This window comes from Ranitomeya imitator, chromosome 10 (genome assembly GCF_032444005.1).
Source record: "Ranitomeya imitator isolate aRanImi1 chromosome 10, aRanImi1.pri, whole genome shotgun sequence".
Lineage (NCBI taxonomy): Eukaryota > Metazoa > Chordata > Amphibia > Anura > Dendrobatidae > Ranitomeya > Ranitomeya imitator.
In genome coordinates this window covers 30,107,165-30,251,343 of record NC_091291.1, presented here as the reverse complement: position 1 = coordinate 30,251,343, position 144,179 = coordinate 30,107,165, and the positions used below count along the sequence as shown (strand labels likewise).

At 43.6% G+C, this 144,179-nt stretch overlaps 4 protein-coding genes across 6 annotated transcripts; 3 read left to right on the top strand and 1 right to left on the bottom strand.

The window, feature by feature from the left end:
- The first annotated feature begins 33,604 nt into the window (after nucleotides 1-33,604).
- LOC138652096 (interferon regulatory factor 3-like) lies at nucleotides 33,605-68,242 on the top strand. Of its 2 annotated transcripts, none has more exons than XM_069742833.1 (10): nucleotides 33,605-33,727; nucleotides 43,378-43,578; nucleotides 43,783-43,966; nucleotides 58,492-58,586; nucleotides 58,801-58,855; nucleotides 60,672-60,821; nucleotides 62,804-62,887; nucleotides 63,877-64,242; nucleotides 65,500-65,618; nucleotides 66,945-67,256. In XM_069742833.1, exons 2-10 carry the CDS (start codon nucleotides 43,414-43,416, stop codon nucleotides 67,113-67,115), a joined length of 1,389 nt encoding a protein of 462 aa, XP_069598934.1. In that variant the 5' UTR covers nucleotides 33,605-33,727; nucleotides 43,378-43,413; the 3' UTR covers nucleotides 67,116-67,256. The 2 variants fall into 2 exon arrangements, with proteins under 2 accessions (XP_069598934.1, XP_069598933.1); XM_069742832.1 differs by lacking the exon at nucleotides 33,605-33,727 and adding an exon at nucleotides 38,246-38,300 and having other exon boundaries at nucleotides 66,945-68,242.
- Nucleotides 68,243-71,776: 3,534 nt separating this feature from the next.
- Nucleotides 71,777-93,791, top strand: LOC138651005 (interferon regulatory factor 3-like). Its single transcript, XM_069740918.1, has 10 exons — nucleotides 71,777-71,937; nucleotides 84,745-84,943; nucleotides 87,039-87,204; nucleotides 87,763-87,845; nucleotides 89,354-89,405; nucleotides 89,686-89,889; nucleotides 90,429-90,509; nucleotides 90,845-91,213; nucleotides 91,473-91,591; nucleotides 92,759-93,791. Exons 2-10 carry the CDS (start codon nucleotides 84,776-84,778, stop codon nucleotides 92,924-92,926), a joined length of 1,410 nt encoding a protein of 469 aa, XP_069597019.1. The 5' UTR covers nucleotides 71,777-71,937; nucleotides 84,745-84,775; the 3' UTR covers nucleotides 92,927-93,791.
- Nucleotides 93,792-95,699: 1,908 nt separating this feature from the next.
- On the bottom strand, nucleotides 95,700-112,395 carry SCAF1 (SR-related CTD associated factor 1). Of its 2 annotated transcripts, none has more exons than XM_069740917.1 (11): nucleotides 112,225-112,395; nucleotides 109,315-109,484; nucleotides 108,753-108,807; nucleotides 108,428-108,540; nucleotides 106,703-106,842; nucleotides 105,523-105,635; nucleotides 101,634-105,203; nucleotides 100,836-100,918; nucleotides 98,734-98,994; nucleotides 98,505-98,633; nucleotides 95,700-96,369 (listed from the first exon to the last, which is right to left on the bottom strand). In XM_069740917.1, exons 2-11 carry the CDS (start codon nucleotides 109,459-109,461, stop codon nucleotides 96,187-96,189), a joined length of 4,794 nt encoding a protein of 1,597 aa, XP_069597018.1. In that variant the 5' UTR covers nucleotides 109,462-109,484; nucleotides 112,225-112,395; the 3' UTR covers nucleotides 95,700-96,186. The 2 variants fall into 2 exon arrangements, with proteins under 2 accessions (XP_069597018.1, XP_069597017.1); XM_069740916.1 differs by having other exon boundaries at nucleotides 112,095-112,333.
- A 14,761-nt stretch (nucleotides 112,396-127,156) lies between these two features.
- LOC138651205 (ATP-sensitive inward rectifier potassium channel 11-like) lies at nucleotides 127,157-134,103 on the top strand. The gene is made up of 2 exons (XM_069741240.1): nucleotides 127,157-127,285; nucleotides 130,544-134,103. The coding sequence occupies exon 2, from the start codon at nucleotides 130,595-130,597 to the stop codon at nucleotides 131,783-131,785; it is 1,191 nt and encodes a 396-aa protein (XP_069597341.1). The 5' UTR covers nucleotides 127,157-127,285; nucleotides 130,544-130,594; the 3' UTR covers nucleotides 131,786-134,103.
- Nucleotides 134,104-144,179: the final 10,076 nt, after the last annotated feature.

Below are 144,179 nucleotides of genomic sequence, written 5' to 3'. Positions count from 1 at the left end.
TGCATCCAGGAATCATTGTAGATAATCATCAGTGTAGTTCCTATTGATATGATGCCAGGGGAAATCTCAGCTTCTAATGAGCTGGTACGCAAAACGCTCCTATACCGCCCTACGCTGGCCGCAGTTGGCTGGGTTCCTAGGGAACCACTCTGTTGCCACGGAAACAGAACAGCTGGAAATATTTCCTGACATGATGCGGATTCCGTATGTGGAATACAGCGAGGGCACGTCCTGAACACATGCTGCCGAGCTGCAAACACAGACTCAAGCCATGTTCCAAGGGAGACGCAATAACACATTGTGCCACCACGTACTGTCCCAATATATAGCACAGACGTAACAGTACAACCAGAAAACATACTGTTGCAGAATAAATATTTTCATTTACATCTCCATTTATTCCATCCCGGTCCTCATGCATTCATATGCAAAGCCAATATGCAGTAGCAGTTGGGAAATTAAAATTCAGGCAGATGAATTTACTTCTTTTTTATATCTCTTTCCATACATATTTAAAGAGGATCTGTCAGTAGGATCAATCCTCCTAAGATGTCTAAATGGGCACGTGGGTCATAGGAAGCTGAATAAAATGACACCTTGATCTCTGCGATCCGATGTCCTATTCCAGAGAAAACGATATAGACCTATGGGCTGGACATAGATCTCCCCAAGAATCTGCCTCCAGAGATTATTGTAAATGAAATGGCCAGACGTAGATATCCCCAAGAATCTGCCTCCAGAGATTGTTGTAAATGAAATGGCCGGATGTAGATATCCCCAAGAATCTGCCTCCCAGAGATTATTGTAAATGAAATGGCCGGACGTAGATATCCCCAAGAATCTGCCTCCAGAGTTTATTGTAAATGAAATGGCCAGATGTAGATATCCCTAAGAATCTGCCTCCCAGAGATTATTGTAAATTAAAGGGCCGGACGTAGATATCCCTAAGAATCTGGCTCCCAGAGATTATTGTAAATGAAATGGCCGGACGTAGATATCCCCAAAAATCTGCCTCCAGAGTTTATTGTAAATGAAATGGCCAGATGTAGATATCCCCAAGAATCTGCCTCCAGAGATTATTGTAAATTAAAGAGCCGGACGTAGATATCCCTAAGAATCTGGCTCCCAGAGATTATTGTAAATGAAATGGCCAGATGTAGATATCCCCAAGAATCTGCCTCCCAGAGATTATTGTAAATGAAATGGCCGGACGTAGATATCCCCAAGAATCTGCCTCCAGAGATTATTGTAAATGAAATGGCCAGACGTAGATATCCCCAAGAATCTGCCTCCAGAGATTATTGTAAATGAAAGGGCCGGACGTAGATATCCCCAAAAATCTGCCTCCAGAGATTATTGTAAATGAAATGGCCGGACGTAGATATCCCCAAGAATCTGCCTCCAGAGATTATTGCAAATGAAATGGCCGGATATAGATATCCCCAAGAATCTGCCTCCAGAGATTATTGTAAATGAAAGGGCCGGACGTAGATATCCCCAAAAATCTGCCTCCAGAGATTATTGTAAATGAAAGGGCCGGATGTAGATATCCCCAAGAATCTGCCTCCCAGAGATTATTGTAAATGAAATGGCTGGACGTAGATATCCCCAAGAATCTGCCTCCAGAGATTATTGTAAATGAAATGGCCAGATGTAGATATCCCCAAGAATCTGCCTCCAGAGATTATTGTAAATGAAAGGGCCGGACGTAGATATCCCCAAAAATCAGCCTCCATAGATTATTGTAAATGAAAGGGCCGGATGTAGATATCCCCAAGAATCTGCCTCCCAGAGATTATTGTAAATGAAATGGCCGGACGTAGATATCCCCAAGAATCTGCCTCCAGAGATTATTGTAAATGAAATGGCCGGACGTAGATATACCCAAGAATCTGCTTCCAGAGATTATTGTAAATGAAATGGCCAGACATAGATATCCCCAAGAATCTGCCTCCCAGAAATTATTGTAAATGAAAGGGCCGGACGTAGATATCCTCAAGAATCTGCCTCCAGAGATTATTGTAAATGAAAGGGCCAGACGTAGATATCCCCAAAAATCTGCCTCCAGAGATTATTGTAAATGAAATGGCCGGATGTAGATATCCCCAAGAATCTGCCTCCCAGAGATTATTGTAAATGAAAGGGCCGGATGTAGATATCCCCAAAAATCTGCCTCCCAGAGATTATTGTAAATGAAATGGCCGGACGTAGATATCCTCAAGAATCTGCCTCCCAGAGATTATTGTAAATGAAATGGCCAGACGTAGATATCCCCAAAAATCTGCCTCCCAGAGATTATTGTAAATGAAAGGGCCGGACGTAGATATCACCAAAAATCTGCCTCCAGAGATTATTGTAAATGAAAGGGCCGGACGTAGATATCCCCAAGAATCTGCCTCCCAGATATTATTGTAAATGAAATGGCTGGACGTAGATATCCCCAAGAATCTGCCTACAGAGATTATTGTAAATGAAATGGCCGGACGTAGATATCCCCAAGAATCTGCCTCCAGAGATTATTGTAAATGAAATGGCCGGACATAGCTATCCCCAAAAATCTGCCTCCCAGAGATTATTGTAAATGAAATCGCCAGACGTAGATATCCCCAAGAATCTGCCTCCAGAGATTATTGTAAATGAAAGAGATAGTTACCAGTGTGAGACATGTAATGGCTAAATGTATGCTCTCTTACATCGGTTAGTCCCGTCTCACTTAAAATAAGCTCTGGAGGCAGATTCCTGGGGAGATCTATGTCCGTCCCATAGATCTAAACAGCTCATTTACATTTTGAGAAAAACGTGGAATTCTCTGGAATAAGACATCGGATCACAGATCTCATGGTATCATTTTATTCAGTTTCCTGTGACCTACATACCCATAAAGCATGTTCCATTTCTCACGGACTGTAACATTGACACAGATGTGTGAGAATAGCCCTAAATCTATTGTGAAGGCAGAGCTATTGTCACAGGATAAAAACAAGAAAAGGACGTAGAGTGGTAGGTATCTAATTTGAGGTTGTCTTGTCGATTTTAGCATTGTAATCTGGGGGTCTGATTAGTTTTAATCGTCTGAATTATTTTTAGGAGAATAGTCCAGAATACATTTTAGGATCCAGTTTGGGGTATTTATGAATAAACTTGAGGACACCTAATATAAACACATTAAAAATAAAGAATCATGGTTTATTATTCTTAGATTTTATTTAAATAGACCAAGCAATGAAGCAAATGACATTGATTTCCAGAGACAATCCTTCCTTTAACAATCATTAAAAATAAAACCGCATGTGGCGTTTTCTCTAAAAGGGCTCCGGTCACCGTGTGATTGTCACTTTGAAGAATGATATTTTTTTTTTTTACTCTTTTTTATATGTTGAATAAAATCAATAAATTGGTTGATGTATTAGGAATCTTTCTAAGTTTCGGATATAGGTGATGAAGTTCGCTTTCACAATGCTCAGCAATGATCGCTAGGAGAACCTCTTTATTATTCCGCAGCAGCTTGAGCGCTCCCTTTAATCCATATCCAACCAACCATGAATGTGTGGCAGCGGATGAACAATATATTGCACATCTCCTTAGCAGAGCGTTGCTGGTGTCCATTGTTGAGACATAACGTTGCTGGGGTAGAAACATCTAAACTTTTCAATCCTTAATTGGCCGCGGGAGCATGTCGATGAATGTGGACTATAATTGTGGTATGTCGCCTCTAATAGATTTTCCATAAATTATATGGGCTATTATTGAAAAGATTCAGTAATCCTATAAAGAAGAAATATGAATATAGATTAATATATCTAAATTAAAAAATAATTTTATCCTTTTATTTAGAGATATGTGCCTTAATGACTTCCATACTTTTAATAGTGGCTTCTGCACAGGGTGTGACCGCAACAGAAAAAAAAGCAAGTCTACAAAGAGTAGTATTCATTGCTAGTCTAAGAGAATGCATGTGGATTGTCATGTGGGTGTTCTTACCTCATTGTTAGAGCGTCTACTACTTGTGTGCAAGTTAAATTAGGCATAGGGAGCTGATTTTAGAGTAAAACTGGCTATAAAAGTTTACAATCCAACCATGAAGAATCAGATAGACTAGAATGGGGCCAATAAATTTAATTTCCTACATTTTTGTGACCAGATTAGGTCTCCAACGTTTTTCTTTTGTTCCTGCACCTCTCTGTTCCTAAGATATGGCCCATATCTTTCCTATATGTCCTGTAAATCTAATCTAATGGGCTGTGAGAGTGTCTTCTTCAAGGACCACCCCCCGCCCAAGTTGACCTTCTTCAAGGACCACACCTGCCCAAGTTGACCTTCTTCAAGGACCACACCTGCCCAAGTTGATCTTCTTCAAGGACAACACCCACCCAAGTTGACCTTCTTCAAGGACCACACCTGCCCAAGTTGACCTTCTTCAAGGACCACACCTGCCCAAGTTGATCTTCTTCAAGGACAACACCCACCCAAGTTGACCTTCTTCAAGGACCACACCTGCCCAAGTTGATCTTCTTCAAGGACAACACCCACCCAAGTTGACCTTCTTCAAGGACCACACCCGCCCAAGTTGACCTTCTTCAAGGACCACACCTGCCCAAGTTGACCTTCTTCAAGGACCACACGCGCCCAAGTTGACCTTCTTCAAGGACCACACCCTCCCAAGTTGACCTTCTTCAAGGACCACACCCGCCCAAGTTGACCTTCTTCAAGGACCACACCTGCCCAAGTTGACCTTCTTCATGGACCACACCCTCCCAAGGCTAGAGTTTTATACTGGGAAAATTAGAGCCATATCTTAGGAATGGAGAGGAGGAGGAAAAAAATAAAGACATCACCGGATTCAGGATTTACACCTGATTAAGAAAATTGTATATTTATGACAAAGGATTATTTAGTCAAAGCTAACCATCCACAGACAGCTGCTTTAGGGTTCTTGCTCCTGTTGGTCATCAAAGTACTGGTTGAGAGAGCGTAGCTAGGGATCTAGGGCGTCTTGATGCTCTTTATGGAGACTGCCAGCTTTTGCAATGTTTGGAGAGTGACTTATAAGGTTTCTACCTCCAGTAGGTGGAGTAAGAGAGCCAACTTCCATCCTCCTAGTGCAGAACTAATCTGCATACCCTTTTCCCAGGTAGCATTGCCTGGCCAATAAATCTCCCTAAGCCAGTTGGTGGTCTTCACTATCCCTAGACTTTTCCTCAGCTTCTATAATAGCTGCAGATGGTTGGGGGTTCCAAGGTAAAAAATCTGTGCAGTAACAGATATGGATATTTTATTTTCTAGGTAAACTTAACATGGTCCACTATATGGCACTGAGTGGCATAAATAAATTAAAGTTTTCTGGAATCTTAAATGAAAAAGACAATTTACAGAGATTACTATACGGCACAATTATTTTAACACTGCACCATATGGAACAAATATGGAATAAGGAAAATATCTCTATCTGCCAGGAATTGCTTTAATATAGTCTGCCATTCACATGTTCATTATTCAGATCCTCGCCCATCAGCGCTGTAGACGCAAGTTATCCTAACATCCTGCCCTCCCCATGCCTACCCTTAATCCCACTAGCTTATGGGACAGACTGCAGAAGACACGTGTCCGCACTACAAGAGGAGGGGGCAGCTGCTGCCTGCCAGATTATGGTCTTATATCATTATCTGCTTCCTTGACATACCCGTTACAGAATAATCTCATTATTTGCTGTGTAAAGGGGTGTCTATCCAGGGCAAGAGAGATGGTCACCAAAGGAGACAGCACAGGCAGACTATTTGCATACGCCTGGGGCAGAGATGACCCGGATGACTTTGCCCATGTGACCGCATCGACAATGCTGAGGCATGCACACGGATTCGTCCTGACACTTGCATGCTTGCATGGTTATTCTTAGTTACTATATAGAATTCTGCAGGAATCCGGCTGTCAACCAGAATGACGTTGAAGTCCCGCCTCGTCTACAGAGCGGAGAGGAAAAGATGGCCGCTCTGTCGACGTGACATCAGCACAGGCAGCTGAATCGCTGGCAGGAGCTCCGTGCCGATGTTGAACGGCGCCAGGAACAACAGGCGGGTAGGTAGCCACTGCCTGAGTGTTAGTGCTTAAGCATATTTTTTGATTTTCACTAAGTCCTCTCTATTTGTTTCTTCAACAGGGTCCCTCAAAGCTTTGGCGTCCACAAGGATACCCCAATAAAGGAGCTATCCCCAAAACTTGTACTTTTCCTCTATACTTATAACTTGTTGACCGCTTGGGGTCCAATCACGAATCTGGGAAGAAGGCTCTGGAATTCCGAGAATAGGAGACACATCTAGAAGTGAGCATGCTCAGCTTGTCAATGGGACTACTGGAAAATGTCAAGCACTTGGTCTCCAAAAATTGCCAAGCCCTTTTCCCCTTTATCTGGAGGACCGTGGCTAGGGGAAATTTGAACAGTCTCAATTGAGCAATGACAGAAAAAACACTGTCTATGACACTTGACGGAAAGTGTTGAACAGCATTCGTCACCCCTCCAGTGAATACCCCTTTAAGAGCCAGCCATAGGGGGCAGCAGTGTGATTGCATTAGGCTTTAGGCAGTCGCTCAAGGATGTCTGGTGGCCTAGTTCCAAAGATACCCACTGCGTATATGCTTTTACAAAGATGTGCAGTATATAACATGACCACATTCTGTAAATTTACAGCATGTGGTCGCAACGATTGCATGGAACTGTAATGGTATCAGCTGTGGTTTGCTCTGTTCCCAGCTGTTTAACTATTTAAATGTCACTTTCAATTTCTGACAACGGCATGGAAGTAGCTCAGTCGTCAGTGCATTGTCCTCCGCAGTGACGTCTCAGGGAACCAATGGATTTTTATTGTAGCCAGGGGTCTGCAGAAGGCCCCCCAAACTGCCTCTGTGAAGCCTACCCTGTGGATGAACTTCATAGGGGAACGTCATTTTTGTTATATACTGCAGTATTCTTCTTAGTATAGGTGATCAAACAACTGAAAGTTCAAGTCCCCTTAGGGGACTAAAAGCAAAGTGGTTTTAAAAATATAAAAGTTTTAATCTCCTTTTTACCCCTTAAAAAATGAATTTAAATCAACGTATTTGGTATCACGGCGTCCGTAAAAGTCCAATCTATCAATATATAAAATTATTTTAACCGTATTTTAAACGGCAAAAATAAATAAAGAGTTGAAACACAAGGACGGCAGGTTTTTTTCTCAGTTGGTTCTCTAGCCACAAACGAAATTCTATAAAAATAGATCAAAACGTCATATGTTCACTAAAAATTAGTAATCTAATAATAGGAATATATTAATTTAATCGAACGTGTTGGGTTTGGTTACCTGGATCCGGTGTTGCTGCTGTGATGGATATGGTGCCCTGTACAGAAGATCCAAGATTGCGGAGCACAGCTGGCCATCTGTTACATCATTAGGACTCTTATCTTCTAATCTGCTGCAGGAAGAAAACATTTACATAATTAATGTGCAAAATAGATTAAAAAAAAACAGAAATCCTGCACCGGAATATCCAAAAGGGAAACTTACAGTATAGTACAGTATGAACCCTCTTGGACAAGTCAGTGATATAGTGTGATAGTATTTTTTTTTTTTTTGCCTTGCATCGGCAATATTTTTTAGTCTCTTATTCTATTTTTGGTATCTGTTTTACTAACTCCGCCCCCCCCAAAAAAAATAAAAATAATTTAACAATCCTATAAATGAGACTTTAAAGCTGTTTTCCACTATTGGACAACCTTTTATCATCAACTAATATCCCCCAAATAAAATTAAAAAAATCCACATACTCAAATCCAAAACCGGTACCGTACCGGTGGTATCGGCTCTGTGTTTCCCAACAGTAACATGACATCACTATATCATGACCACTGCAGCCAATCGTTATCACTAATCGTCTGCAGCCTTCATTATTTTATCCTAGCAGACATCTGTGGTGCTGGGACAAATATGTCACACGTCAGACGCCAGTGGTGCCCAATGGAAACCATTGACTAGTAATGTAGTCTGTTGGCTCCTTCAGCTTTGTTTTGAAGGATCTATTTCAGGAGTTTTTGGAGCTGAAACTGAGCGGAAACTCTCCAAATCCTTATCGCAAACACAAAACTCCTCAAAAACGTAGATTTTCTGCTCAGTTAGTGCTCCAAAAACACATCAAAAAGTCTCAGTGTGCACGTACTGTAACAAAACCTCCAGATGTAGAGCTGAGCTTATGTTGTCCAAGATGTTTGTGACGATTCCGCCTATCGGTGTGTCTGGAAGCAGTGAGTGACAGTTCAGCCATCCAATCTAGGACAGCGGCTGCTAAGCTGTCAGATTGTTGAGTGACAGCTCAGCCATCCAATCAGGGCCGGGGAGTGCCAGGGCTTCCTCCATGTGTCTGCTATTCGAGTGATTACCTGGTTATTTAGCTGGATCTCTGTCTCCAATTAGTGCCAGTTGTAGCTTTGCTCAAATGCTGTGTGCTTGCTCTGTTCTCTGTGTTCCTGTATTTGATCCTTGTTGCCTGACTTTGAACCTTGCCTTTGACCATCCTAGCCCTTTTGTCTTGTTCCACTACCTTCCCAGAATTCTGACTTTGGACTGTTACATGACTATGCCTTTGCCTTACCCCTTTGTATGACGAGCCCTCTTGGTACCTGATCTTGGACCTCTTGACTACCTTGCCTGTAAGTTGTGACTAGCTTCACAATGTTGTAGACTCCATAAAACACAACGTACTTCTGAATTTAACGTCTTCCCCATTATGTTTCGCATTGTTACAGGACATTGTTTACCTTGATTCCGATGCCATTTTGTAAGTCAATCCAGAAAGAGCTGGAGAATCAGCCCGTAGGTTCAGATTTGTAGACTCCGGTCGGTAACTGTTCTCTTCAACGTCTCTGATGGTACAATAGATGTTCAACTACGTTATGTATGAAATAACAATGATCATAACAAAATGAAAGAAAGCTAAGAACTGGATGCCCCGATTGTCCATAGTTTATAAAAAGTGACTCTGCATTTCCAAAGGCGCAAAAGTTTAAATTTTTTTTACACTTACCACTTTCATGCAATGTCTGATAGATCAGGGATCCCATTAGATCAGTTAGAGCAGTGATCCCGTTAGATCATTTAGAGCAGTGATTCCGTTAGATCAGTTAGAGCCGTTCTTTTAGACCAGTTAGAGCAGTGATTATGTTAGATCTGTTAGAGCAGTGATTCTGTTAGACCAGTTAGGCTTCCTTTACACTTGCCGTGTTTTTTTGCTGCCCATTTTTGCAGGCCGTATTGCCGTAATTTTCATGGTCTGATGCAAAAACGGGCCGCAAAAATCTTCTCGGATCGCCATTTTTCTGGTTTGGAATAGGTCCATCTCGTGTCTCTGCCGGCCTTCGAAGTGATAAACAGGAAGTACATGGCAGTGTCCTAGTAAAAATAAGGAGTTCCGCAAATGCGGTCTTCATGGTGTACCGCAAAATCAACACACTGGACAAGCTTCCGTTGTTTTTGCAGTCCCATTGATTTCAATGGGGGACGTGTCTATAAGTCATGAAAACTATTAAGCAGGCTCGATATTTTTTCATGGCCATACGGCATACGGCACCCCTACAAACTTTTACGGCCCGTTTTTGCGGCCCCATAGAAATCTATTGGGGCCGCGAAAACGGCCCGCAAAAACACGGCAAGTGTAAAAGAAGCATCAAAACATTTATTCCATAAAAATGCGACTAGTAATAATGATTTATCAATAGACTTATGCCAGGCTGAGCGCCATTTTTATGAAACCCCTTCTCAACTTTTATAGCATTTTATCTGAAGACACGAGTTGTGCTGAATACAATTAATTTATTATGAACATTTGCTAGGACATCTGGCAAAAACTGGACTGGGAGAAAGTCTGCGACCCTGTTAATAAGCCTGGCCCAAAGGGACAATTTTATTAAGACTATGTGCCTGATTTTTTATAGCATTTGCACCTCATCTAGTTTTTTGATGTTTCTTGCCTTTTTTAAAGTCTATTTCATATATTTTCTTTGTTCCTCATTGTGGTTGGGGACTGGGGCTTCCACATGTTTTCAGATGATTCATTAATTGCGATTTTTTTTTTTATTATTATTTTTATTCCAGTACTCCTGGAATTTTTCCTTCAATTTTGTGCCATTTTAGAGAAACATTTATTTATTTATTTTTAATTTTTAGAGCGCCAACATATTCCGCAGCACTTTACAATTCAGAACACGTGACTTTTTTTTTTAAGCTAAAAAGCGCAAAAATAGTCTTATAGGCAAGAATAGAAAATATTTTTTTTTTTATTTTTGAAACGCGCAAGCTATTTTGAAAAATTTGGAAAAAAAAAAAACCATCAACGAATTCCGGAACATAAAAATAAAATGATGGATCAGGTCTATAGACTTAAACTGCTCAAACAAAAATTAGACATATTTTGGGGCACTTGAGTGCAATTGTGCCGGAAAAAGCCAAGCGTAGCACTCGGCAGCTCCATAGGTAATGGATGGAGTGTCAGAGGAGCATGTGCGCTTCCCTATGGTGCCGATCGGTGCGGATCAGCCGTTCAGTAAGTTATCGCCTATTTTTGGGATAGGTGATAACTTGTTTTCACTGGACAACCGATTTACGTTCAAGTGAGTTTTTTAAGACCCCGTTCTTACATTTGGCAACATACTTATTTTTAGCCATGTTATTCAATAGAGGCAGACCATGAAAAATACGTATTCCATTTATTTAATAGTAGTCAATAGGCGACATTTACTGCTGCAAATTATTTTAAGCTTTTTATGTTTCGAGTTCATTTATTCCACGTGGGGGCATTTATTCAGCAACTTTCTGCAATCACTACCCCCATGCAGTGCCTCCATTACCAACATAATATGGAAATATTTCCGTGGGTGGCGTATATGTATAATTAAAACAGAGCCTTTATAACTCTAGGGAGACGTCGTCAGCTGCATAACCAAATGATGTAAATAAATTATAAGTCCTTAACAGGCTGTGAAGCTTCGCAATAGAAACAGAAGGAAGGCGGCAGGGGATATTTAGAGCTTCCGGATAACCTGTGCTGAAAGTCATAGTAGCTCTGGAAAAACCATAGAATAAAAGTGTAAGAATCTCCACTTTAGTAGTTATGGAGAGCAAAATCCTCTAAGATTCTGTCATCTAATATTACATAAGTGAGTGATGATGTATGACTTTGCAAAAATTGGAAATTTTGCTTGCAATGCCATGCCGAACCACACGGTGCGCTGTTACGGAGAATGCATCTCCCAGCAGGGTGCAGGACTAATCACTATTATTTAGATTTACAAATGACTTTAAGAGAAGAGTCAGACGGCCGTAAAACTACGCAATGTAACCCAAGCACTACAGCATGTCTATGCAACTGTCACGCTCGAGTAGGTCTGAGCAATGCGTTGCGATCCCCTCCGAGTTTCACCATCATCCGACTCTTCTATAAAGTATCATCTTTTGTTAGATCTCATTCAGATATCCATTTTTACGCATTTCATGGATAGAACATTTATCGGTTATAGTCTATGGGGCTATTGTCGAGACCAGGGAGTGGGAGGGGTTCTGAGACGTCCTTTTTCTATCTATATGTCAATTTTATCGGACAACCCATTTTTGGAGAGTATCGCTGCCTTTATCCAGAAATGAGTCGACCAATAAAATTGGACATATCACACATGAACATTTAACGCGTTCACTTTTAGACATTTTTTGGATATGGATTCTGACCGTGGGGAGTACAGGTGTCTCTTCGATTTGACGAAGTGTTACCTTGTTAAATTGTCTCTTCAGAGAGAAAGAGGACTACAACTCTAGAAGTGCCACCTAATGGAAATAGTGATCCTAAAAGTCAATAACGACTGTTTAACGAAGAGCTATGGCCACATGACTTAGGATAAAAGCCAAAACCAAAAATCTCAAGTTGAAGACACATGTCAAGCTTGACATGTCACTCTCCGCAAGGACAAACATTGCCCCTTGGATTCAGGTCAGACGCCCCTCACACAGCCAAACCAGATCTCATACTTTGTACTGATGAGGGGCAGTACCCCCGAAACACAGTGTCTACAAATTGAGATTTGGGTTTTGGCTTTTAACCTAAGTCATGTGACAAGGCTCGGTTAGAGGATCAACATTGACTTTTTGGTTGCTACTTCCTGTAGGTGGCACTAGAGTTCTAGGACTCTTCCTCTTTGAAGAGGCAATTTGCATATTTCCCAGAAAATAAAATAGAAAATAAAAGTCTCCTCACCTTGGCATGTCAGGCTTGACATGTCACTCTCTGCACGGAGAAACGTTAACCCTTGGACTTGGGTGTTCAAATGCGCCCAAAGTAGAGTTTTGCCTATACCTTAGCAGCACCACTTATTAGGGCTCATTCACAAGTTCTATTGTCTTGTATGAGTGCTATCCATGGTTTTCACGGACAGCACTATTACCTGTGATAGTCTATGGGGCCTTTCACATGTCCGTGATTTTTCGAGAACCTAAGAGTTATTCATAGAAAATGTGGACGTGTGAATGAGCCCTATAGCCGAGCAAGGAGCTTATAAACGGTGTTGGGATCACCCACATATGATTGCAGACAATCCAATGAAGGTGCTGCTTCTCCTCTTTAATTTTTAGTTTCTATTTTTTTTTTAATGCAAGTCACAAATTAAAATTAAAAAATTCAAATGAATTGGCCCAGGAAGAAAGGAAAAACGGACACTGCGCAGTTGCCATCCATGGGTCATCCTATCAGTTTTTTACTGTTTAATGTTTTTTTTTTGTTTTTTTTTTTGGGGGGGGGGGGCATAGGAGAAAATAGATGCAACTATTATATCTCATTGATTCTAAAAAAAAGGATAAAATGTCATATATGTCTTGTACCCTTAAAAAACGGTGGCATTGACACCACTGTGGACAAAGCCTTAGCCACACACCCACATCAGTCACAACGTGGCACAAGTGAGTGTGTCTGTCACTTACCTTTTTCCTGCTATAGCAGAATTTATAATTTTCCGGATTGCTGCTGATCCTCTGGCCCGACTAAATTCACTTGTGAACATACCATCTACGTGCCTCCTGGTCCTGTGTGCAGACACAAAATACCCATTATAGTTATAACATAGAACTGCAGAATCAACACTATACCCCAGCAAGCAAGTTGTAAAAAAGTTCAAATGGATCCCAGCTTTTTGTAACTTGCTTGCAGAACCTTTGCGGGATACATTGCAATCCCATTCACTTGCATAAACATATGAAGGGAATGTAGTGGCAATCTTTGACCTTGAGTCTTGTGTTTCAGCCAAAGTCGCCATGTAGACTTATTGTCAGGTGTATATTCAGTAGTGGTCACAGAACCCCAAGAACCTTTATAGCAAAAATTATAAATACTCTTTTTTTTTTCGAAAGTTGATGTCTGATTCCAAGCTAAAAACACAATTGAAATCATTTTCTTTACAGTTAATGTCATTAATTTTCTATACAGTAATCTGCATCCTTCATGCTTTACAGTGCATCACTGATATGCTAATACCTCCTGAGCAAATACACCCATCAATACTATACCCAGCCTGTTTTGCATTCACTTACCTGCCAGATAGTGAAGATGAACATGATAATTGCAGGAAGAACACGAGAACCATCAATGCTTTGAACACCATTGTTACAGGCATGATTCTAGGGAGAGATCGGGGAATATTTCAAGCAAAATTCTGGGGTATAAAGATGCAAGAACTGTAAATACGCAGATAATAAATCCATTAAATCTTTGAAGAAAGGGGTAACCCCCCCCCCCCACCAATTATTAACAGGCAATCCCTGCATGTGTTGCTCAATGAAAAACAGGACTATATTGTCAAGAATACCTAAAACTGATGAGGGCTGAAACAGAAAAAAAGCACAAAGAGCTGTGATTAATTTGGTTAAAAAAAAGATAAAAAATAAATAATGAAAATGGTAAAATGAAAATGTCGGATGTGATTATTATTTCTGGTGAGGAAAGTTTAACCTGTTACTGTAATCAGCATATATGGTGCGTGGTGACTATATGGTGGGTGAGATTTGGCCATATTGTCTCCTCTCTCACTGGCTTAACCCTGCTGTTCTGTTCGGTCTGGGGAGACCTATTTTGAACTTTGGTATTTTTTGGGGTGTTCAAGATGCGGTTCTGAAACTTGTGGTTGATTGACTTAAATGAGGATGGGTCGGTCGGCCACGGGTTTCAGAGCCGCATCTTGAATATTTTAAAGAATATTGAAGTTCAAAGTCGGTCATTTTTGACCAACAGAACAGCAGGGAAAGTAAAAATGAGATGAAGGATAAAGAAGCCGTACTTACATTTCGGGAGACGAAGGACTGTTTCTCAGAGGCTTCACTGCTTGTCTTGGATGAGGATAACAGGAAAGACACAACAGACATCTCTCTATTTATACTGGTTGTGGACACGATTGGTGCATTATTGGGGACGGTGCCGTATTTCATGGTGCCACATGTTCCCCACCTCCGGGATTAGTCACTGGTGCAATGATTGCGCCATTACATTATAATTAAGCATTAATAGAATATACCGTATGAACAGATAAGGTGCGCGAGCGAAATGTAGGGCGCAAGTCAATACTGTAATAGTGTGTGGTCACCCTCTTAATTTTTCTATCTTCTCCACCCTCTGTACACATAGTTATCTCGGAGGAGGGGGTGTTTGCTCAATCAATTCACATCCTTTGCCTTAATGATCTGTTATCAGGAATACAGGATGCTGAAGCATGAAATACGCAAAATTTGATGGCGACAGCCCGTCACTTTTGATGATTATAATTACAATATTTAAAAAAAAAAAAAAAAATGGTGGAAAAAAGCATGTTAAAGGCCAAGGAATAAACCAGTCTATAAAGAAAAAAAAATTGTTGTAGTGAATTTTGAAAGTTTTATTAAAAAGCGCACACCTATTATTAAATTCGGGATATTTTAGACCGTCCTACAAAAAAAAATGAAAAGAATAAGATAAATAAATAAATGATGAATTTTGCCAGATTTATTGAAAAATTGTTAAATTCAAGACATGTTAGACCGTCCTACAAAAAATAAAAATAAATAAAAAAATAGGTAAAGAGTTTTGCAAGATTTATTAAAAACGTTATTAAATTCGGGATATGTTAGACTGTCCTACATAAAAAAAAAAATGAAAGAATAAAATGAATAAATATATGATGAATTTTGCCATATTTATTAAAAAGTTGTTAAATTCAGGAAATTTTAGACTGTCCGATTAAAAAAAAGAAAAGAATAAAATAAATAAATACATGATGAATTTTGCAAGATTTATTAAAAAGTTGTTAAAGTCAAGACACTTTTAGACTGTCCTACAAACAATAAAAATAAGTAGAAAATAGATGATGAGTTTTGTGAGCTTTATTAAAAAAAGTTATTAAATTCGGGACATTTTAGACTGTCTAATAAAAAAAAAAAGAATAAAATAAATCAATTATTACATTTTGCATGATTTATTAAAACGTTGCATATAAAGAAAAATAAAAAAAAGTTGAGTCTATGCCAAATCTGATAAAACTAGTCATAAATAATATATATTTTTTCCTGATGCTTTCCCTTTTGTTCATGTGACCCTAGAGCCATTTTTCTACACAACAACGTCAGACCACATGTTGCTGGCGCTACTCTGAGCCGCCTGTGTGGCCTAAACCTGCTCCCATGGCTGCAGCGTCTCCAGACTTGTCTCCCATTGAGCACATCTTGGAAGCCATTGGTCGGAGATTACACAGGAGCTGCCAGCAGCGGATCTTGATGATTTTCCCAAGTTCATTAAGCAGCAGAACCTTCCTCAGACGACCATTAATGACCTCACTGATAGCAGCCGAGGCTGGAAGTGCCGGGATTTCTGCACATGACTCAGACTCCAGATTGAATAAATCAAGATTTTTTTAAAAATTGTGTTCACATTTTTCCATCATTTGCGGATCAGTAACGTCTCCATCCCATGTAAAGCGCAATGGAATAAATGGCGCTATAATAATAAATAATAATAATAATAATAATCCTGTGATTTCCATCATTCCACAACTTTTCCTTCTTGGCGCTGCAATTTCAATATTGAGGACAGTAAATATTAACATTCAACCAGTGAAACCATGAGCCCATATGTCTTGACAACTGGCATGCTAATTATTGGGTACATCGCATAGTCTTACCTCGTCTTGGATTATAAATAATCTCCCGCTGACTTTTCACCCAACATTGTGATAGGCCTTAAGGATATGAATAGATTGAGTTACCTAGAGTCAGATTAGTTACTTAGATTAACATCCAATCAAGGAATTTAGTGCCCATTTCCAGTAATAGTATATTTTTTAAGAAATGGATCCAGGCCCTCCTTGAAATTTTGTATTGAATCAACCATTACAAGATCATGTGGAAGAGACCTCCACAAACTCACTGCTTGTACAGTAAAGATTCCATAGTCTCACTGCTCTACCAGTAAATAATACAGAGTCTCACTGCTCTTACAGTAAATAATCCATAATCTCACTGCTCATACAGTAAAGAATCCATAATCTCACTGCTCATACAGTAAAGAATCCACAATCTCACTGCCCTTACAGAAAAGAATCCAGAGTCTCATTGCCCTTACATTAAGGAATCCATGGTCTCACTGCTCTAACAGAAAAGAATACAGAGTCTCACTGCTCTTACAGTAAAGAATCCATAAACTCACTGCTCATACAGTAAAGAATCCACCATCTCACTGCTCGTACAGTAAAGAATCCAGAGTCTCACTGCCCTTACAGTAAGGAATCCATAGTCTCACTGCTCTTACAGTAAGGAATACATAATCTCACTACTCTTACAGTAAGGAATCCATAGTCTCACTGCTCTTACAGTAAGGAATCCATAGTCTCACTGCCCTTACAGTGAAGAATCCATAGTCTCACTGATCTTACAGTATATAATCCATAGTCTCACTGCTCTTACAGTATGGAATCCATAGTCTCACTGCTCTTACAGTAAGGAATCCATAGTCTCTCTGCTCTTACAGTAAATAATCCATAGTCTCACTGCTCTTACAGTAAAGAATCCACAATCTCACTGCTCTTACAGTAAAGGTACAGTCACACTCAGCAACTTTGCAACGAGAACGACAGCGATCCGTGACGTTGCAGCGTCCTGGATAGCGATCTCGTTGTGTTTGACACGCAGCAGCAATCTGAATCCCGCTGTGCCATCGCTGGTTGGAGCTAGAAGTCCAGAACTTTATTTCGTCACCAGGTCGGCGTGTATCGTCATGTTTGACATCAAAAGCAATGACGCCAGCAACGAGCATAGGGCCCCTAGATGTGTGTCGGATCGGTACACTCCGGCTGTTTGACATGGAGCTAACAACCAGCGAGATCGAGAAGTGAGTCGCCGTTACGTCACTGGATCGCTCCTGCATCGCTCTGGAGTTGCTGTGTTTGACATCTCTACAGTGACCTAAACAGCGACGCTCCAGCGATCTAGTTTAGGTCGGCTCGTTGTCTATATTGCTGCAGCGTTGCTGAGTGTGACGGTACCTTAAGGAATCCATAGTCTCACTGCTCTTACAGTAAGAAAGCCATAGTCTCACTGCTCGTACAGTAAGGAATCCATAATCTCACTGCTCTTACAGTAAAGAATCCATATTCTCACTGCCCTTACAGTAAAGAATCCATAGTCTTACTGCTCTTACAGTAAAGAATCCATATTCTCACTGCCTTTACAGTAAAGAATCCATAGTCTCAATGCTCTTACAGTAAGGAGTCCATATTCTCACTGCCTTTACAGTAAGGAATCCATAGTCTTACTGCTCTTACAGTAAAGAATCCATATTCTCACTGCCTTTACAGTAAAGAATCCATAGTCTCACTGCACTTACAGTAAGAAATTCATAGTCTCACTGCTCTTACAGTAAGGAATCCATAGTCTCACTGCTCTTACAGTAAGGAATCCATAGTCTCACTGCTCTTACAGTAAGGGATCCATAGTCTCACTGCTCTTACAGTAAGGAATCCATAGTCTCACTGCTCTTACAGTAAGGAATCCATAGTCTCACTGCTCTTACAGTAAGGAATCCATAGTCTCACTGCTCTTACAGTAAGGGATCCATAGTCTCACTGCTCTTACAGTAAGGAATCCATAGTCTCACTGCTCTTACAGTAAGGAATCCATAGTCTCACTGCTCTTACAGTAAGGAATCCATAGTCTCACTGCTAGGACAGTAAAGAATCATCATCTGTGATTTTAAGTAAACCTTCTTTCCTCTAGACGTAGAGGAGGTCCCCTTGCCATTGTTGCAGGCCAAGGTGTAAAAAAGATCAATAGGAAGATCTTTCTATTGTCCCCTCATATATTTGTGCATTGTACAGTAATGACATTGCCTAAGCCTTTGTTTTTATGCCTACCGATAAAGATATATTTTTAAGGCACATGTGAAACAGTGTATATTAAGAATTAACCTGATTGTCCGGGTAGCGCATTCTAGAGACGTGGTGCAGCACGAAAAAAAATTCTGGGAGACTGGGGGTGGATAAAATTCAACATGCCCAATCCTTGTTTCCCCTGACTTAATCTGATGAGGTGAAAGTCGAAAAACCCAATACACATAGGGTAGTTGTCAGCTGCCGCCGAAATTGGTTTGGCCATCATTGTTTCGCATGTGTATCAGAATATATGCATTCATGCACCTGAGGAATTTCCAAGAAATGTGCTGTGTCAGAATAATTATCCCATCGCTTTATGATTCTAGTTCAACCTGAATTGGATAATTGTATCCTTTGATGAAGTTCTGTCATCTATTATTACACACAGGGAGGTATAAAATCCGGCAATGTGCGCTCCGTGCTTGTCCTCATTTTAATTGCATATCAATCTGGGGAGCTTACATTGATTTATCTGCAAAATATCCCTGCAAAGAGTGCTGAGGATACGATTATGTATTATACGGCTCAGGGCCGGAGAGATGGGACATTAATGAATGTTCTTCATTATCAGAAAGTAATGTATAAATAGGAATAAACCTGGGGACGTCTAAAGCGATGTGGACCCTTGAGCAACAGAGCCACAGTGAAGCCCCTCATTGATCACTGAAACGAAGGAGCTAAAAACTTGTTATGATACTTTCTTCAGTCTCGGAGGATAGCAGTGCTAGGCTTCTGCCCCTTAATTTAAGCCATCAGTAGGAGGTCCGGGTACTCTGACCCAAATGATCAAAACTTCTGACATGTATCTATGACATGTTACATTGTTTTCCCTAATATCCAGATATTTATCAACAGGAAACATTACCCTTTTAGAAATTAGTAAATCTTTGATAGATAGACTCATTAAAAACACCCAATTAACACCACAAAACTATACATGTAAAGAGGGGAAATAAGAAGCTCCTGTTACGCACCTGTCTCAGATCCAGGCTTTGCTTCCCTCACCCTGGTCCACTAAACTCTGTTGTGCTCCACTTCAAGCTTTAAATGATCCTATGAGATCATTTGCCTGGGCCTATCTAAGGCTCGCCAAGACACACAGCTGTGTCTTGGTATGAAAACTTTGTTCAAAGTTCCCTGTCTGTGGTCTCCAGGACGTCTCCTGTCTGCCTGCAGCTTCCAGTACCTCTGCTATCTGTCTGCGGCATCCAGTATCACTGCTGCCAGTTTCCGCCTGTGTCACCTGCCTGCTACACCAACATTGGTGGCAAGTGTGCCCACCCGGACCTTGGAGGATTTGCCTCACCAGGTGAACCTAACAGCTCCCCTCAAAAACAGTAGGGTAAGAAGGGAAGAGGGCATCTACAGTATCTCTGTAAGAGCCTAACACTCATTAGGTTAACCTTTCATTTAGGAATCTTTTAGTCAAGGCACTTCAGTTTAGTCCAATCTCTACATCCTTAAAAGTACAATCTAAAAAATATTAAATTATTTGTCACGACACAGCTGTCGCGTGTCCCGGGACCAGGGGCTCCTTTTCTGGCCCTAATACTAGCTCGCCCTGCTCACCGGGATACTTCAAATGGTGAACATACCGGGGCCTGCACCCTTGCCTCATCCCTTCGTCTGTCCCCTTCCCCCACCCAGGGAAGAGGGGGCGCTTCTGTGCACCATTGTACACCAACTTGACAACCAGGACAACAAAGACAAGGAGAAACTGAAAACTCCACACACACAAAATATTCACTCACATATACAGAGGAATCTACCGGGGTGCGCAGGAAGGGGAAGAAAGCAAAACAGGGAAGGATAAGGAATTACCAAGAGTACAAACCAAACAACAGTTGCTTCTAACTACTCCAGCTCTCCTTCTCAAACCAACTCCTCTCCCTCCTTTAGCCATGTAGCAAATGCTAGCTCTGACAAGGATTAGTAATAGAGCCCAGATTATATAGGGAAAAGGAGTGGCTAACCGAGCACAGCTAAGCACAGGGATTTCCAACATTGCCAATTAACCCCTGTTCTGCTAGAAGAAATAAACATGTTTAATACGCCGGAGAAGTGCTTCTTCTCAGAGCCGGAGTAGGAGTAACCAGATGCTGTGGTCTCCTGGCTCCACTCCATCGCGGTAACCCCGTGACATTATTAACCCAATTAGTAAAAGCCGTAAACAGAAAAAAAATATAAACACCCAACTGAGGTCTTTGGGTTAATGTAATACTATGAAAAAAATGCAAAAGAAAAGCTTGCATCTACCCCAATTTGGTATCATAAAACTATTAGCTCATCATCCAAAATACAAGACTTCAAACAGCTCCAACGAAGCAAAAAAAGCAAATGTTATGGACTTCGGAAAATGGCGACGTAAAGTGAATAAAAAAGTTAACAATTTTTCAAAAATGTTGTCACTGCACGAATTAAAAAAAGAACTTTACATGTTTGGTATTGCTTTAATGGTATGGATCTGGATAATCGCGCCATTTTTAGTTTACTATGAACGGCATAAAAACAAAACCCCCAAAAATCAGTTGCACAATTTTTTTTCCTGTTTTTCAATACAACATACTTCAACCTACTCGAATCAATGATCACTCAAGATGAAGCGATGACACCGGAAGTCAAGAGGAGAATAGCTATGGACAAATCAACAATGAAGTCACTGGACGAGGTCTTCAAATTGAGGAACATTTCTCGGGCGATGAAGACACGGCTAGTTCATAGACTGGTATGTAGTACAACAAATGGGACAAGGCGCACAGCTATAATCTGAAAATACAAAAGGGAGGTGCAAAAGGACCGGTAGCATGAAACTACATGAACCAAAAAAAAGAAAACAAAGCACTACCATAAAGTCCGCACACTACACCAAAAATAACAATATATCAAACTTTATTGGGTACATCAACACAGCAAAAAGACATAAAACATAAGTAAAAACAAGACAGCACCCCACTCATGGACCCCCTATAGATAAAACATCCATATAGTGCATAAGTGGAAAATCACAATCAATATATGATATAAAGATACAAGCATAAATAAACAGTCATAATACTATATCCAACAATGCATATATAATCGAAGATGCAGGTAGATTAGTAAAAAAATAAATAAGCAGGATCCCCTATAGTAATAATAAGGTATATGGTCGGTCAAATGGCCAGTATGAATCTAGATGGGACAGAAAGAAATAAACAACCATCCCACATCCGGAATAACCCAGGCTAAGTATGAGGTACTATCTTTATCTATAGGGGGTCCATGAGTGGGGTGCTGTCTTGTTTTTACTTATGTTTTATGTCTTTTTGCTGTGTTGATGTACCCAATAAAGTTTGATATATTGTTATTTTTGGTGTAGTGTGCGGACTTTACGGTAGTGCTTTGTTTTCTTTTTTTTGGTTCAGACTGGTATGTAGTAACATACGGATACGAAACCTGGACTATAAAGAGACAGAAGAAGAATTGACGCCTTCAAAGCGAGGTGCTGTAGAAGGATGTTATCTGTAACCTTGGATGGCAAGAAGAACAAAGAAATCAATTTTGGAAGAAATCAAGTCACACAAAGCGAGGATCACCAAGCTATGACTTGCCTACTTTTGACTCATCATGCGAAGAGAGCGATCACTGGAGAAGGACATCATGGTTGAAAGAATAGAAGGAACTGGAAGGAGAGGAAGACCAGCAACCGATGGCTAAATGATATCAAGATATATAAAATATCAATACCAAGAAGAACAAAAAAAATCAATTTTGGAACAAATCAAGCCAGACATGTCACTGGAAGCAAGGATCACCAAGCTACGACTTGACTACTTTGGACTCATCATACGAAGGGAGCAATCACTGGAGAAGGACATCATGGATGGAAGAATAGAAGGAACAAGGCGAGGATCACCAAGCTACGACTTGTCTACTTTGGACACAGCCTACGAAGAGAACAATCACTGCAGAAGGACATCATGGTTGGAAGAATAGAAGGTACAAGATGAAGAGGAAGACCAGCAACCCAATGGCTTGGTACAATCAAAATAACGGTGGAGAAGACCCTGGTGGACCTATCTAGGCTTACACAAGATCGATCTGCCTACACAACGTTCATCCATAAAGTCACCATGGCTCGGGATCGAGCCGAAGGCCGATAATCTATATACATAATTGTCTAAGGGGTACTTCCGTCTGTCTATCTGTCCTTCTGTCACAGATATTCATTGGTCGTGGCCTCTGTCTATCATGGAGATCCAAGTCGCTGATTGGTCGCCGCAAAACAGCCACGACCAATCAGCGACGGGCACAGTCCGGAAGAAAATGGCCGCTCTATACTCCCCGCAGTCAGTGTCCCTGGCGCTCTGCTCCCCGCAGTCAGTGTCCCCGGCGCTCCGCTCCCCGCAGTCAGTGTTCCCGGCGCTCCGCTCCCCGCAGTCAGTGGCCGGCGCCCGCTCCCCGCAGTCAGTGTCCCCGGCGCTCCGCTCCCCGCCAGTCAATGTCCCTGGCGCTCCGCTCCCCGCAGTCAGTGTCCCCGGCGTTCCGCTCCCCGCAGTCAGTGTCCCCGGCGCTCCGCTCCCCGCAGTCAGTGTCCCCAGCGCTCCGCTCCCCGCAGTCAGTGTCCCCGGCGCTCCACTGCTTACTCCCCGCAGTCAGTGTCCCCGGCTCCCGCTCCATACTTCCCTCCGGTCACCGCTAACACAGGGTTAATGCCGGCGGTAACACATTCCGTTACCGCCGCTATTAACCCTGTGTGTCCCCAACCTTTTACTATTGATGCTGCCTATGCGGCATCAATAGTAAAAGAAAGTAATGTTAAAAATAGTACAAAAACAAAAAACCTGCTATACTCACCCTCCGTTGTCCGCTCAGCTGCTCGCGCCTGCCGCCATCTTCCTTTCCCAGCAATGCTTTGCGAAATTACCCATAAGACCTAGCGGTCTCGCGAGACCGCTAAGTCATATGGGTAATTTCGCAAAGCATTCTGGGAACGTAAGATGGCGGCAGCCGCGCGCCCATCTGCACAGCTCCGCTGGATCCCAGGAAGCGGAGAGACAGGACGCTGAGGAGCAGCGACCAGAATGGTGAGTATGTTCAACTACAAGGGGCCCTCGGATCGTTAGGTGAGTATGTTTATTTTTTATTTTTTTTAACCTGTGACATAAGTGGCTTGGTAATATAGTACGTCACTGGGCAATATCCTACGTGACTCTGTGCTGTATACTACAAGGCTGGGCAATATACTATGTGGCTCTGTGCTGTATACTACGTCACTGGGCAATATACTATGTGGCTCTGTGCTGTATACTACAAGGCTGGGCAATATACTACGTCGCTGTGCAATATACTACATGGCTCGGTGCTGTATACTACGTGGCTGGACAATATACTACGTGGCTCTGTGCTGTATACTACGTGGCTGGGCAATATACTACGTCACTGGGCAATATACTACGTGGCTGGGCAATATACTACGTGGCTGGGCAATATACTACGTGACTGGGCAGTATACTACGTAAATGGGCAATATACTACGTAACTGGGCAATATACTACGTTGCTCGGCAATATACTACGTGGCTGGGCAATATACTACGTGGCTGGGCAATATACTACGTTGCTGGGCAATATACTACGTGGCTGGGCAATATACTACGTTGCTGGGCAATATACTACGTTGCTGGGCAATATACTACGTTGCTGGGCAATATACTACGTGGCTGGGCAATATACTACGTGGCTGGGCAATATACTACGTGACTGGGCAATATACTACATGGCTGGGCAATATACAACGTAGCTGGGCAATATACTACGTGGCTGGGCAAGATACTGCGTGGCTGGGCAATATACTACGTTGCTGGGCAATATACTACGTGACTGGGCAATATAATACGTGGCTGGGCAATATACTACGTGACTGGGCAATATACTACGTGGCTGGGCAATATACTACGTGGCTGGGCAATATACTACGTGACTGGGCAATATACTACGTGACTGGGCAATATACTACGTGGCTGGGCAATATACTACGTGGCTGGGCAATATACTACGTGACTGGGCAATATACTACGTGACTGAGCAATATACTACGTGACTGAGCAATATACTACGTAAATGGGCAATATACTATGTGACTGGGCAATATACTACGTGGCTGGGCAATATACTACGTAACTGGGCAATATACTATGTGACTGGGCAATATACTACGTGACTGGGCAATATACTACGTAACTGGGCAATATACTATGTGACTGGGCAATATACTACGTAACTGGGCAATATACTATGTGACTGGGCAATATACTACGCGGCTGGGCAATATACTACGTGACTGGGCAATATACTACGTGACTGGGCAATATACTACGTGGCTGGGCAATATACTACGTGGCTGGGCAATATACTACGTGGCTGGGCAATATACAGTGGGGCAAAAAAGTATTTAGTCAGTCAGCAATAGTGCAAGTTCCACCACTTAAAAAGATGAGAGGCGTCTGTAATTTACATCATAGGTAGTGTTGAGCATTCCGATACCGCAAGTATCGGGTATCGGCCGATACTTGCGGTATCGGAATTCCGATACCGAGATCCGATACTTTTGTGGTATCGGGTATCGGATACATAGAGATGTGTAAAATAAAGAATTAAAATAAAAAATATTGATATATTTACCTCTCCGGCGGCCCCTGGACTCAGCGCGGGTAACCGGCAGGCTTCGTTGTTCAAAATCAGCGCTTTTAGGACCTGAGAATCACGTCCCGGCTTCTGATTGGTCGCGGGCCGCCCATGTGACCGCCACGCGACCAATCACAAGCCGCGACGTCACCGCAAGCTATTAACGCGCTCATTTTTAAAAATGAGCGCGTTAATGACTTTCAAAGACGTAGCGGCTTGTGATTGGTCGCGTGGCCGCGACCAATCACAAGCCGCGACGTCACCGCAAGCTATTAACGCGCTCATTTTTAAAAATGAGCGCGTTAATGACTTTCAAAGACGTAGCGGCTTGTGATTGGTCGCGTGGCCGCGACCAATCACAAGCCGCGACGTCACCGCAAGCTATTAACGCGCTCATTTTTAAAAATGAGCGCGTTAATGACTTTCAAAGACGTAGCGGCTTGTGATTGGTCGCGTGGCCGCGACCAATCACAAGCCGCTACGTCTTTGAAAGTCATTAACGCGCTCATTTTTAAAAATGAGCGCGTTAATAGCTTGCGGTGACGTCGCGGCTTGTGATTGGTCGCGGCCACGCGACCAATCACAAGCCGCTACGTCTTTGAAAGTCATTAACGCGCTCATTTTTAAAAATGAGCGCGTTAATAGCTTGCGGTGACGTCGCGGCTTGTGATTGGTCGCGGCCACGCGACCAATCACAAGCCGCTACGTCTTTGAAAGTCATTACCGCGCTCATTTTTAAAAAATGAGCGCGTTAAGGACCTGCGAATGACGTCACGGCTTGTGATTGGTCGCGTGGCAGTCACATGGGCGGCCCGCGACCAATCAGAAGCCGGGACGTGATTCTCAGGTCCTAAAAGCACTGATTTTGAACAAAGAAGCCTGCCGGTTACCCGCGCTGAGTTCAGGGGCCGCCGGAGAGGTAAATATATCAATATTTTTTATTTTAATTCTTTATTTTACACATCCCTATGGATCCCAGGGCCTGAAGGAGAGTTTCCTCTCCTTCAGACCCTGGGAACCATGAGAATACCTTCCGATACTTGATGTCCCATTGACTTGTATTGGTATCGGATATCGGTATCGGCGATATCCGATATTTTTCGGGTATCGGCCGATACTATCCGATACCGATACTTTCAAGTATCGGACGGTATCGCTCAACACTAATCATAGGTAGACCTCAACTATGGGAGACAAACTGAGAAAAAAAAATCCAGAAAATCACATTGTCTGTTTTTTTAACATTTTATTTGCATATTATGGTGGAAAATAAGTATTTGGTCAGAAACAAACAATCAAGATTTCTGGCGCTCACAGACCTGTAACTTCTTCTTTAAGAGTCTCCTCTTTCCTCCACTCATTACCTGTAGTAATGGCACCTGTTTAAACTTGTTATCAGTATAAAAAGACACCTGTGCACACCCTCAAACAGTCTGACTCCAAACTCCACTATGGTGAAGACCAAAGAGCTGTCAAAGGACACCAGAAACAAAATTGTAGCCCTGCACCAGGCTGGGAAGACTGAATCTGCAATAGCCAACCAGCTTGGAGTGAAGAAATCAACAGTGGGAGCAATAATTAGAAAATGGAAGACATACAAGACCACTGATAATCTCCCTCGATCTGGGGCTCCACGCAAAATCCCACCCCGTGGGGTCAGAATGATCACAAGAACGGTGAGCAAAAATCCCAGAACCACGCGGGGGGACCTAGTGAATGAACTGCAGAGAGCTGGGACCAATGTAACAAGGCCTACCATAAGTAACACACTACGCCACCATGGACTCAGATCCTGCAGTGCCAGACGTGTCCCACTGCTTAAGCCAGTACATGTCCGGGCCCGTCTGAAGTTTGCTAGAGAGCATTTGGATGATCCAGAGGAGTTTTGGGAGAATGTCCTATGGTCTGATGAAACCAAACTGGAACTGTTTGGTAGAAACACAACTTGTCGTGTTTGGAGGAAAAAGAATACTGAGTTGCATCCATCAAACACCATACCTACTGTAAAGCATGGTGGTGGAAACATCATGCTTTGGGGCTGTTTCTCTGCAAAGGGGCCAGGACGACTGATCCGGGTACATGAAAGAATTAATGGGGCCATGTATCGTGAGATTTTGAGTGCAAACCTCCTTCCATCAGCAAGGGCATTGAAGATGAAACGTGGCTGGGTCTTTCAACATGACAATGATCCAAAGCACACCACCAGGGCAACGAAGGAGTGGCTTCGTAAGAAGCATTTCAAGGTCCTGGAGTGGCCTAGCCAGTCTCCAGATCTCAACCCTATAGAAAACCTTTGGAGGGAGTTGAAAGTCCGTGTTGCCAAGCGAAAAGCCAAAAACATCACTGCTCTAGAGGAGATCTGCATGGAGGAATGGGCCAACATACCAACAACAGTGTGTGGCAACCTTGTGAAGACTTACAGAAAACGTTTGACCTCTGTCATTGCCAACAAAGGATATATTACAAAGTATTGAGATTAAATTTTGTTTCTGACCAAATACTTATTTTCCACCATAATATGCAAATAAAATGTTAAAAAAACAGACAATGTGATTTTCTGGATTTTTTTTTCTCAGTTTGTCTCCCATAGTTGAGGTCTACCTATGATGTAAATTACAGACGCCTCTCATCTTTTTAAGTGGTGGAACTTGCGCCATTGCTGACTGAATAAATACTTTTTTGCCCCACTGTACTACGTGGCTGGGCAATATACTACGTGACTGGGCAATATACTACGTGACTGGGCAATATACTACGTGGCTCTGTGCTGTATACTACGTAACTGGGCAATATACTACGTGGCTGGGAAATATACTACGTGACTGGGCAATATACTACGTGGCTGGGCAATATACTACGTGGCTGGGCAATATACTACGTGACTGGGCAATATACTACGTGGCTGGGCAATATACTACGTGGCTGGGCAATATACTACGTGGCTGGGCAATATACTACGTGGCTGGGCAATATACTACGTGGCTGGGCAATATACTACGTGACTGGGCAATATACTACGTGGACATGCATATTCTAGAATACCCGATGCTTAGAATCGGGCCACCATCTAGTAATAATAATACATTTCCAGTACATAGAATAGTATAATTCAAAGCTATAACAAACAGGCCCTCATACATCTATGTGGACATGAACATAAAAAAGTTATGGATGTTGGAAGAAGTGGAGGAAAAATACGAAATGGAAAAAGGGAAAATCACCTTGGCGGGAAGGGGTAACGATGGATTTTTGTGCAGCGCTGAGACCACCACTATCGGTGTCCTTTTTTTGTTTTTAGAACAGAAGGTGAATGTGGCAGAAAATCATAATGATATAAGTATCTGCTGTTATTACGTTTTAGATTCTTCTACGAATTCAGTCGCCCACATTATTATATGACTTCCATTTTTTTTTATCTGTCCATAAAAAAAAATGGTATCAGGCGGCTTAATGTTTGCAGACCTAATGCTTCTTATCTGTTCAAACATGTTCAGCAAAGAGACGCAGACAGGAAGACAAAGGCCAGAGAGGGTCTTGATATCGATAGGTTAATGGGAATTTAAAAAGGTTGTCACAGAGATGTTAATTAACAAAATGTTTACCCAGCCGCCGCACTAAATACCAGGACGAAACGCGTTGTGTACTCTCGTATCGCCAGGGGTTATACTGTTGGGTTTGATAAAGAGGAACAAATATTTTATACACTTTTTTTTTTTTTACAGTTTGGAGATCTAGGTAATTGCATGAATAACAATTCCAGAATGTTATAAGTAGGAGCTACTGTATATGCAAAAATGTGACATTCCCTATAGGTGTTTGAGGATTTATTTTTAGGCTAGTGATATATACGCCGTTCCTGTTTAGGGCCGTAACCTCCACGGGCTTGATTCTTTTGATGACGTCTGCTCTTGAGGCATACTTGGCTCTGATTGAAACGGTCTCGTTTCAGATTTCGCTGATGGTCTATGGGGCCGTTCACATATCCGTGATCAATCACAGAGACATGTCCGATTTTGATGCGAGGATCGGATCAAAATCGGCAATGCAAGTCAATAGGTCTGTGAAAAAAAATCGGACTGCACTCGGATGACATCTGAGTGCAGCCCGATTTTCACGGACTGTCAGAACGAAGAAGGAGAAGAATTTTCGTTTTTCATTTCTCCACTTACAACAAAAACAGATAACACTCCGACCATTCAGAGTCTGATCAGAATAATCAGTCCGTTTTTCTCGTACGTGGAAACATTAGACGTGTGAAGGAGTCTTTGAGGGATGTGTTGTGCTTGGGAGATTTAGCAAATCTTCTCGGAAGGCCCCCTTTCTCCAGGAAAATCCTGGACTTTAGGGGACACTTGGCAAGTATGTCTTCAGCCTAAATTGATCAAATCTGCTCCCGATGAAATCTGATGACAGATTCCCTTTAAATGTTGCCAAACTACAATGCCAAAAACCAGCCTATAGGCAGCAATGCAGCCGAATTTGTATAGAATGTAAAAAAAATGCAGAACGTATCCCACCCCATCTCCCAGGCGTGGGCTCAAGGGAGCGTCCATGGCTTCAGCAAATCAGTCTCCGTCCGGTGCTACTTCCCTCTGGCAGCTGTTTTCAGAGATAGATATCTCGATTTTTATGGTTTTGCCCTTCAGTGATTTTCCGAACCATTTCATTTCAGAATCTAATTATTCATTGTTACTTTGGTATTGTCAGCAAAGACGTCGCAAGGGACCAGGACACGTAGACGCGTGCGGCCGCCGCCGCTGCGGAAACAATAGAGTACACCCCGGACATTCCGTGGCTCCTTATGCCTTGGAGGGAAGGACTTTACCAGCAAAGTTTTTATTGTTCTTTATAGTCCAAATCTAGTGTTGTCTTATATCTAATAAAGGGGGCGGGAAGAACCCAGGGGTCCGACTGCACAACACAAACAGGGGTCCCACCATGGCCTTCTTCAATATCAAGTGCACAACGTGAACATTATCTGAATAGTTTAATCAGTATTTTATCTGTGTCATGTATCTTTCCCTAATGCACAGAGATAATGCTCACAGTGATGTCACAATACAGGCAGTAATGCACTCAGTGATGCCACAGTACAGGCAGTAATGCACACAGTGATGTCACAGTACAGGCAGTAATGCACACAGTGATGTCACAGTACAGGCAGTAATGCACTCAGTGATGCCACAATACAGGCAGTAATGCACTCAGTGATGCCACAGTACAGGCAGTAATGCACACAGTGATGTCACAGTACAGGCAGTAATGCACACAGTGATGTCACAGTACAGGCAGTAATGCACTCACTGATGCCACAGTACAGGCAGTAATGCACTCAGTGATGCCTCAGTACAGGCAGTAATGCACACAGTGATGTCACAGTACAGGCAGTAATGCACACAGTGATGTCACAGTACAGGCAGTAATGCACTCAGTGATGCCACAGTACAGGCAGTAATGCACACAGTGATGTCACAGTACAGGCAGTAATGCACTCAGTGATGTCACAGTACAGGCAGTAATGCACACAGTGATGTCACAGTACAGAGGCAATACACATAGTGGTGTCACAGTACAGGCAGTAATGCACTCAGTGATGCCACAGTACAGGCAGTAATGCACTCAGTGATGCCACAGTACAGGCAGTAATGCACTCAGTGATGTCACAGTACAGGGAGTAATGCACACAGTGATAACACAATACAGGCAGTAATGCACTCAGTGATGTCACAATACAGGTAGTAATGCACACAGTGATGTCACAGTACAGACAGTAATGCACACAGTGATAACACAATACAGGCAGTAATGCACTCAGTGATGTCACAATACAGGCGGTAATGCACACAGTGATGTCACAGTACAGGCAGTAATGCACTCAGTGATAACACAATACAGGTAGTAATGCACTCAGTGATACCACAGTACAGGGAGTAATGCACACAGTGATGTCACAGTACAGAGGCAATACACACGGTGATGTCACAGTACAGGCAGTAATGCACACAGTGATGTCACAGTACAGGCTGTAATGCACACAGTGATGTCACAGTACAGGCAGTAATGCACACAGTGATGTGATTGTACAGGCAGTAATGCACTCAGTGATGCCACAGTACAGGCAGTAATGCACACAGTGATGTCACAGTACAGACAGCAATGCACACAGTGATGTAACAGTACAGGCAGTAATGCACACAGTGATGTCACAGTACAGAGGCAATATACATAGTGGTGTCACAGTACGGGAAGTAATGCACACAGTGATGTCACAGTACAGGCAGTAATGCACTCAGTGATGCCACAGTACAGGCAGTAATGCACACAGTGATGTGATTGTACAGGCAGTAATGCACTCAGTGATGCCACAGTACAGGCAGTAATGCACACAGTGATGTCACAGTACAGACAGCAATGCACACAGTGATGTAACAGTACAGGCAGTAATGCACACAGTGATGTCACAGTACAGAGGCAATATACATAGTGGTGTCACAGTACAGGAAGTAATGCACACAGTGATGTCACAGTACAGGCAGTAATGCACTCAGTGATGTCACAGTACAGACAGTAATGCACTCAGTGATGTCACAGTACAGGCAGTAATGTACACAGTGATAACACAATACAGGCAGTAATGCACTCAGTGATGCCACAGTGCAGGGAGTAATGCACACAGTGATGTCACAGTACAGAGGCAATACACACAGTGGTGTCACAGTACAGGCAGTAATGCACACAGTGATGTCACAATACAGGCAGTAATGCACACAGTGATAACACAATACAGGCAGTAATGCACTCAGTGATGCCACGGTACAGGCAGTAATGCAAACAGTGATGTCACAGTACAGAGGCAATACACACAGTGATGTCACAATACAGGCAGTAATGCACACAGTGATGTCACAGTACAGAGGCAATACACACAGTGATGTCACAATACAGGCAGTAATGCACACAGTGATAACACAATACAGGCAGTAATGCACACAGTGATGTCATTGTACAGGCAGTAATGCACACAGTGATGTCACAGTACAGGCAGTAATGCACACAGTGATGTCATTGTACAGGCAGTAATGCATACAGTGATGTCACAGTACAGACAGTAATGCACACAGTGATGTTACAGTACAGGCAGTAATGAACACAGTGATGTTATTGTACAGGCAGTAATGCACACAGTGATGTCACAGTAAGACAGTAATGCACACAGTGATGTCATTGTACATGCAGTAATGCACACAGTGATGTCACAGTACAGGAACAATGCACACAATGATGTCACAGTACAGGTAGGAATGCACACAGTAATGTCATTGTACTGACATAAATACAAAGTCATATCACGCTACATTCATTAATACAAAGTTATTTCATAGTACAGGCAAGAACACACACAGCGATGTGACAGTACAGGCAGTAATGCACACAGTGATGTCATTGTACAGGCAGTAATGCACACAGTGCTGTGATAGTGCAGGCAGTAATGCACACAGTGATGTAACAATGCAGGCAGTAATGCACACAGTGATGTCATTGTACAGGCAGTAATGCACATAGTGATGTCACAGTACAGGCAGTAATGCACACAGTGATGTCACAGTACAGGCAGTAATGCACATAGTGATGTCACAGTACAGGCAGTAATGCACACAGTGATGTCACAGTACAGGCAGTAATGCACACAGTGATCTCATTGTACAGGCAGTAATGCACATAGTGATGTCACAGTACAGGCAGTAATGCACATAATGATGTCACAGTACAGGCAGCAATGCACACAGTGATGTCACAGTACAGGCAGTAATGCACACAGTGATCTCATTGTACAGGCAGTAATGCACACAGTGCTGTGACAGTGCAGGCAGTACTGCACACAGTGATGTCACAATACAGACAGTAATGCACATAGTGATGTCACAGTACAGGCAGTAATGCACATAGTGATGTCACAGTACAGGCAGTAATGCACATAGTGATGTCACAGTACAGGCAGTAATGCACATAGTGATGTCACAGTACAGGCAGTAATGCACATAGTGATGTCACAGTACAGGCAGTAATGCACAGTACAGGCACTTTGATCTGAACATCACTGAAAATCTGTGACTAGACTTCAAAATAGCAGTTCCTGCAAGACGACCCGGGAATCTGACAGAACTGGAGGAAGTCTCCAAGGAAGACTGGATGAAAATCCCTCAAACAAGAATAGAAAGACTCTTGTCTGGCTACATAAAGTGTTTACAAGCTGTGATACCTGCAAATCGGGGCACTACTAGGTACTAACCATGCAGGGTGCCTAAACTTTTGCACTGGCCCATTTTTCTGTTTGCAATTTTTAAAGTGTAAAAATTAAAGATATATATATATATATATATACTGTAGTTTGCCTAAAATACAAAGGGAATGTGTCATCTTTAACTTCAGGCCTTTTAGAGATCATTCCATCTTCACAATAACAGTCAGTTCCTTTATTGTTCCTCGTACAGTCCTATGGGATGTCCCACCACTCCAGACCTTACACGGACCCTGATGGACATGGACTATGAACTGCCCGGAATGATTTTTTTAGGGGCTAAGACCCCAATATCAATGAATCGGCATTTTGTGGGTAAGAGACGTCCTCTAACATATGTTCTATAGAATTACGGTAACTTGATTTTTATGGTTTCACCCTTGAATGACTTTTCAAAATATCTCAAACGAAACTCTAGTTATTATTAATTTCGATAATTTTTGGTGCTTGTGGTTGATACTGCGCCCGCGCTCGTAATGTCTTATACTGCCCTAAACTTCCTTCCTTGTAAACTGAAACAAATGCAACAACAATTCAGTAATGTTTATTAAATAGAACAGGAATGATAAAGGAATAATCTACTCAACTCTCCTAATTCTCTCCCATTTGTGAAAACTAGACGGATATATAAATACATAGAAACAAGATAGATGGATACAAAACAAAGAGTGCAGCTGCCCCTGTATACAATGAATGGAAATATTGGAAATATAGCATGTCAGCTGCACTGCTGCTATACAGAATATACTTATAAAATGAAGGCATTAAGCATAGAAATTGGCCAATTCATCAGAGCCCACCAGCCACGTCAAGGCGAACCTTTCTCTGATGGGAGTCTACCCTATGCCTCTACAAATATAAAAGGTAGGTAGGAACCAGCATTAATTAAAAACAATAGCTTGGGGTTCTATCAGAGAAAGGTACGCCTTGACGAGGCCGATGAGCACAAAATAACCAATTTATGCACTAAGTACCTTCATTTTATAAATAAAGTCTATATAGGAGTAATACAGTCCAAATGTCATATAATCCGTGTTTGCATACATTGCAGCATATACAGTTTGCTGCTGTATTCTTTGCTGGAGTTATCTGATGGAAACACCCTTGTGATGTCACAGTAGATACCTCATCGAAACACACTTGTAATATCATAGTGTTACACCTAAACGTGGCACATGTGGATTTGTGGACCCACTGTGCCACAGGGCTGGGTCTACCCAGGAAAGGGCGTAACCGAGCAGCTACCTTAGTGTTCACTGGAGCCTCTAGTGGTGAGGTCAGGCATGTGCAGCTGGTAGCCGCCAGATACCACTCCTGGGCAGAACCAGGTACTGCAGCTGCTGACCCCAAGTGGCAGGTACGCTGGCACCGATTTAGGGCTTAGTTCAGACACAGTGGTCTAGGACACTGGATATGGGGTAGGCCACCCATGGACCGGGGGATAGCGTTCATGCCCTGAGACATGGGAACTTTGGGAACAGGACTGGCCACACCGGGGCCAAGGGACTTTAGGTACAGGACTGGCCCCACTATGACCAGAGGACAATGTTCAGGCACTTGCCGCTCCAGGACCAGCCAACAAGGTTCAGGTACTGCCAGCTTCAGGACCAGGCGATGAGGTTCAGGTACTGGCAGCTTCAGGACCAGGGGATGAGGTTCAGATACTGACAGCTTCTGGACCAGGGGACGAGGTTCAGGTACTGGCAGTTTCAGGACCAGAAGACGAGGTGCAGGTACTGGCAGCTTCAGGACCAGAAGACGAGGTTCAGGTACTGGCAGCTTCAGGACCAGGGGATGAGGTTCAAGTACTGGCAGCTTCAGGACCAGGGGATGAGGTTCAGGTACTAGCAGCTTCAGGACCAGGGGACGAGGTTCAGGTACTGGCAGCTTCAGGACCAGGGGACGAGGTTCAGGTACTGGCAGCTTCATGACCATGGGACGAGGTTCAGGTACTGGCAGCTTCAGGACCAGGGGATGAGGTTCTGGTCCTGGCAGCTTCAGGACCAGGGGATGAGGTTCAGGTACTGGCAGCTTCAGGACCAGAAGACGAGGTGCAGGTACTGGCAGCTTCAGGACCAGAAGACGAGGTTCAGGTAGTGGCAACTTCAGGACCATGCGATGAGGTTCAGGTACTGGCAGCTTCAGGACCAGGGGATGAGGTTCAGGTACTGGCAGCTTCAGGGCCAGAAGACGAGGTGCAGGTACTGGCAGCTTCAGGACCAGGGGATGAGGTTCTGGTCCTGGCAGCTTCAGGACCAGGGGATGAGGTTCAGGTACTGGCAGCTTCAGGACCAGAAGACGAGGTGCAGGTACTGGCAGCTTCAGGACCAGAAGACGAGGTTCAGGTACTGGCAGGTTCAGGACCAGGCGATGAGGTTCAGGTACTGGCAGCTTCAGGACCAGGGGATGAGGTTCAGGTACTGGCAGCTTCAGGACCAGGGGACGAGGTTCAAGTACTGGCAGCTTCAGGACCAGAAGACGAGGTGCAGGTACTGGCAGCTTCAGGACCAGGGGACGAGGTTCAGGTACTGGCAGCTTCAGGACCAGAAGACGAGGTGCAGGTACTGGCAGCTTCAGGACCAGAAGACGAGGTTCAGGTACTGGCAGCTTCAGGACCAGGGGATGAGGTTCAGGTACTGGCAGCTTCAGGACCAGAAGACGAGGTGCAGGTACTGGCAGCTTCAGGACCAGAGGACGAGGTTCAGGTACTGGCAGCTTCAGGACCAGGGGACGAGGTTCAGGTACTGGCAGCTTCAGGACCAGGGGATGAGGTTCAGGTACTGGCAGCTTCAGGACCAGGGGACGAGGTTCAGGTACTGGCAGCTTCAGGACCAGGGGATGAGGTTCAGGTACTGGCAGCTTCAGGACCAGGGGACGAGGCTCAGGTACTGGCAGCTTCAGGACCAGGGGATGAGGTTCAGGTACTGGCAGCTTCAGGACCAGGGGACGAGGCTCAGGTACTGGCAGCTTCAGGACCAGAAGACGAGGTGCAGGTACTGGCAGCTTCAGGACCAGGGGATGAGGTTCTGGTCCTGGCAGCTTCAGGACCAGGGAATGAGGTTCAGGTACTGGCAGCTTCAGGACCAGAAGACGAGGTGCAGGTACTGGCAGCTTCAGGACCAGAAGACGAGGTTCAGGTACTGGCATCTTCAGGACCAGGCGATGAGGTTCAGGTACTGGCAGCTTCAGGACCAGGGGATGAGGTTCAGGTACTGGCAGCTTCAGGACCAGGGGATGAGGTTCAGGTACTGGCAGCTTCAGGACCAGAAGACGAGGTGCAGGTACTGACAGCTTCAGGACCAGGGGACGAGGTTCAGGTACTGGCAGCTTCAGGACCAGAAGACGAGGTGCAGGTACTGGCAGCTTCAGGACCAGAAGACGAGGTTCAGGTACTGGCAGCTTCAGGACCAGGGGATGAGGTTCAGGTACTGGCAGCTTCAGGACCAGAAGACGAGGTGCAGGTACTGGCAGCTTCAGGACCAGAGGACGAGGTTCAGGTACTGGCAGCTTCAGGACCAGGGGACGAGGTTCAGGTACTGGCAGCTTCAGGACCAGGGGATGAGGTTCAGGTACTGGCAGCTTCAGGACCAGGGGACGAGGTTCAGGTACTGGCAGCTTCAGGACCAGGGGATGAGGTTCAGGTACTGGCAGCTTCAGGACCAGGGGACGAGGTTCAGGTACTGGCAGCTTCAGGACCAGAAAATGAGGTTCAGGTACTGGCAGCTTCAGGACCAGGGAACAAGGTTCAGGCAGTGGCCGCTCCAGAACCAGGGGGCGAGGTTTAAGCACATGCCTTTCCAGGACCAGGGGGTGAGGATCAGGAGTTCACCGCTCTGTCCAAGGGTTTGAGGTTCAGGCTCTGGCCACTCCGGGACCAGGGGACAAGGTTCAGGCACTGGCCACTCCAGGAACAGGGGACGAAGTTCAGGCACTGGCTGCTCCGGGACCAGGGGACTACAGATACAGGATGGTCCACACTACAACCAGGGGATAACATTAAAGCTCTGGGAACATCGGGACCAGGGGTCCTCACAACTCACTAGTAGTCACTTTGCTAACTAATGATGTAATGCATTGCTTGGCGACTACCTAGGGGAGAGGGAGCCTTTTATACAAGATGCCTCCCGGTTATTGGCTGGGAACCATCTTGGAGGTGCAATACATTCTACTAAATGCCTCTCAGCAAAAAGCTGAGAGTATATAGTATATGCTGCCCCTTTAAGAACAGGGGAGAGTGCTCACGCGCTTACTAGGTGAGCCGCTAGGAGTTGAAGAGCGCACATCAGGAAGCAGGAGGGACATGCCGGGAGACCACGCCCCGGGGATGGGTTGGTGAGTAAGTCGGCGTCCCTGCATAGGAACACCCAGCAGGGAGGCCGGCAGTCGTGCAACACATATGATGAAAGCCCACAATGAATCCATAAGGCTACCTTTTTAATCAATTTGTATTACTCCTCTGTAGGTTAAGTAAAAAATAAGCCACCTTTCAAAGATAATTGTACAGTTTCGGGTCTACAGCTCATCTGAAGGGCTATGTATGTCTACAGTAAGAGCTTGTAATCTGGCGGCAGGTTTGGTACCTACCCCGATCAGATTAATAACTACTGGGTCTGTCCGCAGTCCGGTTGGCAGGGCCTGTTGGCCAGCATAGATATTATACACCTAGAGAAGCCTACCCCTGGGGCAGCAGGAGCTTTTCCTATCCCTGGTATGGTTGACATCCCTGCATGAGCAGAGCAGCTGGGATTTCCACAGTGAGATCAGACGCTGCTTCAGTCATTGGTCGCAGTCACCGGTGGGAAGTCAAAAGGGAGGGAGGCGTTTTCAGTAATTGAAACTGAAACCAGTGAAAGCTGAAGCCATTGCAAAACAGCAGTGAAATATTCAGGTAAGCAAAACCGGCGTATGATATTATTAGGATATTAAGTCTATACTGTACCCTTAATATAAGCGAAAGGTCTGCACCAGTTAGGGGGGGGCAGTAGAAATTCCGCCAGATCAACTCTGTACACTTGTTCTCATTGATTGCACCCTCCCGTGACCAGTATGGCTGGATTCGGACCGGTTCTGCCCAATGAACGTCTCCACGCTGCGTCAGACCCGTATTATTATATTTATGATACTAGAATGATCGACTTGATTATTCTCCTTCAGTCGTTACAAAAGGATCATTCTTACTGCCCCATTCATTAGTGCAATTCGAGTTTTCGGTATTTTGCTCCTTTTTTTTTTTTTTCATTCGCACAAACTTCATTATTTCACGTGCGCCTTTTTTTAAAAGTCCGTTTCATTTGTTTCCGCCTGTTTATTTATTTATTTTTTTAATTCACCACTGGGGACGTAGTGTAAGGTTACCAGATATTGACGTCCGATTGATCATTTGCACCATTCGCTGATGTTTTTTTTTTTGTGCCAAATTCATCAAAACTTGATTCATGAATTTTGCAAAAGTAAAAAATGTCTTTTTTTTGTACTCATTAAAGCAAAATGTTCCACTTTTTTTAAATTTACTAAAATTAGAAAAAATTGAATACGTTCTAGTGTACATAAAATCACTTCAGGGGGGGACTTGACTACTTTTGAGACAAAGTTTGAGATTTTTTAAATGTCTCACACTGGTAACTCGCTCTTTCATTTAGAATAATTTCTGCAGTCAGATTCTCAACAAGATCTATGTCCGCCCCATAGATCTTAACGGCTCATTTACATATTAAGAAAAACAAGGATTTATATGGATTAAGATATTGAATGGCAAATATTACAGAAGTCTGGACATTGATCTGGGCATATGTCATGATGCAGACCGGGTTTTGAGTCCTTTTTCCGGTCTGGCCATGCCAGGGGTTAACTTTCTCAGCCTCAGTCTGGCCTCAGGTTTGCTATTTATCTCCGCTGTGTCATGCAGACCATGTAAGTTATAGTTTCTGCCTATGGCATGTGTAGCTGACTCCATTTACCCTGATTTGTCCTGCTGCTTGCTTACTGAACCTGTGTCTGTTTTGTTCAGTTGTAATGTCACGCCGCTGCAATGCAGGTAAATGCAAGCTCCACTAGGTGGCAATAGAGTGGAGGAAGGACTGCACAAAGCAGGACCAGACCTTCAATGCAGCGGTGAGGCCACCACCAGGTGGCAGCAGAATAATCAAAACAAACCGGGTCAATATACAGTTAAGTCCATATATATTTGGACAGAGACAACATTTTTCTAATTTTGGTTATAGACATTACCACAATGAATTTTAAACAAAGTTTAAAGCTCCTTAACATGTGCCACCCTGTTTTTAAAGGGACCAAAAGTAATTGGAAAGATTAAATAATTTTAAATAAAATGTTCATTTCTAGTACTTGGTTGAAAACCCTTTGTTGGCATTGACTGCCTGAAGTCTTGAACTCATGGACATCACCGGACGCTGTGTTTCCTCCTTTTTGATGCTCGGCCAGGCCTTCACTGCGGTGGTTTTCAGTTTCTGATGGTTTCTGGGCCTTTCTGTCTGAACTTTAGTCTTTAACAAGTGAAATGCATGCTCAATTGGGTTGAGATCAGGTGACTGACTTGGCCATTCGGGAATATTCCACTTCTTTGCTTTAATAAACTCCTGGGTTGCTTTGGCTTTATGTTTTGGGTCATTGTCCATCTGTAGCATGAAACGACGACCGATGAATTTTGCTGCATTTGGCTGGATCTGAGCACACAGTATGGCGGCTCTGAATACCTCAGAATTAATTCGGCTGCTTCTCTCCTGTGTCCCATCATCAATAAATTGTCCAATTACTTTTGGTCCCTTTAAAAACAGGGTGGCACATGTTAAGGAGCTGAAACTCCTAAACCCTTCATCCAATTTTAATGTGGATACCCTCAAATGAAAGCTGAAAGTCTAAACTTCAACTGCATCTGAATTGTTTTAAACATGCGGTCAAAGGAGCTCTCCATGCAGGTGAAACAAGCCATCCTTAAGCTGCGAAAACAGAAAAAACCCATGCGAGAAATTGCTACAATATTAGGAGTGGCAAAATCTACAGTTTGGTCCATCCCGAGAAAGAAAGAAAGCACCGGTGAACTCATCAATGCAAAAAGACCTGGGCGCCCACAGAAGACAACAGTGGTGGATGATCGCAGAATAATCTCCATGGTGAAGAGAAACCCCTTCACAACAGCCGACCAAGTGACCAACACTCTCCAGGAGGTCGGCGTATCAATATCCAAATCTACCATAAAGAGAAGACTGCATGAAAGTAACTACAGAGGGTTCACTGCACGGTGCAAGCCACTCAAAAGCATCAAGAATAAAAAGGCTAAAAAACATCCAAAAAAGTCGCACAGTTCTGGAAGAACATTCTTTGGACAGATGAAACCAAGATCAACCTCTACCAGAATGATGGGAAAAGTATGGCGAAGGCGTGGTACAGCTCATGATCCAAAGCATACCACATCATCTGTAAAACATGGCGGAGGCAGTGTGATGGCTTGGGCATGCATGGCTGCCAGTGGCACTGGGTCACTAGTGTTTATTGATGATGTGACACAGGACAGAAGCAGCCGAATGAATTCTGAGGTCTTCAGAGACATACTGTGTGCTCAGATCCCGCCAAATGCAGCCAAACTGATTGGTCGTCGCTTCATACTACAGATGGAAAATGACCCAAAACATAAAGCCAAAGCAACCCAGGAGTTTATTAAAGCAAAGAAGTGGAATATTCTAGAATGGCCAAGTCAGTCACCTGATCTCAACCCAATTGAGCATGCATTTCACTTGTTAAAGACTAAAGTTCAGACAGAAAGGCCCACAAACAAACAGCCACTGAAAACCACAGCAGTGAAGGCCTGGCAGAGCATCAAAAAGGAGGAAACACAGCGTCTGGTGATGTCCATGAGTTCAAGACTTCAGGCAGTCATTGCCATCAAAGGGTTTTCAACCAAGTACTAGAAATGAACATTTTATTTAAAATTATTGAATCTGTCCAATTACTTTTGGTCCCTTTAAAAACAGGGTGACACATGTCAAGGAGCTGAAACTCCTAAACCCTTCATCCAATTTTAATGTGGATACCCTCAAATAAAAGCTGAAAGTCTGAACTTCAACGGCATCTGAAATGTTTTGTTTAAAATTTATTGTGGTAATGTCTATAACCAAAATTAGAAAAATGTTGTCTCTGTCCAAATATATATGGACCTAACTGTAAGTTGTCTCTAAGCAAAATCAAGCAATACCTGCATGTGTTGCAACAGTTGGATAGCCATGAGAAATGCATCAAATAGGACAAAATAACCTAAAACTTCAGTGCGCATAACTATTCACTCCCCTAAAGTCAGTACTTTGTGGAGCCTCCTTTTGTGGCAATTACAGCTGTAAGTCACTGTGGATACGTCTCTATGAGCTTTCCACATCTTGCCACTGGGATTTTTGCCCATTCCTCAAGGCAAAACTGCTCCAGGTCCTTCAAGTTAGATGGTTTCCTCTGGTGAATAGCGATCTTCAAGTCTGACCACAGATTCTCAATCGGATTAAGGTCTGGGCTTTGACTCGGCCACTCCAAAGCATTCACACGTTTACCCTTAAACCACTAGAGTGTTGCTTCAGCAGTATGCTTCGGGACATTGTCTTGTTGGAAGATGAACCTCTGTCCCAGTCTCAAATCACTGCTGGTCTGAAACAATCTTAATTCCCCTCGTTGCCTGGGCTGATAGTTTTGTTGGGCATCTCTCTCTTAGCAGGTTTGTTGTGGTACCATGTTCTTTCCATTTGACCATAATGGATTTGATGGTGCTCGGGGATCATCAGAGATTGGGATATATTATTTGTAACCCAACCCTGAATTGTATTTCTCACTCAAAGTTGTCCCTGACTTGTTTGGAGATCTTCTTGGTTTTCATGGTTCTGTTTGGAGATCTCCTTGGTCTTCATGGAGTTGTTTGGAGATCTCCTTAGTCTTCATGGAGCTGTTTGGAGATCTCCTTGGTCTTCATGGAGTTGTTTGGAGATCTCCTTGGTCTTCATGGAGTTGTTTGGAGATCTCCTTGGTCTTCATGGAGTTGTTTGGAGATCTCCTTGGTCTTCATGGAGTTGTTTGGAGATCTCCTTGGTCTTCATGGAGTTGTTTGGAGATCTCCTTGGTCTTCATGGAGTTGTTTGGAGATCTCCTTGGTCTTTATGGTGTTGTTTGGAGATCTCCTTGGTCTTCATGGTGTTGTTTGGAGATCTCCTTGGTCTTCATGGTGTTGTTTGGAGATCTCCTTGGTCTTCATGGTTCTGTTTGGAGATCTCCTTGGTCTTCATGGTGTTTGGTTAGTGGTGCCTCTTAGTTAAAAAGGTTGTGCCGCCATAGATTTAACTAAGTAGAAAACGTGGATATAAATGGTTTTGCAATTTACAGTTATTAAAAGTTATGTTCTGTTCAAAAAATATAAACTTTTCATCTTCTGCAAGCTTTATCCATCCTCCCAGTGGCCAATCAGCTGGCCGAGCATGTGCAGTACCTGTCATCTTAAAAAAGTTCCCCCATCTCCCCACCACCAGTGTGCACAACATATGTGAGATGCTCCCGGCGCGCGCTCACAGGTCTGACAACATGCGCAGGATGCAGATTGCTGAAAAGCACGGAAGCGTGTGCGGTATTTTGCCCCCTTGCACTCACACAGGCCTGACATCTGGGTGAGATCGTTCTGCTTCACATGCAGACAGGTGATTGCATGCACCAGATATTTTTAGGGGCTTCATAGCAAAAGGGGTGAATACATATGCACATGCTTATTTTTAGGTATTTGATCCCATAAATGTAATTTATGCCTATATTTTTCTCACTTCACCAACTTAGACTAGTGTTGATGCATCACACACAAATCAGATTAGAAAAATATTTAAACACAGGTTGTAATGTTACAAAATAGGTAAAAAAAAAGCCAAGGGGTTTAATACTTTCGCAAGCCACTGTATAATACACCTTCCAATTGTCGCATTGTTTGGCAGGTCATAGAAGGGTAGACCATTTTCGAGAACACGGAGATGGGATCTCAAAAACCGCGCATTATCCCTTGGCTCATCGAACAGATCAACAGTCAGAAATATCCTGGTCTCAAATGGAGCAACAGAGAACAAACCCAGTTTCAAATTCCATGGAAGCATGGCCTGCGGCAGGACCGCTGTGATGATGATGTGAAAATATTTGAGGTAACTGTGCGGTGATCTAGTAAAAATGTAAAATATTTTCGGCCAGCTTTTGAGTGTTCTTCAGACTTTAAAAACTTGAAAATTGAGTGCAAATCTAGCATTTTAGAAGGCACTATGAATTTGTCAGGTTCTAAACTTTGGATCTGTCTGGTGCCTTGTAGAAACTTCTAAGTGTTGAGGTGGATCTGTCTGCTATCTCCATAGGCTTGGGCTATTGCCAGCGGAAGTTATGACCCCAACAAGGACGAACGCAACTCAGCTGTGTGGAAAAGAAATGTCCGCTCTGCCTTGAATCGAAAAAATGAAATTAAATTGGTGAAGGATAACAGCTCAGATTCTAAAGACCCTCATAAAATTTATGAGATCCTCAGAGGACATATTGCTGGTGGTAAGTTCAGCTTTCTTACTCGACACAGTGGGTTGCTCCTTCTTCTCGTAGGCATATTACATACTAGCTATTGAACCCGTTCTACGCCCGGGTGGCGAGCATTTATATTGGTATATGGTCTCCATCCTGGTATGTGCTGCTCTTGTCATGTGCTGCTCCCATCCTGCGTCCCCATCCTGTCATGTGCTGCACCCATCCTGCGCCCCCATTCTGACATGTGCTGCTCCCATCCTGCGTCCCCATCCTGACATGTGCTGCACCCATCCTGCGTCCCCATCCTGTCATGTGCTGCTCCCATCCTGCGCCCCCATCCTGTCATGTGCTGCTCCCATCCTGCGCCCCCATTCTGACATGTGCTGCTCCCATCCTGCGTCCCCATCCTGACATGTGCTGCACCCATCCTGCGTCCCCATCCTGTCATGTGCTGCTCCCATCCTGCGTCCCCATCCTGTCATGTGCTGCTCCCATCCTGCGCCCCCTTTCTGACATGTGCTGCTCCCATCCTGCGTCCCCATCCTGACATGTGCTGCACCCATCCTGCGTCCCCATCCTGTCATGTGCTGCTCCCATCATGCGCCCCCATCCTGTCATGTGCTGCTCCCATCCTGCGTCCCCATCCTGTCATGTGCTGCTCCCATACTGCGTCCCCATCCTGTCATGTGCTGCACCCATCCTGCGTCCCCATCCTGACATGTGCTGCACCCATCCTGCGTCCCCGTTCTGTCATGTGCTGCCCTATTCTGTCATGTGCTGCCCTATTCTGTCATGTGCTGCTCCCATCCTGCGCCCCCGTTCTGTCATGTGCTGCTCCCATCCTGCGCCCCCGTTCTGTCATGTGCTGCTCCCATCCTGCGCCACCGTTCTTTAATTTGCTGCTCCCATCCATATGACCACGTACACTGCTCCATAAAGGTTTATGGCCCCCATAAAATGCTCCATAGTATATGCCCCCCGCACACTGCTCCATTATGGTTTATGACCCCATAAGATGCTCCATACTATATGCCCCCGTACACTTATCCATTATGGTTTATGGCCCCATAAGATGCTCCATTGTATATGCCCCGTATGCTGCTGCAATATATATATATATAAAAAAAAAATACCATACTCACCTATGGTCGCTGGGCGCCAAGTGCTGGGGGCCTGAGCAGGCGGGGACACCGGCGCGCTGTGGGGGTCAGGTGCCGGTATCGCCGCTAGTTCAGGCCCCCCAGCACTTACTATATTCACCTGGCCCCGTTCCACTGCTGCGCGCCGCCATCTTCCCGGTCCTCTGGCTGTGACTGTTCAGTCAGAGGGTGGCGCCGGCACGCATTAAGCGCGTCATCGCACCCTCTGAACTGAAGGTCACAGGCCGAGGACCGCGCAGCGGTGGAACGGGACAGGTGAATATAGCTCATACTTACCCTCCTGGCGGTCCCTGACTCTCCGGTGGAGATCGCGGTGTGCGTTCAGTACTTACGCATACCGCGATCTCCTGGGAGCGTCACTCTGTGAGGCCCAGACTGCGCCGGCGCTTGCGCAGTCTATAAAGGCTTCGGACAGAGTGACGCTCCCAGCGTTATATTATAGATTCCTGATTGGAGTTTCTGGTTAATATTTCATGGTAGGAAGACTGGGTCTAATGACTAGTAAGAAACCACCGGAGACTAGACGGAGGTGGACATGACTTGGGGAGGGGTGGACTGAGAACTCCTGCAGCCTTTGTTTGTATTGCAGTGTAGATTTAAAACAAGAGTGATGTTGCTTTAAGAGGAAGGAGTTTAGATGTTTGTGCCTGGTGTATTACTGTGAGGAGGGTGGGGCTTATATAGGGGAGGCAACTCTGGCTCTCCCTCTTTCTCTCACAAGATGGACAGGAGGAAACATTACCCGCCCTCCCGCCCTGTTTATAATCTCTGTCCTTACACTTTTTAATTATTGCTTGTATAATGATAAATGCTTTATTGTATTTTTGAATTTGTCATTGTATATCTTGTACCAGGTTCAATTGTATATTGGCTATAAAGAGTTATTATTTGTGGCAACCTTCTAAGCCCAAGGGAAGGGCAATCCTTCAGCCATGGTTCCCTGGAGGTTTCCTCCACAGGGGGTTTTTCCTCTCCTGAGCGCTGTAGGATGACTCTTTGTGAGTCGGGGGTTTGCCATGTTTAGTCCCATTAATGCTTTTGCAGGGACTCCTAATTTTTAAGTTTGCAAAAATGATTTAATTATAAAAAAAAAAAAAAAAAAGGTGTCAAATGAGACTTGGAATTTATAACCCGTCACGGCTTTGCGGTTTAGGAGTCAGGTGGAAGTTGCAGACAAGTTAAGGTGGACTCATTTTAACTAATAGAGGATGTAAAACCTCATGGTGGTGAGCAGGCTCGGCTTTGGTGGCCAGCCTCAAGGACGTTGTAATGGTAACATCAATCAGGGGCGGGCACAGTGGTTAAGCACAGGGTGAGGATAATAGGGTCATTGGTGCCCTGAAAGTTTACTGGCTCTGCTTGAATGGCAAGCCAGTGCGTGCCGCCCCTTTATGGCTGTCTGTCCTGGTGCTGTATGTCAGACAGCTGGGGATATCGCAGTACTTGTGAATCCCAATGTACTAGCACTCCACCTGACTCCTACTGTGATTATTTAATCCTGTGATTTGAATAAAAGCTGTGGCCATTTTGACAACCAAAATAATGTGTTTTGTGTATTTATTTTAGTACCTAGGTTTACAGTAGTTATGGTGGTTTTAAGAAGGAGTGGGGTCCATCCCATATCCAAAAGTCAAGTGTCTATTATTATTTAACGGCCTTCAGCTCAATCTCGAGCCATGGTGACTTGATGAATGAACGATCTGTAGGAAGATCGATCTTGTGAAAGCCTAGATAGGTCCACCAGGGTCTTCTCTACCATTATCTTGATAGTTGGTGGTCTTCCTCTTTGCCTTATCTTGATAGTTGGTGGTCATTTGGTTGGTGGTCTTCCTCTTGGCTTGTTCCTTCTATTCTTCTGACCATGATGTCCTTCTCTACTGATTGTTCTCTTCGTACATTGTGTCTGTACTAAATCCTAAAAACATTCTTGTGCTAAGCGATCTGTGCAGGTTGTTTGACATAATCTCTCATGTCCTATAAGTCCAACCACCTTAAACTTTGGAATTGAAGGACATGCCTAACCAAGATGTTAGCCAGTCCATGAATATTGCATCCAGCATGTCAAAATGGAGCAAGTCCTGAATGTACAGTATATCACTACTGCCAATACTGGTGATGACCTTGATGGTGATGCCGATATGGCTTTGACTTCTGACCCTCAGTTTCTGTCTTGTCCCTAAATTCGAACACTTATCAAGGTAGCCACACTCTGGTCAGCTATCAGGTGCCTCTCACAGCCACAGCATAGAGTGGAGCTCCACCCGCGGCTATTACCTGACTGTTACCGATCTCTAACAGCAAGGAGGCGCATCATTTAATGATGTGCCCAACGGCGCACCCTTGATGTGATCTCAGGGCGCTGATGGATTTTTATGACTGCAAGGGTTCTGCTGAAGACCTTTGTGCTTGTCATTAAAGTCCTCCTGTGAAAGCCAGCATTTAGCTATCGTTAATGGGAGATTGAGATTTTCATCATATATACATACAGCTTTAAGTCCAATAAGATGACTATTAAATACAGTAGAACGTTGTTTAAAAATCTGAAAAATAAAAAAAAAACACAAAAGGTGAAATCATCCCCCTTCTGCCCTATTAAAAATAAAACATGTTAAAAAAAAATAAACATACGGATATTTGGTATCCCTGCTTTTGTAAAAGTCCGATCTATCAAAATATACAATAAATTAATCTCAACAGCAAACAAAGTAACAAAAAAGAGATCCAAACCCCAGAGTTATGATTGTTTTTGGTCCACCGTAAAAATGTAATAAAACGCAATAAGAGACAATCAAAACATCATATCTACTCCAAAATTTTATCAGTAAAAACGTCTGCAGAGGGCACAAAAATAAGCTCTGACCCCAACCCCTGATCCCAAAAAATGAAACCGTTATGGGCCTCGAAAATGGCGACAAGAAAAGTTTTCTTGTTTTTTTTTTACTAATTTCCGAAATTTTTTCACCACTTAAATAAAAAAACAACTATGTTTGGTATCTGCACACTCGTACTGACCTGGAAAATCATATTGGGAGATCAGTTTTACTGTATAGTGCACATGGTAAATAAAAAAAGAGTAAAACAAATTGTGAAATTGCAGGTTTTTTATGCAATTTAACCCCTTACTGACATCAGACGTACTATCCCGTTGAGGTGGCCTGGGCCCGTATGACCACCGATGGGATAGTACGTCATCACCGATCAGACGCGCTCATGGGGGGTGAGCTGACCCGCGGCCGGGTGTCAGCTGATTATTACAGCTGACATCCGGCACTATGTGCCAGGAGCGGTCACGGACCGCTCCCGGCACATTGACCCCTGGAACACTGTGATCAAACATGATCGCAGCGTTCCGGCAGCATAGGGAAGCATCGCGCAAGGAGGAGGCTCCCTGCATGCTTCCCTGAGACTCTCGGAACAACGCAATGTGATTGCGTTGTTCCAAGGGTCTCCTCTGTCCTCTTCCCTGCAAGCCCTGGATCCAAAATGGCCACGGGGTCCTTCCGGGTCCTGCAGGGAGATGGCTTGTCTGTGCCTGCTGAGAGCAGGCGCCGGCAAGCCTCCTGCAGTGCCTGTCAGATCGCTGATCTGACACAGTGCTGTGCAAAGTGTCAGATCAACGATCTGACACTATACCATGATGTCCCACCCTGGGACAAAGTAAAAAAAAAATCTACATGTGTAAAAAATAAATAAATACGGTAAATAAATCCTAAATAAATGTAAAAAATATATATATTGTTCCAATAAATACATTTATTTATGTAAATAAAAACAAACAAACAATAAAAGTACATATATTTAGTATTGCCGCTTCCGTAACGACCCGACCTATAAAACTATCTCACTAGTTAACCCCTTCAGTGAACACCGTAAAAAAAAAAAACGCTTTATCATCATACCACCAAACAAAAAGTGGAATAACACGCGATCAAAAAGACGGATATAAATAAACATGGTAACGCTGAAACGCTGAAAACACCATCTTGTCTTGCAAAAAACGAGCCACCATACAGTGTCATCAGCGAAAAAAAAAGTTCTAATTATTTTTTATATAAAAAAAAATTTTATTGTATAAAAGCGCCAAAACATAAAAAAATCATATAAATAAGATGTCGTTATTATCATACTGACCCAAAGAATAAAACTGCTTTATCAATTTTACCAAACGCGGAACGGTGTAAACACCCCCCCAAAAAAATTCATGAATTGCTGTTTTTGGTTCATTCTGCCTAACAAAAATCGGAATAAAAAGAGATCAAAAAATGTCATGTGCCCGAAAATGACAGCAATAAAATTGTTAACTCGTCCTGCAAAAAACAAGACCTCACATGACTCTGTGGACCAAAATATGGAAAAATTATAGCTCTCAAAATGTGATGACACAAAAACTATTTTTCCCAAGAAAAAGTGTCTTTTAGTGTGTGACGGCTGCCAATCATAAAAACCTGCTATAAATAGTAAATCAAACTCCCCTTCATCACCCCCTTAGTTAGGGAAAAATAATAAAATAAAAAAATGTATTTATTTCCATTTTCCCCTTAGGGTTAGGGTTAGGTTTGGGGCTAAAGTTAGGGTTGGGGCTAAAGTTAGGGTTGTGTTGTGAATTCTGTGGCAGAGCTCCCTCTTGTGGTCACAAGTGGTACTTCGGCTGATTCTCTCTGTGAGCTTCCGTTGGTGGAGGAGAGTGGTACTGCGGCTTCTGAGTTTCCTTCCTCAGGTGATGTGGTGAAGTCGTTAGGTGCTGCTCTATTTAACTCCACCTAGTGCTTTGATCCTGGCCTCCAGTCAATGTTCTAGTATTGGACCTGTTTCCTCCTGGATCGTTCCTGTGGCCTGCTGCTCTGCATAGCTAAGTTCCGCTTTTGCTATTTTGTTTTCTGTTTTTTTCTGTCCAGCTTGCTTATTTGTTGTTTCTTGCTTGCTGGAAGCTCTGGGACGCAGAGGGTGTACCTCCGTGCCGTTAGTTCGGTACGGAGGGTTTTTTTGCCCCCTTTGCGTGGTTTTTTGTAGGGTTTTGTGTTGACCGCAAAGTTACCTTTCCTATCCTCGCTCTGTTCAGAAAGTCGGGCCTCACTTTGCTAAATCTATTTCATCTCTACGTTTGTCTTTTCATCTTAACTCACAGTCATTATATGTGGGGGCTGCCTTTTCCTTTGGGGTATTTCTCTGAGGCAAGGTAGGCTTATTTTCTATCTTCAGGCTTGCTAGTTTCTCAGGCTGTGCCGAGTTGCATAGGGAGCGTTAGGCGCAATCCACGGCTGCCTCTAGTGTGGTTGGAGAGGATTAGGGATTGCGGTCAGCAGAGTTCCCACGTCTCAGAGCTCGTTCTATGTTTTTGGGTTATTGTCAGGTCACTGTATGTGCTCTGACTTCTATGTCCATTGTGGTACTGAATTACCTTATCATAACAGTACTGGAGGCCCAAAGTACTAATGATTCTCAATAGAGGGAAAAAAGAAGTTCTGAGACCATTTTTTTTTCTCTGCACTGTGTTTTGCCTTTTTTTTCCCCCTAGACATTTGGGTGGTTCAGGACACAGGTGTAGCGATGGACATTAAAGGTCTGTCTTCATGTGTGGATCAGCTCACGGCAAGAGTACAAAATATTCAAGACTTTGTGGCTCAGAATTCTATGTTAGAACCAAGAATTCCTATTCCTGATTTGTTTTTTGGAGATAGAACGAAATTTCTGAGTTTCAAAAATAATTGTAAACTATTTCTGGCTTTGAAACCTCGCTCCTCTGGTGACCCAGTTCAACAAGTTAGGATCATTATTTCTTTTTTACGTGGCGACCCTCAGGACTGGGCATTTTCTCTTGCGTCAGGAGATCCTGCATTAAGTAATATCGATGCGTTTTTCCTGGCGCTCGGATTGCTGTACGATGAACCTAATTCAGTGGATCAGGCAGAGAAAAATTTGCTGGCTCTGTGTCAGGGTCAGGATGAGATAGAGGTATATTGTCAGAAATTTAGAAAGTGGTCCGTACTCACTCAATGGAATGAATCTGCGCTTGCAGCTATTTTCAGAAAGGGTCTCTCTGAAGCCCTTAAGGATGTCATGGTGGGATTTCCTATGCCTGCTGGTCTGAATGAGTCTATGTCTTTGGCCATTCAGATAGGTCGACGCTTGCGTGAGCGTAAATCTGTGCACCATTTGGCGGTATTATCTGAGCATAAACCTGAGCCTATGCAGTGCGATAGGACTTTGACCAGAGTTGAACGGCAAGAACATAGATGTCTGAATGGTCTGTGTTTCTACTGTGGTGATTCCACTCATGCTATCTCTGATTGTCCTAAGTGCACTAAGCGGTTCGCTAGGTCTGCCACCATTGGTACGGTACAGTCAAAATTTCTTTTGTCCGTTACCTTGATCTGCTCTTTTTCATCTTATTCTGTCATGGCATTTGTGGATTCAGGCGCTGCCCTGAATTTGATGGACTTGGAGTATGCTAGGCGTTGTGGGTTTTTCTTGGAGCCCTTGCAGTGTCCTATTCCATTGAGAGGAATTGATGCTACGCCTTTGGCCAAGAATAAGCCTCAGTACTGGACCCAGCTGACCATGTGCATGGCTCCTGCACATCAGGAGGTTATTCGCTTTCTGGTGTTGCATAATCTGCATGATGTGGTCGTGTTGGGGTTGCCATGGCTACAAGTCCATAATCCAGTATTAGATTGGAAATCCATGTCTGTGTCCAGCTGGGGTTGTCAGGGGGTACATGGTGATGTCCCATTTCTGTCTATTTCGTCATCCACCCCTTCTGAGGTTCCAGAGTTCTTGTCTGATTACCGGGATGTATTTGATGAGCCCAAGTCTGATACCCTACCTCCGCACAGGGATTGTGATTGTGCTATCGATTTGATTCCTGGTAGTAAATTCCCAAAAGGTCGACTGTTTAATTTATCTGTGCCTGAGCACGCCGCTATGCGGAGTTATGTGAAGGAGTCCTTGGAGAAGGGGCATATTCGCCCGTCATCGTCGCCATTAGGAGAAGGGTTCTTTTTTGTGGCCAAGAAGGATGGTTCGCTGTGACCTTGTATAGATTACCGCCTTCTAAATAAGATCACGGTTAAATTTCAGTATCCCTTGCCGTTGTTATCTGATTTGTTTGCTCGGATTAAGGGGGCTAGTTGGTTCACCAAGATAGATCTTCGTGGTGCGTATAATCTTGTGCGTATTAAGCGAGGCGATGAATGGAAAACTGCATTTAATACGCCCGAGGGCCATTTTGAGTATCTAGTAATGCCTTTCGGACTTGCCAATGCTCCATCAGTGTTTCAGTCCTTTATGCATGACATCTTCCGAGAGTACCTGGATAAATTCCTGATTGTGTACTTGGATGACATTTTGATCTTCTCGGATGATTGGGAGTCTCATGTGAAGCAGGTCAGAACGGTGTTTCAGGTCCTGCGTGCTAATTCTTTGTTTGTGAAGGGATCAAAGTGTCTCTTTGGTGTTCAGAAGGTTTCATTTTTGGGGTTCATCTTTTCCCCTTCTACTATCGAGATGGACCCTGTTAAGGTCCAAGCCATCCATGATTGGACTCAGCCGACATCTCTGAAAAGTCTGCAAAAGTTCCTGGGCTTTGCTAATTTTTATCGTCGCTTCATCTGCAATTTTTCTAGTATTGCTAAACCATTGACCGATTTGACCAAGAAGGGCGCTGATGTGGTCAATTGGTCTTCTGCTGCTGTGGAAGCTTTTCAAGAGTTGAAGCGTCGTTTTTCCTCTGCCCCTGTGTTGTGTCAACCAGATGTTTCGCTTCCATTCCAAGTCGAGGTTGATGCTTCTGAGATTGGAGCAGGGGCTGTTTTGTCGCAGAGAAGTTCTGATTGCTCGGTGATGAAACCATGCGCCTTCTTTTCCAGGAAGTTTTCGCCTGCTGAGCGAAATTATGATGTTGGCAATCGAGAGTTGCTGGCCATGAAGTGGGCATTCGAGGAGTGGCGTCATTGGCTTGAAGGAGCTAAGCATCGCGTGGTGGTCTTGACTGATCATAAGAACTTGACTTATCTCGAGTCTGCCAAGCGGTTGAATCCTAGACAGGCTCGTTGGTCGCTGTTTTTTGCCCGTTTTGACTTTGTGATTTCGTACCTTCCGGGCTCTAAAAATGTGAAGGCGGATGCTCTGTCTAGGAGTTTTGTGCCCGACTCTCCGGGTTTATCTGAGCCGGCGGGTATTCTCAAAGAGGGAGCAATTTTGTCTGCCATCTCCCCTGATTTGCGGCGGGTGCTGCAAAAATTTCAGGCTAAAAAACCTGATCGTTGCCCAGCGGAGAAACTGTTTGTCCCTGATAGGTGGACGAATAAAGTTATCTCTGAGGTTCATTGTTCGGTGTTGGCTGGTCATCCTGGAATCTTTGGTACCAGAGAGTTAGTGGCTAGATCCTTTTGGTGGCCATCTCTGTCGCGGGATGTGCGTTCTTTTGTGCAGTCCTGTGGGATTTGTGCTCGGGCTAAGCCCTGCTGTTCTCGTGCCAGTGGGTTGCTTTTGCCCTTGCCGGTCCCGAAGAGGCCTTGGACACATATCTCTATGGATTTTATTTCAGATCTTCCCGTCTCTCAAAAGATGTCAGTCATTTGGGTGGTCTGTGATCGCTTCTCTAAGAAGGTCCATTTGGTACCCTTGTCTAAATTACCGTCCTCCTCTGATTTGGTGCCATTGTTCTTCCAGCTTGTGGTTCGTTTACATGGCATTCCAGAGAATATCGTTTCTGACAGAGGTTCCCAGTTTGTTTCGAGGTTTTGGCGAGCCTTTTGTGCTAGGATGGGCATTGACTTGTCTTTTTCCTCGGCTTTCCATCCTCAGAATAATGGCCAGACCGAACGAACCAATCAGACCTTGGAAACATATCTGAGATGCTTTGTTTCTGCTGATCAGGATGACTGGGTGTCCTTTTTGCCTTTGGCTGAGTTCGCCCTTAATAATCGGGCCAGCTCGGCTACCTTGGTTTCGCCGTTTTTCTGCAACTCTGGGTTCCATCCTCGTTTCTCTTCAGGGCAGGTTGAGTCTTCGGACTGTCCTGGTGTGGATACTGTGGTGGACAGGTTGCAGCAGATTTGGACTCATGTAGTGGACAATTTGACCTTGTCCCAGGAGAAGGCTCAACGTTTCGCTAATCGCAGACGCTGTGTGGGTCCCCGACTTCGTGTTGGGGATTTGGTTTGGTTATCTTCTCGTCATATTCCCATGAAGGTTTCCTCTCCTAAGTTTAAACCTCGTTTCATTGGTCCGTATAGGATTTCTGAGGTTCTTAACCCTGTGTCTTTTCGTCTGACCCTTCCAGATTCTTTTTCCATACATAACGTATTCCATAGGTCATTGTTGCGGAGATACGTGGCACCTATTGTTCCATCTGTTGATCCTCCTGCCCTGGTTTTGGTGGAGGGGGAGTTGGAGTATATTGTGGAGAAGATTTTGGATTCTCGTGTTTCAAGACGGAAACTCCAGTATCTGGTTAAGTGGAAGGGTTATGCTCAGGAAGATAATTCCTGGGTCTTTGCCTCTGATGTCCATGCTCCCGATCTTGTTCGTGCCTTTCATATGGCTCATCCTGGTCGTCCTGGGGGCTCTGGTGAGGGTTCGGTGACCCCTCCTCAAGGGGGGGGTACTGTTGTGAATTCTGTGGCAGAGCTCCCTCCTGTGGTCACAAGTGGTACTTCGGCTGATTCTCTCTGTGAGCTTCCGTTGGTGGAGGAGAGTGGTACTGCGGCTTCTGAGTTTCCTTCCTCAGGTGATGTGGTGAAGTCGTTAGGTGCTGCTCTATTTAACTCCACCTAGTGCTTTGATCCTGCCCTCCAGTCAATGTTCTAGTATTGGACCTGTTTCCTCCTGGATCGTTCCTGTGGCCTGCTGCTCTGCATAGCTAAGTTCCGCTTTTGCTATTTTGTTTTCTGTTTTTTTCTGTCCAGCTTGCTTATTTGTTGTTTCTTGCTTGCTGGAAGCTCTGAGACGCAGAGGGTGTACCTCCGTGCCGTTAGTTCGGTACGGAGGGTCTTTTTGCCCCCTTTGCGTGGTTTTTTGTAGGGTTTTGTGTTGACCGCAGAGTTACCTTTCCTATCCTCGCTCTGTTCAGAAAGTCGGGCCTCACTTTGCTAAATCTATTTCATCTCTACGTTTGTCTTTTCATCTTAACTCACAGTCATTATATGTGGGGGCTGCCTTTTCCTTTGGGGTATTTCTCTGAGGCAAGGTAGGCTTATTTTCTATCTTCAGGCTAGCTAGTTTCTCAGGCTGTGCCGAGTTGCATAGGGAGCGTTAGGCGCAATCCACGGCTGCCTCTAGTGTGGTTGGAGAGGATTAGAGGATTGCGGTCAGCAGAGTTCCCACGTCTCAGAGCTCGTTCTATGTTTTTGGGTTATTGTCAGATCACATGTGCTCTGACTTCTATGTCCATTGTGGTACTGAATTACCTTATCATAACAGGGTTGGGGCTAAAGTTAGGGTTAGGGTTAGTGTTGGGGCTAAAGTTAGGGTTAGGTTTGGGGCTAAAGTTAGGGTTAGGGTTGGAGCTAATGTTAGGGACTCAGGATAAGTTGCACAACAACTTTTGGGGTCTAATTTCTCCGAATACCCTTGGGAAAATAAAAAATTGGGGGGCGAGAAGATAATTTTTGTGGGAAAAAAATGATTTTTTAATTTTCACGGCTCTATATTATAAACTTTAGTGAAACAATTGGGGGTTCAAAGTGCACACGACACATCTAGATAAGTTCCTTAGGTGGTCTAGTTTCCAAAATGGGGTCACTTGTGGGGGGGTTTCAATGTTTAGGCACATCAGGGGCTCTCCAAACGCAACATGGCGTCCCATCTCAATTCCAGCCACTTCTGCGTTGAAAAAGTCAAACGGCACTCCTTCTCTTCCAAGCTCTGCCATGCGCCCAAACAGTGGTTTACCCCCACATGTGGGGTATCTGCATACTCAGGACAAATTGTACAACAACTTTTGGGGCCCATTTTCTCCTGTTACCCTTGGTAAAATAAAACAAATTGGATCTGAAGTAATTTTTTTGTGAAAAAAAAAGTTAAATGTTCATTTTTTAAAAACATTCCAAAAATTCCTGTGAAACACCTTAAGGGTTAGTAAACTTCTTGAATGTGGTTTTGAGCACCTTGAGGGGTGCAGTTTTTAGACTGGTGTCACTTTTTTGTATTTTCTATCATATACATCAGAGGTGTCAAAATGCATTCCTCGAGGGCTGCAAACAGGTCATGTTTTCAGGATTTCCTTAGCATTGCACAAGGTGCTGGAATCATTCTGTGCAGGTGATTAAATTATCACCTGTGCAATACAAGGAAATCCTGAAAACATGACCTGTTTGCAGCCCTCGAGGAATGCAGTTTGACACCTCTGGTGTGGAGGATAACCAGCCTCATACATTGTGTGCGGAGGATAACCAGGCTCATACACTGTGTGCGGAGGATAACCTGCCTCATACATTGTGCGGAGGATAACCAGCCTTATACATTGTGTGCGGAGGATAACCAGCCTCATACACTGTGTGCGGAGGATAACCTGCCTCATACATTGTGCGGAGGATAACCAGCCCCATACATTGTGTGCGGAGGATAACCAGCCTCATACACTGTGTGCGGAGGATAACCTGCCTCATACATTGTGAGGAGGATAACCAGCCCCATACATTGTGTGCAGAGGATAACCAGCCTCATACACTGTGTGCGGAGGATAACCTGCCTCATACATTGTGCGGAGGATAACCAGCCTCATACATTGTGTGCGGAGCATAACCAGCCTCATAAACTGTGTGCGGAGGATAACCTGCCTCATACATTGTGCGGAGGATAACCAGCCCCATACATTGTGCGCGGAGGATAACCAGCCTCATACACTGTGTGCGGAGGATAACCTGCCTCATACATTGTGCGGAGGATAACCAGCCTCATACATTGTGTGTGGAGGATAACCAGCCTCATACATTGTGAGGAGGATAACCAGCCTCATACATTGTGAGGAGGATAACCAGCCTCATACATTGTGAGGAGGATAACCAGCCTCATACACTGTGTACGGAGAATAACCTGCCTCATATATTGTGAGGAGGATAACCAGCCTCATACATTGTGCGGAGGATAACCAGCCCCATACATTGTGTGCGGAGGATAACCAGCCTCATACACTGTGTGCGGAGGATAACCTGCCTCATACATTGTGCGGAGGATAACCAGCCCCATACACTGTGTGCGGAGGATAACCTGCCTCATACATTGTGCGGAGGATAAGCAGCCTCATACATTGTGTGTGGAGGATAACCAGCCTCATACATTGTGAGGAGGATAACCAGCCTCATACATTGTGAGGAGGATAACCAGCCTCATACATTGTGAGGAGGATAACCAGCCTCATACATTGTGAGGAGGATAACCAGCCTCATACACTGTGTGCGGAGGATAACCTGCCTCATATATTGTGAGGAGGATAACCAGCCTCATACATTGTGTGGAGCAGAGGTGTCAAACTGCATTCCTCGAGGGCTGCAAACAGGTCATGTTTTCAGGATTTCCTTAGCATTGCACAAGGTGCTGTAATCATTATGTGTGTAGGTGATTAAATTATCACCTGTGCAATACAAGGAAATCCTGAAAACATGACCTGTTTGCAGCCCTCGAGGAATGCAGTTTGACACCTCTGATATAGACCCCTCAAAGTGACTTCAAATGAGATGTGGTCCCTAAAAAAAAAAATGGTGTTGTAAAAATGAGAAATCGCTGGTCAACTTTTAACGCTTATAGCTCCCTAGCAAAAAGAAAAAATTTTGTTCCAAAATTGTGCTGATGTAAAGTAGACGTGTGGGAAATGTTACTTATTAAGTATTCTGTGTGACATATCTCTGTGATTTAAGGGCATGAAAATTCAAAGTTGGAAAATGGCAAAATTTTCTATATTTTCGCCAAATTTCCGTTTTTTTTTTTTCACAAATAAACTCAAGTAATATCAAAGAAATTTTACCACTATCATGAAGTACAATATGTCACGAGAAAACATTGTCAGAATCACCGGGATCCGTTGAAGCGTTCCAGAGTTATAACCTCATAAAGGGACAGTGGTCAGAATTGTAAAAATTGGCCCGGTCATTAATGTGCAAACCACCCTCGGGGGTAAAGGGGTTAAACGCGCTTGAATTTTTTTTTAATGCATAGCGTCATTCCAAAGTGCAACTCGTCCTGCAAAATACAAGTCTAAATCTTAAATGCATAGTGCAAAACGTAGTGATTGTTGGACCCATGAAAAACATTTGCTCTCCCTACAAAACTGCTCTTTGTTTTCAAATCGAAGAACAGCGCCCCCAGTGGTCAAATGAAAAGAATTTTTTTTTAGACAAATGTCTCAATAGGCAAGATACTATATAATCAATATACTAAGTGTTTTCTCTGCAGGTGATGCTGTGCCTGAAGATTTACACATGTGTGACAGCATCAGTCCAACTGCTGACGCAACCATCTGGAGCAGCCCAGGAAGCCAGATCGCTGCGGTTAGTTGATTTGCGTTTCCGTTTCTATTAACTTTAACGTAACTTCCACAAGACGGTTGCGGCATCCGACCGCTTTATGGTTTGTCCGCCATTATGCCAACGTTCTCCATTAGAAATCTCAAGCTGACCTTACTATTACGACGGTACATTATCACGGTCACGGTGGCCGTGATGGTAAGAACATTGCTAAGATTGATCTTTGTGTGTTTCGCAGGATGGAAGTTTGGCACGGGATATGACACAGATGCAGATCTCTACTGATGAAGAAGGTAACAGAAAACTACTGTATATTCACCTTTACAACCCTTTTCCATGCTCTAATGCATCTAACACTGAAAATAAGGTGACTTTGCAATTAGTCTTGATTAAAAATATATCACCGTTTTGTGTATACAGCACCTATACAGAACTAGGTTGATGCAGCTCCGTAGATCAGGGTTTCAAGCACACCGTAAGCTGATCTAGCCTGATGTGGTCATGTTCTCATCCTTGCTACTAGTGAACATACTACTGAACGCTGGACAGATCTTTGTGTCCAGTGCTGTTCACACACAGCATATTAAATAACCTTGACAAGTAGTGATACTGGCAAAACCATGCCAGTAAAAGAGAGAGGAAGGATATCAGGCACACAAGTCAAGTCAGAGGATAGAAAGAATGTATACTTCACAAAGAAGGCAAACTGAGCTCTGAACTTGCAGCTCCACAACTGAGCTCTGACCTTGCAGCTTCACAACTGAGCACTGAATTTTCAGACCCAAAGCCAAGCTTTAAACTTGCAGCTTCACAACTGAGCTCTGAATTTGCAGCTTCACAACTGAGCGCTGAACTTCCTGATCCAAAACTGAGCTCTGAACTGTCAGCTCCACAACTGAGCTCTGAACTTGCAGCTTCACAACTAAGTTCTGAACTTGCAGCTTCACAACTAAGTTCTGAACTTGCAGCTTCACAACTGAGTGCTGAACTTACACATCCAAAGCTAAGCTCTGACCATTCAGCTCCACAACTAAGCTCTGAACTTGCAGCATCACAACTAAGCTCTGAACTTGCAGCATCACAACTAAGCTCTGAACTTGCAGCATCACAACTAAGCTCTGAACTTGCAGCTTCACAACTAAGCTCTGAACTTGCAGCTTCACAACTGAGTGCTGAACTTACACATCCAGTGCTAAGCTCTGACCATTCAGCTCCACAACTGAGCTCTTAACTTGTAGCTTCACAATTGAGCTCTGAACTTGCAGCTCCACAACTAAGCTCTGAACTTGCAGCTTCACAACTAAGTTCTGAACTTGCAGCTTCACAACTAAGCTCTGAACTTGCAGCTTCACAACTAAGCTCTGAACTTGCAGCTTCACAACTGAGCGCTGAACTTGCACATCCAGTGCTAAGCTCTGACCATTCAGCTCCACAACTGAGCTCTGAACTTGCAGCCCCACAACTAAGCTCTGAACTTGCAGCATCACAACTAAGCTCTGAACTTGCAGCTTCACAACTAAGTTCTGAACTTGCAGCTTCACAACTGAGCGCTAAACTTGCACATCCAGTGCTAAGCTCTGACCATTCAGCTCCACAACTGAGCTCTGAACTTGCAGCTTCACAACTGAGCTCTGAACTTGCAGCTTCACAACTGAGTGCTGAACTAGCAGCTTCACAACTGAGTGCTGAACTAGCAGCTTTACAACTGAGCGCTGAACTTGCACATCCAGCTCCACAACTAAGCTCTGAATTTGCAGCTCCACAACTGAGTGCTGAACTTGCAACTTTACAACTGAGCCATGAAGTTGCAGATCCAAAGTTGAGCTCTAAACTTTCAGCTCCACAAGTGAGCTCTGAACTTGTAGCTCCATAAACGTACAGCGCCACAACTGAGCTCTAAATGTGCTGCTCCACAGCTGAATTCTCAACTTTCAGCTCCATAACTGAGCTCTGAACTTGCAGATTCCCAACTGAGCTCTGAACTTGTAGGTTCACAACTGAGCTCTGAACTTTCAGCTCCACATACAAGCTATAACAACCTCTTCAGAAATATTTTATACTGACCCCTATGCACAATACTCAATAACTGTACATTTACATTATTTCTAGATCTATACCGTGCTCCTGAAGATTTGCAAAACTCTTTTGTAACCCAAGACCAAGACTGGTATAATAACCTGTGTCCCGATGATTATTTTGCTGGTGCTGTTTCCAGTCCTGACAACAATATATCATATTCAATTTATGAAGAGCAACCCGGTAAGTGGTGTAGGAACAATCACCCCTCCTATAAAATCCACAGCAAATATAGTACTCTACTTTTTTTGTACTATTATTGATACACTAGATGGCAGCCCGATTCTAAAGAATCGGGAGTCTAGAATCCATATATACTTGAAATTCGGCAGGAGCTTGAAGAGCAACGTCACTGGGCCCGCCTCCACGCAGTAGAAACTTGCTGTGAGGTAAAAATTCAAAAATCACACCAAAATGGCGGGCGGAGTGTGTCACAGTACGGCACGTTTCTGATTGGTCGCTCGCAGCAGGCGGCAACCAATCAGACACTGGACACTGTTGACGTCACTTATCTCCGGACATTAGCTCCGGACATTAGCTCCGGACATTAGCTCCGGACATTAGCTCCGGACATTATCTCCGCACATTAGCTCCGGACATTAGCTCCGGACATTAGCTCCGGACATTAGCTCCGGACATTAGCTCCGGACATTATCTCCGCACATTAGCTCCGGACATTAGCTCCGGACATTAGCTCCGGACATTATCTCCGCACATTAGCTCCGGACATTATCTCCGCACATTAGCTCCGGACATTAGCTCCGGACATTAGCTCCGGACATTAGCTCCGGACAAAGCCACGGAAGTTGGCACAAATTGCAGGAAGTAGTATTCTAGGCAATTAATCTCCGGACATTATCTCCGCACATTAGCTCCGGACATTAGCTCCGGACATTAGCTCCGGACAAAGCCACGGAAGTTGGCACAAATTGCAGGAAGTAGTATTCTAGGCAATTATATATTAGATACATATATACTGTATGTATACCTGACAATTTTCAAGACCTCTGCTTGCTGTCATTTAGTAAGAACTTCTTCTGTATTTCCAGTGGGAAAACATTTTCTTGCCGTATTACTTACATAAAGGGGATTTTATTCCTTTAAATAAGACGGGGCAGGAATTACATCCCATACCCTTTGGAAAGGGTACACACATAAATAATCATAAGCTCTTAAAGGGAATCTGTCAGCAGGCTTTTGCTATATAATCTGAGAGCAGCATGATGTAGGGGCTGAGACCCTGATTCCAGTGATATATTACTTACTAGGCTGTGTGTTGTTGTTTCAATTAAACCAGGGTTTTATCAGTAGGAGATTATAACTCCAGGACTAGGTGTCGCATGTCTCCTAGACCAACCACGCCCCCAGTACTGATTAGCAGTTTTCTGCCTATGCACAGTATACACAGAAAGCTGCCAGTCATGTGGGTGGGGATATAAAAAGTTCAGCATTTCAAGCTCTGCTAGATCTTCGGCAGAGAAAATTATGATTCTATCACAACTACTGCACTAAGAAAACTAAGTGATACTTCGCTGGAATCAGGGTCTCTGTCCCTACATCATGCTGCTGTCAGATTACACAAGCAAAAACCTCCTGACAGATTCCCTTTAAGAGGCCAAAGAGAAGGATTCTGCATTCTCTTGGGTTTGTGATCTTTACCCATTAAAACCAGAATGGTAGCATTTTTTGTACGCCTTACCTACATCTCTACATTCATAGTATCATTTATGCAGGATTTTCCTGCCAGGTTGTCGACATTTCTTCTTACTCACTTTTATTCAGTCAGCTGAGAAGAGACAGATAAAAGAGTTACAGACTCCCTATGTCAATCTGAATGAGCTCACTGACGGGTTCTCAATTAACTCGTTCTGCAGCCAGCAATAGACAATGCAGCACGCAGGCAGCAGACAGCAAACGGTTCCAAATTTGTATCAAAACCAAAATGCAAAAATAAATGTCCGCTCCAATTACAAGCATTTCTGTGAAAAGAAAAAAAAATGTCCACAAAGGTGGACAATCCCTTTAATTCTCCACCACTATAGGGTTGCTCTCCTGTTTTTCTAATTTGTGTGTGTTACCGTATATTTTCTGCTCTCATAGTATTTATCAGGACGCTTCTAGGTCTCAGTTTCTATAATGTCTTTTCTTCCACTTTATATTTACAGGACCAGTTCAGCCCGTTCCATCGGAGACACAGGATTCCGCGCAGCAGAACTTAATGAATCAACTTTTCCCAAATAACACTTTTGGTAATTAATTCATGATTCAAATCTTACAGTTTTTAGAAAACTTATAAAGTATTTTGGCTTATACTAACTCCAGGCAGTGGCGTAGCTAGAGTCCGATGGGCCCCGATGCAAGATTTGGGACCGAGCCCTCACCTCATCCTGGTATATATGTCCTCCATCTTGGTATATATGTCCCCCTTCTTTGCCACTTCCTGGTAGATATATCCCACATCCTGCCGTACATGTGCCTTATCCTGGGCCCCATCCTGGTGTGTACAGTATGTCCCCATCCTGGAATATATGTGCCTTATCCTGGGCTCCATCCTGGTGTGTACAGTATGTCCCCATCCTGGTATATATGTGCCTTATCCTGTCTTATACTGTATATCCCTTATCCTGGGCCCCATCCTGGTATATATGTGCCTTATCCTGGGCCCCATCCTGGTGTGTATATCCCTCATCCTGGTATATATGCCCCTCATCCTGTCTTATACTGTATATCCATTATCCTGGGCCCCATCCTGTATATATGTCCCTTCTCCTCCTGGACTGATCTTTTATTCTCAAAATTCTCAATTCATGGGGAAAAATGTGTCTTTGGTGAAACAAACATTCCCATTACTGAGATAGGAGATGACAGTTGGTGCTCATAAAGTTCTATGAAGAGCGAGGAAATTGAATGTGTCTCCACCTCTAGCTCCTCCTTCCTCCATAGAATTTTAAAAGCACCAACTGTCATCTCCTATCTCAGTAATGGGAAAATCTGTCAGATTTTAGAGATTTTACCCAATAGTTGAGTGGAAGATCAGTCCAAAAGGAGGAAAAAAAAAAGCAAATTTCTCTGATAAGATGTATTACACTATTAATTATTTTCAAGTTTTTCTATTGATTTATGAACTAAAAATGAAAACGATGGTTTTGTAGTTAAGTCGTGAAGCAGAAGACTGAACTCAAATAAACCTGACTACCTTATATTTGCTGATTAAATTTTTTTTTTTCATTTTCTATAGAAACACAATTTGATGTTAAGGTCTATTACCGTGGCAATCTGGTGAAGAACACCTTGGTGAAGAACGCAAATGGCTTCCAGTTAACTTCAAGTAAACAGCCAAATCCCGAAAGTTATTTAGAGGATGTGACGTTGCCCCCACCCACCATGATACGTGACCAAAAAGCAGCTGCTGAAATAGCTACCATTCTAGACAGTTTAATACCAGGCACAAAGGTGGAAGTGCGAGAGGGGTCGATATGTGCTCAACGGCTGGGCAAGTGCAGGAGCTACTGGGCAATGACAGACGAGCCAACCACAAATGAACCCAGCCCTATAAGCAAAACGGGCCATAGTCTTCTGTATAACTGTCAAAGATTTGTGAAAGGTATGATCTAGACTCTTTTTCATGAATATGGTTTATGGATGGTAATGTTTGCTACATGTACTCTATGGGCACGTCAATAAAACAATTGGTTTCGACCGGCCAAAATACTTATTTTGGAGAAAAACAGATATAGGTCTTATTTTGTAGTAGCAATGCTCTTGATCATTGCTATTGAATGTGAAAAATACTGTTAAACACAACATGTTACCAGGTCAATAGAGGCCAATTTTTGCTCTTATTTTCCCGCTTTTCCACTGAGTATTCCGTTTTTTGTTTTTCTTAAATCCGTCATACGGTTCCAGAGATATAGGCCTTTCGATTTAGTGCTAATTCTTATAGTCTGTATCAAGTGGGCGGTGCCCATAGGATAATTATGCAGAGCAACCAAAACACACGCCCCCGAGGAACCTGTGAGCCACGCCCTTTAATAAAAATTCCAATATCTCTGGAACCGTAAGATGGATTTTAAAAAGAACAAAAACTGGAATACTCAATGGAGCGGCAGGAATAAAATAAAAAATGACCACATATGACCTGACATTCAGTATTTTGACAGTATTCTATTTTAGTAATGCATACTTTTCCTCTGGTTGTTCCACTTCTGATTTTGGTTTACAAATACTGATGTAAGATACTGACCCAATGCTGAATGTGTGACCGTGGCCTTAAAGTAAGATTTAAGTTTCTTTGTGGTATATGAGGGTGAAAAAATTGTCTGACAGCCAGTATGGTCACCATTACAGTACCTATAAAGGTTGTCACCCAACATTCTGGGAGTCCTGACCACCCTGCCTAGTCACAAGCATCAGCGTCAGTAGAATAGCTACTGATACAAGTCACCTCTTGATTTAAAGGAAGACATTTTTTTTTTTTTGTAAAGTTCAAAGGATTTTCTTAAATCCAGGTGGAATTCAAATATCCCCCAAACTATGTAGATCATAAAGGAAAAAACCACTCAATGTCACACAACCAGTCAGTCATGGTGGGGGCTTGTGAGCACAACAGCACGGCCTTGTGTCATAATTTTCTGCATATGAAATTTCAAGCTAGTGTGATGTCACTATCTGTAGATCCGGGGTAGACAATGGCCGTTCTTTTCTGACTGTGATTATTTTTTTAAAACATTTTTAGTTATTGTTCTTGTGCACAGTAAAGGGGATTTCCAAGTGTCACCCTGATGTTGGGAAACCCCTTTAAGTGTTTTTTTTTTTTTAATTTTAATATTTTTTCTTACATCAATTTTCTTTTTCTTTTCAGAACTAATTGAGTTCATAGAAAAACAGAGGAAAGAATCTCCCCAATACTCCATTTGGATCTGTTTAGGGCAATCCTGGCCGGATGGAAAATCATGGAAAAAGAAGTTAATTATGGTGCAAGTGAGTTTCCTATCTGTGAAACCTGTAAATCTGTCGTAATTTACCATACATGAGTTTTACCATCTTAATGTAACCTAATGTGGATGTCGACCATTATTTTCCTTTAATTGACTTCTTGAATCTATTTTGGGTGCTGTATTATAAAACTCCCATAAAAGTCAATGAAGAGAGCTCCACATGCATCGACCACCTCTTCAATGATGACAGCCGTGAAACACAGGATGGAGTATACTCTAGTTGTGTGGGGTGTCATAATACTGTTTGGAGGGCTATTTGAGGTATCATTATACTGTTTAGAGGACTAGTGGTGGCCATTATACTGTGTGTAGGGTTATGCAGGGGCCATTATGCACTGGAGGGTTGTGTGGGATCTATTATACTGTTTGGAGGGATATGTGGGGTATCATTATACTGTTTGAAAGCTAGTGGGGGCCATTATACTGTATGTAGACCATCATACTATGTGGGGGCCATTATACTTTATGGACAACTATGTAGGGTATCATTATACTGTTTGAAGGCTAGTGGGGGCCATTATACTGTATGTAAGCCATCATACCGTGTGTGTGGGGGCCATTATACTGTATGGAGGGCTATGTAGGGGTATCATTATACTGTTTGAAGGCTAGTGGGGGCCATTGTACTGTATGTAAGCCATCATACCGTGTGGGGGCCATTATACTGTATGGAGGGCTATGTAGGGGTATCATTATACTGTTTGAAGGCTAGTGGGGGCCATTATACTGTATGTAAGCCATCATACCGTGTGGGGGCCATTATACTGTATGGAGGGCTATGTATGGGGTATCATTATACTGTTTGAAGGCTAGTGGGGGCCATTATACTGTATGTAGGCCATCATACTGTGTGGAGGTTTGTACACAACTCTTTGGAGAGTTGTGTTGGGGTCAGTATACTGTACAGAGGGCTGTGTGGGGGCAATCATATTGTGTAAAGTGCCGTATTGGGGGCCATCGTACTATGTGTGGGGGATTGTGGGGGCTATCATACTGTGTGCGGGTCAATGTGGAGTTATCATACTTTGTCGGGGTTACTGTAGGGTCATCATACCGTATATGTGAAGGTCCCATGGAGGAATTCATTGTGGGGGTGTCTTACTGTGTTTGAGGGGAACATTTGTTGGCATCCTACTTTATGGGCACCACGAAAGGGTTATCTTAGTGTGAGGGGCTTTAACAGGGGCAAAATTATGGGATGCTCTTCTTTTTTTTTTGGAGGGCTGGGCTGCTCAATTAAGACTTCTTCTATGGAGCCCCATGATTTCTATGTACTTTACTACTCTCTTATTTATTTATTTTTTTTCAGGTCACACCAACCTCGATGCAAATGCTCCATGAGATGAGTTACAACATCGGCGCCTCGTCGTTACGCAGCAGTGAGGTCAACCTGCAAATCTCCGACTCGCTGTCTCTGCACAGTACTAGTGATCTGCTGACTTTCCTTAAAGAGTTTGAAGAAAAGATGGAATGTTCTTAGAAACGCACAAGCTGGATCTTCCATCGAGAGACTTGGGCAGATGACAAATGCTGCTCGTGGGTCAACCCTATTGACGAGATCACCCACCCAAAGCTATAATGTTACTTTAAGGGTGGTCTTCCGCCTTTCCGAAAATCCAGCCTTGGTTTTGTCTTAATTTCTGTCCATAAATGAGTAGGAAGCACATAGTATATATTTCATGGTTCTGCGCCCTCCAACCTATTTTATTGCTTGTTCTAAATTCAAATCTGTGCAGCACTCAGAGGCAGGCTGCTGTATAGCACATAGAATGTGATGTAATGACTTGTATACATGTTCTTCTTCAGTTAAGAGCCAATCTGAAATCACAGTAACCTTGAGAGGAGCCGTAAGAAGATACACGAGACTAGATCCCGAAGACGTACGCCATATTCATTTAGTTATGTCTGTGCCTACTCCAGTGGAGGTAGTCTAAGGACATGTTCACCATTCTTCTCCGCCATTTCTGAAACATTTGAAGAACTTACATGTTATCGAAGAACAATCAGCTGAACATGAACAAACATGGCTGCCATGATCAAGCATGCGAATCGACTAGAGATGAGCGAATTGAGTGGATGCAAAATTCATTTATATCGAAATTTTTTGAAACTTGCCAAACCCAGTGAATTTGAACAATAAATGTATAAAAGCCAAAGCAGGGAATGCAGCAGTCATTTTGTGGTGAATCTGAACAGTGAGAGGACGTCACAGGTCACAGGTTAACCATATAAATAGAGAGAAAGCTACTAAAGAAACTGTACAGATAGTGTGTGACAGCACAGCAGAGAAGAAAAATACTGTGTAATAAAAAGAGAATAATGCTGATTTTGATGACCACAGACCTTTCCAGGACAATTTGAGGTTTTGGAGAACTTTTGATATGAAAAATTGAATTGAAAAATTTCCTGGTAGAAGCTGGTGAATTCAAGTTCCAAAAGATTCGCACCTAACTTAATGCAACCCCTTCTTTGTGTACTTATGTTCTTTTTATCTTTTCTGATGTTCGCCAATTTCTTCTTTATCGACGGTGCTCAAAGTGCCACGAGTTTAAAGATATTTAACGGAGAAACTGTTTCCATTTCTTCCAATAAATATGCTTTCAAGAACAGGTTTCAGGTCATATCTTTAAAAGCTACTTATTTCTCGGAAATAATAGCGAGCTCTCATTACCAGAGCCGGAGAAATTATAGTTCAAAGACGGAGTACCTCTTATGGCGTGTCCTTATAAAAAGGGGCTGCGCAACACCGGACAATCCCTTATTAATGGGCCATGGGTGAAGAAAAAATAAAACAAATCGATACTAACTGTGTCGCTCCGCCATACTAAGTGCTGCATTCCTCACTGGTCTCCTGGGATCAACAACTGGTGGGTCATCATGTGAACACTGCAGCCAATCAGTGGTACCGATCGGTCACAGCATTTATATTTAATCTCTAAGAAGGCAGCGATTATTTCATCAATGGTATGGGAAGTGAGGTTTTTTTCACCTCCTTGAGGCCATTAATATTGTCCAGTAGTGGACAACTCCTTGCCAAACAAATTACCCCTACTAACTTGAGTTGATGCAAACCGATTTGCAGGACATGGTCCATTGGCCAAATCAGTAATTTGTGGCCGCTGGACTGGAGAACCTCCTCCTACCTTCCGACATCTGTGGCTCTTCTTTTTATTAGCCAGCCTGGTGCAACATCACATGTGCGTCACCCCGCAACAATGATGTTGAGCCATGATTCCGTGGACGGCCATATACTAACATGCAAATTCCTACCGTCTCTACTATTAACAGCACCAGACAGAGAATGCCCCCATGGCCAATGTCCTCCTTAACAATGCAAGTCAGAGAATGCTCATATATATATACTGCCATGTAGTGAACACCGCCATCGGTAGTGACGGTAAAGACTGCCCTCGTTAACAGTGCAGTGACTATAACAACAATGCCAGGCAGACACTGCCCACATAAACCTACATAAGCAATGACTCGCGCAAATACTGTGCCCAACCCACAGGGAGCCATGCTTATATAAATCTAAGATGTGAGCACTTTGTTGCGTATTGTGTACAATATGTGTGCAGGCTGGTTGGAAAACGAGGAATATAACACAAGGGAGCGATTGTATCTCGTGGTCAGGCAAAGTAGATGGCAGTTAACACAGTGAGAGTCTCTGAGACCACTATGTGATTCCTCAGAACTTCTATTAGTCTATGCCTGATGAAGAGACCGGAGTAGTCTTGCAATTTGTTACCATTTAATGGCTAACTGAAAAGATGGTATCAACCACTGAGGACTCTCAATTCTAAATATTTTTCTTTCCATTGGCTAACACGGTACCAAGATATATATCTTTCCTGAGACCACTTGGGGATTCTGCAATGGTAGAATCTGCTGGGAAGATACATGGAGATCATAAAGCGGTTCTGAAACAACATATGGTTGCGGACTACTCCCAGACAACAGCATATAAGGCGACAACTGCCAGTGACGCAACTGACCTTTTTCAAGTAAGCCACATAAAGTGACTAAAACACATAATAAATATGCTGCAAACATGAAAGACGGGGTGTTTTAGCTCAAATTGTGCCAGAATTCTGGGGCATTTAGTTTGATCAATCTCCCCACTGTTCTGTCAAGCTCCATGCCACTGTGCAGTAGGGTACCCACCAAGCTCCATGCCACTGTACAGTAGTGTAACTACAAAGCTCCATGCCACTGTACAATAGTGTAACCACCAAGCTCTGTCACTGTACAGCAGTGTAATTACCAAGATCAGTGACACTGTACAATAGTGTAACCACCAAGCTCGAAGCCACTGTAAAATAGTATAACCACCAAGCTCAGTGACACTGTACAATAGTGTAACCACCAAGCTCCATGCCACTGTACAATAGTGTAACCACCAAGCTCCATGCCACTGTACAATAGTGTAACCACCAAGCTCTGTGTCACTGTACAGTAGTGTCATTACCAGCTCAGTGACACTGTACAGTAGTGTAACCACCAAGCTCCATGTCACTGTACAGTAGTGTAACCACCAAGCTCCATGCCACTGTACAATAGTGTAGCCACCAAGCTCAGTGACACAGTAAAATAGTGTAACCACCAAGCTCCATGCCACTGTACAGTAGTGTAACCACCAAGCTCCATGTCACTGTACAGTAGTGTGACCACCAAGCTCCATGTCACTGTACAGTAGTATTATCACCAAGCTCCATGCCACTGTACAGTAGTGTAACCACCAAGCTCCATGTCACTGTACAGTAGTATTATCACCAAGCTCCATGCCACTGTACAGTAGTGTAACCACCAAGCTCCATGTCACTATATAGTAGTGTAACCACCAAGCTCCATGTCACTATATAGTAGTGTAACCACCAAGCTCCATATCACAGTACAGTAGTGTAACCACCAAGCTCCATGTCACTGTACAGTAGTGTAACCACCAAGCTCCATGTCACTGTACAGTAGTGTAACCACCAAGCTCCATGTCACTGTACAGTAGTGTAACCACCAAGCTCCATGTCACTATATAGTAGTATAACCACCAAGCTCCATGCCACTGTACAGTAGTGTAACCACCAAGCTCCATGCCACTATATAGTAGTGTAACCACCAAGCTCCATGTCACTGTACAGTAGTGTTATCACCAGGCTCCATGCCACTGTAGTATAACTACCAAGCTCTGTCCGAAAGAAATGAGTGTGAGGCGGCTACTGATTGTCTGCAGGGTTCACAGGACATCATAATGACGTGAGTGCAGCACTGACATCACTGGAACGGAGCCGGCAGTGGAGGCAAGTATGGACAATTATAACATGGGGGAAATATAGTGATTGAAAAAAGGTTGCCTGAGTAGTGGACAACCCCTTTAAATTATGTAGGAAAATATTTTTGGTGAATATAAAGAGCAGTACTGAACCTAAATTGTAATTAGGCCCCATTCAGACATCAATCTTCAAGGATAGATGATGTACCCGTTATCGCCTATGAGGCTGCTCACAAGTCCATTTTCTTGTGGTCCGATTGCACGCAAAAGATACCGGAGATATGTTCATTTTCCCCACTTTTGATCCAAATTGCAGATCAAAAATCAACCACTCGAGTGAATGGGACTGTAAAAAAATACACCCATAGCTCATAGATACTGTCTGTGATGCGTCCGAGTGCTCTTCGGTTTTTACTGATTAACGTGTAAGAAAAGTTTAGAATTTTTTTTTTATATGACAAAAATGGATAAAAATGGGATCCAGCAAGTGGATTTAAAGAGGTCCGTTTTTTTCCTTCACATATGATAAATAAAAGGATGTCTGAATGAGGCTTTCTAGGGTATCATGTAGCATCTGGCGGGGAGAGCGGTGTGGCTGCAAACAAGTTGATTCAAGTTGCCACGTATTTCCACCGGATCATTAATTGCACATTTCCGGGGCTGGATTTAATAGGGGATCATCTTTTTTTTTTTTCCATATCTCATGTCTCAAAAAATGGCGACATAAACCGACTATTACAATTTTTCTTTTACACCAACTTTTACAATTTTTCGTTTACAAAGCCCTAAATTTTTTTCTTGCTGTACAATGAACACGGTAAAAAAAAATCGAATGTCTATAGCGCCATCTACAGGTGCAAAGAACCTGCTGGACTAGAAGAAGAAGAGGGTGGAGCGGTAATGAGGATGAGATCTGGAAAGTGAAACTTGGCTTTGGCTTAAGGTATAAAGAGAATACACTTCTCAGAGAATCTGAAACCTACAGACTGTGCTAGAGGATACGCCTTGAAGATCTTGCCATCTGCAATATATTGGGGTCAGTATTGTCCAGCTTCTTTAGCAGGGGGGGAGGGCATGGATTAGTAGCCATCATAGGCATCATTTTCTGTATCCCTTTTTTCTTTTGTCATACAAACTAGTTCATTAGTTTTTCAAACATTTACAAAAAACAGTATTTGCTCCGATATTTGTCTGTGCAAAAGGTTCTGTTTCGAACTTGTAAAATTAAGGTCCAAATCATTAGAATATGTTGATAGCTCTAAAAAAAAAAAGGAAAAAAAAAGCAAAAACAGAAGTGAAAGCTTTAGTACAGTTCCACATATATTGGGTGTGTATTTTGCTCAAAAGTTACAGATCATGTTGTGGTTCTACTGGACAGGACTTACCATAGGGTGCTGTGGTTATCTAAGTCCTGTTCAGTAGAATCCCGTTAACAGGGGTCTGGATGTTGCAGCTGGTTGTGTTATATCGGTCATGTTTCTACCTAATCAATATAGCTGCCTATACGTGCTTTGTCTGCCTAATATTCCTCAATGTATTTAAAGGGGTGGTCTTCTGAAAAATATAACACATATCCACTGGATAGGTTATGACGCACTGATCCGTAACGATTGGTAGAACAAGGAATTTTGTATCCCAGTCTGCCTCTCCGTGGGACGGACTAAACTGCATATTGGGATGATGGGATGATGGGATGATGGGCTGCAATACTAGACTCCACCACTAGATGACAGCACATTTTACAAATGCAGCCCAGGAAATGACTTCTTGTAATATAGCAAGAAGGGAATATGGGTATAATTATTGATCTGTATGGGGATTATGGGTGAAATATTACAAATACACATGCCCAGGAACATACTTCATCTACTTCTGATAGGAATATGGGTATAACTATTGTTCTGTATGGGGATTATGGGTGAAATATCACAAATACACATGCCCAGGAACATACTTCATCTACTTCTGATAGGAATATGGGTATATCTATTGTTCTGTATGGGGATTATGGGTGAAATATCACAAATACACATGCTCAGGAACATACTTCATCTACTTCTGATAGGAATATGGGTATAATTATTGTTCTGTATGGGGATTATGGGTGAAATATCACAAATACACATGCCCAGGAACATACTTCATCTACTTCTGATAGGAATATGGGTATAACTATTGATCTGTATGGGGATTATGGGTGAAATATCACAAATACACATGCTCAGGAACATACTTCATCTACTTCTCATAGGAATATGGGTATAACTATTGATCTGTATGGGGATTATGGGTGAAATATCACAAATACACATGCTCAGGAACATACTTCATCTACTTCTGATAGGAATATGGGTATAACTATTGATCTGTATGGGGATTATGGGTGAAATATCACAAATACACATGCCCAGGAACATACTTCATCTACTTCTGATAGGAATATGGGTATATCTATTGTTCTGTGTGGGGATTATGGGTGAAATATCACAAATACACATGCCCAGGAACATACTTCATCTACTTCTGATAGGAATATGGGTATAACTATTGATCTGTATGGGGATTATGGGTGAAATATCACAAATACACATGCTCAGGAACATACTTCATCTACTTCTGATAGGAATATGGGTATAACTATTGTTCTGTATGGGGATTATGGGTGAAATATCACAAATACACATGCTCCGGAACATATTTCATCTACTTCTGATAGGAATATGGGTATAATTATTGTTCTGTATGGGGATTATGGGTGAAATATCACAAATACACATGCTCAGGAACATACTTCATCTACTTCTGATAGGAATATGGGTATAAAACCTATTATTTTATTAAAAGTTATTTTAAAAAAATTCTATATATCTCCATTAAAAGTTATTGATGTCAACAAACCTAAGTAACCAATAAAATCCTGCAAAACATCCAACATCCTATAAAGAACAATGTATTGAGAATAATATAGGTATATAAGGAAGAAGTATGGTGCAAGACTGCTCATCTCTATGACATGGCCGGCCTAATAAGGAGGTGGGAACACTGGGTCACAGACCTATGATGCCAGGGCTCACATCTCCCAGGGGTGGGAGAAGTCAATGGACATGTAATCCTGTCAGATGCAAATAGGTTACAGGATCTGTATATCCATAGCATTCTGACCATAACCCCATATAGAATAACTAGATTGTGGCCCGATTCTAACGCATCGGGTATTGTAGAATATGCATGTCCCCGTAGTATATGGACAATGATGATTCCAGACTTCGTGGCAGACTGTGCCCGTCGCTGATTGGTCGAGGCAACCTTTATGACATCATCGTCGCCATGGCAACCATTATGACATCTACGTCGATACTGTGCCCGTCGCTGAATCAGAAACGTGGGATTTCTGCGTCCTTTATGACATCATCGTCGCTGTGCCCGTTGCTGATTGGTCGAGGCCTGGCGGCCTCGACTAATCAGAGATGCGGGATTTCCAGGACAGACAGACAGACAGACAGAAAGTCAGACAGACAGACAGAAAGACAGACAGACGGAAAAACCCTTAGACAATCTATATATATAATTGTCTAAGGGTTTTTCCGTCTGACTGTCTATCTGTCCTGGAAATGACGATGATGTCATAAAGGACGTAGACATCCCGCGTTTCTGATTCAGCGACGGGCACAGTATCGACGTAGATGTCATGGTTGCGATGGCGACGATGTCATAAAGGTTGCCTCGACCAATCAGCGACGGGCACAGTCTGCCGCGAATTCTGGAATCATCATTGTCCATATACTACGGGGACATGCATATTCTAGAATACCCGATGCGTTAGAATCGGGCCGCAATCTAGTTATATATATAGATAAATATACCCATATTCTTACCGGAAGTTAATGAAATGTTTCATCATGTTTTAGCAATAATCAACATATAAAACAATAATTGTACGCATACGTGTTCTTACCAGGAATTGATTGAATATGACACTGGGCATGTGTATTCATGATATATCACCTATAATACCCACAAAGAACCATTATACCCATATTCCTATCAGAAGTAGATGAAATATGTTCCTGGGCATGTGTATTTGTGATATTTAACCCATAATCCCCATACAGATCAATAATTATACTCATATTCCTATCAGAAGTAGATGAAGTATGTTCCTGGGCATGTGTATTTGTGATATTTCACCCATAATCCCCATACAGATCAATAGATATACCCATATTCCTATCAGAAGTAGATGAAGTATGTTCCTGAGCATGTGTATTTGTGATATTTCACCCATAATCCCCATACAGAACAATAATTATACCCATATTCCTATCAGAAGTAGATGAAGTATGTTCCTGAGCATGTGTATTTGTGATATTTCACCCATAATCCCCATACAGAACAATAATTATACCCATATTCCTATCAGAAGTAGATGAAGTATGTTCCTGAGCATGTGTATTTGTGATATTTCACCCATAATCCCCATACAGAACAATAATTATACTCATATTCCTATCAGAAGTAGATGAAGTATGTTCCTGGGCATGTGTATTTGTGATATTTCACCCATAATCCCCATACAGATCAATAATTATACCCATATTCCCATCAGAAGTAGATGAAGTATGTTCCTGGGCATGTGTATTTGTGATATTTCACCCATAATCCCCATACAGATCAATAGATATACCCATATTCCTATCAGAAGTAGATGAAGTATGTTCCTGGGCATGTGTATTTGTGATATTTCACCCATAATCCCCATACAGATCAATAGATATACCCATATTCCTATCAGAAGTAGATGAAGTATGTTCCTGGGCATGTGTATTTGTGATATTTCACCCATAATCCCCATACAGAACAATAGATATACCCATATTCCTATCAGAAGTAGATGAAGTATGTTCCTGGGCATGTGTATTTGTGATATTTCACCCATAATCCCCATACAGAACAATAGATATACCCATATTCCTATCAGAAGTAGATGAAGTATGTTCCTGGGCATGTGTATTTGTAATATTTCACCCATAATCCCCATACAGAACAATAGTTATACCCATATTCCTATCAGAAGTAGATGAAGTATGTTCCTGGGCATGTGTATTTGTGATATTTTACCTATAATCCCCATACAGAACAATAGTTATACCCATATTCCTATCAGAAGTAGATGAAGTATGTTCCTGGGCATGTGTATTTGTGATATTTCACCCATAATCCCCATACAGAACAATAGATATACCCATATTCCTATGAGATGTTGATGAGATATATCACCAGGCGTGTGTAACCCGATATTCTACACATAATCCCATATATTTACAATCTTTTTTCCCTGGTTCTATTATTAAACTTTAATCCAGCCCTGTGGATGTTCTGATTCATTTAAGTATTTCCATTGAATTCCCTTCTTGCTATATTACAAGAAGTCATTTCCTGGGCTGCATTTGTAAAATGTGCTGCCATCTAGTGGTGGAGTCTAGTATTGCAGCCCATCATCCCATCATCCCATAATCCCAATATGCAGTTTAGTCCGTCCCCTCTCCGTTCAATCTCTACAGGGCAGCCGGAAAAAGCAGAGAGCAGCGCAGCCCCATAGAGAGTGGGTGGAGCGGCGGTGGAGCATGCGCACTGCTGTGGTATAATAGAGATAAAAGTGCGCCATTCTGTAGATCGGTGCAAGTCCCAGGGGTTGGACCACCACTGATCAACAAATTATCAACTGTATTGAGAATAGGTGATAAATTGGTTTCAAGTCAATGGGTGTGAGAAAAATATCGGACATCATACGGACCATTCATATGCAGTGTGGATTACCTGCGGAATTACCGCATTTCTTTTGCGGTTTTTGTGCGGATTTCACCTGCGGTTTTACACCTGCGGATTCCTACTATGGAGCAGGTGTAAACCGCTGCGGAATCCGCCAAAACATTGACATGCTGCGGAATAAACAACGCTACGTTTCCGTGTGGTTTTTCCCGCAGCATGTGCACTGCGGATTTTGTTTTCCATAGGTTTACATGGTACTGTAAACTCATGGAAAACACCTGCGAATCCGCAGCGGCCAATCCGCAGCAAAATCCGCAGCGTGTGCACATACCCTTAAGGTGGAGGGGGTAAGATTGCTGTCTAACAAATTTGGTATCTCTTTTTTTTAGAGAATCAGACAGGAAAAAATAAAAATTGCATTGTTATAGCATCCAGAATATCAATCAGCTACAGTTAAAAATCTTCAAACAACATAATAATATAACTGCGGCTGCATTAATGAAGATTAATCAGAATATAAGCATCCTCCAATCTAGATCGTCCAAATTTTTATAAAAAAAAAAAGAAAAAAGGATTAATAAAAACAAATTGAACATAAAAAGAAGGACGAAATAGTAGGTAAAAAAAGGGAGTAAGAAAGAAATAGGAAAAAAAGGAAGTAAGGAAGAAATAGTAGGAAAAAATGGGAGTAAGAAAGAAATAGTAGGAAAAAATGGAAGTAAGGAAGAAATAGTAAAAAAAAAGGAAGTAAGGAAGAAATAGTAGGAAAAAAAGGAAGTAAGGAAGAAATAGTAGGAAAAAAAGGAAGTAAGGAAGAAATAGTAGGAAAATGGAAAAAGAAGAATCAAGAGTAGTGATGAGCGAACATGCTCGGATAAGGTGTTATCTGAGCATGCTTGTGTCCTAATCGAGTGTTTTCGGCGTACTCGAATAATATGCTTGACTCGCCGCGGCTGTATGTCTCGCGACTGTTAGACAGCCTCAACACATGCAGGGACCTGTTTGCAAGGAGACCCCTGCATGTGTTGCGGCTGTTGAACAGCCGCGCGCAGAATGCAGCAGCGAGAACCCGAGCATAGTGTTCGATCACTCCAAAATGCTCCATTAGCACTCGAGCATGCTGAGATAACACCTTATCTGAACACACTCGCTCATCTATATATATAATTGTCTAAGGGTCACTTCCGTCTGTCTGTCTGTCCTTCTGTCACGGTTATTCATTCGCTGATTGGTCTCGGCAGCTGCCTGTCATGGCTGCCGCGACCAATCAGCGACGGGCTCAGTCTTATTAGTCCCTCCCCTACTCCCCTGCACTCACTGCCCGGCGCCCGCTCCATAATCCCCTCCACTCACCGCTCACACAGGGTTAATGTGACTGGGCAATATACTACGTGACTGGGCAATATACTACGTGGTTGGGCAATATACTACGTGGCTGGGCAATATACTACGTGGCTGGGCAATATACTACGTGACTGGGCAATATACTACGTGACTGGGCAATATACTACGTAGCTGGGCAATATACTACGTGGCTGGGCAATATACTACGTGACTGGGCAATATACTACGTGACTGGGCAATATACTACGTGGCTGGGCAATATACTACGTGACTGGGCAATATACTATGTGACTGGGCAATATACTACGTAGCTGGGCAATATACTACGTGGCTGGGCAATATATTACGTGACTGGGCAATATACTACGTGACTGGGCAATATACTACGTAGCTGGACAATATACTACGTAACTGGGCAATATACTATGTGACTGGGCAATATACTACATAACTGGGCAATATACTACGTGACTGGGCAATATACTACGTGGCTGGGCAATATACTACGTCGCTGAGCAATATACTACGTGACTGGGCAATATACTACGTGACTGGGCAATATACTACGTAGCTGGGCAATATACTACGTAACTGGGCAATATACTACGTGACTGGGCAATATACTACGTAACTGGGCAATATACTATGTGACTGGGCAATATACTACATAACTGGGCAATATACTACGTGGCTGCGCAATATACTACGTGACTGGGCAATATACTACGTGGCTGGGCAATATACTACGTAGCTGAGCAATATACTACGTGGCTGGGCAATATACTACGTGACTGGGCAATATACTACGTAGCTGGGCAATATACTACGTAACTGGGCAATATACTACGTGACTGGGCAATATACTACGTAGCTGGGCAATATACTATGTGACTGGACAATATACTACGTGACTGGGCAATATAGTACGTGACTGGGCAATATACTATGTAGCTGGGCAATATACTATGTGACTGGGCAATATACTACGTGACTGGGCAATATACTATGTGGCTGGGCAATATACTACGTCGCTGGGCAATATACTACGTGACTGGGCAATATACTACGTGACTGGGCAATATACTACGTGTCTGGGCAATATACTACGTGACTGGGCAATATACTACGTGACTGGGCAATATACTACATGGCTGGACAATATACTACGTGTCTGGGCAATATACTACGTGACTGGGCAATATACTACGTGGCTGGGCAATATACTACGTCGCTGGGCAATATACTACGTGGCTGGGCAATATACTACGTGGCTGGGCAATATACTACGTGGCTGGGCAATATACTACATGACTGGGCAATATACTACGTGGCTGGGCAATATACTACGTGGCTGGGCAATATACTACGTCACTGGGCAATATACTACGTTGCTGGGCAATATACTACATGGACATGCATATTCTAGAATACCCGATGCGTTAGAATCGGGCCACCCTCTAGTTTTTTATAAGCATCCAGAATAGAGGAGGTCAAGTCCTCCAAGCCTTTTTCTTTTTACGTTGTAGGCAAAAGATCATAAAATCTGTGCCAGTAACATATGTGTGTGTTTAAATCACTCCCTTCAAAAATAAAGAAATGAAAACATTTACAAAAAAATAAATAAAAATGTTTGGTATGTATTAACTCATAACATTATTGGAAAGGTGAAAAGGAAAAATAAAATGCAAAAATTGATGTTTTTTATTTGCCTCACTTCCTCTCCAAAAAATGTAATAAAACAATTAAAATGTTGTGCACCTGAAAATAGTCTAGCACCCACTACCACCACCACGTTTCATCATCTCGGGGCACATAAAACAAGCCCTTAACCCATCCCCCCATAGACAGAAAAATGTACAAAAAAAAAAAAAATCAGAAAATGGCAAGGCATACTAACTTTTTTTTTCTTTGCATTTCTGAATTTTTTTGACCATTAGGAAAATAGAAAAATTGGTCAGGTTTGGTATCGCCGTGATCGTTCTGACCTGGAGGATCACGTTACCAGATCACTTTTATTGCACAATGAATGCCGTAAAGACAAAACGCGAAAAACGATGTTGAAATTGCGTTTTTTTCACCAGTTCACCCCACTTGGGTTTTTTTTTTTTACTATTTTCTAGTAAATGATGTGGTAAAATGAATGGTTGAATGGTGTCATTCAAAACTGAAACACATCTTGCAAAAAAATAAATAAATAAAAAACCCTCCTACAGCTATACTGACAGAAATTAAAAAAAAAAAAAAAAAAGGTATAGAAAAAGGTATAAAAAAAAGAAAGAAAAAAAAATACAACAACAAAATATATTCCCTGGTAATTAAAGGATTAATAAAACACATAGTTGTTGGAATAAATTGAAGACAGCAGCCATTTTATTAACTAAAACACTACACAAATCGCCCTTCTCGAGATGAAAAATCTGGCCGCCATTTACCTGTGTATTAACCCCAAGTGTACCCTAAACCTCACCCCCATTGCGCCACTTATCATGACTTATCCCAATCCCGGTCCCCTCACTTAGGCCTACATATATAGAGAGGCTTTGGAAAACTACCAAAAACAAAAACAAACTTTGTTGCCCAGGGCAACCAATCAGAGTTCAGCTTTCATTTCTCAGAGTGCTTTTAAAAAATGAAAGGATCCCTTTCATTGGTTGCCATGCGCAACATGGCAATGAAGACAGTCTTTTTACTGAATTGTTACATGACTGGCCCAATGTATGTGCACACATACGTATAGTATCGGTGTGTTAATCTATGTATCTGTGAGGAACCGCACTACAGTTGCAGCCGGGACCCTCAGTAAAACAACTGAGCGAGTGCTGGGTTCAAACAAAATGGCCGCCGTCTTCAGCAGAACAAGCTCAGTCATACCTCCATGTTAGGCTGCCGTCACACTAGCAGTATTTGGTCAGTATTTTACATCAGTATTTGTAAGCCAAAACCAGGAGCGGGTGATAAATACAGAAGTGGTGCATATGTTTCTATTATACTTTTCCTCTGATTGTTCCACTCCTGGTTTTGGCTTACAAATACTGAGGTAAAATACTGACCAAATACTGTTAGTGTGACGGCAGCCTTATAATGACTCCATGTTCTCCATTTTGTCTCAGCCTGGGAGTCCCAGTAACTGATTGTAGTTGATGGGTAAAAGTGTTTAATGCTCCCATAGCGCCATCAAAGGAGAAACTGAGTATTGCACGGTGGTGCCTATAGAAATAAAATGGCTGTATATGTTCCAAAAAGACAGAGTCCACCGGAGAGACGTATTTTGTTGCTACTTTCTAATTTGGCAAATCGGTGATGGGCCTAAATTGGGAATTGCCTTTTAATAACCCTAAAATGGGTTTAAAAAAAAAAACAAGCATGACCAACGGGATTTATTGCGCAAGCTCGACCATGCGAAGCAGGTAGAGGGAACACTAGTAAAGCAAGAGGGTTGCCTAGATGATAAAAATAAGTACATTTTAATAGGTGTAAAACATCTGTAGCCTACATAACTGAATAAAAAAGGGAAAGGTGACACAACCCCTTTAAGTAAGGTTGATGCGTTAGACAGGTGAGTTGCGGTCGTGGTGTTTTTGGATGATACGAGATCCAAAATACCGCCATAATATTTGCGTTAAAATTCTGTCAGAGCAAGTCGTAAACTACAAGAAATCTTGTGCCCGTGCAGCACAGGTGCAGAAAAGCCTTCATCATGGAGTCGTTCTGAAGTACGTTTTTGCACCGATACGCTTACAAGGATTTCAGTAAAGAAAGATGCGGGCAAACGTAGCCTGTACATGTGAAGGTACCATGAACTGCTCGGCCATGCCCAAGTTTCACCAAGCGCCTGCTGTAATTTGCATACAGGAAAAAAGTATGATCTATTAAAAATGAGCCAACGGATTTTAAAGGGGTTGTCCCATGAATAAAGTTCATTTTAATCAATAAATCTTGGAAAACTAATAATTTCCACAATTGGATGTGTTTAAAAATAATGCTCCTGTGCTGAGATAATCTTATAAATCTTATTAACATAAAAGTGTGATTTTTCTCTGGGTACAGTTTTCTAGAAGGTGCAGTGCTTGTTTAAAGGGGACCTGTCATCGGGTGAAAAGTGGGCAATTTTTGCTTTTGTTTTTTCCCCGCTGCTCCCCTGAGTATTCCATTTTTTCTAAATCTGCTGTCCAGTTTTAGGGATATGGACCTTCATACTAGACCTTGGAAATCAAGGTCCCAGAGTCCGGAGGAAGAGTGGAGAGGCCACAATCCAAGCTGCTGGAGGTCTAGTGTGAGGTCTCCACGATCAGTGATGGTTTGGGGAGCCATGTCATCTGCTGGTGTAGGTCCACTGTGTTTTATCAGCACCAAAGTCAGCGCAGCCGTCTACCAGGAAATGTTAGAGCACTTCATGCTTCCCTCTGCCAACAAGCTTTTTGGGGATGGAAATTTCATTCTCCAGGACTTGGCCCCTGTCCACACTGCCAAAAGTACCAATACCTGGTTTACAAACAACAGTATCACTGTGCTTGATTGGCAGCAAACTCGCCTGACCTTAACTCCATAGAGAATCTATTGGATATTATCAAGAGGAAGATGAGAGACACCAGACCCGACAATGCAGACGAGCTGATGGCTGCTATCAAAGCAACCTGGGCTTCCATAACCCCTCAGCAGCGCCACAGGCTGATCGCCTCCATGCCACGCCACATTGATGCAGTAATTGATGCAAAGGAGCCCTGACCAAGTATTCAGTGCATTTACTGAACATACATTTTAGTAGGCCGACATTTCGGAATTTAAAATAATTTTTTCAAGTTGGTGTTATAAAGTATTCTAATTTACTAAGATAATGACTTTTGGGCTGTCATTGGCTATAAGTCATAATCATCAACATTAACAGAAATAAACACTTGAAATAGATCACTCTGTAATGACTCTATATAATATAGGAGTTTCACTTTTTGCATTGAAGAACTGAAATAAATTAACTTTTTGATGATATTCTAATATATATATATCAAAATGTTTGGGCCCCATAAAATAATAAAGCCTTTATTCATGTCCTTTGCCAGCGCCATTCCAGGGGTGTCGACACTCGTGGTCCTGGGGCTCTCATGCGGTTGTTGTGACACGTGATGCCCGACGTCCAATCAGCGCTGACGTCACTTCGGACAAATCGAACATGAAGAGGAAGTCCGGACTGCGGCTGATCTCAGACTTCCTCTTCCTGCTCAATTCGACAAGAGGCGGGGACAGTGACACCAGCGCTGATTGGGTGCCGGCGTCACGTGTCACAACACCAAAACGGGAGCCCCGGGACCGCGAGTGCCGACACTGCGGCAACGTCACTATCACGGCAGGTGAGTATAGCTTTTATTATTTTATGGGGGCCCAGCATGGGGTATAAGAAGACATTGTTCAAGTAGGTGACAACAATTTTAAAATGTAGCAATAATTAATTAAAGGGATGTAAAGGAAAAGGAAAGGTGAGGAAAAGCACAATTTTACTTAGGCCAGTCTCACATGTCCAGATAATTCCGGTACTGGAAAAATCGGTACCGGAATTATCCGTGTCTGTGTGCTTACCGTGAACATCAGTGTGGCACACGAGCGGCAGCCGTGTGCCGCCCGTGTGCCAACTGGGTACCACACGGATCGTGCAGGAGACAGCGCTACAAGTAAGCGCTGTCCCCTGCATCTGGTGCTGAAGCTGCCATTCATATCTTCTTTCCAGCAGCGTTCGCTAGAGAGAAGATATGAAAAATCCTTTTTTTTTTTTTTTTTCGTGTTTAAAATAAAGATCCCTGTCCCCACCCCCCTCCAACCCCCTGTGCGCCCGGCCGCTGTTACTAAAATACTCACCCGGCTCCCTCGAAGCGTCCTCTCCGCGCCGCACCTTCTCCTGTATGAGCGGTCATGTGGTGCCGCCCATTACAGTCATGAATATGCGGCTCCACCCCTATGGGAGGTGGAGCCGCATATTCATGACTGTAATCGGCGGCACCACGTGACCGCTCATACAGGAGAAGCTGGCGCTGAGAGGACGCTGCGAGGGAGCCGGGTGAGTATTTTAGTAACAGCGGCAGGGCGCACAGGGGGTGCGAGGGGGGTGGGGACAGGGATCTTTATTTTTAACACGGAAAATTAAAAAAAAAAAAGGATTTTTCATATCTTCTCTCAAGCGAACGCTGCTGGAAAGAAGATATGAATGGCGGCTTCAGCACCACGCTGGGGGGACAGCGCTTACTGTAGCGCTGTCTCCTGCACGGCACACGGACTGCACACGGACAGCGTCTGTGTGCGGTACGTGTTTTACATGGACCCATAGACTTTAATGGGTCCGTGTAATCCGTGCGCTCCCACGAACACTGACATGTCTCCGTGTTTTGCACACGGACACACGGTCCGTGAAAACACGCTGACATGTGAAGAGACACATTGATTTCAATGTGTCTACGTGAGTCAGTGTCTCCGGTACGTGAGGAAACTGTCACCTCACGTACCGGAGCCACTGACGTGTGAAACCGGCCTTAATAGGGTAGGACAATGTAAAGTACACCTGTCTGTCTCTATTTTTATAGACATATGTTATTTGTATTTCTTTAGTCCCCTTTATTGTTTGAGCTTATATTATATTTTTCTAATCAATTTTTGATCATATCCCTTTATTTTTTTTCTAGTTTCCTATATTTCCTGTTAAAATGTATTTTCTTGTCTGCTTTACGTGTCGTTCCTTCCATTTCAGTGTCTTACTCCACTTCCCATAACCTCTGAAAATGAGTTCCCAGAAGCCTCGAATTATCCCTTGGATCATCAGTCAGATCGACAGCAACACATACCCAGGCCTGAAATGGTTAAACAGGGAGCATACCCAATTCCAGGTGCCTTGGAAGCATGGACTAAGGCAGGACCTGGATTTGGATAATGATTTTAAAATTTTTAAGGTAAAATATTTTTTACCAATTATTGATAGTTTATAGATTACATTTCTTTTTACAGACATGTGTTGTCATAATTTTGTACATAGAAACTTAACTTGATTGACAATACATTTTTTTTTTATTTTTTATTTTTTTTGTGGGGAGGGGGGGTTTCAAGGCAAAATGAACTTCAAACCATACAAAACATTTATACAGCAAAAAGTTATAGCCAACACTTATTTTCTTCTGTAAAACTAACTCCTTCATCATATTAAACATTTATATTCATTTCTGATCTTTGTGTTCTTTAGTCTCAACCAGGCTACAAAAAACATAAAAAATATATGCAAAATTAATCTATAAAAGCGCACCGTTTCAGCAACGTAATACAGCACAGGTCAGAAACGCGTTGCCTAAACGGTGTACTCTTATTGCTGTATTTTACATATTTTTTTATGGTGTTTTCTACTGTTGAGAGAACTTGATATTTAATACCACCATAGTACTTATTATTCTATAGCGCCAACATATTCCGCAGCGCTTTTTAGAAATTATCATCACTGTCCCCATTGGGGCTCACAATAACGATTCCCTATCAGTATGTCTTTGGCGTGTGGGAGGAAACTGGAGAACCCGGAGGAAACCCACGCAAACACGGGGAGAACATACTGACCAAATAATAGTCCTATACTGTGCCTATTTCATACTTTACCAAATAACAGTACCATGTAGTGAATAGGCCTAAATAATACCACTATATAGTGACAAATAACAGTAACATACAGTGCCCAGTCTCATTGTATACTCCTATAGAAAGAAATGGTGTAGTCCCACACTGTGCCTATAGTAGACAGTGCCCCCAAATAACAGTACCATATGGAACTTAATCCTAAATAGGGTCCAAATAATACCACCATACAGTTCCAAATAAAATCACCATACAGTGCCTAGTCCTAGTATGGTTGGAAACAATAGACCAATATATTACTGTGTTCATTTTATACTTTGACAAATAACAGTACTTAGTCCTAAACTGGACCTAAATAATACTACTATACTGTGCCAAATAATATCGCAATATAGAACCTAGTCCCATAGTATCATCTCAAAACAATAGGACAGTTTCATACTGTGTCCATTTTACACCTTGGTAAATAACAGTACCGTGTAATACGAAGTCCTAAACTGGGCCCAAATAATATTACTATACTGTGCCAAATAATATGGTAATTCAGAAGCTAGACCCATAGTATGATCTTAAACAATAGAACAGTATCATACTGTTTCCATTTTACACCTTGGTAAATAACAGTACCATGTAATACTAAAATGGTAAGCTTGACCTAAATAATACCACCATGCAGTGCCTAATAATACCACCATGCAGTGCCTAATAATACCACCATACAGTGCCAAATAAGACCTCCATACAGTGCCTAGCCCCTTAGAATGGTTGGAAACAATAGCCCAGTGTCATACTGTGTCCATTTTACACTTTCATAAATAACAGTACCTTATATTACTTCGTCGTAAACTGGGCCTAAATAATACCACCATACAGTGCCAAATAAGACCTCCATACAGTGCCTAGCCCCGTAGAATGGTTGGAAACAATAGCCCAGTGTCATACTGTGTCCATTTTACACCTTGATAGATACCAGTACCTTATATTACTTTGTCGCAAGCTGGGCCTAAATATTACCACCATACAGTGCCAAATAATATGGCAATACAGAACCTAGTCCCATAGTATGATCTGAATCTATAGAACAGCATCTTATTGTGTCCATTTTACACTTTGACAAATAACAGCACCATATGATGCTAAGTCCCAAAATAATACCACCATACAGTGCTAAATAATATGACAATACAGAGCCTAGTCCCATAGTAAGATCCCAAACAATGGAACAAATAATATCATACTCTGCCCATATTATACTATGCCAAATAACAGCACCATAAAATACTTATATTGGGCCTAAATAATACCACAATATTGTGCCAAATAATATGACCGTACGGTGTCCTATCCCATATTTCAACCATCGAGTGCCAAATCTTTGCATCATATAGTGGTTAATACCGTACTGTGACCCAAGTCTTATTGTCTCTCCAGGAATGGGCCATTGTCAGCGGCTGCTTCGATCCCTCGAAGGACGTTCCTGATCCAGCACGATGGAAAAGGAATTTTCGCTCTGCTTTGATTCGGAAGGAAGGAATTCGCATGATTCAAAACCACGGCTCAGATCATACCAATCCGTACAAAATCTATGAGTTCCCCAGTAAGTCATCCTTCAGTGTCACTTAGTAATTGTAACTAAAGAGGAGGCAGTATATCCTGGAGGGGCTCAGAGGGAAGAGGAGGACACCCAGTCCTGGTCACCCCCATAACGTTTGCTATAAAGTAGTTCCCGCCCCTGAGGAACCGTGTTAGGGGGTCCAAAGACATATCTACCAGTAGTTCAATTTCACAAACTGTGAAAATGTACCCCTGACTCTTAGACCGCCAAGGACTGACACTCATGTTTAGGACTAACTTCTTAGGTTGTCCCTGCAGTTGTCAATCATGGTCGAAAAGTTGGGGACGGGGAAACAAAAACTAGACCCTTTTATTCTTGGTGGCAAAAAGCCGCCACTATATTGGACGGCCCAGTTGGACCTTTGCTATGGGGCCTCTTCTTTTATGTGACCTGATACTACATCAGTCCATTAAGTTGTCCCAGGCCTTTGTGCAACCCCCCCAAAAATTAATATCATTTGTCTGATGCCCCCTAGTGGTCATATCATGAAATATTGTTAATATATTTATTTTTTATCCTACATCATATTCTTGTTCGTAGACCAATCTTGTGGAGGCCAATATAGCACCGCTTCTGCAAACCCGACGTTACCTCCGGCCTCTTCTATTAACCAAGATGCAACGGTGAGTTTATAGGATAAAACGTTTTGGAGCATTCCTCCTCATTGACCTCAATGCAGATGCTGTGTAAAGCATGGAGGGCATATGTACGCCTCTGAGGAGACTGTTATGTTTGCTAATGACAGGTGTTATGAAGGCAATCCAGAAACACAGTGTGCTTAGCGATCAGAGCGCACACAGTGATCTGACAAATACCCAAAAATACAAGAACGAGCTCTGAGACGTGGAAACTCTGTAGACTGCACACCTGATCCTATCCTAAACACAACTAAAAGCGGCTGTGGATTGCGCCTAACAACTACCTAGGCAACTCGGCACAGCCTAAGAAACTAGCTAGCCTGAAGATAGAAAAATAGGCCTGACTTGCCCCAGAGAAATTCCCCAAAGGAAAAGGCAGCCCCCCACATATAATGACTGTGAGTAAGATGAAAAGACAAAACGTAGGGATGAAATAGATTCAGCAAAGTGGGGCCCGATATTCTAGGACAGAGCGAGGACAGTAAAGCGAACTTTGCAGTCTACAAAAAACCCTAAAGCAAAACCACGCAAAGGGGGCAAAAAAAAAAACCACCGTGCCGAACTAACGGCACGGCGGTACACCCTTTGCGTCTCAGAGCTTCCAGCAAAACAAAAGACAAGCTGGACAGAAAAAAAGCAACAAAAAAGCAAAAGGCACTTAGCTATACAGAGCAGCAGGTCACAGGAACAATCAGGAGAAGCTCAGATCCAACACTGAAACATTGACAAGGAGCAAGGATAGCAGCATCAGGCGGAGTTAAGTAATGAAGCAGTTAACGAGCTCACCAGAACACCTGAGGGAGGAAGCTCAGAAGCTGCAGTACCACTTGTGACCACAGGAGTGAATTCAGCCACAGAATTCACAACAGGAGACAGATGGTGGATTCCAGACTTCCATTAGAAATTAGTAAAGCAAGGGCGGTATTCCAGCTCTAAGTATTGCGCCATGTTGCGGAAGAATTATTAAGGGGAGGCCATGTAAGAAGGTGGCGGTGGGAAGTGGAGGGCATGTAGAGACAGCGGACCACCTACGAGTAATGTTATTAACTTTGATTCAGTCATCTGAGACCGATGGAGAGGACTTCTGTCTAGGGGTAGAGGAGACTACGGATCACTGGATTGCTTTATCTCTGTAGCCTCCGATGCTACGGAGATAAAACTGTCTCTGCTCGCAGCATTGGAAAGCAAACAGTCTAGGTCGGCAGCACAGCCCCGATCCGAACCATCAGGAGCACACCATTACCGGCAAGCAGGAATCCGGGAGGCAGGGAAGTAGTGCGCTGCTGAAGAAATGTATTGTGTAGATCCTGCCAAGACCACTGCCACGTTCCCCGACGCGCGTTTCGCATTATTATCGCTTCCTCAGGGGCCGTGTTTGTTACCCTCTTTTCAGTTAGCCATTAAAAGGTAACAACCACTGAGGGCTCTCAAATCGTAATATTTTTCTATCTACTGGCCAACACGGGACAAAGATATTTATCTCTCCTTTGCAGAAAACTCTTTTTGAAGAACTGGAGCATCTGGATCTTTACCAAGACGAGGAAGGTACTGGTTTATCACTTTTTTTTCCTATTAAGAATATGTTTTCAATGGACTCTGTTTTATATTATAAAAGTAGCTTTTTTTTTTTAATAGTCGCATGCACTGTATTGTAACCATTGCTCATTGGCAGGGGACGATTTCTGAACCTCTGTTTTCTAATAAGAATATTCCATTCATTTACAACAATCGGAGATCTTGAAAATGTTGAAGAATTGAATCCTGTTACTGGTAGGAATTGGGATCGATATAAATGACAGGTCCTTTCTCTTTATTTTCTCTGCAGAGTTGTACCTTCCTTATGAAGATTTTAAGTTCATCCCGGAAAAGATGGATCCCAATAAGTCACTGTTTGCGGAACAAGTGCCATACAATGATACATTCCCATTAGAGAGTGCAGCCGCTGCTTCTGCCAATCCTGTTTTTCCAGAAGGTGCTCATGCCATCTACTGTGATTTTTCATCATATACAGATCCTGGAGTCCACGTTGGTAGGTTCTTCTCTGGCAGGTTCTCCAGCAGATCCATCCAAACGGGCTCTCAATGTGTGATTTACTTGCCACAAATTCAAAGAGGCTAATTTTGGGGGGCTCGTTGGAGTAATAAATCGCAAAATCCTTTCAGTAAGCCTTAAAATGTTGCACATTAATCATCAACTGTGTAAGAGAAAAATTGGATGGATTTTGTACTCCACAAAAATTTGGAATGAGACATCTGGCTAAACAAAACAACCACCAATAGGCGGACATACGTCACTGTTCATATACAGGCTGCGGGTCTCCCAACCCAAACCTCCAGTTTGATATGTGCCCATAGCCTTCGGGTGTCCATACATGATAGATATCTGTCAGATGAAGGTTCATTCAGTCAACAGTTACATCTCGTAAACCCATACACATGCACTCAAGGTGAAAAAAAAAACAGTAGTCATCAGATCCCTGTAATATCGGCAGGCTCAGACAACAATAATTAATTCAAATTTTTTTCTCATTTTATATATATATATATATATATATATTATTTTTTGCAGGACAAGTTTGGCCCCAGCCAGATGAAGACCAGGAGACTTTCCAACAGAAGATACTTAAAAATTTCAGCTACAATTCTTTTCGTAAGTATCTCATTGTAACGGTGGAAGAATTAGAGGACATTGAAGAAAAATAGTCAGGTTGGTCACTCAATGACAAGACGTCCAGTTCATTCTCCAATCAGACCACCCACAAGTAAGTTTAAGAAAATAGATCATCTCGGGACAATAGTACCCGTGGAGGGCTGGGATATGTAAAGCGGCAAGCGGAGAGTCAATTCTGGAAACTGATATATTGGGAGCAGGAAAAACGGGCAAGAATAAGGATTCAAAAACCTGCTGCAACATGTATAATAATTATTTTCCCACATTAATCACAATGTTATGAAATATTTTTTTTCGTTGTTCTTGTACTACAGAAACAGATTTTGAAGTCAACATTTTTTACCGGGGAAAGCTGGTCCAAAAATCAGTGGTGACAAACCCACATGGATTCTACATCACCGCTGACCAACAGCCGGGTCACGATGGCTATGTTGACCGAGTCTATCTGCCCCAGCCAGCGTCAGTAGTGACTGATCAGTTATTGACCAAGGCTGTCGGACTCCTCCTGGCAAAGCTGAAAGAAGGGACCCTTGTGGAAGTCCGAGAAGGAGTGATATGTGCCAAGAGGTTTGGCCTTTGTAGAAGTTATTGGAGTTTAACAAATACACCAGAAACAAAAACAATGAATCAGATCGACAAAAGAGAGTACTCCGTCCTGTACAGCATTCATCAGTTTATTACCGGTAATCAATTCTGATTGTTCAACTTTTATCCTGAATTAAAGGAACAGTAAAACTAGAAAAAAAAATTTGTTTAAACAAGAAATATAGAACATTGTGCAAAAATTATAGGCAGGTGTGGAAAAAAAAGCTGCAAAGGGAGAGTGCTTTAAAAAAAATAGAAGTTTGTTTTTATCATACAACAAGAAACAAAGTAAATGATCAAAAAATAAATCAAAATCATTATGTATGTTACATTATTTCTCTTCGTTTCTTGGGTCAGAATTGATTGATTTTGTGGAACGACGGAGAACAGAGTCTCCACAGTATTCTATCTGGATTTGTCTCGGGGAACAATGGCCGGATGACAAACTATGGCAGAAGAAGCTCATCATGGTGCAGGTGAATGGAAAATCTAACATTGTATAGAAATTCTGCTCTCAGGAAAAACAATTCTGGAGTAGGTTAGATTTTTTACTTTTTTTTTTCCTGCATATAGTTTAGGAGGAACCGAGCGGGAGTATGGAACAATGCTCCAAGGGAAAAAGTATGCAAAGCAGCTCTCCTCCAGAAGGAAATCGGTCTCTCTTCCTGTGTGGTGATGAGTTTGACTGGCATGAGATAGATTTCTTTCTGCTGGAGGGAAAATAATGTGTATACTTTCCCGAGTTATATTATATTAGATTGATAGATTAGTTACAAGAATAAAAAAAACTATCATGCTTGATATAATCCATTCTAGTCTATTCTAATCCATCATATCCAAGAAAGCATCTTGATCAAGAAAGTCGACTTAAATTACTTGTAAAATTCCACAAGTTCCCCCGATTCTGACGCTCTTTTCCGTTTTGCGCTGCGTCGTTGCATTGCAGAGATATTCACATTTGTTGCTTTTGGAGCGCAGTATTTGAAATCTCTGCTTATAGTGCAACTGGGCATTTCTTCAGAGTCTTCTCTGGGGTCTTGCGCTTTCACCCCTCCCACCCAGATGCTGCCAATCACAGCTCAGCATCTGATCTAGCAGTCTCAGACACTGAGATATGATTGGCAGCATTTGGGAGTGAGGTGTAAAAGCGCACGACCCCGAGAAGACTCTGAAGACAAGCCCAGTTGCACTGCAATCAGAGATTTCACATACTTCGCTCCAAAAGCAACATCGTGAATATCTCAGCAATGGAGCGACACAGAGCAAAACGGAAAACAGCGGCAGAATCAGTGGAGCTCAGGGATTTTTTTAATAAGGTATTTAGCTCAAATTTTTGTAGCAAGTGACAAGTCCCCTAAATGGAACTTAAAACAGATTGATCTTTTTCTTCTTTTGATGAAGTTTCTGGTTTGGATTATTTGAAGTAGTATTCTTTAGGAGAGTTATTTTGCATATTTTCCTCTGGATATGATAGATATTATCCGTGCAGGAAGCATAGAAAAAAAAAAACTTTCTGGTATCCCCCTAAGTGTTTCCTATTTATTCCAGTTGGGGTCTAAGAAAACATTATGGGAATATAGCCGAGTACTGCACGGTGTGAATATCCCATATTTTATTAGTAGTCCTTCTTTTCTTTATGGTAGGTGACCCCTGTGGCAATGCGACTTCTGCACGAGATGAGCTACAGCACCGGAGCCTCTTCTCTACACAACAGCGACATCAAGTTGGAAATCTCAACCTCCTTACCCACCACAAACGACCTGCTCTCACTTCTGAGGAGCATCGAGGACATGATGGACTGGGAAAACTGAGAACTAACCACTTCCGTGCATCTTTAACCCTTCCATCCACAGCCATTTTTGGCCAAGCCTCATTTTTTTTTCAAACTAACTGTATGGTTAATAATCGTGAAACGTTTCTTACGATCCCACTGATTTTGAATTTTTTTCGTGACACATTGTATTTTATGTTATTATTAAAATTTGGTCGATACGTTTTGCATTTAATGTAGAAAAAGTTCTTATTTTCATAAATTTAGTTTTTGCTAGTTATTAAATTTTAATCCAGGTTTTTCAGTAACACAGCAGGTGATAAGAGTAGCATCACTCCAGATTTAATACCCGATTTGTCATTTTTAGAAATAGTCCATAAATGGCTATAATGTGATAAAGGGGTATTCCCATCTCCAAAATCCTATCCTAATATGTAGTAGGTGTAATACTAATAATATTAGCAAATATCTCTAATTAGAAACGTAGTATAGTTCTTCTGATTCACTATGTCACTTTTCCCATGTGCAGGGCATTGCAGTAGCTTAGGTATCCATGGTTACTACCACTAACAACCATATGACTGGTCGTAACCATGGATATCGAAGATACTGCAATGCCCTGAACATGGGGTAAAAGACATAATAAATTAGAGGAACTATACTACATTTCTAACTGAAGGTAATTGCTAATATTATTACACCTACTATATATTGGGATAGGATCTTGGGAGATGCGAATACCTCTTTAATAACTGTGAAATACTTCTTACGAAGCCACTGATTTTGAGTTTGTTTGGGTCTTTTTTTTGTGACACATTGTACTTTATGCATTAAATTTGGTTCGATATGTCTTGCATTTATTTGGAAAAAAAAATCTGAATGTAAAATAAAAATTCCAATGTTCACATTTTTTTTGCAAATTCAGTTTTAATCCATGTTATTCAGTAACACAGCAGGTGCTCAGAGTAACATCACTCCAGATTTATTACCCCCGATACGGAATATTTATAAAATGTAACGTGTTACGACTCAGACACATGACTAAAGAAGCTGTAGTCTTTTTTTTTTCCAGGCACTAGTATAGGTTTGCAGAAGCCTTAATTTGCCAAAACATATGAAACATCCTCTGAAAGATTTGGAAATTGCATCCTTCTGATAATTTATCTAGGACCATTGACCCCATAAAATACATTTTTCTTTTCTATTTTTTTCCAAATAAGTTGTTGTTTCAGCTCCAAGTTTCTTATTAACGGGATAACTCGTCAAGTTATTTCTTCTGAGTATGCCAAACTACTGATAGGGCACATGATGAATCATAGTTTGGGTTTTTGGAGCTCAGATTTTGCTATATCCTGTCCTATATATATTTTTGGGAGCTTAATATTTTGAGAGTAGTGTGGAATGAAAATGAAAATGGCATTTCAAATATTTTTCATTGGATGGTATTTTTACCGTTTTGTATAAATGACAAAGTATCACAATATGTATTAAAAGTAAATAGAAACGCTGCAATTTTCACACTCGCCAATGGGGCTTTTTTTTTTTAGACTAACTTCCTGCTGTTTCAGGAAACAACACATGTACATTAGCCACAGTGAACAGACTCCGCCCCCCCCATATTTTCTATTGAAGCATCTAATGAGCGTGTGCAAAAACCATTGTAAAAGGAGGGGGGAGCTATGACATTGCTTATTTTTATTATCTTAACAGTAAACATGCCTCTGCTGAAAACTCTTCAGGAATTGAAGGGGGGGGGGGGGAGTATGCCAGTGTAAAAATTGAAAGATTACTAATTTTGTCTTCAATAAACATCATGATATGAAAAAAATAGGTAATTTTCTGATGATAGCATCCCTTTAAATATTGCTATCAGGAATTTGTAAAAATAAATAAAGGAATATTTACCAGGCTTTTTTTGTTTACATAAATGAATCAAGGATTCGGGACTTAGCTCAACATCCTCATGCCATGTTACATGTAAAAATTATAGGCATTATTTCTGGATCACATACTTGAAGGGAACCTATTATTAGACTCATGCTGCCTGTGCAATTGCAGCAAGTTTGGGTTTACGCTTTTGAAACGGATGCCATGAACTGCATGTCTTGGGTGATGCAGTCTTCCATCTGCAACGCTCCAGTTGATTGACAGGTCTTCTCTTCATTCCTGTCAATGAACTGCAATGGGGGTAAGGAAAAGCCACCATCCCCTAAAGACATATTGTCGCAGCCCAATTTTTCAAAGGTATATTAACCCTGCAATTGCACAGCGGTTCTGGCAGCATGAATCTAATGACAGGTTCTACTGATGAGCGAACTTGCTGGGATAAGGTATTATCCAAACATGATCGGGTGCTAATCGAGTGTCTTCGACTTGCTTGAATAATATGTTCAACAGTCAAAACACACGAAGGGATTGCCTAACAAGCCGGAACCTTTAACACATCAGAACATTGCTGAAGTGGTGGGACACATAGACAAAGTCCTCCTCAAGGGCACGCAACAATGTTAGCATGGCGTCAGATTGGTACCCATAGCGGTACCCTGCAATAGGACATAGAAGTTGTCTCTAAACAAAAGCAGGAAATCCCTGCATGTTTTCAAGCTGTCGAACAGCCGCAGGGACTCTGACATTTTATTAAAGCACACCGAAGGCACTCGGTCAGCACCCAAGCATGCGCGCTCATCACTAATCGGTTACCTTAAAAAATGCATTAACGAAAAAAAGTCATATCCCTCCTTTTTGTAACGCAGAACCCACAGACAAGAGGAAAGAAAACACACAGACAATATGAAGAATCAGGCAGAGAGGCGTACATGATGGCATTTTAATACAGCTATCAGGAAGAGGAGGTTTGTTTGTTTTTTTTTTTAACAAGATCTTACTACCCTGGAGATGAAACCGTGGAGATGTGTAAAATCATGCAAAATAAAAATAATAATAATGGGTAATATGAGGGAGGAAAATGGGGGATAACGGTGTTAAAAATTAAAATCCCACGGAGAATATGGATAATAAAGCTGCAAATCTGTGAAGCAAAAATATATTTACAAGAGACGACTTTTTAAAACGAGATCGCACAGCAAACAAGTGGCCTGTGCACGGCTATCTAGGCGTTTCCGGCTCTGACAGGTCTGTGAGCAGAGGGAGGACGACTTGTCAGGAGTCACATAGATTTATTTCTAAAGATAAGGATCTCTAAATTCCACAAATATTTGCATAAAAGTTTTTCTTCCTTCGTTTCTTTTTCATTCATTTAAATTGACAATATTTCAACAAGTTATAATAGTCTTCTCCGGCTCAAATTAACGGTAACGGGAGTATGGCCTTTTCCAAACCCCCCGGATCCTTTCCGCTACGGTAACTCTCGTCATCGTCCATTTTCTTGCCGTGTTTCCGGAAGTACTTGTACCGCTGGACGTAGGCTTTCACCAAGTTATTTACTTTCACCGGGTTAATTTCTCCACTTTTGCTATGGCAGATCTGTAAGGGACGAAAACAATTACCGGTAGTTACATGACTTCTACTGATAGCTGCAGATATTAAATCAAATCCTAAAACGTTCCCATCGCCGCCATCTTTGTGCTCCTAAGACCCCAAGCCAAAGAGGATTGTCGTTTTGTCTACATACTGCAATACGGTAGTATCACACTATAAAAGAACAAGTCCCCCCATAGTGGGATTTACAAAAAATATATATTTTTTTAAATAGTACATTAAAAAACTCAAGTTTTTATTACCACCCCAATGAACGCCACAAATACAAAACCCGAAGAAAAAAAAAAAAAAAAAAAGGCGGAATTGCATTTTTGTTCCTCTTTACAACTTGTTGTCCAGCAAAAAACCCTTCTTTGGTTACACTGATGGAAAAATTAAACAAATTTTGAGTCTTGGAAGAAGGGAAGAAAATAAAAAAACCTAAAGTGGAAGAAATAAAAAAAAAAAGCCAAGGTGAGAAAGATTGTAAGGGGCTTTTGCACAGTATTTACGGCAATTATTCATTTGTTCCATAAATGCAAAGTTAAGCAAATTTTCTTTTATTTTGCGGCTGTAGTTTTTCTAGCTGAATGCTTTTACAAAACTGGTTTGAATCTGTAAGAGCTCCTCCTCAGTCCTGTGTGCTTTCAGAGAGGGGGTCTACACAGATCTCCACACTTGAAACAAGGGGGTGGGGGGTAAATACCTACTGCCTTATGGAGGACAGAGAAAACAGAATACAAATAAGTATTAGTGTACATGTCGGGAAAATAAGTGCAGGATAGAAGCTGTGCTGACATGTTAGCTAATAAAGACAGCAGCATCTTGGATTCACACAGAGCTCACATCCAGCCTATATTACTGGGAGGGACACTCATCCAAGAGTAAAGGATGAATGTGCATGACTGGAAAATAAGCAGAAGGTAGAAGCTGAGTTGACATTAGCTAATAAAGACAGCAGCACCTTGGATTCACACAGAGCTCACATCCAGCCTATATTACTGGGAGACACACAGAGGTCACATCCATCCTGTATTACTGGGAGACACACAGAGCTCACATCCAGCCTATATTACTGGGAGAGACACAGAGCTCACATCCAGCCTATATTACTGGGAGACACACAGACCTCACATCCAGCCTATATTACTGGGAGAGACACACAGACCTCACATCCAGCCTATATTAGAGGGAGAGACACAGACCTCACATCCAGCCTATATTACAGGGAGAGACACACAGAGCTCACATCCAGCCTATATTACAGGGAGACACACATAGCTCACATCCAGCCTATATTACAGGGAGACACAGAGCTCACATCCAGCCTATATTACTGGGAGAGACACACAGAGCTCACATCCAGCCTATATTACAGGGAGACACAGAGCTCACATCCAGCCTATATTACTGGGAGAGACACACAGAGCTCACATCCAGCCTATATTACAGGGAGACACAGAGCTCACATCCAGCCTATATTACTGGGAGAGACACACAGAGCTCACATCCAGCCTATATTACTGGGAGAGACAGAGCTCACATCCAGCCTATATTACAGGGAGACACACACATAGCTCACATCCAGCCTATATTACAGGGAGACACACACATAGCTCACATCCAGCCTATATTACAGGGAGACACAGAGCTCACATCCAGCCTATATTACTGGGAGAGACAGAGCTCACATCCAGCCTATATTACTGGGAGAGACACAGAGCTAACACCCAGCCTATATTACTGGGAGAGACACACAGCTCACATCCAGCCTATATTACTGGGAGGGACACTCACCCAAAAGTAAAGGATAAGTGTATGTGACAGGAAAATAAGCAGAGGATAGAAGCTGAGCTGACATATTAGCTAACAAAGACAGCAGCACGTTGGATATACACAGAGCTCACACCCAGCTAGCTACTAACATGTAAGAATCAATTTCCCATTTCCATTATATATATTTACATGTAAAGCGCCATGGAATAAATGGCGCTATAACAATAATTATATATATATATATATATATATATATATATATATATATATAGTTAGGAGATTAGTTAAGCTGGCGTCGTCCAGCGCGTCTTGATATAATTTGATTATTAGAGTATTTGCACTTACAGAGGAACAGGTGAACCCACCTTGTGTACGGCCTTTCTTAGTATATCTTTATAATCATCCTTTGTGATCTCTTTCCTCTGGTAATACGGCTTAATGGCCAGTTTCACCTCTTCCACGGCTCTCTCCTGTGTATGCAGCTTCTTCAAATACTGATTGGAAAGAGAAGAAAAAAAAAATTATAAAATGAAAAAAAAAAAAAAGAGACTACACCCTACTGAATGGAGCTCACTAATGAGTGCTTGGTACTACCTTGTCCGTGTCTCCTCTGCCTTCGGAGCTTGTGCTGCCTTCCCGTTTTCCCAGCTCACCGATGGATGTAGTGTGGAAGAAGGAGCTGCAGGTCGGGCCGGGCAATGATTGCGTGTTTAGGCCTGCGATTCCAGTAGGGGTAGGAGGGCTGGAGCTACTACTGAGGGGTAGACCGCCGAGAAGATAAGGAGGTGCTGAATGACCCATGATGGGTGGAGGCTGGTTCATCAATGAGGTAGAAGGCTTGCCGTGACTGAGGATCTGTTGGGGAAGAAGAATTCTTTATAAAGTAAAATGCAACAGGAAAAAAATAAAAATTATATTATAATATATATATATATATATATATATAGATAGATAGATAGATAGATAGATAGATAGATAGATAGATAGATAGATACATTATATACAGTGGGGCAAAAAAGTATTTAGTCAGTCAGCAATAGTGCAAGTTCCACCACTTAAAAAGATGAGAGGCGTCTGTAATTTACATCATAGGTAGACCTCAACTATGGGAGACAAACTGAGAAAAAAAAATCCAGAAAATCACATTCTGTTTTTTTAACATTTTATTTGCATATTATGGTGGAAAATAAGTATTTGGTCAGAAACAAACAATCAAGATTTCTGGCTCTCACAGACCTGTAACTTCTTCTTTAAGAGTCTCCTCTTTCCTCCACTCATTACCTGTAGTAATGGCACCTGTTTAAACTTGTTATCAGTATAAAAAGACACCTGTGCACACCCTCAAACAGTCTGACTCCAAACTCCACTATGGTGAAGACCAAAGAGCTGTCAAAGGACACCAGAAACAAAATTGTAGCCCTGCACCAGGCTGGGAAGACTGAATCTGCAATAGCCAACCAGCTTGGAGTGAAGAAATCAACAGTGGGAGCAATAATTAGAAAATGGAAGACATACAAGACCACTGATAATCTCCCTCGATCTGGGGCTCCACGCAAAATCCCACCCCGTGGGGTCAGAATGATCACAAGAACGGTGAGCAAAAATCCCAGAACCACGCAGGGGGACCTAGTGAATGAACTGCAGAGAGCTGGGACCAATGTAACAAGGCCTACCATAAGTAACACACTACGCCACCATGGACTCAGATCCTGCAGTGCCAGACGTGTCCCACTGCTTAAGCCAGTACATGTCCGGGCCCGTCTGAAGTTTGCTAGAGAGCATTTGGATGATCCAGAGGAGTTTTGGGTGAATGTCCTATGGTCTGATGAAACCAAACTGGAACTGTTTGGTAGAAACACAACTTGTCGTGTTTGGAGGAAAAAGAATACTGAGTTGCATCCATCAAACACCATACCTACTGTAAAGCATGGTGGTGGAAACATCATGCTTTGGGGCTGTTTCTCTGCAAAGGGGCCAGGACGACTGATCCGGGTACATGAAAGAATGAATGGGGCCATGTATCGTGAGATTTTGAGTGCAAACCTCCTTCCATCAGCAAGGGCATTGAAGATGAAACGTGGCTGGGTCTTTCAACATGACAATGATCCAAAGCACACCGCCAGGGCAACGAAGGAGTGGCTTCGTAAGAAGCATTTCAAGGTCCTGGAGTGGCCTAGCCAGTCTCCAGATTTCAACCCTATAGAAAACCTTTGGAGGGAGTTGAAAGTCCGTGTTGCCAAGTGAAAAGCCAAAAACATCACTGCTCTAGAGGAGATCTGCATGGAGGAATGGGCCAACATACCAACAACAGTGTGTGGCAACCTTGTGAAGACTTACAGAAAACGTTTGACCTCTGTCATTGCCAACAAAGGATATATTACAAAGTATTGAGATGAAATTTTGTTTCTGACCAAATACTTATTTTCCGCCATAATATGCAAATAAAATGTTAAAAAAACAGAATGTGATTTTCTGGATTTTTTTTTCTCAGTTTGTCTCCCATAGTTGAGGTCTACCTATGATGTAAATTACAGACGCCTCTCATCTTTTTAAGTGGTGGAACTTGCACTATTGCTGACTGACTAAATACTTTTTTGCCCCACTGTACATACATTAAATTATACATAGAAGAATAAAGATGATATATATATAAAAAATGATAAAAAATATATATAAAAAAAGACATGCATCTCTACCTGATTGGTAGCTTGGATTAGCTCCTGTGCCTTGGCTCTGCTCGCCATGTTCGCTTCTTCCATCTTGAAAAGCAAAGCTGTCACTGAAAAAGCAAGACATAATAAAATGACTTCACATACACACACTTCACTACAACCCCTAGCATTTCTAGATTTTATCATATCGTCAAATACAGAACAAAGGGCTCCAATAATGTAAAATTTGCTCCCCTATCCGCAGAACAAACACTCCTCATTGTAAAAATCCAGACTAATACAACTGGCTGCAGCAGGATCCTCCCCCCACTGCTCATAAACTGAACCCACTCTCTACTACTAGAAAAATTCAGTGAAATGGATAGCTGGTGGGAGATGCAGCAAGTAACCCTCATACAAATACAATGAGATTTAATATTTTACTTAGTTTTGTCACCAAAACGTCAGCTCGGGTGTTTCGCAGTGTCCTCTATTTCAGGGGATGTTGGGTGAAAGCTAAGATCCTTGACGTGAATTTGTACAGGAATTATCACCCCAAACTAACTATATCCCTAAACGATAAAATGGTACAGTGATAAAAAGGGCATCAAGACCCATGGGAAAAGAAGACGAAACGCCTCCCATCAGACCGGACACAGGGCATTTACATAGCCCAACAATTTGAGGTGACAGATTCCCTTTAAAGCCGGCCGTGCACAGAAGCTAAGCATCAGCCAGAATGGGGTTACGCCAGGCCATAACTCGCACATATTTGCAACCCCTCTAGAAACATGTATACACAAGATCGATGGTTGGGAACTGGACTAATGCAAATGTACTTACATGCCAAAACGCCACTGGTGGTACAGTCCACTCCTGACTGCAGGTTCCACGACATTGGCGCGGGAGGCGGCGGAGGTGGAGGGGCTGGACGAGGAGTTTCTTCTTTAGGTTCTGACATACTGTCAACCTCCAGGTCGGTACTTCTCTCCGGGTCTGGAGGCAGCTCCTCTGGCATGAAGGACACATCTGGAGTCTTGCAGCTACTGTCTACAGTCTGCGAGTCAGGAGTGAGCTCCTGCTCGTTGGCCAGCTTGGGAGGACTGGGGGGCTTCACCTTCATATCTGTTTGCTCAGTGTCAGACCAGATTGGTTCGTCTTTGGCTTCAATCGGGCTTAGGATCTCCTGACTGCAGCTATCTGCCTTAGATTTCTTCAGTGAGGCTTTTGTTTTCAGCTTCTTTTTCTTCTTCTCTAGGGTCCCCTTGGTTTTTACCATAGTTCCTACGGCTCCCGGGGTCTTTACTTTCTTAATACCGGTCTTGGTTTTTAAGCCTTTTATTTTCTTCGGCCGTAAGAGAGGTTCTTTTAAGTCTTCCGTTTCAGGCTTGGGCCGAATGTTCTTGATTTCCGCCATCTTTTCTTCCGATTTAAGAAACGGAGAACGGCTCTCTCTATCCCGACTGAATTTCACCCCGATGGATCCGGCCTCTTTCACAGAGGTTGTACTGCTGACTCCTTCGCGAATCAAAACAGCCACTTTGGACTGAAGTTTGACCTTCCTGGTGGAACTTCCTTTGCCGTCTTTATGACTGGTCTTAATTTTTTTCGGAGTCTTATCCTTTTCGGAGCGGACCTTTTCTCGGTCTAACTTCATAGGCTCCGGTTCTGGGTCAGGGACATCTTTGAATCGCTTTTTATACCTTTCCCGACTGTCATCAGTGTAGGATCTATCCCGCTTCCTATCCCGTTCTTTCGAGATTTTCTGCCTACTCTGTCGATCTACCTCTACCCGCTTTGAGTCGAACTCCATGGGCAACCTCCTTTTGCCAGAATCCGATCTCCCCGAATGCCTGTGGAAAGGCCGACTGCATTTACCATCTCGGTCATCGAGAGTTTCGCGGTCAGAATAGGTTTCAAAGCTTAGTCCTTCAGAATCGTAGAGAACTTCTCTTTTTCCTGACAGCTCAGGCGTGTGAAGCATTTCATCCCTATCCAATTTCTCTGCTGGGTTGACTGTGATAGTTCGCTTAATAGTAAAAAGATCGGCATTATTGAGCTCCTGTATGGAAGGCGGCACTACTGATCGACTGTCTCGCCGCCTCCGTTCTAACAGCGGAGGATTTTCGATCTTGGGTTCATCCAATGAGTGCCTTGATCTTGGCTTCTCTTTATCCTTCCGTTCATTCGAGTGACGGGAAGTCCGTCTGTCTCTATTCCTTTCTCTAGATTTCGAACGTGATCTTTTTTTCTTTTTCTTTGCCTCTGACCGATGTTTATCCCTGTGTTTATCTTTTCGAGACCGATCAGTACTACCAGAATGGGACCACCGACGCCTTTTCTCCTTTGATTTCGACCTCCGGCTTTTCCTCCTCTCAGCTGACAAACGAGAAGACCCTACAGCGGATAAGCTGGTGCTAATAGAAGGTGACCAAGAGCGTGATCTCCTCCAATCTCTAGACCGAGATCGAGAAACCTTATTGTTCTTATTGTAAGAGCGCGATCTAGAACGTTTCCGCTCCTTCACGTCCTTTGCCAGTTTTTTTGTACTGGACCAGGAAACTGATGTCCTTGGTTCTTTCGATCTTTTCCGTTCTCTTGATCGCTTTCTCTCTCGTTTGTTTTTTTTACGACTTCGGGAGCTGGAAGGCGAACGCGATTTTGACTTCTTTTTAGGCCTCGAGGGCGACGTTGATTTTTTACGATACCTATCTCTTCGTTGATTTGTGATCTTTCGTCTCAGGTCCAGCCCTTTCCATCGGTTATCCAGTTGATTTTCGCCAAAATCAATCTGCAGTGCCCCTTCCTCGTCTGAATCTGCATGCAAAGATAGGAAGTCATCTCCTTCCACCATTCTGAGTGGTCTCTCCATGACACGACAGCGGCTGCGGAACAAAGGCAATGGACTGAAACAATCTTCATCCGGCTGGACAATTTCTCCTTCTTCGATTTCGGAATCGTATTTCCGATCCGAGTCATCATCGCGATCCCTCCTTTCGGAGGAATGTCTGCGTTTGTGGCGTGATCTCGACTCGCTTCCGAGTTTGGCAATTTTTTCTAACCGTAAGTAGGATTTCATGTCTGGCTTTGCTAAAGACTCTAGCGATACTTTAATTTCGACCTTAGATTTGGATTCTGCTTCGGACGTGTAGTCTGTTTTACGGTTGAAATCTTTTCCAACATCTACAGTGAATACTCGTCTTATTGGTTCCACAGAAGTATCTGGTGAACTGGCTTCGTTCAGGGTCGAATCTGCAGCTGGTGCTTCATCTACAGTATTTTCCTCGGGTACTTTCGGTGAAGGTTCCTTTACCTCCACTTCATCTGTGGTGTCCAGGTCTATGCTGGAGCTAGGACTGTAAGGTTCAAAATCTAGTTTGGAAACACTTCTCGGAGCCAAATCAGAGGAATCTTTGGAAAGTCTTTGCTCCTTTTTATTATCCTCCACTTCATTACCACCCTCATCCCCGTCAACCGCCTTCAATTTTTCACTTTCAGCAGAATTTGCTTCTTCCTTGTTTTTGTCAACGCCAGGAAATTCTTGGCTTAAGCTATTTTCATTGTAAATACCAGCCAAGGCTACGGATATTCGCCCTTCAGGATGGGACTCGCTGCCTATTTCGTCATCATCATCGTCGTCCTCGTAAGGTGAAGGGCTGCGTTCAGAGGAACTTGGATTAGAGCCGGTGGGGTCGAAAGGATCATATTTTTGATCTTCCGGCTCCTCCATTTCCTTCTCTGGTGAGTCCTCATAAATGTAATCTCCGTTCACGTTCTCCTCGTCTGTAGGGTGAAAAGGGTCATAAATATCTAGGTCTTGCGATCTATTGGACTGCGTGCCGCCGCTGTCGCCAGCGGAAAGTGCGGGATTCTGTGAGGAGGACGATGAATAGGAGGAACTTGAATCTGTTTTCTCCAAAGCGCCTGCAGGTTGTGAATGCTGGTCATTGGACGTGGACCCTTCTCCACCGAGTGGTCTTTCTTGTCCGCCAGTTGGCCCAGTGCCATTTCCTAGAGCTAATCCTAAAGACACTAAAGCATCAGGTTGATTTCTCATACATTGATTATTGCTATTAATCAGATTAGTCCTGTTTGAGCAAAGTTTATTCTGCACCCTAGACCCGGAGAAGGCATCTGATGGACCTTTGTCAGGCCACAGAAATCCCGGTACTGTAGGACTTTTCTGCTGTAAAGTCCTGTCCAGGTCATTGCGTTGAACGTGCTCCGAGTACTGTATTACATCCCGGTTTGCGCTCCAGCCGGCTCTGTGCAATGTCCTGGACGTGCAAGATTTTAGATTTAGAGGGCATTTAAGGGGTTCCAGAATTTCTCCAGTTCTTGGGGGCCCGGATAATGTCTCTTTGATTGCTGATTGTCCTTCTGTGAGCTGCAGCCCTGAGGTACTTAGGCACACTGCAAGCACAGGGAAAAAAAAGATAAGCAAATATATCAGCAGGATATAAGAAGTAGCACAATACAGTAAAACTTTTATAGGCTTTTCCAGGATCACAATATTGAAAGCCTAGCCTTGAGCTTGGCCCTCACTATCCTGATATTGATGGCCCATCGTTTGCCGTTTAGGGCGGGTGCTGCGTCCCCTTCATTGTTTGTGTCACCATACAGAACCGCGCAGGGGATTGCAGCGCTGTCCCATTCAGTAACAGGTGGAAGTCACCAATAATCGGACCACGGGAAAGGCCTTTAATAAAACCCCATCACCGTGTACACTCACCCGATTTCTGGAATCTCCAGTGTCTGTCTCCTCTAACGATCCCTGAATAAGCTTCAACATCTCCGAGTCTGACCTCCGCCACAAATTCCACTTCGTCCATTTCCTCCATCGAACTTAAAGGGGAGGGAAAACAAAAACAAATGTGACAAATCAAGTAAAATTAATAAAAACCGCAGTAGATCGTGTGCGACTAAATGTTAGACTCTGCCTAAATTGTAAACTGCTCATAACATATTGGATCCTCGGTGATCCTAAGATCAAGGGTGTCTAAACATTATTTCTGAAGGACAAGTGTGGCCATAAAAAAGGGGGGTGTCTACTAGGACAAGACCCCAATAATCCGCTCTCAGGACATCAGCGAGTATTACATAGCGCCTGTTTAACGGTTAGCCGATGCACTTTGGGCTACGGGTGAGTGGAGCAGGAATCTGTCAGCAGCTTTTTGCTATGTAATCTGACATAGGGGCAGACACCCTGATTCCAGCGATGTATCACTTCGTTTACTGGGTAAGACTACGTTCACATTCGCGTCTTTGGACGCAGCGTCGTCGCCGCAACGCACGACGGATGTGAAACGCACGCAAAAACGGTTTGTGACGCATGCGTCCATTTTTGGCTTGATTTTGGACGCAAAAAAAATGCAACTTGCTGCGTCCTCTGCGCCCTGACGCTTGCGCCAAAAATGACGCATGCGTCACAAAACGCAAGACAACGCATGTCCATGCGCCCCCATGTTAAATATAGGGGCGCATGACGCATGCGTCGCCGAACCTGCGCCCGACGCAACGCAAATGTGAACGTAGCCTAAAGCAGTTGTGATAGAATCAGTTGTTTCTACTACAGATCTCGGAATGCTGAGCTGTGTATAACCCCGCCCACACTACTGATTGGCTGCTTTCTGTGTACACTGTATTGGTGCTGAGGGCGTGGCTGGACCAGGAGGCAGGAGACACCTAGTCCTGTAGTGATAATCTCCTGCTGATAAAACACTGATTGTACTGAAACAACAAAACACAGCCCACAGCTGGAATCAGGGTCTCTGCCTCTACATCATGCTACTCTCGGATTACATAACAAAACCCTGCTGATGGATTTCTGGAAACAGACAAGCATTTTTATCACCAAAGATTTCCCGCTACAGTAGATCCAGCTGACTTATTATATTGCCGCGGAGACTCACTATAAATCTTCATATTCTAGACTCTCCTCTACAAAAGACTGGAGACGAGACCCCGGTGCGGCGATTGTACTACAAGTCCGTTCAGCATATTCCAATGCGTTAGAGAAACTAAACAGCGGATCTGTCGCGGCTTCAGGAACCTAAAAAAAAGACAAAATAGGCAAAATGTCACTGCCTTATTCTTTTCAACAAGGGTTAAACACTGGTAAAGTCTAAATCTACCTACTAGAGAAAAAGAAAAGATGGCAGAAAAGGATTTATCACTGTGTAAGTAGCGATCTTTACTCACGAGTTGGAAAAGTTGCCCAAAAGTCACGGTTCACCTTCCAGTTTACAGTTATTAATTTTTTTTTATATTTTTTTTTAAAAAAAAACAACGTATAAAATGGTCTAAAAGTTGAAAAATGATTTAAAAAAAAAGTGGTATTTTCAACACTAGGGGGAGCAGCCGCTGACATTTGTCATGAAAAGCTAAAGTACTGATAGCTCGCTTTACGACTGCAGTAAAAGGGGGCGGGATCTGGTCATGTGTCTGACGTCACTCCTCCCCTTCTGGGCGTTTCCAAAAGGATAAGAGAGGATGGAGTTTAGGATCACAGTGAGGAGACATTACAGGTGACTGCAAAGAGATTGTGATGGGGTTTTTTTATTCAATTTTTTTTGTACCAAAAAGACACAATTTTGATTATTTTTATGTTAATGGTATTTCTCATAGGGGGGGAATTCATTTTATATTTTAATAGACCGGACTTTTACGGGTGCAGCGATGCCACGTTTCTTTCTCCTTATAAATACATGTCAGGAAAGCTGGTCCCGGGAACAGACACGGAGATCTTCAACTGCTGCAACAGGAGGAGGTATCAGGGAAGGGGGCAGTGATGCCTACAGATATCTGAGTGGAGCAGTCACATCATCGCAGCCGACAGTAAGTTCACAGTTCAGCAGACTGTATCACACATGATAAAAGTAGACACGCAGCTCAGAGGAAAATTACTGTGATCTGAGAGGAGCCATCATGCCACTGCAGCTGCACCATTCGGATCACAGTAATTACCTTAAAGCCCTCACCAGGTCCGCAGGGATAATTTCATCCAGTGACGAGTATGTAATCACAGCTGAATAAAGTCACCTCTGCAGCACTAGTGCACAGACCTGGTAATTACAGTGATCTGAGAAGAGCAGCTGCATTAACATGACTGCTCCGCTAAGATCACAGTAATTACTTTAAAGCCCTCCCCAGGTCTGGAATGATAATTTCATCCAGTGATGTGTAATCACAGCTGAATAAAGTCACCTCTGCAGCACTAGTGCACGGACCTGGTAATTACAGTGATCTGAGAAGAGCAGCTGCATTGACATGACGGCTCCGCTAAGATCACAGTAATTACCTTAAAGCCCTCACCAGGTCCGCAGGGATAATTTCATCCAGTTACGTGTAATCACAGCTGAATAAAGTCACCTCTGCAGCACTAGTGCACGGACCTGGTAATTACAGTGATCTGAGAAGAGCAGCTGCATTGACATGACGGCTTCGCTAAGATCACAGTAATTACAGGTGATAAAGTGAAAATGTAACTACAGACGCCCAATTCCCCCAACTAAGGCTCACTTGGAAGGTAAATGTCAGATTTGTATGGCATAGTGTAGCCTTACGACGCGTGTCGTTGGTTTCCATTACACAATATGCATATAATATGCAAATAACTAAGGTCCCATCATACATACAGAGTTTTCGTTCTCGGCACGGAGACTATTGGGCTCTTCTGCATCCATGGGTCTCCTCGATGGTTTCTTCTTACAAGTCTTTTTCGGTTTTGAACATTTTGATTTTTTTAGGTCTACAAAATAAAATAATAATAATAATAATAATAAAAGATATAATACCCAAAATAAATAGAAAATTACCTCTTTATAGTAGGGCATCCTAGTCCCTCTAGGATGCTCCCTTGCAATAGTGGGCAGTTATCGGACAAACTTACAAGGCCATTCACCCTGTGCTTTCAGCTGGCCCCCCATACTGGATTTCAGGGGTCTACTGTGGGTAACATACCTGTAACCCTGCGAAGCGACTTCTTGCTTTCACTGACGACTTGCTGCAAAGCTTTCTGCAATAAAAAAAAAAAAAAAAACTCCTTTACAAAGATGACGAGACTGTACGTTGGATGATCCACGACTACACATCACCAGGGTGAAGACCCCTAACAAAACACATGAATTTCAGGAGGTCCCACCACGGTGCTCCCGCTCTTGACAAGGTCTTACATTTCTGGTTTCAAAAAAACCTCTGTCCTCCAGCTGCAGTTTGATAAAAAAAAAAAAAAACTCACCCTCCCCAGGTCCAGCACTGTCACGTGTCCGTTATTGTCTGCAGCGCTGACGTCGTGTCGATGCCTCACCGATTGGCCGCAGTGCTGTCGACGTAACATCAGAGCTGCAGGCAGTAACAGACACAAGGAGCAGTGGAGGAGACTCTGTGCTGGACCCGGGGAGGGTGAGTAAAGCGTAACTGAAGGTTTTTTCGAAACTGGAAATAAAAGTGTGTATAAAGCGCTATGGAATGTGATGGCGCTATATAAGGAAAGCATAATAAGGAATGATCCATGTATGATTACCAGAATAATGTGTCCAGGGCAGAGCACTTCGGAAGGATCCTGTTCGGTGGCGTCGGCGGGGGGCTCGTCTTCATCCTCTGATATTGTGGGTTCTCTCGTTACCTCCTCTTCCTCGCTTTGTTTCTGTTCCGGGTGGTCTTCGGCCATTACTGCAGCGTGAAATTACAGACCTATAAGGGCAGAAAAAAATACATGGGGGCTACGGATGATGACTTAGGAGACCAAACATGGTGGGATACATCGGCACATAGATCAATGCCCTCCTGGAGATGATGGGAGTAACTGGAGGGTCCTAGGGAATATTCTGGGACGATAGCAAAGTATTAGGCTGGCACACGTAGATGTAGTGCCGTAAGCAGCGCTCAGCCCTTGACGTGGACGTGAGTGGCACTAACATCTTAATGATGATGGAGTTAAAAAAAAAAAATAATAATTACTGATCAGTCTTTGTACAGTTAGGAATCCTTGTAATGAACTCCCATGACCTTATTTTGGTTGCTTCTCTCAAAAGCCAAGCAGAAAGTGCTATTATCTGCCTAGTACAGACCCTTTTAGAAGCTGCTTTTAACTGCTGCTCTAGAAAGAATTGGTATTCCAACACTATTTACAAACAGTCCCTGTATGAGCATGATGAAGGAAGCAGCAAAGGTCACAAGTGTTTGTAAATAGTGCTTGAGAATGGATTCCTCCCAGAGCAGCGGTTCAAAGCAGCTTGTAAAGGAGCATGAACTAAGCAGGATCTACTTCTACTGTCACAAAAAATGGTCCCCAAATGGTTGCAGGCATTTGACACAACAGGTACTCCAGTGTCGGCTCTTCACTGCTGCTCCACATCATATCACTGCTGCAGCCAATCACTAAGCGTCAGCAGCTCTGCTGTTGTAGAAGGCACAAGGCGCTGAGCTCGTAAATTGGCTGCAGCCAATGCAAAAGTGATCGGAGCAGCGGCAGTAAGCCGACACTGAGCACCTGATGTGCTTGTATTAAATAGCTGCAAACATATACGATAGATAGATAGATAGATAGATAGATAGATAGATAGATAGATAGATAGATAGATAGATAGATAGAGAGAGAGAGAGAGAGAGACCCCCTTTAAGAGAACATTTTCAACAAGGTGTTTGAGAGAAAAGGAAGCAAAATCAAGTCATGGAGTAAATGATAAAGATTCCGGGGGCTGAACAATAAGCTAATAAAAAGTATTACTTTCCATCGATCTATCGTCAGGTCATAGACAACCCCTTTAAGTGACAATTAATGGCTGTGTCTCACCAGCCTGGTATGGGTTTTATATCGGGTTTCCTTATAAAAGCTTTGACGCCATCAGCGATCGTTCTCGGCGACCCCTCTCTGATGTCACTTCCCGTTTTACCCATTAAAGGGCATGTCCCAACCCCTTTAAAATCAACAGCAAGACGACCACCAATTTCTCTTTCGTTAGCCTTCTGGACTTGGTCAGTATCCTTGTCCTTACTTGTAGAAGGAGACGATACCTGCAGCCCATCCGGGTTGCCCAAGGTGGTCCAGGACGGGACATCTATACGAGAAGTCACAAGATTTGCTGCGTCTCCCAGGAAAGTCTCAAGAGGGATCAGCAGATATCAGGACATGGGCCATGATAAGAAGAGAGCATCAACCTCACAGCAATACCTGCTCCATTGTGTGACGGGAAACATGTACGACATGACCTCCAGTCCAGAGTCACTCCGTCATCGATGGTGGCCCCGAGACCTCCAGAATGTCTTCATGATAAGACAAGGTCCACACTGAGCCCAGGTCAACATCATCCAGCATGAATGGTTTGTGGTGGGACAGTGATGGTCTGGGGAGACCGCACCAACCTCCACGATAGGTCAGACCATTAGAGGTTCCTCCTGGATGATGCCATTGACTGCTCCTCACCCAACTGAGAACGTCCAGACGCCACCTAGCAGTGCCACAGACAGTCCAGGAGCTCACGGATACCCACCTGGTCCAGGTCTGGGAGGAGGTCACCATCCATGGTCCCATCAGCAGCCTGCCCAGACGTGGTAGGAGCCACGCTCTACTGATCACATCATGAACATCCTCCTCAAATTTCAATTTTTCACTTTGATGAGTTTAGTTCCCACTGACCCAATTTATATCGAGAACGATCTGAACCCGAAATCCTTCATTTACGGAGATTCCAAGTGTGAATTACGTCTTCCCGCCATCGTAGACCAAAGCGAAGGCCGAAATCTGCAATGTCCACTCCTCTACATGGAGACGGAAGTCTCAGGAAGGAGACCTGTCAGCGCAGAAATCCCGGCACCTCCAGCCTTGGCGTCATTAACGGTCGTCTGAGGAAGGTTCGGCCACAAATCATCAAGATCCGCTGCTGGCAGCTGCTTTGTAATCAATGACGTCCAAGTCTGGAAAATACGTGTTGCAGATCCTGCGATTTCCACCACTTTTCCCTCGTAATGTGATATAACACCCCGCACATGACATAGATATTGCCCATATTCTGGGGGATCAGCACCCAGCTGCTGTAAAACTACAACTCCCAGCATGCCCTAGCTGTCAGCACCAGTCGGGGCATGCTGGGAGTTGTAGTTGTGCTGTATTCTGCAGCGATCACACACAGATGGCCCAGATCGAGCAGCATCTACCTGCAGTGGAGGTGTGATCGCCTCTGCAGGCCGCACAGATCGGCTGCAGCCATCGATTAGCTCCATCCCCGGCAGCAGACCCCTCCCAGCCCCCCGGCCTTCTCCCCCCAGTCCTCCGCCGCCGCCTCCCCGGGCCCACCGACTCACACGGGCGCCTGCCGCTCACAATCCGCCTCTGCTAGGACGGCCCGCACTGGCCAAGGACGATTCCTAGGTGGATTTCCCAGCTTTTACAACAAAGAGCGCTTCCCCATCTTTCCAGCGGCCGCCATCTTACCCCGCTGCCTTCAGCGGAGTCCTAGTGGTCGCACGGCATGCTGGGCGTTGTAGTCCTGTGGCGTAGACGGTCGCTGCGTAGGTCGGGAAGCCACAGCTCAGTCAAAGACTACAAGTTCCAGCGCGCACCGCGATCTACGCACACCAGCCGGCTCGTCCCTGGACGAAAGGTACGACGGGAAGTGTAGTTTTTTACACTCACGGGAATACTGTAACTAACGAAGGACGAACTCGGTGATCCAGAATGCAAAGCTCAGAGCGGAAGTGACTCGGGACAAAGCACGGATGGAATGCCGGGAGTTGTAGTCTATGCGCGCTCCTGCAGCAATTGCGCATTCCGCGTTGTGCAGTAGTTCTGTGGGCGCTGATTATGGAGAGATTCCTGTCAGGACACCGTTCTAGAGCTTTATTTTGGTTCCTTTTCACTTTTATTTTTTCCTTCAGTTTTAACTTTTTTTTTTTTTTTATTCTTTTCAGTCCATAAAATTATGTTCTTTGCATCCGTACGATGTGTGGAAAATTGTAAAAAAAAATCACATATGACTGTGAAGATGTGAGGTTGAGGGTTGTATTAATCACCTAGGTAGGTTGACGATGCAATTGGTTTTATTTCTTCCGTCCACGGTCATCCTGCAACTCTAGGCCAAAATACAATGACCTCAGTCCACAAGACCCCCAACCTGGGATCGGTAGTTCCGCTGCCCCCATACCAGGTGATTCCCATTGTCTCCCAACTTTTGGTATCTCTAACCCACATAGTCACAGCCTAAGTGTTAGGGGTCGAGTTCCCGCCTCTGCACAGGGAGAATCTCGAACCATGTCCGCTGCGGTCTCCCATTCTACATTAGCCACAGTGGAGCCTGCTCAGCAGAGACGTCGGTCCCAGCACTAGTATCAGTTCATGTTATGAGCTTGTTATTTGTGGTCGCGCCTGTATGTGGAGAGGGTTTGGCTGAAATAAGCCTCTAGAATACCGGCACCTCCGGTGAGGAGTTTGTATGAATGTATTCAGGGCTGGCTAATAGCCACTAGAATACCGGCACCTCTGGAGAGGAGTGTTTGTGTACTTCTCTGTGTGCGTGGCCCGACTGGCCATTGGGCAATTCTGGCAAATGCCAGAAGGGCCTGTCTGGTCATGGGCTGCCTTGTCTGCTGCGTTGTTAGCAGAATATCAGTTTTCTCAAGACTCCCATACTGTTAACAGTTGTGATGGAGCACAAAGTCGCTGACTCCGTCACTTACCCCAGCAGGCTATGGATATCATTAGAAATATTGGTCTTGTAGTAAAAATTGCTTTCCTCCATCCACGATACTGTTAATATATCCCCATCTGTTGCTTGGAAACAGGACAACATGGGCCTGTGTGAATGCAAATGCCAGGCCTGAATTTCACCCTCAGTCCGTACCTGGCGTGGCCACTGACTGCCATCAGCTCAGCAGTTAGCTGTGTTCCTCTGTGACGCCAACAGGGCACAGCGTGTTCTTTGCAGTGCGACTCAGTAAAGTAACAGAGTTCGCTTATACCGCCATATAGTGCCGCCATCTTCTAGCAGCAGGTTCTCTCCTGCACGGTGGACCTCAGGCTGCGAACACAACCAATTATAACATCTATATTAACTCGGTGCATTCCGCCAGTCCTTACATAATACTAGCACCAGGGTCTGGCTAGAAAATGGCAAACGATCAAAGTCTACAGCGGTACATCCAGCAGCTGGAGGGTAGGTTGGTGGCTCTAGAATGCACAACCTCAGCTGTGGATGTTACCGCAGTCACTGTTCAGGCTGCTAGTGTAGCTGCAGCCAGTTTGTCCTCTGCCACCCCTGCTCCAACTTTATGCCATCTCCCGCTCTCAGACAAGTTATTATTATTATTTATTATTATAGCGCCATTTTTTCCATGGCGCTTTACATGTGAGGAGGGGTGTACATAATAAAAACAAGTACAATAATCAACAAGTTTGCTGGTGACAGCAATGTCGGGGATTCGTGAGTCAGTGCTCCATACATCTAGAGCTTCTGGCTGCACGTTTTCCTACGGAAAGGGCTAAGGTGGGATTTATCATATCCCATTGTTGGGCAGGGCGCTGGATTGGGCAACGCCGCTGTGGGAGCACAATGATCGTGTGGTGCAGAGTGCTCCTCGCTTCCTGGACACTTTGAAACAGGTCTTTTTAGGACCTTGTGTCACCCACAATATGGCATCTGTTGGCAATTACACAGGGTTCGTCCATGGTCAGCCAGTTCGCCGTCCGATTCCAGGCTCTGGCATCAGAGCTGGAGTGGCTGGATAAAGTCCTTATGCCTGTGTTGTGGAAAGGACTGGTTGACCATGTGAAGGATACCTTGGCCACCAGGAAGATTCCTGCCACACTGGAGGAGCTCATTACAATCTCTACCCACATCGACCTCCGTTTTAATGAGCCGAGATTAGAGCGGACCCAGCGTAGACAGAGGTTCCGGTTGGCTCCTACCTTCTCCAGCCCTCTGGAATCTCCTGTTCAGGCGTCCGACGCCCATGAGGCCATGGAGGTTTCTCGAGCGGGACCTAAGTCGCAGGCCGCTCGTGTACCCGTGGTATGTAATATTTGCCAACAATCAGGACATTATGCCAATAAATGTCCTCAGCGGTCCGGAAACTATCGCGTCTAGTAACCATTGGAGGAGGTTCACTAGACACAGCGGCATTTTCCTCCAAGTTGAGCTTTGTGTGGATTCTGGAGTGGAGGGGAATTTCATGTCCTCTGCCTTCGCTCAGTGCCACACAATACCCCTGGTGATGCTCGCCAAACCGGTGACTGTACGAGTGGTGAATGGGTCGACACTACCCTCACAAATCACACATCAGACCATCCCTTTCTCATTATCTATGTCCCCTTCCCATCAGGAGATTATCTCCCTTCTTGTCATTCCCGAGGGAATAGACGAGATTTTGCTAGGAATACCTTGGCTCCGTTTCCAGTCCCCACATATTGAGTGGACCACAGGAAGGATTTTGGGTTGGAATGAATCTTGTAAGGGCAGATGTGTGAGGGAGTCCGTTCAGGTTTCCACTACAGAGATACCCGCAGATCTTACTTCCCTTCCCAAGTGTTATTGGTCCTATGCAGACGTGTTCTCCAAGAAGGCTGCGGAGACTCTTCCGCCTCATCGCCCCTATGACTGTCCTATTGACCTCATGCCTGGAGCTGAACCTCCTTGGGGACGGGTCTATCCCCTCTCTCTCCCGGAGACGGAGGCTATGTCCCAATACATCCAGGAGAATTTGGTGAGAGGGTTCATTAGGAAGTCAGTGCCACCTGCAGGGGCGGGGTTCTTCTTCGTGCAGAAGAAGAATGGAGAACTACGTCCATGCATAGATTAGAGAGGTCTTAACGCCATCACCGTTAAGAATAAGTACCCATTGCCCCTGATATCTGAGCTCTCCGATAGGCTACGGGGAGCAAGGATATTTACCAAATTAGATCTGCGGGGTGCTTATAACCTGATACGCATCTGTGAGGGGGACGAATGGAAGACAGCTTTTAATACCAGGGATGGGCACTATGAATATCTGGTGATGCCCTTCGGGCTCTGTAATGCCCCAGTCGTTTTCCAAGACTTTGTGAATGACATCTTCCGGGATATGCTCTCCACCTCGGTCGTAGTCTATCTGGATGATATACTCATCTACTCTCCAGATATTGACTCCCACCAGAGAGATGTTTGCAAAGTCTTCGACCTCCTAAGGGCAAACTCCCTCTACGCCAAGTTGGAGAAGTGTGTGTTTGAGCAGGAGTCCTTGCCTTTCCTTGGTTATATCATCTCCGCCCAGGGATTGGCTATGGACCCTGCCAAACTACAGGCCGTGATGGACTGGCAGGAACCTCATTCTCTCAAAGCGGTACAGCATTTTATGGGGTTCATTAATTATTACCGTCAGTTCTTTCCGCATTTCTCGACTTTGGTAGCTCCCTTGGTAGCCCTCACCAAGAAGGGAGCAAATCACAAATTGTGGTTGGAGGAGGTCTCCAAGGCCTTCCTCTCTATAAAATCTCATTTTGCTAGCATTCCCATCCTACATCGTCCCAATGTAGATAAGCCGTTCATAATGGAGGTGGATGCCTCATCTGTTGGTGCTGGTTTAGTCCTCTTCCAAAAGGATGCTCGAGGTCGGAAGCACCCCTGCTTCTTCTTTTCCAAGACCTTCACACCAGCAGAGAGGAATTATTCCATCGGGGACAGGGAGTTGCTAGTTATGAAGTTGGCTTTCTCTGAGTGGAGACACCTGCTGGAGGGGGCTTGTTTTCCCTTCCAAGTCTTCACCGACCACAAAAATCTGGTGTACTTACAAACAGCTCAGCGGCTAAATTCTCGCCAGGCCAGATGGTCCTTGTTCTTCTCCCGGGTCTATTTCACCCTCCATTATCTTTCTGGGGAGAAGAACATTTGTGCTGACGCTCTCTCTCGCTCCGTTGTGTCTTCTGAGAGGGAGGAAGAGGAGCCTCGGCTTATTGTCCCTTCCAAGAGCCTGAGAACCGTGGCTCCGGTTTCGCTAGAGTCGGTGTCCCCGGGCAAGACTTTTGTACCTACTAATTTGCGACAGGAGGTTCTTTCTTGGGCTCATTCATCCAGGATGGGTGGACATTTTGGGTCCAAGAGGACATCTGAGCTGTTGGAGAGCACGTCCTGGTGGCCGCATATGGTCCGTGACGTCAGAGACTATGTTCGGGCGTTTGTCTCCTGCGCCAAAAATAAGTCTCCTCGACAACGGCCGGCTGGGTTACTTTATGCTCTGCCGGTGGCAGACAGGCCCTGGGAGATGGTCGGGATGTACTTTGTGGTGGGCTTACCAAGTCTCGTGGTTGCACCATCATTTGGGTAATCACCGATCATTTTTCTAAAATGGTGCACTTGGTGCCTCTTCCACGGGTACCTTCTGCATGGGCTTTGGCAGGGTTGTTTATAAGACACATTTTTCGTCTACATGGTTTGCTGGACAAAGTTGTCAGTGACCGAGGTCCCCAGTTTGCGTCTCGGTTCTGGAGAGAGCTTTGTCGTTTACTCAGCATTGAGTTAAATCTCTCTTCAGCATGGATTGTTAGGACCAATCAGACCTTGGTCACCTATTTGCGACATTTCGATTCTGCCACGCAGGATGACTGGGCATCCTTGCTACCGTGGGCGGAGTCTGCGCTTAACAACGCCGTAGCCGACTCCACTGGTCAGACTCCATTCCTCCTTAATTATGGTCAGCATCCGTGTGTTCCTGTGCCTATGCCCGTGTCTTCCGCTGACTCCATGGTGGCAGACTGGGCTGTGGAGGCACGGGACATTTGGGACCGCACTCAGGATGAAATCTGGACCTCCAAGGAGAGAATGAGGTCCTCCGCCGATGCACATCGGAGCCCTGCTCCGACCTTTGCTCCTGGCGACAGTGTGGCTCCGCCCGTAACATCAGGCTGCGAGTTGAGTCCACTAAGTTTGCTCCTCGCTACTTGGGAGCTTTCAAGGTCCTGGAACAGGTTAACCCTGTGGACTACCGTCTTGCCCTTCCTCCACACCTAGATATCACCGACACCTTTCATGTGTCCCTCTTAAAGCCCATACACATGTCCCGGTTTTCCGAGTCATCTGCCGGGACATCTGATTAGTCTTTGGACGATTACGAGGTGAACGCTATTTTGGGGTGCAAGGTGGTACGTGGGAAAAAGTTTTATTGGTGGACTGGAAGGGTTATGGCCAAGAGGACAGGTCCTGGGAGCCTGTTGAGAATATTCGAGCTCTGCTGCTCATTGCTGCCTTTGAGCGTAGCGAGGCCTAAGGGGGGGGGGGGGGCAATGTTAGGGGTCGAGTTCCCGCCTCTGCACAGGGGGAATCTCGAAACATCTCTGCTGCGGTCTCCCATTTTTCTCCTGCTCAGTAGAGACGGCGGTCCCAGCGTCTGGCTCAGCCTGATACTGTGCGGATGGATCCTGCTGCCTTCCCAGGTTCAGCCATTGTAGCCAGTACTGGTCAGCGGCGAGCAGACGTCTCTGGGACTAAGTCCTGCTTTTTCCCTTCTGAGCATGCCCAAGGTAAGGCCTCTCATTGGAGGTCAGGGGTCACATGCTCAGGTACTGCTGCAGCTCTCATTGGTCCTCTAGGAAGGTCCTGAAGTTGCTCAGGTATTGTAGCAGCTTCCATTGGTCCTCTAGGAAGGTCCTGAAGCTGCTGCAGCTATAAAAGGTTCGCATGGCCGCACGGCCATGCGGTAGTATCACTTCATGTTATGAGCTTGCTATTTGTGGTTGCGCCTGTATGTGGATAGAGTTTGGCTGAAATAAGCCTCTAGAATACCGGCACCTCCGATGAGGAGTTTGTATGAATGTATTCAGGGCTCGCTAATAGCCACTAGAATTCCGGTTCCACCAGAGAGGAGTGTTTGTGTGCTTCTCTGTGTGCGTGACCACTGACTGCCATCAGCTCAGCAGTTAGCTGTGTTCCTCTGTGACGCTAACAGGGCACAGCGTGTTCTTTGCAGTGCGACTCAGTGAAGTAACTGAGTTCACTTATACCGCCATATAATGCCGCCATCTTCTAGCAGCAGGTTCTCTCCTGCACGGTGGACCCCGCGTTGCGAACGCACCATTTATAACATCTATATTAACTCGGTGCGTTCCGCCAGTCCTTTACACTAAGTTCTTCCAGACAACAGATAACATGACCGTAGCACGTGTATCCAGCTCCAGCCAGCAACAACATATAGTACAGTCCCATCAAGCACATAAGATGGTGCAAATTACAGAGTCTCACCCTTCCACTGGCTCGCCGGGAAATAGAACATATGCAACATTGAGCTTCCAGGGCCCACTACCCCAACACCAGTGGCACCCCACTTTTAGCAGGCACCCACAGAGCAGAGGTAGCTGCAAACTTAGGAACCTCACAGAGGACATTGAAGCATGTGGCCAGGTGACCTGATTGTCCCAACCTGGATTCCCCAAACATCTCTGAGGGTTCAGTGATGGTCAATGGAGCAGATCTGTATTCCGCGGTCCCTTAAGTTGACGTCTTGTAAACTATTCTTCCGGTTGGAGCCCTGGTTCCTTGGCTGCAGTTGTGTAGATTCTCCAGAAACAGAGGCAGATCCTCCTTTTAGGGTAGGTGCGATGGGCGCTACGTACTTGTGCAGCTTCCAACCCGCAGCGTTCAGATGTTACAGCACAGTGGATAGGATTTTAAGAAATCCCATGTTCACTATGCGTCATGAGACGCCTCTTTCCAGACCAAAGCAAATTTCACCCATACAATGTATTGGACGCTGTGAATCTGCACGGTTCAGTGAACACATAAGGATTCATCTGTGTTCAATAAACAGCAGTGAACATGCGCTACATCCCAAGCACTGCCAGTTCCGGATCGTTTCCACATGCCCTTATAGTTCACAGCTCTTATTCAGGCATTTTTCCACAGGATTGGGGGAAGGTGTGAGGAGGTCATCGACATTATTCCAGTGTTTAAATAACCTGCATAGTTTGTCCTGCAATATGAACGGGTAAAACGGGTAATCAACATATTCACAAACATTGATTGTTTGGGGCAGCACGGTGGCGCAGTGTTTAGCACTGCAGCCTTACAGCGCTGGAGTCCTGGGTTCAAACCCCACCAAGAACAACATCTGCAAAGAGTTTGTATGTTCTCTCTGTGTTTGCGTGGGTTTCCTCTGGGCACTCCGGTTTCCTCCCACATTCCAAAGACATACTGATAGGGAATTTAGATTGTGAGCCTCAACGGGGACAGTGATGATAATGTGTGCAACCTGTAAAGCGCTGCGGAATATGTTAGCGCTATATAAAAATAAAGATTTATTGATTGTTCAATTATCCTGTGTCTTTGTTTCCCAAGGATAGTAGAACAATTAGCTGTAAGGAGTGATACAATAGGTAAACAACAGCCATTCAACAATTCACAAACATCAATTCAATGTACAAGAATAAATGTTCAGACTCATATGAACAATAGCTCATGTCCCTGGGCCTATTATATAAACATCTGGCAAAACTAAGAATAAACGCTGTGTCGCACAGACTGTATCAACATCATCAAAGCAGCTCTTCTTCCCCCAAGCGGCTCTCTCAGTTTGGGGCGTGATTGCTGGTCTCATGTTGATAGACAGGCTGCTCCCCGCAGTTAGGTAGCAGGGAGCTGGCTGTAAATTATTAGGCGTATGAGCAATGGTTTCCTTAATAACGGCCTTTTCGTTCTTCCAATGGATCATTTTGTCCCCTGGCCACATTATTTAAAGGGTAATTACTTAAAGGAGCTCCCCGCACTTCTGCCCCCCGGCTTCCTCTCTTGAAGATTGACAGTTCTGACTGGCAGCATGGCTGATCTGTCAGTAGTCCGACCAGTTTCAAAGGAGCACTTAGAAGCTGTATAGTACAACCAGATTGTAAATGATCTCCCGCAATCAACAATTAGGGCATGGGAACACCAGTTTAATTAATAAAAAATAAATTCAGACTTAAACTTTTTAATGAATTAAAAAGTGATCAAAAAGTCACATGTACCATAAGCTGGATTTAATAAAAATATATTTTTCACGCAAAAAATAACCCTTAGTTCAACTCCGCTGACGCAAAAATTGGGAAACTTAAGGCTTTCAAAATATGGTTGGTAACACAAAAAATATATATATTTTTTAACAAGTGGTTACTTATTTTTTTTTAAATATTGAACATAACATTATTATAAGTTCTGACCCATAGAATAAGATTGAGGCCGTCCTCACACTAGCGTGTTTTACGGACGTAAGAGGGGTGCTGAAAATACGGATTGCATACGGTACAATGCTTCTCTATGCCCCAGCTCCTATCAGCCGTATTTTACTGATCCGTATTATACGGTCTTCTACGGCTGTAGAAAAACGCAGCATGCTGCGTTTGTCACCGTATTGAGCAAAAAATACGCCAATGAAAGTCTATGGGGGCGAGAAAAATACGGATTACACACGGACCAGCAGTGTGACTTGCGAGAAATACGCAGCGGTGTTAGCGAGAAAAGCCGGCAATTCAGTGCGGTGTACAGTAAAATCACACTGACAGAATAGAATAGCTAAGATAAATGTCTACACATAGTATAGGGGTATATATATGTATATATATGTCATATGAGACACATATATGTATATATATATATATATATTAATATTTCATACAGAGCTAGATAGCATAAAAGCCGGTAATTCAATTGCCGGCTGTTCCTATCTCCTTCCCAAACCCGACATGATATGAGACATGGTTTACATACAGTAAATCATCTCATATCCCTTTTTTTTTTTTTTGCATATTCCACACTACTAATGTTAGTAGTGTGTATGTGCAAAATTTGGGCGCTCTAGTTATTAAATTAAAGGGTTAAATCGTGAAAAAAATTGGCTTGGGCTCCCGCGCAATTTTCCCCGCCAGAGTGGGAAAGCCAGTGACCGAGGGCAGATATTAATTGCCTGGAGAGGGTCCATGGTTACTGCCCCCCCCCCCCGACTAAAAACATCTGCCCCCAGCCACCCCAGAAAAGGCATATCTGGAAGATGCGCCTATACTGGCACTTGGCCACTCTCTTCCCATTTCCGTGTAGCGGTGGGATATGGGGTAATGAAGGGTTAATGCCACCTTGCTATTGTAAGGTGACATTAAGCCAGATTAATAATGGAGAGGTGTCAATTATGACACCTATCCATTATTAATCCAATAGTATGAAATGGTTAAAAAACACACACACACACATTATTACAAAGTATTTTAATGAAATAAATACACAGGTTTTTGTAATATTTTATTATACTGGTAATCCATCTGAAGACCCTCGTTCTGTAAAAAATAAATAAAATAAAAAACAACAATATCCCATACCTTCCGCTGTTCTGTCACGTCCCATGATGTAAATCCATCTGAAGGGGTTAACTAATTTTACAAGCAGAAGCTCTGCTGATGCAGCTGTGCTCCTGCCTGTAAAACCACTGGGAATGAATGGAATGTAGGTGAATGACCTGTAGTTACCTCGAGTTGCGGTGATGCGCACTGTGCTGGATGTCCTCATATGAACTCGAGCCTGGGAACTTTTTAGAATATTTTCCCACGCTCGAGTTCATATGAGGACATCCAGCAGAGGGCGCATCACCGTGACTCGAGGTAACTACAGGTCATTGACCTACATGGTTTTACAGGCAGGAGCACAGCTGTATTAGCAGAGCTTCTGCTTGTAAAATTAGTTAACCCCTTCAGATGGAATTACATTGTGGGACGTGACAGAACGACGGAAGGTATGGGAGATTGTTGTTTTTTTATTTTACCTTTTTTACAGAACGAGGGTCTTCAGGTGGATTACCAGTATAATAAAATATTACAAAAACCTGTGTATTTATTTCATTAAATTACTTTGTAATAATGTGTGTGTTTTATTAACCATTTCATACTATTGGATTAATAATGGATAGGCGTCATAATTGACGCCTCTCCATTATTAATCTGGCTTAATGTCACCTTACAATAGCAAGGTGACATTAACCCTTCATTACCCCATAGCCCGCCGCTACACGGGAATGGGAACAGAGTGGCCAAGTGCCAGAATGGGCGCATCTTCCAGATGTGCCTTTTCTGGGGTGGCTGGGGGCAAATTGTTTTAGCCAGGGGGGGCCAATAACCATGGACCCTCTCCGGGCTATTAATATCTGCCCTCAGTCACTGGGTTTTCCATTCTGGCGGAGACACTTGCGCGGGAGCCCACGCCAATTTTTTCCGCGATTTAACCCTTTAATTTAATAGAGCACATACACACTTCTAACATTAGTAATGTGGAATATGCAAAAAAAAATGGGGATATGAGATGGTTTACTGTATGTAACCATGTCTCATATCATGTCGGGTTTAGGAAGGAGATAGGAAAAGCCAGCAATTGAATTACCGGCTTTTAAGCTACCGTATCTAGCGCTGTATGAAATATTAATATATTTATATGTGTCTCACTGACATATATATATATATATATATATATATATATATATATATATATATATATATAGACAGTATATATGTTTTTACGATTATTTGAGCCCATGGATCCATTGTATGTCCGTATGTCGGTTTTGCAAGCCTGCACGAAAATCTCGCAGTACGGATGTCATACGGATTACATACGGAGGATGCCATGCGCAAAATACGCTGACACACCCTGCCTACGGAGGAGATACGGACCACTATTTTTTTTAATTTTGTGGCGTATTACGGCCGTCAAATACAGACCGTATTTTTATACGCTGAGTGTGAGGCCGGCCTGACACTGTATTTTTGCAGCACAGCGAATAGCTTAAAATTTAAAACGCAAAATTGAAACCTTTGTATTACTCTCCATACAGTTAATAAAAGTTTGTTAATAAGTGATACGTTATCCAGAATTATTCCACTGATAGATACAACTAATCCAGAAAAAGAAACAGGCCTTCCCCAAATTGTTTCCACAAAGCTGGAATCTACAATTGTCCACAAAGTCTTGTGCTGAAGTATTAAGATTTCCCTTCACTGGAACTGAGGAGCCTCGGCCGACCCCCTGATAACATCCCATAGTATCATCCTTCTCCACCATCTGTACAGGGGGCACAATGCAGTCAGGGGGTAACGTTCTCCTTTAATCCCCTCACCCAGACTCCTCCATCAGATACAGAAGTGTGATCCGTCACTGCACAGAACGTGTTTCCTCCAGAGTCCAGTGATGGCGGCTTTACACCACTCCATCCGACGCTCGGCATTGTGCTTGGTGATGTACGGCTGCATGCAGCTGCTCGGCCATGAATCTCCAGACGGGGGCGCTCTGTTTGTGCTGATGTTATACCAGAGGAGGTCTGGACTCAATGGAGTCAATGGGATAAATTAAGAACACATGTTCCATGTTTGACAAGTTCATTTGTGCAATTGTTCCATTTTTAAAAAATATATTTCTGCAAAATGTATTTACTTCTTAACAAAAAATAAACAAATACAGGTGAAAATTAACGACCGAGACCACAATATGGTCTCCTGTAAAATAGGAAGTACCCTGTTCGCTGGGAAGAAGTCGCTTGGAAGGTTGTGTTCACACTGATGGTTCTTTTCACGAGTTTTTAGAATAGAAACTCTCCAATCAAAAATCGTCTTCTTTGGAGAGCTTCTGCCTTCCAAAACAAGGGCGCGTTCACACTGCGTCTTTGTCCCTTTTTTGGGTTGTAAATGCAACAAAAAAGTATGAGAAAATTAATTTCATATAAAAACAAATTTTCTGTTCATATGTTCAGGCTTTTGAGCATATTTTAAAAACTTCAGTCCTTCAAGACGCCAAGCGGTTAAAAGAAGACGCATGTCCATTGTTCAGGCACTTTCCTCCTGGGAAAAAAGCTCAATACTTTGCAAAACAAGTCAAGGAGAATGCTTAAAAAATAAAATAAAATAACACCCAAAGATGCCCTTGTTTTCTTCAGTGTGTGAGCTTATGAAAATGCTAGCGTTTCCTTCATTTCATTTTAGATATTTAAAAAAAGTATGGAAACAGATGGAAAAAAATGCACAAAAAAATAAAATGAAAAAAAAAAAAAAAAATGAAAAAAATAATACACAAAAAAAGGAGAATTTTCTAAAGAGTCTTCAGCTTAAAAAATGGATATTGGGAAAAAAAAAAAAAAGACGCAATGTGAACGTACCCTAAGGGTAATTCCTCCTCAAAATAAGTTGGAAAACTCTTACGATTATTTCTAAGGGAAATTCACTTTGCTGATCATGTAAGAGGCACTTTTGAGTGTTTTTTTTCCTGAAGAGCTTTTGGTGGAAAAAAAGAAAAAGTGCATGTGAGGCCGGTTGCACACGTCAGTGGCTCCGGTACGTGAGGTGACAGTTTCCTCACGTACCGGAGACACTGACTCACGTAGACGCATTGAAATCAATGTGTCTCTGCACATGTCAGCGTGTTTTCACGGACCGTGTGTCCATGTGCAAAACACGGAGACATGTCAGTGTTCGTGGGAGCGCACGGATTACACGGACCCATTAAAGTCAATGTGTCCGTGTAAAACACGCTGTCCGTGTGCAGTCCGTGTGCCGTGCAGGAGACAGCGCTACAGTAAGCGCTGTCCCCCCAGCGTGGTGCTGAAGCCGCCATTCATATCTTCTCTCCAGCAGCGTTCGCTGGAAAGAAGATATGAAAAATCCTTTTTTTTTTTTGTTTTTTTCGTGTTTTAAATAAAGATCCCTGTCCCCAGCCCCCTCCCACCCCCTGTGCGCCCGGCTGCTGGTAATAAAATACTCACAGCGTCCTGTCCTCACGGCAGCTTCTCCTGTATGAGCGGTCACGTGGTGCCGCTGATTACAGTCATGAATATGTGGCTCCACCTCCCATAGGGAGGCACCACGTGACCGCTCATACAGGAGAAGCTGCGGCCAGGACAGGACACTGCGAGGGAGCCGGGTGAGTATTTTATTACCAGTGGCCGGGCGCACAGGGGGTGGGAGGGGGGTGGGGACAGGGATCTTTATTTAAAACACGAAAAAACAAAAAAGGATTTTTCATATCTTCTTTCCAGCGAACGTTGCTGAAGAGAAGATATGAATGGCGGCTTCAGCCCCAGATGCAGGGGACAGCGCTTATCTCTAGCGCTGTCTCCTGCACGGTCCGTGTGGTACCCAGGCGGCACACGTGTGCCGCACGTGTGCCACACGGATGGCCTACGTGAGCTCACGGACACACGGACATGGATAACTCCGGTACCGATTTTTTCGGTACCGGAATTATCTGGACGTGTGAGACTGGCCTTAGGACTCGTGCACACAACCGATTTTGTTGTGCGAGTTTTATCCGTGCTTTTCAGGGATGGAACTCGTACCGGTGATATTCTATGTGACTGTGAACATGTCTAAGAGGTCCGCGTAAAAAATCAGAGACATGTCCGATTTTGATCCATGTGTCATATCAAAATCGTAAATGCAAATCTATGGATCCGTTAAAAAAAATCGGACCGCACTCAGTTTTTTTTTTCTCTTCACATCCAAGAAAAACTGATGCCACTGTGATCACTCTCTGATCAATGTCTGATCAGAATAATCGGTCCGTTTTTCTCAGATGTAGAAAATACGGACGTGAGACCCTTCCCTGACTTCTGTGATCTGGATTCTTATAGACTATAATAGAAAGGGGGCAGTGTCCAATCAAAAGGCTTAAAAAAAACACTCGGTGAAAATATATTTTTTTTTCCAAAACTTCAGTAAATGAAAAACTGTTTCAAATACTCTTGAAAAATTGTTGTTGTTTTTTTAAACAAAAAAAAACAAATCTCTAAAACTCTTTAATAAAAGAAAAACTGTTTAAAAAATTATTTTCCTTTTTTTTTTTTGAGAAGTTTCTTAATGCAAAAACTTGTTGTTGTTTTTTTACTTCTAAAAACTCCATGTGACTTTAGGGTGCACTTAATAATATATTTCAAACCGATTATGGCACATAGTAAGCGTAGGAGACCACGTGGGATAGTTGGCCGGATCTTCGCCCCGTTACATCTCTCCTGATTTCCTTCATCTCCAAAACAAAAGGAATGTATTATAAACGTCATACATATAGCAAATTATAAAAAAAAAAAACAATTAACATTATTTTTTTTTCTTAGTATTAATTTACTAAAACCAACGCTTCCTTGCATATGGCATCACTTGTGATCCTGCGTAATATTTATTATTATTTTATATATTTTTTATTATTATTATTTATTTATTGTTTTTATTTATATATTTTATTTTTAGGATTTTTTTTTTTGTTGTTTAATAATATTGTGTATTGTTGCAAAGTCAGCGATGGCTGGTGGGGAGGAAGCGTCGTCCATTGCATGTTGCACCTGCACGGTCCCAGCCCATCATCACGGCGTGTGTCACACAGAACAGCCCCTGCACTGAGCCAATCACTGAGCGCAGCCATCATAGGGACTATATGGAGCCTCTGCATCCATAGACTGTACCATTCTCCACTGATCAAAGGGGTACAGGCTGCCAAAAACCCAAATCCTCACCCAATGGCTGCAGGATTTCTTTAAAGGGCCAGGTAAGTGATCGATTGCACCAGCCGGATTTTATTGAGCCCCCCCCTTTTACTGAGGTCGATCTGTGTCTTGTCTCTCGGTTAATAATTGATGGCAGTGGAGAGGCCCAGCGTATAGGCACCCCAGCAGCTGACATAAAGGAGGCAAATGAAAGAGCAGAGCTTTGACAGTGCAAATGGCATCGTTTAACCCTTTCCGTCCCCAGAGGCGCTGACCCCGGTGCTGGAAGCAGATGGATCAATGACGCTGCTGATAGTCGAACCCGATCCGATGCTCTTAATACCCCGCCACCGACTGACGCCCATTATTAATCCTGCCAGTAATGTGATATGAGACTCTGATACATGAGAAGATACACAATTGTACCTTTTGCTATTCTCTATTTTTTTTTTTTTAATTAAATGCATTAATTAAAATATTTTTGCAATCGGATTTCTTTTTTTTTTTTTTTTTTAAATTGACAACGTTTTGCTTCGCATTCAACTGTAGTCATAAATTAGCCGAGAAAAAGACAGGCGTTCCAAACTCTTCCATCAGACACAAGAAACTCACTGAAGGATTCTTAGATCACTCGTTCTGCAGCCAGGAATAGACAGGTTATAGAAGGTAAACGGTGCAAAATCACTAGGGATAAGTGAACGTGCTGGGATAATGTGTTACCTGAGCATGCTCGAGTGCTCAAAAAATATTTATGAGTCCTCGCGGATATTTGACTTCTATTATTATGAAGATGATTCTTATTATTTTAGACGTTCGAGGTCAACGTTGACATGTAACCACAGATTTATTTTCAATGGGTGACATCCATGATGGAAATCCGCATCAGAATTGCTGTTACAAATTCTACAGCCTCCCCTCGATTCCATGTTGATGTGAATGGGCTTTTGAAAACCTCAACTTTAAAAATGCGCAGAAAGGCTCAGCGATCTTACTTATCGGCCACATTAGTTGGTGATAGTATAAACGTCTTAAGATCTGAACGCTCCTTTAATGGCGTCTCAACTAGGTACGCCATCAATGCCTGGTTGGTGAAATGGAGAAATATCCAGCGAGGAACTTTGGACTGGAATAATGGAAGGTGGGATGTCTAATCACGCTTAAAAAAAAATTATAGAGATTGTCTGGTTTAGAAAAGCCATTTTCCTATATAGTGTTAAATAATCCTGGGTTATTAGAGGGGTTCCATGTCCAGGATTCTCATCTCTTAGATAGAAGAGTGGCACATGTTTCGAAGATGTGTCCTCAACATGAGCAATGGGTGTAAGTTGTTATTCACAGATGACATCCTGCTGCAATGGTAGGGATTGGAGTTAGCTCTGATCCTAGTCGATGAGCCCCCTTAAATTATCCCTGCACTGTACATTTACAGATAGCGGCATTACTGTACGGGACAAGGGTAAAGAGGTTTCTCTGATTTGGACAAACCCTTTTCTGAGTTCTTGCATAGGTATCTGATAACAAAGTGTCCCCCTATTTGGACCCATAGAGCAGGGCTGTGGAGTCAGAGTCAGAGTCGTGGAGTCAAAGCCCATTTTGGTGGAGTCAGAGTCGGAGTCATGGAGTCAAAGCCCATTTTGGTGGAGTCAGAGTCGGTGTCATGGAAATTGAGGAGTCAGAGGTTTGGCTTACTGACTCCACAGCCCTGCCAGGGTTGTGGAGTCGGAGTCGTGGAGTCGGAGCCCATTTTGGTGGTGTCGGACTCGGTGTCATTGAAATTGAGGAGTCTGAGTCGGAAATTTGGCTTACCGACTCCACAGCCTGCCACAGATTCATCATTTGCAGCTTATTTTTTTTTTAAGTAACGTTTCCTTTTAGTCTTGTCATCTTCATTGTTTTTTTTTATTGCACCTAGGTCATGAATTTTGCACAGTCAAAAAAGTCCTTGTTTTTGTATTTCTCTTTGCTAAAATCACTCCAGGGAGCGACTGAAGTACATTGGCTCAAAAATTTTGTGACTTTTTGAAAAGGTCACTAATGATGAAGCAGGTGAAAATATCCTTAAAAACCCAAACCCAGCCCACAATGGCAAACATAAGAGAAAACAGACAAACACCTAAAACCGTAAAAAAAAAAAGATGAATATGGCGCAAATGAAAAACAGGTGAAAAATGCACAAAAGTAGACAAAAATAAAAAGCGTAATAGGAATGATGAATCGGCTCCTAAGTGTTTATATTCCACTCAGCACTACCACAGGGGAAATAAAGGGTTACAAAGTGCCCAAATGGGTTGTCTGTGAAATTTAGGGCAGGTCTTTAGGGCAAGAGATATTCTTTATAACCTCTCTTCAATCAGACCAAGAAAAGAAATCCTGAACGGGGACCTCTTTATAAAATCAGAATGATTTAATAGTGTATCAAAATGGGTTTTCTAACCCAGATAACCCCTTTTTATGTGGATTGGTCATCCCAACTTCCTTAATCCAAGCCTTTCTCCATTTTTAAGATTGGATAGAAAATGAGTTTTAAAGGGAATCTGTCAGTAGAATCAACCCACCTGAGCCGTCTATATAGGCATGTAGCTCATATAACGTTGAATAAAATGATACCTTGATATCTGTGATCCAATGTTTTAATCCAAAGAAATCCACATTTTTCTTAATATGTAAATGAGCTGTTAGGATCTATGGGCCGGACGTAGATCTCCCCAAGAATCTGCCTCCAGAGCTTATTATAAATGAAAGGGGGAGCTACCAGTGTGGGACATGTAGATCAGGAAAGCAGACTCTCAGTCACTCCATATCTCAGACTGGTTAAGCCTCTTTTCATGTAAAATAATCCTTTAATGCATTTAGGTCTATGCCCCACCCATAGATCTTAACAGCTAATTTACATATTAAGAAAAACATGCATTTCTCTGGAATAAGACATCAGATGACAGATATCAAGGTGTCATTTTATTCAGCTTCCTATGACCTACATGCCCATATAGACGGTTTAGGAGGGTTGATGCTACTGACAGATTCCCTTTAAGATGCGATTCTTCAGGTCCAAGGGTCAGGAGGGAAGTAAATGATATGTAGTTAGCCAAGTGCTTTTGATACGTTAGGTAAAAATAGCTGTGCAAGCTGTCAGTAATCAATTAGCTATTTTTTTTTATCAGTCTTATGAAATGAAATAAAACCTTAGCCGATGCCTGATTGTCCATTACAGAGTGTTGCACAAGTGCATCTTTAGATAAGTTAGAAATTAGGCTTTTTGCGCTTTGGGCCAGGAACCCGAGAGATGTTCATAATACAATAACTATATATTTTTTTTGCAGATGAACCACCACTTTTCCATAACTTAATAGCATTTGTTGCATAGTACGACCATGCTCGCTCGGAAGGGGCTGATCCACGATGAATTCTTGTTGACCCGAATTGCAGAAGATAAGGATAACCATCCTCAATTTAAGACCAAGACTAGGAAAGCACGCTTCGTGTCCAAAAACGGTGCTTGCAACGTGGCCCATAAGAATATTCGAGAGCAGGGACGTTTCCTCCAGGATGTGTTCACCACCATGGTGGACCTGAAGTGGCAGCATAGCTTATTCATCTTCACGATGACATTCATCTGCAGCTGGATGCTGTTCGCCATGGCCTGGTGGCTCATCGCCTTCGCCCATGGAGATCTAGACCCCAAGCGTAGCTCCTCTATACCATGCGTCACTAACATCCAATCCTTCACCTCAGCATTTCTCTTCTCCATCGAGGTCCAGGTGACCATTGGATTTGGAGGTCGTATGGTCACTGAGCAATGCCCACTGGCCATAACAGTCCTCATCATCCAGAACATATCTGGCTTAATCATCAACGCTGTCATGTTGGGATGTATCTTCATGAAGACGGCACAGGCAAACCGCAGAGCGGAAACCCTAATCTTCAGTAAGCATGCCGTCATAGCCTGCCGGGATGGCAAATATCGCTTTATGTTCCGAGTCGGTGACCTACGCAAGAGTATGATTATCAGCGCCTCAATCAAAATCCAAGTAGTCAAGAAGACCACAACCAACGAGGGAGAGACGATTCCAATTTCTCAGGTCGACATCCAGGTGGAGAACCCGGTTGGGACAAATTCCATTTTTTTAGTCTCGCCTCTTATTATAAGCCATACGATTGATGAGAAAAGCCCTCTTTTCCATTTTTCGGCCTATGACCTCGGCGAGCAAGAGCTGGAGGTGGTAGCAATCCTTGAAGGAGTAGTAGAGACCACAGGGATAACTACTCAGGCGAGGACATCCTACTTGCCAGACGAAATCCTCTGGGGCCGTCGTTTTGTTCCGATTGTGACGGAAGAAGAAGGTCGTTATTCTGTGGACTACTCCAAATTCGGAAAAACTGTGAAAATACACGGACCCTTGTGCAGCGCTAAGGATCTGATGGAAGGCAGGTATAATCTAATTTCCAGGAGTCAACCTTCTAGATCAGCGAAGAAAAGGAAAGGTGACAGCCAGCAATCTTCACTACTGGAAAAGAAAATGGCCACCTATGCCCATCCTAATGATTCCTCATCTGATTCCTAACGTTTGCCTATTTTTACTGCTAAGCAAATCATGTTTACTTTCCTCTCTTTTATACCATCATGCAAAGTGATAACAGAAAAGGGAATATTTTTGTAATGAAGGTGCTTTTATTTAACAGACTCAATTACTGGCACTGGGAAAGCGTGAAATTTGGCTCCAATTTTCAAGTGTCAACTTTTTCTACTTTGAATGGATATTTCGAAAAAAAAAAAATCTATTGATGTACATTAATGTGAAAACTGTTTTTTTAACATTTCCTTTGCTAATTTATAATTGTTTTAAAGTCACCCGTTATTTGGCAGAAATACTGTAAGCATTTTTTTCTTACCCGGTGTAAATGCCGCTGTTCTCCTGATTCCGGCGTTGTTTTTCTTTTCTTCCTGCGCCTCTCCATTCCTGAGATATCACCTTCTCTAATCGGCCCTTTTTTTTTTTAGCCAACTGGGCATGGTCCGCAAGGAGGCAATCGCGGAAAAGAGTTCAAAATCACACCCACTTGAATAAAAAAAAAAAGACTAGATTTACACAAAGGAAAGAAAGGGCCATATCTCGAGAACGGAAAGGCACAGAAACAAAAGAAGAACAACGCCGGATTCAGGAGAACAGCGGTAATGATATCAGTTAAAAAATAATAATAATTGGACGTGTCCTCTTTAAATTTAAAATGCCAGTGAGGCTGCACTACTGAGAGAATTTGATGACAACATTGTGTGGTTTGTTTCAAATGGCCAAATACACACCTACACACACACGTATGTTCTCATGACTTGAACCCTTGATCGAGAATCCCGAACATGGAGTCTCCCCTCTTTGTGTCAGTATAATATTAAGAATGGCCCATCATGTAATGCTATTCTCAGAATCCATAATCCCCCCCAAATCAGAACACAAATCCTGAAAGTAATAAAGTGCAGCTTCAGGCTTTGTACCTGCACCATCGAAGCATGTTAACGCACACTAAAGCTTCTGTCCGTTTCTTCTAGCAGGTCTCTTTAAAGAAGACCTGCCGCTGGGTCATAAGTGGCCAGTTTTTGCTTTTAATTTATTCCGGCTGCTCCCTTAACTATTCTGTTTTTTGTTTTATTTAAATCCGCCATACGGTTCCAGAGATATAGGTCTTTTTAATTGCTGCTACTTTTTAGAATCTTCACCAAAGGGGCAGTACTTTGCAGAGCGGCCTAAAGACCCGCCCCTGAGGAACCATGTCTAAATAAAAAAGCCTATATCTCTGGAGCCATATGGCGGATTATAATAAAACGAAAAACAGAATACTCAGGGGAGCAGCCGGAATAAGATAAAAAGCAAAAACTGGAGACTTTTGACCTGATGACAGGTCTGCCTTAAAGGTACAATGTGTAAACAGCTCTTCCCTGGACTCATTCAGTCCAAACACAATCCAGTCATCACCTATTGATCACTTGTTTTCTCATGACATAATCAAGGCCACAAAATGGCTACTTCGTCTGATCCTAGTGGCAGGTTGTGTAGTCGGACTGTAAATAATTGGCAAGCTTCGCTTCTTTATCACGCTTGCAGAAATGTCTGTCCGTTATGGCTGCTCGGTAATGATATCCACATTTCACGTAAAATCATTGCAGAGGAGGGAAGGATATCAATTCTGATGATGCTTTCAGCAGCGGCCGGTCCGCAACCGTACCTGAAATTCGGACAATGCAAAACTTTGGGTCTGAAAGGGCAGAATAGGCGCACTGTGTGCCATGCACCGACCCCTTAGACCCCCTTGTTTAGTTTTTTAACAGTTTTTTTCCCCTGTATTCAGTCTCGGTTGCCTTTGCATCCCTAATTGAGCCTAACGTAAAGATTTTCTGGCCCTAAATTAATATATAAAAAAAATGTAAAACACCACTGATAGCAATAAACCACTTTAGGACAGATAAGAAATGTATTATGTGGATTAATGATCCTTTTCTACAGTGCAGAAATCTGGTAATTGGTACTGGTTGATCTGGAAAATGCCAACGTATGTGCCAAAAATCTGCAGGGGCAGCGGTGCACCGGAAGGTGACAGCACACTTTAAAATAAAATAAAAATTCCTCTTTTTGCTTTACTTTTATATTTCTTCCTTAATTTCCCTCGACAGACTGAGCTTTTTATTATAGGTTGTAAGGTCCAAAGTCCTGCCATATCAGTAACTACCTCATGTGCCCTGCCAGCTTGTTTGCCTTCTATTTATCTGCTTCGGTCATGCATTGGGTAATATTTTTATATGAATGTTAAAAAAAAAAATAAATTGCATGGTGATCATTGAATGTGGATATGTTTCCTGCGACCAAATAAAATGACCCATGTTTACATCAATGTTTTGCGCAGTCTGAGTAATGACGGTGTCTCCTATTTCCGGGATATCACAAATAAAAGAGCTTAATTATGCGTGGGTGGGTCTAGGTCCAGGTAAGTAGGAACAAGGCTTCTTGATTATTCTGGGTCCGACTGCTGGAACCTCCACGTTCCCAAGAATGGGAATTCATAAAGCCCCATTTAAGTGGAGAGGAGGTAAAGCATGAGCTCTGGAGTAAAAGAATTGTTAGACAGTTGATGGAAAGAGACTAGCTGCTGTGATGCCTCTGATACACAGCACACATTGATTTCTGCTTTTTATTCCTTAGGATAGAGAGAGAAGCAGCAAAAGCAGGATGGGAAAAATTTATATTGCAGTACTGAGCTGAGGAGATGTGAATCCATCTCTGAACTGAGCTGAGGAGATGTGAATCCATCTCTGAGAAGGTGAAGGAGACCTGCTGCCGTGATGTCTCCCATGTACAGTACACAGGGATGGATTTCTGCTCTTTATTCTTTAGGATAGAGAGAGAAGCAGCAACAGCAGAATGGGAAAAAATTGATATTGCAGTAATGAGCTGTGGAGATGTGAATCCATCTTTGAGAAGGTGAAGGAGACTAGCTGCTGTGATGTCTCCCATGTACAGTACACAGGGATGGATTTCTGCTTTTTATTCCTTAGGATAGAGAGAAAAGCAGCAACAGCAGCATGGGAAAAATTGATATTGCAGTACTGAGCTGAGGAGATGTGAATCCATCTCTGAGAAGGTGAAGGAGACTAGCTGCCGTGATGTCTCCCATGTACAGTACACAGGGATGGATTTCTGCTTTTTATTCCTTAGGATAGAGAGAAAAGCAGCAACAGCAGCATGGGAAAAATTGATATTGCAGTACTGAGCTGTGGAGATGTGAATCCATCTCTAGGGAGGTGAAGTAGACTAACTGCTGTGATGTCTCCTATACACAGCACACATTGATAGATTCCTACGCTTTCTTCCTTAGTACACAGGCAGAAGCAGCAACAGCAGCATGGTGAAAATTATACAGTATTACTTAGGTATGTAGATGTGAATCCAGCTCTGGAGTAAAATACTTGTTAGAACGCTGGAGGAAGTACAAGTGAATTGAGTGAGGCTTCTAGTTGGATTGTGGCCGGAAGTATGCAAATCGTATGATCACCTGTTCCTGCCAGCATGCACTATGCGCACTGTGGGGATTCACAAGTCGTCAGTCACAGAGTGATTGCAGACTTGTTCCCCAAGCCTGGACAACCCCTTTAAATCTATCATAGTCTCATGGTCCTGGCATAATTCTTTTTCCTTGTTTATGGGCACTGAGCTATTTTTACAGTCTCATTCTTCTACATCCACTCTCCTGCCCTGCAGTCCATCAGCCGCCCATCATCATTACACACGGCCTCACTGAACTGACTGCCTGCAGCAGAGGGACTAACCAGGATGTGAGCAAACAATGCACACCTGTGATGGTCTGATCCTAGGGCCATTTCCCACACTAAAAGTTTAAATATTTTCTTTCTTATACGATGAAACAGCATTTTTTTCTTTTTTACTTTCCATGCTTTTTAAAGATTCTTATATCACCTGTAAGTGGTGGCGCTGTTATTATAAATGATCACCAGGTGGCAGCACTGAGTCTATGAGGATACACCCTGCAGCCAGATGATTTTGCAGGGCTGGTTCATGCATGTTGCTGTAGGTTTCATGACCTGTCATGTCCAGGGCCTGAAGATGGCAGAGTCACTGTTAATATATTCTATACACGTCTCTGATACTCACTATAGACAATGTATCCATCATAATGTGCGAGAAAACCTTATTGAAAAGACTAATTCTGACCCAGACCACAGTTTCTTATAGATATTTAATATCCCCCCCACCCACACGTGCTCCAGCCCCTTTAAGCTTCCCCATGTGCACCCCCATTAATCTGGCAGTGCTCGTATATATGTTTGGTCTTGCAGCAGATTGATGGTAGATCCATAGGATCCGGACGCATGGGCAGCTGCTGAAAAAATGACATTAGATTTTATGAAATATCCCAGAGAAAATGTATTCTGCGGATTTAACCATGGCATTCACAGCAAATGCATGGACTCCAAAGGATGTCTGAAGTGGCCCTGCGGTGTCAGCACCAAGACGTTCTGCGCAGCAGATCCTATAAGTCCTGAAAGTTGCATCTTCAATGGATCGGATTTGTTTTTCTACTTATCCGTCCTTTTCACATTGCTACCTATCCGGTGGCTCAGCCGGCTGCGATAGTCCGGCAACTTCGAGGGTGTCTGCGAAACGGAGCAAGGAGACCATGAAAGCAGCATAGCAAGCAGAAGCCAACAACATGATGTACAGTAGATGGAGGATTGGGGTCACCATGTGGTCTCACCCTGTGTACAGTATTTACATTACTTTAGGAGATAAGTGGATCCTAGACGTCTACAGCGCCGCTTATCTCAGTCTACAACACGTCTTGTGGGGTGTTCCCGGTATATGACAAGTCTTGTGGGGTGGTCTCGGTATATGACAGGTCTTGTGGGGTGTTCTCGGTATATGACAGGTCTTGTGGGGTGTTCCCGGTATATGACAAGTCTTGTGGGGTGTTCTCGGTATATGACAGGTCTTGTGGGGTGTTCTCGGTATATGACAGGTCTTGTGGGGTGTTCCCGGTATATGACAGGTCTTGTGGGGTGTTCCCGGTATATGACAGGTCTTGTGGGGTGTTCTCGGTATATGACAGGTCTTGTGGGGTGTTCCCGGTATATGACAAGTCTTGTGGGGTGGTCTCGATATATGACAGGTCTTGTGGGGTGTTCTCGGTATATGACAGGTCTTGTGGGGTGTTCCCGGTATATGACAGGTCTTGTGGGGTGTTCCCGGTATATGACAGGTCTTGTGGGGTGTTCTCGGTATACAGCAGGTCTTGTGGGGTGGTCTCGGTATATGACAAGTCTTGTGGGGTGTTCCCGGTATATGACTGGTCTTGTGGGGTGGTCTCGATATATGACAGGTCTTGTGGGGTGTTCTCGGTATATGACAGGTCTTGTGGGGTGTTCCCGGTATATGACAAGTCTTGTGGGGTGTTCTCGGTATATGACAGGTCTTGTGGGGTGTTCCCGGTATATGACAGGTCTTGTGGGGTGTTCTCGGTATATGACAGGTCTTGTGGGGTGTTCTCGGTATATGACAGGTCTTGTGGGGTGTTCTCGGTATACAGCAGGTCTTGTGGGGTGGTCTCGGTAGATGACAGGTCTTGTGGGGTGTTCCCGGTATATGACAGGTCTTGTGGAGTGTTCCCGGTATATGACAAGTCTTGTGGGGTGTTCTCGGTATATGACAGGTCTTGTGGGGTGTTCCCGGTATATGACAGGTCTTGTGGGGTGTTCTCGGTATATGACAGGTCTTGTGGGGTGTTCTCGGTATATGACAGGTCTTGTGGGGTGTTCTCGGTATACAGCAGGTCTTGTGGGGTGGTCTCGGTAGATGACAGGTCTTGTGGGGTGTTCCCGGTATATGACAGGTCTTGTGGAGTGTTCCCGGTATATGACAAGTCTTGTGGGGTGTTCTCGGTATATGACAAGTCTTGTGGGGTGTTCCCGGTATATGACAGGTCTTGTGGGGTGTTCCCGGTATATGACTTGTCTTGTGGGGTGTTCTCGGTATATGACAGGTCTTGTGGGGTGTTCCTGGTATATGACAGGTCTTGTGGGGTGTTCCCGGTATATGACAAGTCTTGTGGGGTGTTCCCGGTATATGACAGGTCTTGTGGGGTGGTCTCGGTATATGACAGGTCTTGTGGGGTGTTCTCGGTATATGACAGGTCTTGTGGAGTGTTCCCGGTATATGACAGGTCTTGTGGGGTGTTCTCGGTATATGACAGGTCTTGTGGGGTGTTCCCGGTATATGACTTGTCTTGTGGGGTGGTCTCGGTAGATGACAGGTCTTGTGGGGTGGTCTCGGTATATGACAGGTCTTGTGGGGTGTTCCCGGTATATGACAGGTCTTGTGGAGTGTTCCCGGTATATGACAAGTCTTGTGGGGTGTTCTCGGTATATGACAGGTCTTGTGGGGTGTTCCCGGTATATGACTTGTCTTGTGGGGTGTTCTCGGTATATGACAGGTCTTGTGGGGTGTTCTCGGTATACAGCAGGTCTTGTGGGGTGTTCCCTGTATATGACACATCTTGTGGGGTGTTCTTGGTATGTGACAGGTGTTGTGGGGTGTTCCCGGTATACGGCAGGTCTTGTGAGGTGTTCTTGGTATACGACACATCTTGTGGGGTGTTCCTGCTATATGACACTTCTTGTGGGGTGTTCCCGCTATATGACACTTCTTGTGGGGTGTTCCCGCTATATGACACATCTTGTGGGTTGTTCTCGCTATACGACATGTCTTATGGGATGCTCCCGCTATATGAAATGTCTTGTAGGTTGCTCCCGCTATAAGACACGTCTTGTGGGGTGGTCTCGGTATATGACAGGTCTTGTGGGGTGCTCTCGGTATATGACAGGTCTTGTGGGGTGGTCTCGGTATATGACAAGTCTTGTGGGGTGGTCTCGGTATATGACAGGTCTTGTGGGGTGGTCTCGGTATATGACAGGTCTTGTGGGGTGGTCTCGGTATATGACAGGTCTTGTGGGGTGCTCTCGGTATATGACAGGTCTTGTGGGGTGCTCTCGGTATATGACAGGTCTTGTGGGGTGGTCTCGGTATATGACAAGTCTTGTGGGGTGGTCTCGGTATATGACAGGTCTTGTGGGGTGGTCTCGGTATATGACAGGTCTTGTGGGGTGCTCTCGGTATATGAAAGGTCTTGTGGGGTGGTCTCGGTATATGACAGGTCTTGTGGGGTGGTCTCGGTATATGACAAGTCTTGTGGGGTGGTCTCGGTATATGACAGATCTTGTGGGGTGGTCTCGGTATATGACAGGTCTTGTGGGGTGCTTTCGGTATATGAAAGGTCTTGTGGGGTGCTCTCGGTATATGACAGGTCTTGTGGGGTGGTCTCGGTATATGACAAGTCTTGTGGGGTGGTCTCGGTATATGACAGGTCTTGTGGGGTGGTCTCGGTATATGACAGGTCTTGTGGGGTGCTCTCAGTATATGAAAGGTCTTGTGGGGTGGTCTCGGTATATGACAGGTCTTGTGGGGTGGTCTCGGTATATGACAAGTCTTGTGGGGTGGTCTCGGTATATGACAAGTCATGTGGGGTGCTCTCGGTATATGACAGGTCTTGTGGGGTGGTCTCGGTATATGACAGGTCTTGTGGGGTGGTCTCGGTATATGACAGGTCTTGTGGGGTGCTCTCAGTATATGAAAGGTCTTGTGGGGTGGTCTCGGTATATGACAAGTCTTGTGGGGTGGTCTCGGTATATGACAGGTCTTGTGGGGTGGTCTCGGTATATGACAGGTCTTGTGGGGTGCTCTCGGTATATGACAAGTCTTGTGGGGTGCTCTCAGTATATGAAAGGTCTTGTGGGGTGGTCTCGGTATATGACAGGTCTTGTGGGGTGGTCTCGGTATATGAAAGGTCTTGTGGGGTGCTCTCGGTATATGACAGGTCTTGTGGGGTGGTCTCGGTATATGACAAGTCTTGTGGGGTGGTCTCGGTATATGACAGGTCTTGTGGGGTGGTCTCGGTATATGACAGGTCTTGTGGGGTGCTCTCAGTATATGAAAGGTCTTGTGGGGTGCTCTCGGTATATGACAGGTCTTGTGGGGTGGTCTCGGTATATGACAGGTCTTGTGGGGTGGTCTCGGTATATGACAAGTCTTGTGGGGTGGTCTCGGTATATGACAGGTCTTGTGGGGTGCTCTCGGTATATGACAGGTCTTGTGGAGTGGTCTCGGTATATGACAGGTCTTGTGGGGTGGTCTCGGTATATGACAAGTCTTGTGGGATGCTCTCAGTATATGAAAGGTCTTGTGGGGTGGTCTCGGTATATGACAGGTCTTGTGGGGTGCTCTCGGTATATGACAGGTCTTGTGGAGTGGTCTCGGTATATGACAGGTCTTGTGGGGTGGTCTCGGTATATGACAAGTCTTGTGGGATGCTCCCGCTATACGACACGTCTTGTGGGGTGGTCTCGGTATATGACAGGTCTTGTGGGGTGGTCTCGGTATATGACAGGTCTTGTGGGGTGGTCTCGGTATATGACAGGTCTTGTGGGGTGGTCTCGGTATATGACAGGTCTTGTGGGGTGGTCTCGGTATATGACTGGTCTTGTGGGGTGGTCTCGGTATATGACAGGTCTTGTGGGGTGGTCTCGGTATATGACAGGTCTTGTGGGGTGGTCTCGGTATATGACAGGTCTTGTGGGGTGGTCTCGGTATATGAAACGTCTTGTGGGGTGGTCTCGGTATATGACAGGTCTTGTGGGGTGGTCTCGGTATATGACAAGTCTTGTGGGGTGGTCTCGGTATATGACAGGTCTTGTGGGGTGGTCTCGGTATATGACTGGTCTTGTGGGGTGGTCTCGGTATATGAAACGTCTTGTGGGGTGGTCTCGGTATATGACAGGTCTTGTGGGGTGCTCTCGCTCTACGACATGGACCTATAGTGACCGGGGGCGCATGGCAGTGACATTATGTGCTCCCTTCCCACACACTAGGACAGTGTTTCCCAAACTCCAGTCCTCACGGACCCCACGGGTCAGGATTTCAGGATTTCCTTATTACTGCGCAAGTAGTGGAAGTATCATCAAGGCATCAGGAATTGTCTCAACTGTGCAGCACTATGGAAATCCTGAAAACCCGACCCGTGGGGTCCGTGAGGACTGAGTTTGGGAAATACTGCACTAGGAGATAGAATGCTAATTATTACTATGATCTTCTGCTGATTATGACCCATGCTATAATTGCACATATATTGTCGCGGGGGCATGGCAAATCTTAGGGCCTGGAAAACTTATAACCCATCTCCAATATATTAGGGAGTTCTCTAACCTTCGGTCTCACCTCGTACTTGCATTACATTGATAAAAGGGTCACCGAGTTCAGACAAAACTGTGGAAATGCAGGCAATGGCTTAAAATAATACAAAATGCGCACTTCTTACCTGCCGAAGCCCCGCTGCTGGTCTGTGATTACAGCATTGGCGTTTTGTCTACATGTGAGGCGGTGCTGGAGCAGGGGGGTATTTTATTGTTTTTACCTCTATCTACCACAACTTTGCTCAATATCGGACAATCCCTTTAATTTTACCTGTCTCAGACAACCCCTTTAAGTTTGCCTGCCTTAACATGGAACAGTTTCATGCTTCATTCTTCCGGTCTGAACAGGAGTTGAACACATGTCACTATCTGGTAGATCACAGCTGATATGGAGGATTTAGCAGATGTTTGTTTTTATAGCACTCTTTATAATGGCCCCTGGAATTGGAACCATTCTCTCCTGGCAGCGCACTTCTATCCAGTGCAGAACACTGTCTGGACAAAATCAGTTTCTTTTCCCCTCTGGTAGCTGACAATATTGTCCCTTCTTGTATCAACTACAGCTACACTTCCAGTCACCTCTTCCCAGTGCAGGACACATGTCAGTCTGCTCTGGAAAGAATCAGTCTCCTTCCCCCTCTGGCAGCTGACCATATTGTCATTTGTTACATCACCAGCAGCTATACTGTCTATCACCTTATGTGGACAGAATCAGTTTCCTTCCTCCTGTGGCAGCTGAAAGTACTGTCCCTTCTTACGGGTATGTGCCCACATCGCGGATTTTTCCACGCAGATTCTGCAGAATCCGCAGGTAAAATGACCTGCGTTTTACCTGTGAATTCCCTGTGGGTTTTCTGCGGATTTTGCCTGCGGTTTTACACCTGCTGATTCCTATAATGGAATAGATGTAAAAACGCTGCGGATTCCGCACAAAGAATCGACATGCTGCGTAAAACAAACCACTGCGTTTCTGCCCGGAATTTTCCGCAACATGTGCACTGCGGATTTGGTTTTCCATAGGTTTACATGGTACTGTACACCGCATGGAAAACTGCTGCGGATCCGCAGGGCCAAATCCGCAGCAGATCCGCAGCCAAATCCGCAATGTGTGCACATACCCTAAATCATCTGCAGGTATTCTGCCAACCACCTGTAGGTGTGTTCTGTAAGAATAGTTTTCCTTCCCCCTCTGGCAGCCAACAGCATTGTCTCTCTTCTTAGATCACCTGCAGCTATACTGCCAACTACCTCTACCCAGTGTACAACATCTGTATGCCTGCTCTGGACAGAATTAGTCTCCTTCCCATTCTGGCCGCTGAAATTACTGTCCCTTCTCGTGGCCAACCACCTCCCCTCAGTGCAAGAAATCTACAGGACTGCTGTGGACAGATTCAGTCCCCTTCCTCATCTGGCAGCTGACAGTATTGTCTCTTTTTGTGGCCAACCACCTTTCCAGATAAGGATATCTGTAGGCTTCTGTGGACGGACTCAGTCTCCTTCCTCCACTGGCAGCTGACAGTATTGTCCCTTCTTGTGGCCAACTACCTTCCCCCAGAGCAGGATATCTATAGGCCTGCTGTGGACAGATTCAGTCCCCTTCCTCATCTGGCAGCTGACAGTATTGTCTCTTCTTGTGGCCAACTACCTTCCCCCAGAGCAGGATATCTGTAGGCTTGCTGTGGACAGACTCAGTCTCCTTCCTCTACTGGCAGCTGACAGTATTGTCCCTTCTTGTGGCCAACTACCTCCCCCCAGAGCAGGATATCTATAGGCCTGCTGTGGACAGACTCAGTCTCCATCCTCCTCTGGCAGCTAACAGTATTGTCCCTTCTTGTGGCCAACCACATCCCCCCAGTGCAGGATATCTGTAGGCCTTCTATTTACAGACTCAGTCTCCTTCCTCTACTGGCAGCTGAGAGTATTGTCCCTTCTTGTGGCCACCCAGTGCAGGATATCTATAGGCCTGCTGTGGACAGACTCAGTCTCCTTCCTCCTCTTGCAGCGGACTTTATTGTCTCTTCTTATAACACCTGCAGCTATACTGCCATGCTACTATCAAGGCTCTGCTCCTTACCTGACAAACAGGACAGGAATCCATTGCTCTTAGCTGCTCTCCAGCGCGCAGAGGATCACTCCGCAGAGATCTGGCTGTGGGGATTTGGACTGAGCATGCGTGACCACCCGCACTCAGGTGGACGTACACATTCCTATACACTTTAAACACCAGATGGCGCCATGCTTCATAAGTAAATTTCATAGACCTTCATTGTATCATATTACTTGCAGCAAGTAAATGGCTAACAGTGTTCTTTTGTTCCGATGGATACACTCTAGCAGATGTAGATGACACAGATCCTGTCTGATGACCAATACTGTGGGGAACTGACATCAATTGATCCATTGTGCCCAGTTCACTGAACAGATGGCACCCACGCCGTGTTTGTTCTGGGAGCTGTTGTTACCTGTCCTACATATTTCCGGATGAGGACATGACTCATGTTCCACTTTGTCGCCATAGACCTGTCCCATGAATCACTATCACTTTTTCTATTTCCTGATAAGACTCAGCAATCCGCCTGGAGGGAAAGTGCTGAGTGTGCGGCCGCCGGCTGAGAACTCCAAAAAGTTTTTTTTTTGTTTAATACTGTGACAAATGAAAAATTTTAGAAAATTTAAAAAGGACGGATTTTAGTTTCGAAGGAAACCATTCACTTTACCGGAATGCATTGGGGCGAAAAAAGTTAGTCCATATACTGTAGTGAGGTCCCCCAATTTTACCAAAATTTGCTGCCATAAAAGAATGTTGAACCCCTTAAACGAGAACAATGGGAAGGAGACGTTGCAGAATTGTGGATCTATGGGCCGCATCTCTGCGCTCTCGCTGCTTCCTCCCAATACTTTTATGAACTGTTGGTATTTCCTTTGCAGGGTTCATTGAACTTTATCTGGATTTTGGAGGAGATGTGCATGCGGAGAACGGAGGGTAATGCTGACTTCACATACCATGGATGCCACCATCGGGTCTGCGTTTCTCACAGCGCCAAATTACCATATATTGACATATACATTAATGCCTGTTTGATGGCACAATCTAATCTTTTTTTCTAATATACTTTAATTAAAATGTCCCTATTGTTCTCTGTCTAACTGCT

Bases quoted from the DNA above. Each gene is read 5' to 3' on its own strand.
- SCAF1 (XM_069740917.1), bottom strand. From the start codon at position 109,461: ATGGCCGAAGACCACCCGGAACAGAAACAAAGCGAGGAAGAGGAGGTA. The intron at 105,636-106,702 runs GTGAGTCTCCGC...CTCCCCTTTAAG, and splicing joins CTAGAATATGAAGATTTATA to TTCGATGGAGGAAATGGACG. The intron at 96,370-98,504 runs GTGGGTTCACCT...CGTCCCTTACAG, and splicing joins TAAGAAAGGCCGTACACAAG to ATCTGCCATAGCAAAAGTGG.
- LOC138652096 (XM_069742832.1), top strand. From the start codon at position 43,414: ATGGGATCTCAAAAACCGCGCATTATCCCTTGGCTCATCGAACAGATC. The intron at 58,856-60,671 runs GTAACAGAAAAC...CATTATTTCTAG, and splicing joins GATCTCTACTGATGAAGAAG to ATCTATACCGTGCTCCTGAA. The intron at 62,888-63,876 runs GTAATTAATTCA...CATTTTCTATAG, and splicing joins TTTCCCAAATAACACTTTTG to AAACACAATTTGATGTTAAG.
- LOC138651205 (XM_069741240.1), top strand. From the start codon at position 130,595: ATGCTCGCTCGGAAGGGGCTGATCCACGATGAATTCTTGTTGACCCGA.
- LOC138651005 (XM_069740918.1), top strand. From the start codon at position 84,776: ATGAGTTCCCAGAAGCCTCGAATTATCCCTTGGATCATCAGTCAGATC. The intron at 89,406-89,685 runs GTACTGGTTTAT...TTTTCTCTGCAG, and splicing joins TCTTTACCAAGACGAGGAAG to AGTTGTACCTTCCTTATGAA. The intron at 91,592-92,758 runs GTGAATGGAAAA...TCTTTATGGTAG, and splicing joins AGAAGCTCATCATGGTGCAG to GTGACCCCTGTGGCAATGCG.